This window comes from Pholis gunnellus (genome assembly GCF_910591455.1).
Source record: "Pholis gunnellus genome assembly, chromosome: 2".
In the NCBI taxonomy this organism is placed as follows: domain Eukaryota; kingdom Metazoa; phylum Chordata; class Actinopteri; order Perciformes; family Pholidae; genus Pholis; species Pholis gunnellus.
In genome coordinates, this window is record NC_136536.1 from 17,815,962 (window position 1) to 17,949,395 (window position 133,434).

The window sequence follows — 133,434 nt, forward strand, 5'->3', positions numbered from 1 at the left end:
GACCATCCGGTCAAAGTACCGTGGGGCCGTTAACACGGCAGAATGGTGACGCTGTGCTTCGAGCTCTGTGAGCGGTCGTGAAGGAACGAGGGGGTTTACTTCAGGTCCGTTTGACTGATCTTCGCTGCTTGTTGTTGAAGCGAAACCTGTTATGTTAAGACGTCACCGTTTCCCAAGCACTCCGTTTTACATATCCACACATGGTAGAAAGTAACCAGAGTAAAAACCTTCTCCTTAAAACTCGTTTTCAAAAGTCCGTTTCAAAGTTCTCAGTTTGCGTTTGGACGAGAGCCCAAAACATAAAATAAAATAAAAATATATAAAATAAAAATATATTAAATAATAAAATATCTGCATACGTCTGGACAGCGCCAAAATCAGGGCCTAAACATTTTTCTTTTGCTGTAGTACTGGACCGAAAGATGACAGTTGGTCAGTCAGAGACTGAACTGTCTCTCTTTTTGAACTTATTTCTGTTTTTCAGTCATTTGCTGTTCAGACATTTCAACCTGAATGTCTGCCTCTCACACAGCCTGTATCTGTCTGAGCCCCAGATGGCTGAGCTCAGTTTTTTTTCCTAAACTTCCTCAGGAAGTCAATGCCTGCTCATAAGCTTTACATAACCACATAACCACTTATCCTTTCCTGATTCTGCTTTAAAAGCAGAAATAAAGCTGGCACATATCATGTGTCTCTCAGACTGTTGCCTCTGTTTACTAACAATATCACAAATAACAAAAACAGAAAATAAAATCTGTTTTCATATGAACTAGTTTTTCCAAAGAAACCAATCCCTAAAACATTGTTGATAATGAGAAACCAGGACATTGTTTCTGTAAATATTGATTTAAAAACAAACTTATGCTGCTCAGCACAAACTATATTACATTTCCTTCTATTATAATGTGTTGAAGGCAGAAATATAAGAGCTGAGTATCTCCAAACCTGGTATAAAACTAAAACAACCTGCATGGTTCAATTCAACTGTTGGTGAATCAATTATTTTAGGTGAACTATCATAAATAACGGCACAAATGCATAAAATGCATGGACATAGAGGATGAGCCAGTTATAACAACCATGACATGCTGTACATTGGTTAATATGTGATTTATGAATGTAAAGATTCAGTTAGTGTGTTAGCTTGAGTTTTTGGTGTTTTTGTCACACTCTGCTGAGTTGAGTTCGTCCACCGGATGTTTCAGCATCCCATGAGTCTATCAGCAGGGAGCCACATTCATACACATGTGTGTGTTTTATGTTTCTTTGTGTTGCAGGCTTTGGCCCCCGACTGTGTCATTGACCAAATTTTACCTACAGGAAGGAGCGCTTGGCAAAAGAATAAAGAAAAAAAAAGCGGAGGGGCGAGGAGGAAGTCACAGAGATGGAAAAAGAATAAAGACAGACAGTGATGGTAAATACAAATTGAGACACAGCATGTACCTCTTCCTGCTGCTTGACCAGCAGGGCCATTTATCAGTAATGTTCTTTATTCTTGGTGTTTAGTTATAAGGCTCCACAGAAATGTTTGATACGTTTCTGAACTCAACATGGCGAAGGTCTATCGTCAGGTTTTTTTCTCTTGTAAATGCATAAAGAATGTGAACATATTTTGCATCTTGACTTCAGTAAGAGTTACAGTTTCCCAAATGTTGTGCAAACAAGCCATGCAGGATCACATCTGTAACCCTGCAATTCTGTTGGTCCTGAATGAGTCGACGAAAGTGGTGGTCAGAGTTCTGCTAGAAAACCTCTCATTTCCCGCAGTAGGGTCTGACACTCTGCTACGCTCAGTCCTAGTTCTAGTTCCCCCGTGCCTCTCTTTACTCCAGCGGGCCCAGCTATACGGACCGGGTCTCCAGCAGTGTGGTGTCAGGGTTGGCTCCCAGCGGGGGACCGGAGGAGGAGCAGCGAGGCAAAGCTCTGCTCCTGGCCAGAGGACTGCTGCTGGGCATGGAGCTATCCAACTCCTGCTAGAGCTTCTGAGGCAGCAGATCTGGGTCTGTCTGCGGCGGGCTTGGAGAGGGAAGTGCTTGTTACAAACTTGAGATGTGGAGTCTGTGTTCACCAGGCACGGGGGTGTCTTTTCAATAGAAACAAAATACGATGTGTGGGCTTTTTGGAGCTAGACACCATGGATGAGCAATCCAAGGTTACTCTGTTATGGGTGGTACAGGCAGAAGGTTGAGGATAGCTAGCAGATGTAAAGAGATGAGGAGAGAGAAGAGGGGGATAAAGGGTAATGAGGGTTCAATGAGCTGCATGGGTAATGAAAAGACATGGAGGGGAGCAGTGGACAGGTGCTGACCATGTGTACACAGTGTAAAGGCAGTGAAATCACAAACACACACTGGATCTCTGCCTCTCCCACACTCACGCTCTTGGACAAAAAGCAGCGCAGGTCTGCAGGGTCATGTGTATGTCTGTCATTTTGTATGTTTGCATTGTGTGTATGTGGACCTCACGAGTGGCGATGCGTGACTGAGTGAGATTGAAGAGGTTCTAAATTCCTGCATTTCTATGGGGAGTCTTCTCAATTATTTACCTTCCTTGCCTCATGCTTTTATTCTGAAACGCACACACACAGACTCTTAAAATGCCTGACACACACACAAAAGCACTCTTCAACTTCAGCTTTGGAAACATACATGTGTGTGTGTGTGTGTGTGTCTGCAAAGGATGGATCTTCATTTTACGGTCAGTGAGGATGAACCCCACCTTTAGAGGAGATGGGACACTAGGATTCATCACCAAGACCCTCAATGCAGTCACAGGCACGTGAGGACTCTTTTAGACAGCATTCCTTAGCCCATAACACACATTTTAACCACCACCACTGCACACCCAACACCAACCCGTAGCCTAATCTTGACCTAAATAAAATGTTTACCTAAAACCAAGACCAAGTCTTAACATCTCAAACAGCCTTTTGAAGAAGCAAAATCTGGACCAAAATCAACTAATTTCATTGGACACAGTGCACTGGGATCGCTTGTGGATCTACAGTAAATCATTGTATCTTATTTTGAAGAAAATGTTGGTCTTATTTGACACCTACATTTGCCCTGTTGACCAATTAAAACAAATCACACAACAACATGTTCCACCTACAGTTCAAAGTGCACATTTAATAACCTCAGTTTGGCAGGGCACACACATTTATGCTGTGCCTCAATTTGTTCTGTTGCTTCCATGTAGTACACTGTGCACACTATTTACTTGCATTGTGCATACACCGTTTTTTCAAACCATACATTGCAGACAGGAAGTGATGGTACAAATAGGTTTACTTTGTTGATTTACAGAGAATCACTAACTACTTTATGGTCTAACTATGCACTAGACACACACTCTTAAGTTTACAGTTAGGCAAAAAGCATTACTACTGCTTGGCTGAAACGTATTTAAACCTCTCCATTTTCTTCTTCTTTTGCACTTTTTTATGTGTTTGCATAAGTGCGTGGGACCCAGAGGCAGTTCAGGGCTGTCTTTGGATGCTGATAAGAAGAAACAGGCTTTCATCCCAAAATACGGTGTGTGTTTGTTGACAAGTGTGCATCCTTTTATGTGCAAATAAATGGTTTGTGTTGATGCGTCTGTGTATTTGTGGAGCCCATAAGCTATTACACTAACATTGGTCAGGTCATATTAGATTATCAATGCACAGTGTGAGTACTAGAGAGCTTTCACGGCCATTATGTCATGGTCAAAAATAAACTGCCCTGGTTCCAGGAGAACATTTGACTGTATCATAGTGCATGTTGACCCACTAAATTCACACGAACATATGAAGCTGGTCGAATAAACAAGCAGCTTTAAAAACACACAATTTGGTCTGAAAAGAAAAGTGCAGGAGGCACAGAGTGAAAAAGACTACGAGTGTGTGGACATGCAGCTCTGTAAAGGCTGGGCCTGCTAACTTGTCCACAATGACAAATCTAATATGCTTAATATTCCGATGGTGTAGATGTAGCCCGATGTTACTATCTATAATGAACTATATTAGTTTAGTGAATGAGTGCACTGAATATCACTAAACGGCAAAAGAGGGAATATCACAAGTACACATAAGTTAGACTTGATGATGTTGGAAAACACCAATTTCAAAGGATAGTTATCATAATCCATCCTGATGTGGCTCATAAATGTCTGTGCTGATTTGCATGTCAATTTATCCAATAGTTGTCCAGAAATGTCACTTAAAACCACAAATGTCTGAAGTGGTGGAACAACAGACTGCGTTGCTATTCCAACAGCCATACTGCTGGCTAAAAATAAGACAGGAGAGTCAAGGAGGTTTCAAAGTTACAAAGTGCCTCACATGGTTTAAATGAAGATAAGAATATGAGGAAATAGACAATAATGAATTAAACATGAGGCATATGCTGATTTACAGAACCCGTATTGCTCATCATAGGCATTTATGTCTTATTTCCTTGTTATAGCCATGTGGTTAGCTTGCTTCAGTGAGGAGGGGAAGTTCAGTTGCTGCTTTAAAATGAAAGTAAAAGTGTCAGTTCTGCCATGAGGGACGAAAGAACAGTCAATGGAGGTCTGCATTATAGACGGCTGAGTGAAAAACAAATGGCTGAAGGATTTTAACGTCACCTGAACGAGTACGATTTGATGCAGTATGTGTACTTAATCATGTAATGTGTGTCTATCATTTAGGAACTTGCTTTCATGTTGGCCTGCATGTTTCTTCAGATAGGACAAGCTGTGTGGCCTACATGGTCACATGCGTGCATACAAATTGCACATCTCTTTACATACTGGAACAAATTGCTGATGATCGCCTGATGACTTCTGAGAATGTGCTCACATTCCTTTGTGTTTACCTTTATGATGCTTATTTCCTGTGTACTTTATAATTTATAATCTACCATGTTCATCTGTAGGAAAGCTTAGTATTAAGGAAGGGCTAGAGCTTTTGCTATATAGGTACCACGTGCCTTGCTCACTATCTCTGTCAAGTTAAACTAGTTTAGTTTTATACAAGCCTTTCGGGGTAATGTTTGCCAGGCATTTCATTTTTAATCTTTATCACACCATATTTGATGAGTATCAAGCTACACATCAAGGTCAAGGTTTGCATATTATGTTATTCATTAACTGACTTTGCCCTCCCACAATAACGTTGGAGAAAGTCATGAGATGCTACTCTTTAGACTTTGATCAGGTTTTGATGATGTAAGTCAGCGTGACTGTAATAATTTCTCTATTTTTCAAGGGAATTCTGCTCCTGTTGGTGATTTGTTGACTGGATTCAAAGACGAGAGTCATTTTTGTCCAGTGTTGGTGGAACTGAATCTATTTGAGTGAAGGTCCAGTAATGAGTGGATCTGTGGACCGAGAGGACGTTGAGAGTGTGGAGAGAGACTGTGTGCTCTAGAGAAGGTGATGGACGGCCTTTTTGTTAATGTAGAGAACAATAATGGAATTCTGTAACAAAGGAACAAAATATAACTGCTGTATTTATTACAGAGCAGAAAACAGGTAAAACTGCCTGTGAAACCAACATGTCTCAGGAACAGGCCGAGGCCTCGTCAACTGACACGTAAGTAGCTTTTAAACTTTTAAAACTCAGGATGGGAAAGTGTAACGTATGTCAGCCTCTGCCTCTTCACTGACCGGCTGCTTTACCCGCGGTGTGTGAAGGAGTGATACTGCAGGTCCTTCCTTCCTGCCGCTGTCAGACTGCTCAACCAACACTGCTCACAGTAGACCGCACATACCAAAAACTGACAATTGTGTGCAATATATATCCAATGTATACACTGTGAAATATAATTAACCTGTTCAATCCACTGTGCAATACAAACAACCATTCAGTCCGAATATATCATATTTTAGTTTTTATAGATTCTTTAAAAGTTTTTTACATATTTATCATATATTATATTTACTGTGTGATTACGTATTTATTATACTTGTTTAGATCTTGTTTTTCTACTTATGCCTCTTGTTTTGCACTGTCCATTATGCTGCTGCAATCTTGCAAATGTCCCCGCTGTGGGACTAATAAAGGATTATCTTATCTTATTTTAAATATGTGGTGCATCCATCCACCTCTGTTGTTGAGAAAGTGACACAGTCAAAGTTAGGTCTTACATTTATTTAACCTCCCATGTAAAGACTGATATTAAACATATTACTCCTCATCTGTGTGCATAGATCCACTGATAGAAGCAATACTATTAAGAATTGCTCTGAAATGTTGCTGTTTAAAACGCTGGTGTGCCTGGGCGTTAAAATGATTTAATTGTAATCATAATCTGTGTTAACGATGGTTTGAGCCAGAAAGACCAGTCTCTCCTGCAATCACATGTTCATCACATTATGCTGTGATAATTAATCACTCCAAGGATGGTCCTCCCTGCTTTAGTAAAGAAGGACCAGGGTAAGATGTGCTAGTTATGTTGGATGTTTGATACAGAGAGAAATTACAATGAAGATAATGACACAAAAAGGGAAATGTTATGAACTCCACTTCAAGACTCAACAATGTTAAAGAAGTTAAAAGTGTAACAGCTAGGGTTGGTAAGCTTCTTCAAAAAATATGTTAATAGATATGCTGAAAATCTCTACAGTCTGACAGCAATGAATAAATCAAATGCTCTGCCAAAAAAACGGTTAAAATAATCTTATATCTGTGGCTGTCCCAGGACTGTAATAAGCTGTCCTGTCATTTAATTTGGTCCCAATAAAATATATAACTGGACGGGTTACCTGCCTGTCCACCTATCTAAAACTTCAAGACTCAACAATGTTAAAGATGTCATAGGTGCTGAAGTTTGTAATTATAATCTATGTTAAATAATGTCTTACTAGGAAAACAAAACATTTTATATTCTACTTAGAGGCTCAATGGTATTAAAGATGTTAAAAGTGTTAAAAGATGTAATTATAATCTGTGTTAAAGATGGGTTGAGCCACAAAGACCAGTCTCTCCAGCACCCAGCAATGTTTCCATGAAAAGTGACCGGTCCAAGGATGATCCTCCCAGCTTCAGTAAAGAAGAACCAGGGTAAGATGTGTTGGTTATGTTGGATAAATGATAGAGAGATAAATTAATTTGAAGAGAAGGACTGACACAAAGAGAAAAACTGTGAATTCTACTTCAAGACTCAACAATGTTAAAGAAGTTAAAAGTGTAACAGCTAGGGTTGGTAAGCTTCTTCAAAAAATATGTTAAGAGATATGCTGAAAATCTCTACATTCTGACAGCAATGAATAAATCAAATGCTCTGCCAAAAAAACGGTTAAAATAATCTTATATCTGTGGCTGTCCCAGGACTGTAATAAGCTGTCCTGTCATTTAATTTGGTCCCAATAAAATATATAACTGGACGGGTTACCTGCCTGTCCACCTATCTAAAACTTCAAGACTCAACAATGTTAAAGATGTCATAGGTGCTGAAGTTTGTAATTATAATCTATGTTAAATAATGTCTTACTAGGAAAACAAAACATTTTATATTCTACTTAGAGGCTCAATGGTATTAAAGATGTTAAAAGTGTTAAAAGATGTAATTATAATCTGTGTTAAAGATGGGTTGAGCCACAAAGACCAGTCTCTCCAGCACCCAGCAATGTTTCCATGAAAAGTGACCGGTCCAAGAATGGTCCTCCCAGCTTCAGTAAAGGAGAACCAGGGTAAGATGTGTTGGTTATGTTGGATGTTTGATACAGAGAGAAATTACAATGAAGATAATGAATGACACAGAAAGGGAAATGTTATAAACTCCACTTCAAGACTCAACAATGTTAAAGATGTTCGAAGTGTAACAGCTAGGGTTGGTAAGCTTCTTCAAAAACATTTGTTGAATTTCTGTTGAATTGCTCGTCTCCGGAGTCTTCCACAAGCTGCTACCTTGACAGCTTCATATTTGTAGTGTAATGTCCACCTGAGCAGATAATGAAGTCACTCTCCCTCTGATATTTTTGTTATGCTGGATGTTTAAGGTAAAGACAAATAAAAATGTAAGAGAATGTTTTAGTAGGAAAGCGATATATTGTAAATTCCACTTAGAGGCTCAACGGTATATTAAAGATGTTAAAGTGTTAAAATGTGTAATCATAATCTGTAAGGCTTGAGCCAGAAAGACCAGTCTCTCCTGCACCCAGCAATGTTTCCATGAAAAGTGACCGGTCCAAGGATGGTCCTCCCAGCTTCAGTAAAGAAGAACCAGGGTAAGATGTGTTGGTTATGTTGGATGTTTGATACAGAGAGAAATTACAATGAAGATAATGACACAAAAAGGGAAATGTTATGAACTCCACTTCAAGACTCAACAATGTTAAAGAAGTTAAAAGTGTAACAGCTAGGGTTGGTAAGCTTCTTCAAAAAATATGTTAATAGATATGCTGAAAATCTCTACATTCTGACAGCAATGAATAAATCAAATGCTCTGCCAAAAAAACGGTTAAAATAATCTTATATCTGTGGCTTTCCCAGGACTGTAATAAGCTGTCCTGTCATTTAATTTGGTGCCAATAAAATATATAACTGGACGGGTTACCTGCCTGTCCACCTATCTAAAACTTCAAGACTCAACAATGTTAAAGATGTCATAGGTGCTGAAGTTTGTAATTATAATCTATGTTAAATAATGTCTTACTAGGAAAACAAAACATTTTATATTCTACTTAGAGGCTCAATGGTATTAAAGATGTTAAAAGTGTTAAAAGATGTAATTATAATCTGTGTTAAAGATGGGTTGAGCCACAAAGACCAGTCTCTCCAGCACCCAGCAATGTTTCTGTGAAAAGTGACCGGTCCAAGGATGGTCCTCCCAGCTTCAGTAAAGGAGAACCAGGGTAAGATGTGTTGGTTATGTTGGATGTTTGATACAGAGAGAAATTACAATGAAGATAATGAATGACACAGAAAGGGAAATGTTATAAACTCCACTTCAAGACTCAACAATGTTAAAGATGTTCGAAGTGTAACAGCTAGGGTTGGTAAGCTTCTTCAAAAACATTTGTTGAATTTCTGTTGAATTGCTCGTCTCCGGAGTCTTCCACAAGCTGCTACCTTGACAGCTTCATATTTGTAGTGTAATGTCCACCTGAGCAGATAATGAAGTCACTCTCCCTCCGATATTTTTGTTATGCTGGATGTTTAAGGTAAAGACAAATAAAAATGTAAGAGAATGTTTTAGTAGGAAAGCGATATATTGTAAATTCCACTTAGAGGCTCAACGGTATATTAAAGATGTTAAAGTGTTAAAATGTGTAATCATAATCTGTAAGGCTTGAGCCAGAAAGACCAGTCTCTCCTGCACCCAGCAATGTTTCCATGAAAAGTGACCGCTCCAAGGATGGTCCTCCCAGCTTCAGTAAAGGAGAACCAGGGTAAGATGTGTTAGTTATGTTGGATAAATGATAGAGAGATAAATTAATTTGAAGAGAAGGACTGACACAAAGACAAAAAAACTGTGAATTCTACTTCAAGACTCAACAATGTTAAAGATGTTTTAAGTATTAACGTTTGTAATCATAATCTGTGTTAAAGATGGTTGGAGCCAGGTAGATCAGTCTCTCCTGCACCCAGTAATGTTTCCATGAAAAGTGACCGGTCCAAGGATGGTCCTCCCAGCTTCAGTAAAGAAGAACCAGGGTAAGATGTGTTGGTTATGTTGGATGTTTGATACAGAGAGAAATTACAATGAAGATAATGACACAAAAAGGGAAATGTTATGAACTCCACTTCAAGACTCAACAATGTTAAAGAAGTTAAAAGTGTAACAGCTAGGGTTGGTAAGCTTCTTCAAAAAATATGTTAATAGATATGCTGAAAATCTCTACATTCTGACAGCAATGAATAAATCAAATGCTCTGCCAAAAAAACGGTTAAAATAATCTTATATCTGTGGCTTTCCCAGGACTGTAATAAGCTGTCCTGTCATTTAATTTGGTGCCAATAAAATATATAACTGGACGGGTTACCTGCCTGTCCACCTATCTAAAACTTCAAGACTCAACAATGTTAAAGATGTCATAGGTGCTGAAGTTTGTAATTATAATCTATGTTAAATAATGTCTTACTAGGAAAACAAAACATTTTATATTCTACTTAGAGGCTCAATGGTATTAAAGATGTTAAAAGTGTTAAAAGATGTAATTATAATCTGTGTTAAAGATGGGTTGAGCCACAAAGACCAGTCTCTCCAGCACCCAGCAATGTTTCCATGAAAAGTGACCGGTCCAAGAATGGTCCTCCCAGCTTCAGTAAAGGAGAACCAGGGTAAGATGTGTTGGTTATGTTGGATGTTTGATACAGAGAGAAATTACAATGAAGATAATGAATGACACAGAAAGGGAAATGTTATAAACTCCACTTCAAGACTCAACAATGTTAAAGATGTTCGAAGTGTAACAGCTAGGGTTGGTAAGCTTCTTCAAAAACATTTGTTGAATTTCTGTTGAATTGCTCGTCTCCGGAGTCTTCCACAAGCTGCTACCTTGACAGCTTCATATTTGTAGTGTAATGTCCACCTGAGCAGATAATGAAGTCACTCTCCCTCTGATATTTTTTGTTATGCTGGATGTTTAATGTAAAGACAAATAAAAATGTAAGAGAATGTTTTAGTAGGAAAGCGATATATTGTAAATTCCACTTAGAGGCTCAACGGTATATTAAAGATGTTAAAGTGTTAAAATGTGTAATCATAATCTGTGTTAAAGAAGGCTTGAGCCAGAAAGACCAGTCTCTCCTGCACCCAGCAATGTTTCCATGAAAAGTGACCGGTCCAAGGATGGTCCTCCCAGCTTCAGTAAAGAAGAACCAGGGTAAGATGTGTTGGTTATGTTGGATGTTTGATACAGAGAGAAATTACAATGAAGAGAATGACTGACACAAAAAGGGAAATGTTATAAGTGTTATCAATTCCACTTGCTATTGCTATTGTGAAATACCTGTAATCAATCTGTGTTAAAGCCCGCTTGAGCACAAAAGACCTGTCTCCAATGCACCCGATAACATTCCGGCGGATCAACCTCCCACCTTCATGGATAATATCAGGTAGGAAAAAACATGCTCTGCATACGGTTAGTTAATAACAGAGAAAAAGACAAAGTAACGATATGAGGACAAATGTATCTTTCTGTATTGACACAAACATGTCTCGACTGTGCCCAGGAACACTTTCACTTTCACGAAAACTGACCAGGATGAGCAAGACATCACTAAAGGTATACAAACAAGGAGCAACACATCAATACAATTTTTCAAACAGATTCATCAAAGTTAAAGACAAAACATTTCAAATGAATATTTATATTTTCTTTATTGTCCTGCCATTTGCCTCTGGGCCTTAACTGCAGGTAGAACACAATACACCATGTTACACTGTATTTTATACCTCACTATATTGTGTTGGAGTGTAAAATGAAATGTAGTAATTGCACTCTGCTTTCTTTGACTTTATCATTTCTTGGGACAAAGTCGTGAAGAACAGAATCCTCAATCAGTATGAAGAGGAAATGGGAAGACATGTAACCGACACAGAACTCTACGAGATACAAGCTGGGGAAAACGCTCAAGCTAAAGCCCAAAAATGTAATGAATTATTTCATAATTCAAAGAAAGAGGAAGTGAGAACAGTGCTGATGAAGGGAGTGGCAGGTGTTGGTAAAACATTTAAAACAAAGTCGTTCATGGTAGATTGGGCAAAAGGAAACTCCAACAAAGAGATAGATCTGATAGTTTCATTTAATTTTGGTGAGCTGAATTCAAGAAAAGAAGTTCAAAGCCTGAAAGATCTGATCTGTGATTCCCTCGATGACGATAAACTCAAAGTTTACGACTATGACAAGCGTAAAGTAGCTTTTGTCCTTGATGGCTTGGAGGAATGTAAACTTCCTCTGGATTTTGCAAAGAACAAGGACCTGACTGATATCGAAGAGGAAGCCTCAATAGATGTGCTGCTAACAAACCTCATCAAGGGTCATTTGCTTCCCTCTGCTCTGCTCTGGATCATCTCTCAACCTTCAGGAGTTCACAAGATTCCTTCTGATTATATTAACAAAGTGACAGAATGTCGAGGTATGAAACTATGTCAGTAACTTAATTTCATATATATTTGTCGTCAACAACATTGTTTACTTTAAAATGTTGTTTTGGTATTGTACTATGAATAGTTTTAGCTGACTATGTTCAAAACAATCACTTTTATGATACTTAAAAATAACTGATTAATGCCGCTTGTGTCCTTCATCATTAATAACTTTGTTTTATTTATTCAGAGACCTTAAAGCGACGGCAGAAGCTGACCTCAGCCCTGCGAGACAGATTTCGTACAACCACTCAAAAAGAAGACATAAATCATCCTAACCAGAAAAACACAGAACACGTCATGAGAGAAGACCGAAGTGATGAGGTCAATGACGAAGAGAAACTTGGACATACTGAAGCGAAATCTGTGACACGGGTCAAAGCAGGATCTGACATCTTCAAAGATGCAAAAAGAAAAAAGATCAGAACTGTGTTGACCACCGGAGAAGCTGGAATTGGAAAATCCTTCCATGTGCAGAAATTCATAACAGAATGGGCTAAAAATGACAGGAAGTCACCTTTAAGGGATCACGTCATAATTCCACTTAACCTCTCTGAGCTGAATTTGATTAAAGAGGAAAAAGTCAGTTTGATGGGACATCTTAATCATTTATACAAGGAAACTAATACATTTGTGATCTCTAACTTTGAAGATTTCAAAGTTTTATTTGTCTTGGATGGTTTGGATGCTGATCAACATCCTCTTGACTTTGACAACAACAACACCTTGACTGATGTCAGAGAGCTAGCTTCAGTGGATGTGCTACTGACAAACCTCATCAGAGGAACACTGATTCCTTCTGCCCGAATCTGGATAACCTCCCGACGGAAGTTACCTGATGCACGCGTCGACAGGATGACAGAAATACGATGTAAGCTTATGGGTGCGGATTCATGCTGTCAAGGGAAGTGGTTTAAATAGTTGTGCAATCAAACACAAGCCTCAAACTGTTGCGTTTGAGGTAGCAAAAATGCTCAAATCTGCTATGACTCCTGAAATCGATGCAACCCGATATGTTAGAGAGAAGACAAGTCACTTGAAGACGATCTTTGACAAGTACAGACACTGGTTGGAAAGATAAATTTCCATATGTCTGTATCAGCACCAATTGGGACATGACGTTTGACGTTTTTTACATATTCATTCAGTTGCTGTAACTCAACTGCCAGATTGTACTTTAAGGAGGAAAGCAAATTTACCATTTGTCCAAAATAAACAACCGTGAAAACAGGATAAGGGGGAGAAATCAGGTTCACACTCAAACCAACAAAGCACCAAGTGTCATGATTAATGCTCATATTCACCCTCTTCTTAGGCTGATTCTTAAATGTTTTAAGCTCTGCTTCTTTTTTAGTTAGCCAGTGTGCACCTAAACAATTAAATATAAAAACGACAACTTACTTCTACATGCTATGGTTTAGAGTTGATAAACTGCACTATGTTTCCACGCATTTAATCACAACTATTGTTTAATTTTTATCCTTAATAACTTAAACAAATATTTTTCTACAGGCAAGCTGGACATTGCAAGTCAACAGAAGCTCAAATTTCAGCTGAAAGAGCAATTTTCCTATGTGCCTGAGGGGATCGATATGCAGAAAACCTCCACTCTTCTGAATGACATCTACACAGATCTCTACATTATAGAGGGAGAGAGGGGAGAGGTCAATGATCAGCATGAGATCCGACAAATTCAAGACACAAAGTTCAAACCAGTGGGACAAGAAACATTGATTAAATATCATGACATCTTTAAACCTGCATCTGGAGAAAATCTACCCATTAGAACTGTGCTGACGATGGGATTGGCAGGCATTGGAAAGACGTTTGCCACAAAGAAGTACATGCTGGACTGGGCTGAGGGTAAGGCCAACGGGGACATATTTTTTATGTTTCCACTTTCTTTTCGGGAACTAAATTTGAGAAAAGAGGGAGAACACAGCTTGGAGGAACTCATTCATCAGTTCTTTCCTGGTATGAAGACGTCAGAAATAACGGACTATGACCAGTACAGCACCCTGTTTGTCCTGGATGGTCTTGATGAATGTCGCCTCGATCTTGACTTAAATAAAAGTACACAGTGGACAGAAATCAGAAAGCCAACTTCAATCAATGTTCTGCTGACAAACCTTATCCAAGGAAATCTGCTTTCTAAAGCTCAAATCTGGATCACGTCCCGACCTGCAGCATCTAGCAATATCCCCGCTGATAAAGTTGACCGGGTTACAGAGGTGCGAGGATTTAATGATGAGCAGAAGGAGGAGTACTTCAGGAAGAGATTCAGTGATCAAGATTTGGCTGAGAAAATCTTGTCACATGTCAAAAAATGTAGGAGCCTTTTCATCATGTGTCACATCCCTGTCTTCTGTTGGATCACGTCAAAAGTCCTGGAGGACTTTGTTAACAGAAACGAAGAAGGGAGGATGCCCAAGACCATGACTGACATGTACATATACTTCCTTGTGTTACAGTGCAGACAGGCTACTGTGAAGTATGGTGAAGATGAGACAATTGAGAATTGTGAGACAGATTCCTGCTGGAACACAAGAAACAAGGAAACAATCATGTCTCTGGGAGAATTGGCTTTTGAGGGGCTACAGGAAGGAAACCTTCTATACACCGAAGAGCACTTGACAGAGTGCAGAGTTGACATCACAAGAACTGCAGTCTTCTCAGGATTATTCACTCAGATCACACGAGAAGTCTGTGGGGTGAACCAACAGAAATTGTTTTGCTTTGTCCATCTGAGCATTCAAGAGTTCCTGGCAGCTTTTTATGTCTTTCACACATTCTACAACACAGGTGAAAATCTGCTTGCCATGCCTGCTTCAACTGTTGCAAGCAACTTGCCTACAGACTTCTACAAGACAGCGGTGGACAAGGCTTTAGATAGCAAAAATGGAGAATGGGATCTGTTTCTCCGCTTCCTGTTAGGCCTGTCTCTGGAGACAAATCAGAATCTACTGCAAGAGCTGCTGAAGAAGACAGAAGACAACAAGGACACCACCAACAAGGAAACCATTGGGTACATCAAAGAAAAGATTAGGGAAGAGAATAGCGATGCTGATAAAAATTGCAATCTGTTCTACTGTCTGAATGAGCTGAATGACCACTCTCTTGTAGAAGAAGTGAAAATGTACCTGCAATCAGAAACACTCACATTCGAAACATTCTCCACTTCCCAGTGGTCAGCTCTGACTTTTGTGCTGCTGACATCAGATGAAAAGCTCGATGTGTTTGATCTGAAAAAGTACCTGAAATCAGAAAAAGTTCTTCTGGGAATGTTGCCGGTGGTTAAAGTCTCCAAAACGGCTTTGTAAGTACATTAAAATGTTCTTTCAAATATAATGTTGTTATATTGCTATGTATTACATACTAAGTCTATATATTTATTCAAAACTGAATCCTGTTTACCATTTCCTTGATGGTCCCAATTGTAAAAACATTATATTAGGATAGTATTTTTTACTTGAACAGCATTGATAGAGGTCTGGGCTCTCTGAATGCCCTTTATTTCTGTGCCAGTTGCTCAACGTGTTGTCTAAAAGATAAGATTGCTGTCTAGCCAAATTCCCAGGTTTTTATAAGACAATTCAATTTCAGTATCTTAAATCATATGAATGGCAGGGAGATTTTAACAGGAATTATAGGTTATTGAGAATAGAACAAATTTTGTCCAGTGGATATTCAGTACAAGTTTGAAATTGTGCAGAAATGTCTGAGGAACATTAAAGGCAGATTTTAATCTTGATGGAGTTTGAGTTGAAGAGGTGTGAAATGTATTCAAGGCTGTGTCATCTGCATAACAATACATATTATTAGGCTGTATTGGAGTGATAATATTGTTTATGTATGGTGTAAATAGTAATGGACCCAGCACAGATCCTTGTGGTACCCCTTACTTATCCCAAAGGAGGTTATTTTGAGACTGTTACTACAGATCTCCTGTATTCTGTCCTTAGAATAAATATATGAGTAATGTAAATGGTGATAAAAGAGCACTAACATTCAGGAGATGGCTCTGGGATGATATCAACATTCAACAAACAATCAAATTAGTGTCTAGCAGAGACAAAGTGATGATCTGAAGTTTGTTTGTTATCGGAACAGTTTTCATATCTTATCTGCAAATGCAGTGAAGTTGATTGATTTTTGTTAAGACTTTTTCCAGTTTTCAGAAGGAAGTTGCATTACCATGACTCATAGTACTGTGATTTAGCACATTTGAACAACATGGTCTGATGTCTAAACATTTTCCGATATAATCAAAGATTATTCCGTGGAACACGTCTTTACATGCCTACAAATATTTTCACAGGCTGAGCTGGTGTGAGCTCTCTGAGGAATCCTGCAGAGGTCTTGCATCCTCAGTTTTCTGCTCCCCATCCTGTAATCTGATAAATCTGGACCTGAGTCATAACGACGTGCTGGATTCAGGTGTGCAGATGCTTGCTGAAGGCCTGCAGAGTCTACACTGTAAGCTGGAGATTCTCAAGTAAGTGTCCAGTGCATTTCACTTTACATTTCAAAGTGAGCCGCAGAAAACCCCCATTATATTAAGTGCAAAAAAACTCCATTGAGCAGCACAGCAAAAGTTTTGGTGAAGTAAATTGGTGTCTTAAGGGAACAGAATACAGACTCCAAATAGGAAAACAGCTAATAGAAACTGTACATTTGTCAAAGAAGAGAGAGCCATTGGTTACAATGGCTCTCTCTTCTTATGTCTAATCTCAGCTGTCTGAAAACCTGTGCACAGTTCAGCTCTCTCTGTCTTGCTTTTACTGCAAACATCATGTCTGAACAGCCGGCAGCCCCTTACTCACTGTGGTCTCGCCGCCTCTGATGTGATGTTGCGATGTTCTGGTGATGTTCAACGTGTGACCTTAGGGATTGTGGGAAATGGTGTTTGTTGACGATAACAAAAAAGAAAATGGATGCAATAACAGAATTTCTAGAAACATTTTTCTCAAAATGTGAAGCCAAAAAAACAAACATGATAACTGGGAAGAGAAACTTCCACAATCATTTTGTGCAAGGGTTAGGTTTATGCTGGTACTTTTATTGTTATGGTCTCCAGGAAATTAATGTAATGTCCCAAAAAGTCATGTGTGTGTATGTGTGTTGTCTGCAGGCTGTCAGGTTGTCAGGTGACAGAGAAAGGCTGCTCCTTCCTGGCCTCTGCTCTAAAGTCCAAAACGGCCTCCTCCTTGAAACAGCTGGATCTGAGTTACAATCACCCAGGAGCCGATGGGGGGGCAATGCTTTCTGCTATAGCTGCAGATCCAAATAAGAGCCTGAAGATACTCTGGTACGTCAAGATGTGTGTTTATATGTTTAGATTTGTATCACTATAGCTGGTTCTCTGAGTTATAATAAGACTACATGTACACTGAGGCAAAATCTAAACTAATTATTTTATCTTATCAGATAGCAGGCTAGTTACCAAAACACTCAAGGATTACCTTGGTGTTAAGAGAAAATAACATTTATTAACCCCAGATATAAATGATAAAGGCCTGTGGATCAGATTCAGATCACATGTTAATACCAGGTGCAGCTCATGGGTCAAGCCTTTTTTTCTGCTGTATTTATTCTGTGCATATCAAATGCACTTTCCCAGTCCTTGTCTTTTGACATTGAATGAGTTATCCGCACGCACGCACGCACGCACGCACACACACACACACACACACACACACACACACACACACACACACACACACACACACACACACACACACACACAGACACACACACACACACACACACACACACACAAAGAAAAATCAAGTTTGGCCAAGGAGCAGTTATATTTATTTCATTATAGTTATATATATTTATTTCTTTATCATTGGAGCTTTAACACTTAAAAAGAGGCTTTTCAAAGCATTCTATTGAATTTGAAAATATCTGTTCTTGATAAGACTATTCTCATTTTGCACAGTTTGGACCACGGTGGAGCGCATCGGCTAAAGCCAGGGCTGAAGAAGTGTAAGTTTTTACTTTATTTTCGTATTTTATTTAATTGTTTGATATGTTATCACTTCAGTAGAGCCTTAGACAATAAGCTCATGCCTGATTAATTTGAAAAGAATGTCCAATAATATGCCTTCACCTTACCTACCTTGGCAGGTAGTATAGCTTCTGATAATGTATGCACATTTTACACTGTGAGTTGTTACATGCAACATGCTTAGATTTCATCTTGAATTCATTTTGTTTGGATTTCATCTTAACAACGTAAGATCAATGTTTTGCAGTCTTTAAACTACATAAAAAAACCTAAATGATGTGTTCTTTGTTTCTTTTTCAGATGGTGTTGATCTGAAGCTTGATGAAAACACTGCAAGCAAGAGGCTTGCTCTGTTTGATGAAAACAGGAAGACAAAAACTGTAGAAAAGCTAAAGGAGAAAGTGCAACGACCAGAAAACGACGACAGATTTAAGAGGACTCAGGTGTTTTGTGAGGAGGGCCTAAAAGGCTTCTGCTACTGGGAGGTGGAATGGGAAGGGATGGTCGGCATCGCAGTGGCATATAGAGCAGTTGGTAGAAGATGGGACGGAAGTGGTGGCTTAGGATGCAATGAAAAGTCCTGGAGTCTGCTCTGCTCAAGGACTGGATACACTCCCATACATGGGAAGACATTCAAAGATGTTAAGCTGAGGGACGGGACAACGTCCAAAGATGTTAAGCCCAAAGAAGAGAAGCCATTCAAAGATGTTAAACCCAACGACAGGAAGACGTCCAAAGATGTTAAGCCCAAAGAAGAGAAGCCATTCAAAGATGTTAAACCCAACGACAGGAAGACGTCCAAAGATGTTGAGCCCAACAACGGAAAGACGTTCAAAGATGTTGAGCCCAATGACGGAAAGACTTCCAAAGATGTTGAGCCCAATGATGGGAAGATGTCCAAAGATGTTAAGCCTAACGATGGAAAGACATCCAAAGAAGTTAAGCCCAACGACGGAAAGACGTCCAAAGATGTTGAGCCCAATGATGGGAAGATGTCCAAAGATGTTAAGCCTAACGACGGAAAGACGTCCAAAGATGTTGAGCCCAATGATGGGAAGATGTCCAAAGATGTTAAGCCTAACGATGGAAAGACGTCCAAAGATGTTGAGCCCAATGATGGGAAGATGTCCAAAGATGTTAAGCCTAACGACGGAAAGACGTCCAAAGATGTTGAGCCCAATGATGGGAAGATGTCCAAAGATGTTAAGCCTAACGACGGAAAGACATCCAAAGATGTTAAGCCTAACGACAGGAAGATGTCCAAAGATGTTAAGCCTAGCGACAAGAAGAAATCCAAAGATGTTAAACCCAACAACAGGAAGATGTCCAAAGATGTTAATCCTAATGACAAGAAGACGTCCAAAGATGTTAAGCCCTTCGGAGGGAAGCCATCAAAAGACGTTAAGTCCAAAGACAAAGTACCCCTTTGCAAAAAAATAGGAGTATTTCTGGATTGGGAAGCTGGTACTCTGACTTATTACAATGTCACACCTGGAAAGCAGTTTCTCATACACACCTTCCATGCCAAATTCACAAAACCTCTCTTCCCATGCTTCTGGTTTCAGAAGGGCTCTGTGACTTTGTGCAAGATGAACGTCTGTAGTGACGAACTCGATGCTCCACACTAAATTTCAATAGATTAGCAAAAGCTTACCTGCATCATTTCAATACCATGATGTGAAATACTGATAGGTTTAACAACTGGAGATTATTTCCTGCCCAATGTTAATACATTGACTTTTTAATATGTATTTTACTTGTTCTCATTTGTTGTCCGTTGTCTTTGCTTGCCATATATGTACATTTGTTTTTTCACAAATCTGTTAACTTGTATATTGTGTTCACAAAGCTATTGATACTGTAGATGACAACTATTCAAACACTTCTCTTTGGTCACTTCACTCTGTACTTTTTGTGAGCTGATCGAAGTTTTAAGTCAGAGCAGAAGGTACAAACATGCTTCAGACATATGAGCATATACAATATACAGACAGGAGGGAATGTACAGCATTTGGTCAGCTTTACTCCTGTCTGATGGATTATTTTTGCACCGATGAAATTAGCTGCTTTTACAATTCAATATGACTTAATTTTTGGATGATGTGCCTTTTTATACACATTTCGTTTTCATCAACTGGGCATTTTTTCATTGTGAAGGCAATTGTGAGACTTTTTTTCTCTAAGTAAATATGTCGGCTCAGCTGAAATCTGGGGTTTCAGTATCGCCACAACTTATTATGAAAATATGCTAACTGACGATATTCTGATGTAAAGACATGGAAGACAAAAAATAAATAATTACAACTTTTCTAAAACAATCTGACTTGTGTGTCTGTATATACCATGCATCCAAATCTCATTTAGTGCATTATTATATTTATTCTAGTTTCTTCATCATATGGCTACGAGAGGTGAACAGAGACATCATTATTTGTTCAACCAACACAATTATCTGTTGATGTATTTCAGATAGAAGAACGGATGTGGGTGTATTTATATCTCAAGTCTATAAATCAGCCAAATGTTTCATTTTTTTACCTAAAATTAATTCGTAATTTCATTTTGGTGCCCTGAAAGCATACAACTAATTTAATATTGGCATATAGCAGATTATGAAATGTACTTCCACATCCACTACTTTTGAAATGAAACCTATGGCTTTTTACACTTTATATACAAAATCTATGAGGGCACTCAAGAATCCTTTTTATGAATATGGTAATAACTGCTCACACTTTTGGACAGTCCCTCCTGGAAGAAGTGTTGCGCTTGTTTGCACCTGTGCACAGCGGGCCAATCGCAGTGTCTTCTTCTTTCTGCCTCTCTTCTCATGTCTGTCTTCCTCACTCTGTCAGTCCATTACTTGGTCAGGTCGTCTGTCTCTTCATCCATGTCTCTTTCTCCCCCTCCGTATTTCTCTTGTCTTTCTCAGAACAGTCTGTCAGACACTATTTATTGACCTTTCCCTCCACCTGAATCCAAATGACAAAGTGCCGTGCATTTTCTTGTACTGTGTTACGTAGAATCCTGGTCAATGGAGAGATTTAAATGGGTGAGTGAAAGCAACTGCAGTGTACATTCTCCAGATCCAGGATGCGAGGTGATGTTGAAACAGCACATTTATATTGAGAGATACAGCTGTAGGAATCATGATTGAGCCTGATGAGAGAAATTATTATCATTAATGTCCTTCACATTGTAGCGAAAAGAGGAACACTGGAAAAAGAGAAGACTGCCCCCTTCTGTATGCATTCATTATGTAGGTTAATTGCCATTTATCAGAATTATTTTAAGCTTTTCATTGTACAAATCGTCCTATATTTCATTTATCCTGTCCACTTTCATCTGCGGGACTGCCACGGTTTAACAACACAACCAACAATTTTGACACCGGTTTGCTTCGAATATTTTGGGAAACCAATTTGAGCCTTCCTACAGCTAACCGTTCAGTCTCGAAACCAAACATTGAGAAACGACATGTCAAATATCCTGAACACTATTTAAACATTTTAGCTCAATAACAAACTCTGGTTCTTGACATACAGGGTGGTGTGCTTCCAACACACATTTTGATATCATAGATTACAAAAGCAGTACAAACTTTTGATTCCTACAACTGTGTGTGTGTGTGTGTGCGTGTGCGTGCATCTCAATGCAAGCGGTAATGAATTACACCCATCAAGGACAAGCCTAAAAGCAAGCTGGAGTGCAGGAAGGGGATAACTGAGTTCTGAAAGGAAATGTCCTGGACAATATATCACCCAGCCCACTGAAGGCCTGTCTGTACACGCTGCCTCATTGTTTCTATAAAACTAACTCTTGACCAAATCTTTCAAGAAGTTGAAAAACTGAGTTAAACATTTAGTTCTGGGTCCACATCAGAGACCGCATAAAAACCACAGACCTGTTTGATTCATTCAGGATCTTTCCTGTTTCGGCGTCTTTCACTCCGTAACCATTGAGCTGCTGCTAATTGACAACACATTCAGAACGCCTCACGCTCTTTCTGTCTTGCTCTGCCTCTGTAGATTTGTTTTGATTAGAGAGCTGCCTGTGCAAGCCTCGAGTCGGATGAATGAGTGTTTGTGTGGGTTTGCTGAATGGGGTAGAGGCAGTGTGTGTGTGTGTGTGTGTGTGTGTGTGTGTGTGTGTGTGTGTGTGTGTGTGTGTGTGTGTGTGTGTGTGTGTGTTACTGCTTTAGAAGTGAAACACTTTTCCTCCTTTAGCAATGAAGAAATGTTTCAACACCCCATGCCCTTTTTTAAAAGCTTCTGCTGGTTTTTATTATCATTTTGTTTTGTCTATAACATAAACACAGATGTCGATGGTTTCTTACATTTTCTTAGAATAAGATTAGAGGTGGTCTGCGATTCTCACCTCAAAGTGCTAAATGGCTTTCTTACCCCAACGTACGAAGAAAAAAAAATCCAAGATGTGAAAGCGACGGCTAAACAGACCCAGAAAAGGGCATAAGCAGTCATTAGTTTGATCAGTAAAGGTACCACATCGCAGTGCAAACTCCACCAGGGTGAAGGCATTTTTAGCAGCTGGAATACAGTATCAGTGGGTGGACTTCAATGATGGCCAATAAAATGAGCTCCTTTCATCCGTTTGATAGCATCAGGCATTTCAATGAGCCAGAAGGACTGTCCTCTGAGAAGATCTATCTGATGTTCTTCTTTGTAACACACAACGTTGTAGGGCACAGATATACAGCACTCTAAATATGCCGATTTACAAAACCGAGCGAGCGACTGTGTAGAAGTCAGTGGGTTTTTGGTTAGATGCCTGAAATAAGGTCTAGTTAACAAACACTTTTTGTTCTACAAACCTAAAATACGTTGGATATCCCTCCAATGAATGTTGAAGCTTTAATGCAGTGGTCGCCAAACTACGGCCCGCGGGCCGGATGCGGCCCGCCTCCACATTTGGTCCGGCCCCCTGAACAATACCAGAGACGCATTATGATTTTTTTTCAGTCTGCACAATTAATCGAATTTTAATTGCGATCACGATTTTGGCTGCCACGATTAAATGAGCATGATCGTCTGCGATATTAACGTTTAAAATACGTGCTCTGCTACATATCAAATCAAACGCTTCCTGAATCAGCCGACCACCAGGGGGCGAACGAGATGAGAGCTGTCATGCGCGCACCCTGTAGAAGTAGAAGAGTAGAAGAAGTAGAAGAGCCGAGAGATGAGAGACGGGAGCTTGAAGGACGAGTACTTGTGCTTAATTTATTTACACGCCGGCATGTCATGCCTGTCACTACATGGTCGCGCGTTTTCAATTCCCCAGCTCCCTGTATCGCGCACGGCGGTGTTCCGCCCCGATCCGCGCGCATGATGCAACAGTCGCTAACCTGCGCGTAGCACCCCGTAGATTGTGACACACTACAAGAAGACAGATGCACACAGAATCCTCAAAGCTAACTTTATAGCTGTGATTTGCTCTCATTTACAGCTGCTTTGTCTTGTTTTACCTGTTTGGATCTAAACTAAATATTTAAATATTAAAGTCTCTCTGAATATTAACCTAAATACTCACTTAAAACAGTGCTTTGTGACTTAACTGTCTCTTTTTACCAGGCTATTTGGTTCCCCAACGTAAACCCCATTCACGGGCAGGGTCAACGTTGTGAGGTCCCCATGATTTACATCGTCAGGAACATCAGATCTGCTCCAACAGTTCAAAAAGAAGCTGTTATGGCGGTGTGATTTAGTAAAGCGAGTGCAACTCAAGTATTTAAAATATTTCAACTCTTGACATTGTGTGAATAAAGGAAAATAAGGGCTTTCAGCACCCTTCACTTCCACAACTTCATAGATCTGCCCTGCAGCCCGGACAGACAAAGTGAATTAGACTCTGATAGCTGCTGCTTTGCAGGTATCACTCGCTCGTGCAATAATGTGTGTGTGTGTGTGTAGCTCTAGGGTGTTATGTCGTTTAATACTTCGTCCAACAGAAGAAACACATTTTGTGTTGGCCTGCATGTGTGAGTTGAATCAGCACAGTTTGTAGAGTTGTGCTATAGTGTGTGTCTATACTAGCTGTCATTTAATCCATCCTCAGGTTGCTCCGCTCCCACCCTGTGCGTTCACTCTGCCTCTAGCAGACCAATCACATTCCACATTCCTCCACCTTCCCAGGATCCCGGGGACCCAGGGTGCACGGCTGCGGGGCGTTACCATGGCGTTGGGGTGATGAGGTCACCCCCCTTTGGTACTTCAGTAATTAGATGAGAGCTGATGCGGTAAGATAGGAAGGGATAAAGAGAGAGGGGGGGAGAGGAAGAGCAGTTAAATGTTTAATTGCACACACATACATGTTTATGTCTATTGTGAGAACCCTCATTGACATATTTCCTAATAAAATGCCTAACCCCAATCCTAAAAGCTGAATTTTTTTATTGTTTTACCTTTTTATTTAACCAGTTAAGTCAATTGACAACCAGTTCTCATTTACAATGACGTCCTGGCCAAAAAGGCAGCAGCAGGAGGCAAGTCAACACAAAACAAAATGGATACATCTCAAACAATCTCTGACACAGATTACATCAGAATATGTACAATATACAACACAACCGTGTTCCTGGAGAAGATTCTGAACCTACTTTTAAGCTTAACCCTAAAACCAAATCTTGACCCTCAAACAGTCTTTTCTGGAAGTGAGAGAGCTCCAAAAACTTCATCACCTACCAGGACACCTGCCTTCAATCAGCTCATCACCTCTCCTTGTTCCGCACAAACACACCTGCAAACAATCAGCTCATCAGCCCTCCAGTATACCAACCCTTTTCTTCTTAACTTCACCTGCCTCTTTTGGTGCATCCCAAGTCTCTTAATTGCGTCCACGTTTCCCTCGCTTGCTTCCAAGTCCCTCCCACCAGGGTTCTTTCTAACCTTTACCATATAAGTCTGTTGCCTTAACCCAAGAAGATTTCTGGCAGAAAGCCCTGAGAAGCCGACCATTATATTCACACACACACACAAAAGCTAGCTGTTTTCTTTGATAGTCCTCGTGGCTAACAACAGGCTGGGGCCCTTTTTGTGAGGATTTTGCCATCAAAGAAAACACGAGGCTGGTCACATGAGGTAATAGGCAAATGTATGTTTTACCCCACTTCAGTGAAACGGTTCTTTAAATGAGGAGCGAAACATAAAAAGTGTCTGCCACGTGAATGCTGGCACTTTTGTATCCAGTGTGTCGTAACCTGACATGTAATGAACAAACGCGTGTTTTCTAACTAAGGTCCGATAAATAACGGATCCTGTACAACACAAACGTTACGAGTTATGACATTAACGGGTTGTGGATACAATAAATGTAAACACATGCTGCATTAATGTCACATTATATATATATAAGGATAAAGCAACATCCAATAACGGGCACTTACACTTGTGCTGTTTCTCCGCCATGTAGTTCAAATGTATCAGCTGTAGATTGGCGGCGGAGTCGTCGGAGTACGTCGGCTCTTTATGCTGAATGACTCCTGCTCTCGAGTATCTTCGCACATGGCTCAGAGATACCGCCTTGCTTCTCGATCCTCGCGCCTCAAAGCAGAAATAAGAGCTTTAGGGAGCCAGAACAACTTTCAGTTCAAGGGAGGACAGAGGAGCGGGGAAATATCAAATAATAGACTTAGGATGTAACCTTTGCCTGTGTTCTGGGTCCACTTTCAAACTAACCTAATACCATGAGTGAGTGTCCAAATTGATCACCTATCAAGCGTCATGTAAACAAACCGTGATGATTAACATCAGCAGCCATCCATTCACAGCCAGTAAAGAGAAATGTGAGCATGTCAAAGGACAGACCCTTAAGATGGTCATGGTTTAGCTCATCGTTGTGTCTGGGGTGCAGCGCTGTGTTCTTTAAGACTCAATAAAGAAGAGCTATGTCACTGCCACCATGATTTACATTTCCTGTTGAGACTGTAATGGAACCGTTGACAGGGTAAAGGCTGCAAGATGTATTTAAGCCAATGGCTATTTCCCATATTTAGGGCTCAGTAACTACACAATTAAATGTACAAACTGAATAATGAGGGGAAATATTAGGCCACATTCTCCATCTTCCTTCAACCCCAACTTAACCAGGTAACAAACAGGGACATATCACTAAAACATACATACAAACACATGTGGGTATCTGGAGTGCATTGAACCCACAAGCTGTGAAATAAGAAAACCCAATCTGTTTCTTTGAGGGCTGCTTAGATAAAAAAAACACGTGATTCAACAAGCCATTCAGATTTGGCTGCCCTTCCTCCGTCACACAGGCTCATTAGAATATATTGGCTCCATCTGCGTATCTCCACCCACGGCTTTAGAACTGCATTTGCAAAGGTGCACCATATTTCTTTCACAAGCCAGTCAGAGCAGACGGATCTTGGGCTTAGAGGAACAAGGTCTGAAAAGGAACATTTCAGAGGGCGAGAGGGTGAAAACAGGTATAGACAGATAGAAGCATAATGTGTTTTTTTTAAATAGCATGTATACATGTTCTACTAGAAACCCCAAAATACAAGCATGCACCTGAGAATCAGCATGAAATGTCCCTTAACTGGTTCCTTTTTTAATGCAAAGGAGAAGCAGTTCTGCTCTGATCTCCCTCCTGATATCTGAGCTCCTCTCCCTGTCCTTGAACATTGCACCTAGTGAAGATTTACTTGAGTTTTAATAGACTCATCGCACATACTTTAATGTCTGGAAAGATCTATACTATTATTGACTCGTAATGAAAGGGCTGCATCTGCTTCTCATCTCATTCATCTTCTCTTTCCGATTTACTTTTAGTGTCCTGTTTTCTCTGTACATTTATGAGAGAGGTTATCACCGAGCCAACATGTGTTTCCATGTAGCGGCTCACCCTTTCATGTGAGGCACACGCAAAGAACATACAGCAGTGACCTTTTATTTATGATCCACCATCAGCCTGTTTTCTCTCTTTCCACATACGCACGCACACACACACACACACACACACACACACCTACACCCACACTTGTTGAGAGACTGAGTGCAGACAGTCAGGATGGAGAAGAGAGGCAACGAGTGTTGAAGGATATATGACCAATCCTGTCACAGAAAATCCACACATAACTTATCGTTATAAACAAACACGCACACTATTGCATGTATGGAAAATGTCATGGTGTGTGTGTGTGTGTGTGTATAAACGCCCCACACACCACAAATGTGTATTTTTATTTTATATCTTGTTTTGGATGTGAAAATATAAAATCTCACTTCATCTCAAATCTAAAACAAGATAATGTGGTTCATGAAAATAAGATATTTGGGGACATATTTAACATTTTGTAATATAATTCAACTGTACACGACTGTCACTGTTCATTCATAAGACACATATATCATGGTGAGATCTTCAATGTTTACAAAAGATTAAAAAAAAACAATGAAGACTCTTAGGGAGGTTTTATTTGAGGAGCAAGGATATTATGAAGCCTCAAATGTGCGCAGCAGTGTCATATTCACGCACATATTCTGTGCTGAGGTCGTCTGATTGTCTTTGTTGTGACTGGGCTCATTTCATCCAGAGATCTCTCACACGTGGCCAAGACCTATCAGTGACCCACACGAATGTCTCTGGGGGAGAGATGCAGCGTACCGTCTGGCCAAGGACAGGAAAGAGCTCACTTTAAAGTTATGTCTCTGTCACGGAGGAGAGACGTGGTGAAGAAAGATAAATGGTGCATGATATTCCAAAACAACACGAATGCACAGTGCACGCTTTAATCAGCTTTGGATCAGGTTTATCCCCAATGGGTCCATCAATGTTGTCTCTGTGTGTTCACTGGAGAGAATTGGCTTTTGATTAAATGTCATTTGATTGCAGCGCCAAAGGTTTACATTACACATACATTATATTTGACCCTATGACTAAAGAAGGGGTAGGTCACCAGCGTCTGCCAGGTGTCTTCTACCCAGACTTTTAGGCAACAAAACTACTTGGTTAGGTTTAAAAAAAATCATGGTTTGGGTTCAAATAAGTAGGGAAGTGGCATATACGTTATGTGACAAATAAGTCTTTGTTGACTTCTGGTTTCACACGGGACAAAAACAGCGTTCTTTTGGATGAAACTGGTGTTTTTAGACCCACCCGTCCACTTTGTTAATTTGTGTACTACTTCACCTGTCCTGGCTCATGGTTACGTGGATACGTAACACAACTTGATTAGGTGGGTTATACATAAATGATGGCGCATTACTTTTCGTAGATTTAGCTACCTTCTCTGCTGTGTGTGTGATCGTGAAATGCATTCACTCATTGTTGATTTCAAGATGAACCAATCTCTTTGTGCAGAGTCGGGTTCCAGCCAGGCCGAGTCAAAACAGAGTCAGGGCAAACTAAGTCATTGTCAACAGGAAAACCAAAATAGTTGGCAAATGGTTCAAAAGTGTGAAAAAACAGAACATGTTGTGATTCTGAGGCAATTCTTTGAGCTTATTTGTGTTAGCCTTTGGCCGAAATACGAGTCAAGAACACAGAAAATATCAGAGACCAGAAAAAAATACATTTGGTTGGAGACAAAGAACAATCCACCACATCTGTGCCGTCTGCTGTCAAGAGTCTCGTCGCGTGCGTTGAGTTTCAGTGATCTGTCTCATCTCCCCTGTGGTCGGACATGATATCAGCTTATTTACATAAGCTCAGCCTTGTTTCATGGAGTCATAGTGAAGACGTGTGTGTTTGTGATGTCAACACTTTCCACTTTCTGTATGTCTGTGTTTCCTGCAGATAGTTGACATCAGACTTAACAATTAGTGTCTTCCCATGGCCACTGCTTTGCGCGCACACACACACACACACACACACACACACACACACACACACACACAAACACGCACACACAGGGGTAGTGTCGATTACCCAGCATGTTAGTTGAGTGTCGCCTGCAGGTAAAGAGTAATCACTTCCAGATTTTGTGTAAGTGTGTTAATATCTGTGTCTGCTGGACAAAAGTGCAACAACACTTAATAAACACTTAACGGAGGCTGATGATGTAACAACAACTGTTAACGTTTTAAAAATGTTTTTCCTTCTTTCCTTTTTGTAATACTGCTACATTAATTACATATTTTTCTCTCTTTATCTTCCCCCTTTTTTACCCCTCTTCTCAATTTCAAGCTTTCTCCTCTCCGCATGCCGTCAGTCTAAAACTATTGTATCTATCTTGCCTGGTTTTGTTTGTGTATTTTGTGCAGTCTAGTCATCATTTGAGAAAATTACAATTTCTAATACATAAAAAAACAATTGTATCTATCTTCTTTATTCCAGCCTACTTTCCTCTACCTACATAAACTTAGTGGATGTCTGTATCCACATACTGCCATTCTGCTTATTTTAATAAATGTGACCCGTCACCTAACCTTAACTGGGTAACTATCATGCTACTCCTTCACCCATCGAGCTACACTGAACCATAAAGTGAAATTCCAAACCTGTCACTTCGGGAATCATATTTGACTCGACCCAGACTTTTAACTGACCTTCGTTCCTCCTGTTAAACTGTGACCTTGGGGCCTGTGGATACACACGTGTCAAAACAACATTTATCACCTCTGAAACGGCTGCTGTTCCCCCAGCGCGGTCCTCATTTCTTTTGCTCCATCCCTGTTGCCTTCATCTCTCCCCTTGTGCCCCTCCGCCCCCACTTTTTGTCAATTCTTTCTTATACTTACCTCCATTTTTGTCTTGCCCTCCTCTTATGTTCATCTCTGACCTGCTCCTCAAACCGCAACGAAAAATCTTGTGATTATTATGTCAAATGTATTGCACTTATTTATTAATATCACTTTCCTAACTTAATTAAGAGTCAACATTTTCCTATTCATAAAATCTCTTCTCTATACGAGCTCTGTACTCATTGTCACACCTGCCTGAGGGAATCTGTCCTGTTGCATTAAGCTGATGGTTGAGAGGAACTGTTGGACACAAACTCAAACTTCATCAACAGAAAATTCAGCCAAAAATCATCTCTCCACCTTCTGCTCAACAAACCGCTTCTTCTTTCAATTTCACCGTTTGTGTTTCCTTCTCTCTGCAATATATTCACCCTCCTCTTCTGATTTGTTTCACGGCCCCTCCCATCTTTCCCTGCTCTGCTGTGTAAAGATGGATGATGGGGCGATAAATCAGAAGAAGTGAAGCGGTGTAAAAGAACAGTGTTGAGGGTCAGCGCCTTGGGAACCCTCCTCTCCATTAGTCCCATTGGGACCCACTGATTCAATATACCATCAACAGTCCTCTGTCTCTGTCTCTTTTCTACTATCATCTGTTCTACTATGTATCCCCTTTTCTCTCCTCAGCTGATTTTATCAGTTGAAGACTGCTTTCTTGAAAATGGGTGGTTTGATTCAATACTAAAGATCTGCAGTAGGATACAGATTTTGTTCAGGCTCAGTTCATTCCAGCATGAAGCTCAAGAGAAGACAAAAACCAACACCAGCTCATGTCAAGCACAACATTTCAAGTGCAGAACATGAAGGCATTGTAAAAGTTCCCGTTAGCAGCTGGATGGATGAGTACAAACATCATCCCATCTTTTATTGTGTATTTTTTTTCACACATTTTCAAATGTGTAGCTAATTATCATTTTATTTTGTTATGTCTCAACTTTATTTAATCAATGTGGAAATAGTTTTGGGAAACCAAATATTTATCAGAAATTTATCAGAAACTTTGAACAGATTACGAAGAAGCAAAGACATAAAGGAAAGTAGCATTATAGCAGCAACATAGTATGTTTTTTTATCTCCAGATTTAAATTCTGTAAACAATACAACACTGCTTTCTAAATTGAAAGTAATGGGTTTTTTTTGTTATAGCTCACTGTGATAAAACAACTGAAATGTTGTAAATGACCTGTACAGTGAACAACCATGGTGAAGTCACTGACTGCCGGCAGAAGTATTTGACTTTAATGAAGGAGTGCTATGACTTTCACAGCCTGCACGTAACCTTGCCTCCTACATCCTTGGAAGAAAAAAAAGCATTTTTATTTGCAGTGTAGCATTATTTTTATAAAGTTTGCACAACCAGTTCTTTAAAATTCTGACGATAAATATCTTCCCCAGTGTAGCTTGATGATCATCAACTACAGTGAATAGAACAGGAACATGCACGTGATATAGTATTCAGATAAGAAAGTAACATCAATTAATTCTTGAATACCTCATGTCTTGAAGAAGAGTGACTCTGCTGGGAATCAACTAATCTCTATCATAAAAATGCCATGATTCATGTTTGAACATATTCAACACATAATTAATCCAATAGATTCTGGCCATAAAACCTTTATTACAGTACAAAATACAACGTGAACAGTTCACGAAAGACACAGAGATTTAAATCAGAGTTGACCGGCACAAAACACCTGGAAACAAAAGAAATATTGAGCAGCAGCAGGTCCATATGTCCAACACAAGTTCTCTGACTCTTGGGGCGTAAATCAGCTAAAACAATCACTGCTATGCAGGACTAAAATCCCACAAAACCTTTTCCAAACCTTTATTTTACAAATTGCCCTGCAGGACAGACCAACATGGAAGGATTATCGTGTTTCTGAAAGTGTGATTAATGTTCAAACATATACGCCGCAAATCACTCCCATTCCCTGCCCGACATACCTGCAGGCTTAATGCAGCAGTGGGTGCTGGAGATGGTTTGCTCATAACTGAGGCAGTGTGTGTCTGGAGTGCACAATACAGCGTATGTCTGCTAGGTATAGGTGCAGGAGCGAGACAGGTATTTTCATTTGTTTCTAAAGTGAGAGAAAACATACAGAGTCTGATTTTTCTGTGCTGGACACAGTGATGGAAAGATTACAGCGAATAGCTTTTCTGTTTTTGTGTGAAATCAGAAGCCTAATAGAATCTACCGGGCTTAGAAAGAGAGCTGTGAGACGATCCTGCTCCTCTGGTACACAAATAAACACTCGGGGCGGTTTTCTGCCCTTCTGCAATGCTGTGTGTATATAAATGCTGCAAGGGCTTAAAGGCAAATACCAGCTGAACTTAGAAAGGCAGATACCAGCTTTGAAATGTGTTATTCCTGTGTCTTTGGGACATACCGTTCAGCCTCTGTGAACATGAACAGCTCTCTTCCAAAGCCACAAGCCAGGGGAGGGGAGCGCAAAAAAATAGTAACATCACTAAGATGTATAACCTGCTGGAGCTGCTCTGCTGATGCTAAATGAGAGACTCTGTGGGAAATGCTTGTCTAAACTTTACATTCAGCGGGACGTCTGACCACAGCTGTACTTTCATTTTGGAGACCGATCCACAGAGAATCATCCTGTCATCTTTCAGAGTCGCGTTCTTCCTAATTAATGAGTTCAGTGGGTGAATTTAGGCATCTTACATAAACACTAGTGAGCTAGTGAACTATATGTTATTCTCTATGCAGCAGAACTTCAGAATCAGATGAAACATCATCTGGAATATCACAGATAAAGACAATCTCCTTATTCTTGCTTACACATTGGGAGATACTGCTACAAACTAAAATGAATACAAAATGATGATAATGATAAAAATAATAATTCACTCTTATGAGATTCAGAACTGCATGTGTGCTAATGTGCAAATAATTTCAGGCTACAGTCAAAAGAGATCACTGTAAAATGTATGATAGAAATTTCCCCCTGAGGATGAATAAAGTATCGGTCTGTCTGTCTCTCTCTGTCTATTTACCGTATTTTCGTTTCTTCAATGTAGATTGGATTTACCAAAGAAATCATTTATTTACATGATATTCCCCAAACATGACCGGTAGCTGTCAGGTTTTGGCATACATTGTATGTTCTAAGCGTTTTCCCTGTCAATGCAGGCAGTGTGTAATGCTCAGTGTTCGTGGATGCTATAGGATGTGAAAGTAGTCTTTTAGCTGGATTTTCCCTTTTAAAGTCCAGCCATGGGAAACCGTACTGTGACAACAGACTCCCCGCTGAGCAGACCAAATCAGAGAGCTCTGTTCCAACTATAGCATATATGTGTGTGTGTGTGTGTGTGTTCGCATGTGCAAGAGCATGTGTGTTTTGCTGTGTGTGTACCTCTCCCTGTTAGTGTGTGTGTGTGTGTGTACAATTAACTCATATAGACAGGGCTCTGGTCTGGATCATTTTTAACATGCATTCCTGCTGTGATCTGTGTATTGGCTGCAGGTTCGTACGGGAATTCGGGATGAGAATCAGTTTGGATCATCTGAGGCTACTGTGATATTCAATCTTCATAACACACAGTGGGCCTGTGTGTGTGTGCGCGCGTGTGTGTGTGTGTGTGTGTGTGTGAAGGGTTGATGGATTGCCTCTTTGGCAGAGAGATTTGTCACTCAGCAGGGGAGCGCATGGTTAAAACACAGACACACTGAACAGAGTTGGGTTCACTTCTGGAGGTGACGAAAGAAAGAGAGGGGAATGAAGAGTTCTGCTGCAGGTTATGATGGGACCCTCTCTCAGGATGTGTGCTTGTGTTTGTAACATGTCATGGAAGGTTGGGTCTCTGCGAATGTATTTACAAAAAAAGAGAGTGCTTGGTTTTGCCTATGAGAATACTGAACAAATGCTGCTCTATGTGTATGTGTGTGTGTGTGTGTGTGTGTGTGTGTGTGTGTGTGTGTGTGTGTGTGTGTGTGTGTGTGTGTGTGTGTGTGTGTGTGTGTAGCTTGTAATGTGTAGTGACAGCAGCACATGGTGGAGTGAAGGGGGTGTAATTCTTGCTGTCACACTACCAGACAAGTAAGGAATCCCCTTCATTGGCAAAGTTGACAATGGACACACAAACACGGATGCGCTAGACTCTCCTAGAGCCATATCAGGATTTGTTTCACATGACTGCAAAGGTGAATAACATGGAGACTTTTATTGTGAAGCAACTACAGGAAAGGACTTGTATTTAAAATGTCCCTACGTCACATGATCTATTTCCTCCATAAACATTGAAAACATGAGTTGATGGTCTCAATCGCTATAGTTTCAAGTCTTCTTCAGTACAGCATAATGTTCATTTAGTAAATCATGATACCATTTAGACTAAAGTTGACGATAAAGCAGATATGCTTGAAGTCGTGGCTACCTTGTGATTGACAGGTTGCTACCACGGCATTCTCTGGTCTGGGAGTTGTCCTTGTTTTTGTCTAACAGTGTGTTTTCAGTTAGTGAAGTTAATTGCAACGTTGCCTAAAAATATCTTATTTAGTGTTCGGTTGTACTTAGCTCCACCATCTCGTGTCACTTCTGGTTGCAAAAACACAAGATGGCGACTGGACTATGGTTCTGAAGCCTCATGTTCAGCATTTTGGCAAAGTCTCTCATACACAGTCTATGGCATCCCTGCTATTGTTCTTTATAACTCCTTGTAAAGAACATGCACTTTTTTCATTGTATCAGATTTAAATATGGAATAGAGTTATTGTACAAGGTGGTTATCTTATATTTGGACTTGAAAGGAGATCTTTGAAAAGATTGGTGACCATTGTCATAAAATAATAATAAACACTTTGAAGGACACTCTGGAAAAATCTTATATTCTTATACCCTCTTCTAGATGTTTATATATCTAACCCATAAAAGAGTGATACACATCTCCGAAGTTTGGATTTAACTTCATAAATGATGATCAATATCAAAATGGGTTAATGTGCTTCTGCATTGTAACTTACTGTACACTAGACTCAGTTTAGATAATTGTGTGATAAAGAGTGTAAATCATCCAAAAACATCAAAATAAAACAGTGGAAAATGAAGATGCTCTTCACCAAATGCTGCAGAAATCCTTTAACAATGTGAATTAGTGTGTGTTTGTGTGGGATTGCACTTGTAGTGTGTCTGATTATCTTGCTCTAAAGGTGGGGATTACACCCGCTGACCCCAAAGTGAAGACACATCCATTATGGACAACACACACACACACACACACACTCGTAGGTTTAGAAGGTTTATGGAGAGTCGACCTGTGGTTCGACTCTGAAGTCAATCCAATGGTATAAACACACTTAAATCATCACATGATCTCATCAGCACCCATGGAGGGAGAGGGAGAGGGAGGGAGAGAGCGTGCATGGTCTTATCATCACTTAGGCAGCCCACAGGAATTTTATAACGGAGGGATCTGGGAGAGAAGGAAGTGAGGGGGTCGAGGAGGTTTAGAAAAGAGGGGTCCAAGAAGAGCAGAGAGGGTTAAGGCAACATGTGTGTTGAGAGGAGAGAAGGAAATGAAGCTGGGGGGATAGTGGAGAGCGGGGGATTGGGACGTAGTTTGGTCTGTGATAAACATCCAAATTGAAGAGCAGGGACAAAGACCTAAACTCAGCTCCATCTATTTACCTTTGGGCGGATGTTCCCCTTCATGACCTGAATCCATACTCCGTCACAGTAACGTCATGTGAAAAGGGTGTACCAGTTACGAGTGTGAAGTCTACTGGGAAATGAGCGCACGAGACCCTTGTGAGAGCAAGCTTGTTATTTTCCTCCTCAAAACTTTTTCGCCCCCGGCAATGACAAAACTCCTGAGATTTCACAGCATACTTAGCAGCTGCTTTAAGCTTGTTGTTTTGTTATCTGAGCACAAAATCAAATCAAATGCTACACTTTACTGTTTTTACTTAGCTTGGTGGACCAAACCAGAGGTATAAAGCTACAAGAACAGTGGATATTGGACTTAAATACCATATAGGCCACAAAGTCCATAAGAATGCTCATAATTATTGTTGTGTTTTTGCTTGATGTTAAGCAGGTGGTTGTTTTGCTACCTGCTACCATGAGTTTGTTTTCTTCCTATCTCCTAGTGGTCAAAATAATTTAACGTTGCTTTGAATCAAATAGATTAATTCTCCTTAGTCGCTCTCTTTCCCAACTTCTTCTTCTTACTTTTCCTCTTTGTCTTCTTCTACTCCTGCCTCCTCCTCCTTATGGTGCGTTCCCTGATTTTGTTGGAGCTTCTTAGGGCCATAAAATCAGCAGAATTAAAAAATTCAGTATGGGTTGCAGTTGATGTTTAAACCACGATTAGCTGGAGGGAAATTCTGTGGTCTGTGGTCGCTGTTGGGGGTCCAGCTGTAAACTTTTAGCTGTGCTTGCAGCAGATAAGTAGATCAAGATCAGTAGGACGATTTTGCTGCGTAGACCTAATGAAAAATGAACAACATCACATATGGATCAAATAAAGGTTATAAATAAATAAAAATATAAAGGTCATACAGGGGGGAACACAGCATTTGCATTCCTCCAGAGAGGCACATATATCAGGAAAGCTAATTTGTGTCACAGATTAGCTTTCTATTCATGGCATTCCAGACAGATGAGATTCAAAAGGCAGACACATCAGTAACCACTGTTTAATCATTAATGACCGTCTCGGATCTGCACTGAGGATTTGAGAAAAAAAAGAAAGTATTTTCTCTTCTTATGCAAATCAAGCCGAGATTGATTCATACATGTGTGTGTCGCTGATGGAGAGAAAGGCAGGAAGGATTTGGGAATAGAAAAGAGAGTCAGCTAAGAGGGGCACGGATGAAAACAAGGGGGAGAGGAAGAGGAAGAGGAGGGGTGGAATGGGAGGAAAGTGGGACGCTCTCCTGGAGGCCCTGTGTCATGAGATTCTCATTATTTACCTCCATGGATACCAAGAGCCCTCCCACTGTCTTAATATTCCCCTCTCTCATCCTTTTCCCCCTCTATCATTACTCTACTTCCTTCACTTTTTTGCCTCCCCAGTCGGATCCTGAACCTTCCCTCTACACTCATTATTTTTTAAACTCTTCCTACTTTTTCTTCTTTGTTTTGAAACTTCTTTCTTGACCTCATTCTTGCCGTTTCTCCTCCTTTTTTCCTTGTCTCTCAATAAGCTACTAGCAATGAGGGTGGATTCCATCACGTTGATGCAGAATGGTAATCACGATGTTTTAACATGACCTGTCGAATGGTTTGTTATACAGAACCATCTGAGAAGCTGTCATTGGCCTCCGTGCCATTCTTTGCTCTTCTTTCAATGAAGAAACTCTCCAGTTCTGATATGAACTATGCTATGCTATTGTAGCATCAACGCTAAGCTCTTTAAGAGCAGCCATTGTTGTATAGAACGAATTGTCGCATCTCTCACACACCTAACTCAGATCTGGCTTACTGGACACAACGCATTGCCGGAAGCCTAGAAAGATGGATTTTGGTGTGATATGCAAATCTGTAATCCTCACCTGATCTCGTGCCAAGAGTTCATCAAATCAAAGTACATCATGATAAAAAATCAAGACAATAAAGTTCGCTCCTGATGAGCCATTTTAAGTCTTTGCAGGTTATTTTATGATTGCTGAAATGAAATTGTGACATTTTATGATTTTCCTGTTGTTAATGATCTCTTCTTCTGCTTAGATGACTTGTTGCAACGTTCTCATCCAGATCTAGATTCCAGCTTCCAGTTTCTGTCTGTGAATGAGATACACTGGCAGTGTGTGTTTGACTTGGGCCTTTGGTCACTTAAGGCAATCTGCTCGGCTAAAAATAGACCTTACCCAGTCTGTTTCAGGCCACATTTTGACCTTTGTCGTGGCTCAAATACTGACATCCACAGAAAAGTTTGGTCTCCTTTTTAACTGCAGATTAACAACATACCTGATATGTTATGGTCCACTGAAGTGAGGCACAATATGGGATGGATAAATCCCTGTTTCTGTATTATTCGCTACCATCTTGGTTGTATGGAGCTGTGCGGGACAAATGAGTTAGATTCAACTCTTCTTTGTTTAGTTGTAGCGAGGGACACAGACCTGGTGGAGATCTGCTTTGTACTGAGTGCACTTTACAAGTATTTATATATATTTTGCTCACACATAAAATATTTAATTTTCTGAGTGATTTGGAAGGTTCACGGAACAATTTATGTGGAGAGTGTGACTGTGTTGAGCTCAGGTTTTTATCACAGATCACCAACAGACCACCAAGGAGGTATAATGCAATGATAATCCTGAAGAAAAATGCGTTGATACTTGTTAGTAAACCCTAACCCACAGGGCAGATTTTTTTCTTCTTCTTCTTGGGCATTGTCCAGTTTTCAAGGCAAAAAGGTAATCCTTTAAAATTGGAAGGGTATCCCTTTCTTTCTTTAGGGGCTAAAACCACTAATCCTTTAAAAGTGGACCGGCTCTTGTTCTCTCACTCTTCATCTTCCCGTTTTAAGAAGGAAGTGTAATCTGCTTTTAGTTTGGTGCTGGATTTTCCCCCAATAGGCATCTAGGGATCTGAGAGCAGTTCTATATGATGGATTGGGTGCATAAGTGGACGAATTGAAAAGCCTATTGTAAAGGAAGGAGAGGGCAAGAAAGAAACAAACACAATGAGAGAGAGAGAGAGAGAGAGAGAGAGAGAGAGAGAGAGAGAGAGAGAGAGAGAGAGAGAGAGAGAGAGAGAGAGAGAGAGAGAGAGAGAGAGACAAAACACTAAGGATAGAGTCAAATAATGAGAGGGACTGAAAGAATGACAAAGTAAATAAAAAAAAGGTTTATGGATAAAAAGACAGAGAGGAAAAGAAGCAAACATCTCTGAACCAACATACCAAACCACACAGGATATTGAGTTGGTGGTCAGCGGGAGGAGAGTGATTGTTACGGTATGTTGAAGTGGCTAAACAAGGCACACACACACACACACATTAGGAAACTAAATCTCTGAGTAGGAGACAGTGTGGTTTTAACCTTTGACCCCGTGACCTAGTCTTAGTTACGGCGCAGTTGGCTTAGCCGCTGTGAAACCATCAGATGCGTGGTAAAGTTGTGGCCGGGGAGTGATTGCGTGTTGTTAAACCACCTACCTGAATGAAGTGCTGTTGAGTGCAGTTCATATTACACAGTGCATTGCATGTAGAAGTGTTTTCTTCTTCTTCTTCTTCTTCTTCTTCTGGAAACAATGTGAGTTCTGCAGGCTCTCTTTCAGTTTGTTGGTTGAAGCGTTTAAAACTTTATTGCATAATAAAAAATAAAAATCTTCTAATCCTCCATAGAAGGCAAACAGGCTTGATTTGTGTTGGCTGAGGAGAACAATACAGAAAAATCCGGCATGGACCAAGACATGTGACTTTGTTTAACATACCTGTGAACTGGGAGCCAACGTTGTGACTAACCCACCAGCATGTATACTACTCTGGCAACTTCAGACTGACAATCTTACAGTGGGCCAAATTTTCCCCGCCCATGCATTCCTGCAGAGCCTTGAGAGGTTATTAAAATATGGATCATTGATTCTGCTGATGCGTCAAAGCCTAACAAAACTCAGGAAGCATTTAAAGGTGTTCCTCTCTTCCCCGCATGGATTCCTTCAGATGGCAGAAGAAACGAAAAGGTTGAAGGTAGAGCACAGTGGTTTCAGTAAACCCTCTGGAGACAAACCCCCTCACCTCTCCCTCAGTTTCCATCCCTCATTTCTTCTGTGTGTGTGTGTGTGTGTGTGTGTGTGTGTGTGTGTGACCACTCTGAAGTAGATCCCCCTCGACTTTCAGTGGCCAGCGCAGGGCAGAGGCACTGTCTGAGGCTGTGTGTAGGTATGTGAGGGGATTAGTGGCTTTGGCCAAGGCTAATCTGCGAGTCCCCAGGGAGTCTGCAGAGCCCACCACTGGATTGGGTTTGCTCAATGAATTGAATGACTTATGTGTGTGCGTGCGTGCGTGTCAGACCTACTACTGTGCACACCGAGCTGCTCCTCGCACTCTTGACTGCTCCATTGAGTTGTGATGAAGACTTATCACATCAGGAAGTGGAATACCAACTCTGTTTGTGTGCATATAGTGTGTGATGTGTGTTGGTTTCTATTTCGGGGTCATCAGCATCTTTGCTTAGCAACAGACCGTATTTTGCTCTTTGATGTTTTGGGGCAGAATCAAATGCATTTGAATCTGTTTCATGAATGCTGGAATTTCTCTTCTTCTCTCACTGTTGAATGTGCAGAGTGGGCAACACTGAGGCGCTGCTCAACACTCTGCTGCTAGAAGCATTTAATTTCTGTGGAGACGGTGGCATAAGGTACAAATGGCGGGTTACTGTATCTGTATTTGGTAAATGCTTTTCTTTGGTGTATCTTTTGTTGCTCTGAACTACTCTGAACTGTTCATGATGTGATTTGATTCTTAGATCAGTCCTGGTGGCTATTGTTACTCACTTCATATATTTGTCTTAAAATGTAACATGTATTACCTCCTTCTCATTAGATGACCTGTCCAACTGAAAACCTAAAATACCACCAGCTCGCAGACCTTAAATTTGGCTTCCTCGTGCCACCAATACAAAGACTTGATGGCTCACATCGTCAACTGGTGTACAATGGCTGTTTGCATCGACACACTGGCTGCTTTGGCACTCTCAAGAGGAAGTTGCCCTGTGCAAGACCAAGCACAGACTGAGTGTGGTTTAAATCCAAACAAGAATAAGAGCCTGTATAGGTGATTGTGAGCTGCATAAGACATGTGTTTATAATTCATAATGGCTGAGATTTCTTATATTGAGTTGCACATGAAAATAAAGTAAATGCATATTTCCGTTTTGGTGCATGCCCGTCTTTATCCTTTTGAATCCACAGGTCATCTTTTGTGTCTCGCCCCAGCAACTGTAAAAGCTTCACACGCAGGCTAATGGTTGAATTACTGTTGTGTGAATTCAATCACTGCAATGTTTAAAAGATCATTTATGACTTTCTAAGCAAAGTCCTTCATGATATATACCTAAAATGACCTCATAACCCGAACACATCTGCATCTGTGAGGTCGAACAGGCCTTCAGGGCGTCCTCAGGGCTGCTGGTGGGAAGGCTGCAGTCTTCGTGTGTGTGTTTGTGTGTGCAAGAGTGTGTTTGTGTGTGTATGGTTTAGCTTGAGGAGCGATTTCAGCAGAGTCAAACCAAGGATTAGGACAAGGCGCCGCATGGAAATAGTAAATTAGCCTGAGGGCTAAAGAAGGGTTTGTGTGTGCGCATTCATGGAAATTGATGTGTGGGCTGAAACGTGTGTGTGTGTGTGTGTGTGTGTGTGTGAGTCTATGTGTGACTAGAAGCCAAAAATACAAACATTTTTTATCGACTACACTTGAAGATAGTGTATGTAAATAACCTTTCACAGGTTTTATTGAGGGTTTGCAGACCTCTGACACTGCTCAGGTCCGTTTAGTGTCCTGGGTTACTGTTTGTTCAGCATCAAAAACAGACCAGGAGCCAGTTTGACAGCTATTGAGTTCTGCATCTAATTTATCTTCAGTGACCACCAGCATGTTTTCAGCCAGCGTCATTGCCACTACTGTGTGGAGGTCCTACCCCACAGACATTATCTAATCATGCGACTAAAAGATGCAGAAAGATGCTGAGCTGTGGAGGCCCTGATAATGTAAATACAAGCAACCAAGAATGTTTAGACAAAACAAATGTCAACATGTTCCCTTCCCGTCATCTCTGACTTTTTACAAGATGAAACAAAGCATTTGGCTTAGTTTAAAGCAAAATCTGTGTTTTTTTACGATACCAGTGTATGAAATGACAATGTGAAATTGTATCTGGTATGAATCTACAAAGAATTATCACCCGAATCTGTGGCTCCTCTTAGCTTTACAGAGCTTTACAGTAAGTTTCTGCTTATTGTTTAGCTGTTCGGCGACAACTTAACTGTTTTGGTTGAGAGTCACCCCTCATGCAGCTGGCAGCTGCTTTCAGAGAAAAAAGCTCTAAAAACCAACTGTACACCAACGACTAAATCTAGAGCCAAACATTTCCCTCAGGAGTTGTTTGTGACCAAAAACTGAGCTAAAAGAGATTAAATATTGGAACTGCTCAACAAGTTCAATACAAAAGGTGATATTCTGTCAATGCTGTATTCATAAATCGCTTCCAATGCCATCAACTGGCAAAGAAATCCGTTAGTAACTTCACAGAATTACCTTTTCTGATTTGCAGTCCAACATAAAGTACACTGGAACAAAACAATTTTCATTCAACATTTCAGTCTGTAATTAAGGGGAATGAGAAATACTTTAAAGCATGCATTTGAAAATGTTGTGCAAAAGTGAAAATCATACTTTAAATTCTTAGGGATAAATCTTGCTAAACCACTGGAAGGTCCAGTAATTGCTTGTATTAAAGGCCACTCATACAGGCTCATCCACCACCTGTTCACTGCTCCATACATTCACTAATGCAGAATAGTTGCACATACGTTGTAGCAGGCAGCCTTGGCTGTGGGTGTTTTTGTTGCACATATGGAGAGTGGTATAGGGTCTTATGCCTGGATGTTTGATGTGGATGTTTGTGTGAGCGCTCCGCAACATTCGCTTCATCACGAGACCTTCTAACGGGGATTAAATAGGCCTCATTCATAGGAAGAACACTTTAAGCGCCCGGGCTGTGAGTTATGTTGGCTATTAAAGCCAGCCTTAAAGGTGAGGTGTTGGGGCTATGAGGGATTAAGGGGGCGGTCTGTGCTTCGTCAGGAGTGGCAGGATCAGAAGAAGTGTCAGAACCGCAGAAAAAACAAACACATATTTATATAGTTAAAACCTGCTGTTAAAAACACATTTATGTCTATGTGGGTAATGCTGCTCATTAGTTCCCACCCTCGTTTAATGATCGTGGTTTTACCCATCTCAACACAACAGTGATGCTCATTTTATTAAAAGCAGTCATCAAAACACATCTGTGTTTATGAGGGTTTAAAACCACCAAAGGATTAAACGCTGCTCACTATCAGAACCGCCATCAACTAGAAAACAGTTTTCTTTTAAGTCGAGTCTTTGTTCACATATGATAATAAGTTCCAGTCACAGTGTTCGATTTAAGAAAAGACTGGCATAACAGACTGCAGTATTGTTTTCTACATACAGTATACTTTCGAGCTATCTTTCGGAAATGACCTAATTGTATCATCAATCCCCCTAATCAGCAGGAGGAGCTGTGCAGTAAAGTTTCACCAGGTGCAGTATAGATCTTTGATTTCATTCTGGAAAAGAGGTGTACCAAATAGTTAAGAAAAGGTATACAGAGTGTCATTAAGGGCTAAATAATAATATACATTTTGAGATAATTATTTACCACTGTATTTCTTGTTTTGATCAAGAAACCCAGATATGTTTGTTTCCATCGTTTAAGAGAATGAACAAGAAGAATAACGATGGAATGAAATATTTGGTGTTATCTTTTACTTGATTTATGTCGCTATACATTTTCTTACTGTCAAACTTTGGCAGCTGGAACCTCAGGGAGACAGAAAGTCGAAAATGGAAACCTCTGGAGCAGCAGGAGAACGGTGTAGGTGGGGAAACGCTCTCAACAACCAACTTTTGCAGGACCCTTGAGCAAGACGCTTGATCCGTGAAATCTGAAACGTTGGAGTACTGGAAGTACGAAAGTTAAACGACGACTGATAATAAACCGATCAGGAAATGTTTACTGTTCATCTATTTGTGTTATCAGTTGTGCACGGGAACAGAAAATCACTTCATTTATTAAATCCCAGTTTTTACCTCCATACCCCATTTTACCTCCATTCATTTTTTATTTCTGTTCCTCTGCTCTGCCATTCCTCTCGCCGCCCTTCTTTACCTCAAGTTATAAACATTGTGACCTAGGTCTCTCAGGTGTAGTGAGAGGTGCAGTAAAGTTTGAGGAGTGTGGGTGTGTGTGTGTGTATGTGTGTGTGTGTGTGTGTGAAAGAGAGAGAGGGAAACAGAGTGAATTGAGGATATTGAAGAGTTAATTGAACTGGACACGTATTGTAAATCACTGCGGGTTTAAGTTCTCATAATGGCAGTTTATTTCTTTTTTACCATCTCACTTTCAGTGTGTGTGTGTGTGTGTGTGTGTGTGTGTGTGTGTTCACACACAGTGTAATGTATCAGGATGGTTAAATGGATTGACACCATGTGGAGCAAATTATGCAGGCGACAGAAGAGACTCAGAGAAAGATCAGAGATAAAGAAAAGAAAAACCAGACGTGACACACATGTCAACAGAAGCAGAGGATGTTTTAGATATACATAACAAAAACTGGAAACTTCAAATATATCAAGTAGTGTGTTTTTATGTTTTAACAAAGAAACAAAAAAAGCAAAGTAAGTATATATATATATATATATATATATATATATATATATATATATATATATATATATATATATATATATATCTCATGCTGGTGAAACAGAAAAACAATCAACAAATGAAGAATATAATGGATTCCTTTCAGTTATAAAAGCACTTTCTTTAATTAATTCCTGTGGTTGCCTTTCAAACATTGTTCATTCAGCTTTTTATAGACTCTATGAGGTGGAGTGCAAGTTAACGGTGCAAGTTAACGGCACGGTAGATGGATTTTATGTGTATGACGGCAGAAAGCAATTGACAGAAGTGCTCCCACAAACGTGTGTGTGTGTGTGTGTGTGTGTGTGTGTGTGTGTGTGTGTGTGTGTGTGTGTGTGTATCCAGACAGGGCAGACAGAGCTGGTGGATGTTAGCTGGGAGAAGAGGAAAACATTGAGACAGGCTAATAAGAACAGCAAAAAAAGGAAAGTGGGTAAAAGAACAAGGGGAGGACAAGGGGGAACAGACACACAGACAGAGGAAGGAAGGAAACACTGAAGACATCAGAGGGCTAGCTGGTGATGAAAGGAAAGAGGGAAGCAAGAGATGAATGGGGTCATAGAGAGGCTGGCAGTGACAGAGAAAGAAAGAGAGATTGCTTCAACAAAATTAAAAGGAGACAACAGGAGATACACTTGGCCCCAAAAGAACAAATTAGAGAAAGTCTGATATATAAGTGAGTGAGCCAGATGAGTGGAAGAGCTGTAAGTGCAACATGAAACATTTGTTAAAGCTAATTCACTTTAACCCAACATACAATGATACAATTTGTCACGTAACATCAGAGTTTCTCAAAATTATTGACCCATTTTCCTGAACCCTGTTTACATGGTGACATGTAACATGCATTGCTTTTTGAGGTGATTGTTCAGTTAATTAGTAATTGTTGTAAACGCACAAGGCCATGGAATTCATGGAAGTTGTATGCTATCATGCTAAAGTTAGCTCTCAGGCTCAAAGCATAGCTGAGCCGAAGTACACCTAGACTGATGAACGTGTAACTTAACTAAATAAACCACAGAATTGATTGCACATTGAATATATGTCTCGTATAATAATTATATTAATGTCCAATGGCTAAAGAGAGTCCTGCGACTTACTGTGCAGCTTTTATCAATATCAGCTTGACTTGACTTCTAACCCCACTACATTGTGTCTTGCCTCTTACATTGACGAATAATGTCAGTGTGATGGCAAAACACTAAACGCTGCAGCATCCAGCTCTGAGTGCGGCTCCAAGTCAGACGAGGAAAACGGCCAACTGTGGTGAGCTCACATACACAGCGCACAGAGTTATAATAAAACTAGTCAACTCTTTAAAAAAAAACAAAAGTAAATATGTTACCCTTTGGTGAACTCAGACTGTACTTTCTTTACTGTCAAATAAGTGCATGAACAGATATAGCATCAAAACAAACGGTGTGCTTCTTTCTTGCCAGCCTTGGGTAAGGCTCACACACAGTTTACTTCTCTGCCACAACTTTTCCCCTGAGATGCAGACAAATTTCTTAAGCAAAGTTGTCAGAGAAAGAGAAAACATGTCACATTGTGAGCAGTTACACATTATGAACATGAGCGGAGTTGACTGTTGGTTGCCTCTGTAATGTTGGCAACAAAGGAGCTGATTCAGCTGTCATTGTAAATCCGCATCGCGAAAAGTGCCAAAATGTTCAAAAAAGTGTGACGTCGATTTTGGCAGGAAAAGTAGAGGTGGCGACTCTGAGCTGAGCTTCAGAAACTGTTGTCATTCAAACTTTTCAGTGAAGCTGTGATCTGCCAGGCAGAACCCATTGGGGGCTGTAACCGGGCTCCGCTGGGCACGCTCTGTAGCATCCGCTGGCTCGCTCTGTCGACAGGGAAAGGGCGGTGCTGCCTTTTAAGAGGAGAGGAAAGACGGGGGCGCTCGACTGGGTGTCAGCGAAGCATGGAGACTTTTATTTAAGGATTTAGAACCGAGAAAAGAGGAGAGTCAGAGGAGGGTGGGAAAGTGAAACATGAAGACATGGAATTGTATTTCTTTATCAGATCACCATCAGTTACCGCTATCGTCCAGGAGTCTGAAAGACAAAGTGTCCAACCCACCTGAAGAGCATGTCTTTGGAATGTTAATGCAAACTCCACTCTGCCCTGTGTTCTATGCTGGGCCAACCACTGAACCTGCACGAGATGGAGAGATGAAAAGTAAAGAAGGAGATGATTCAGAGGAAGAATCACTGGTAAAATGTTATTTAAAGTCATGGTTTGATAAATTGCTCTGGAATAATAGATACATTTTTTAACCATTAACATGTGGGTGATAGTCTCACGCAAATGTGTCTTTGTTATGAATGTTTCCACTTTTTTGCATCTGCCTTTTTATCTGTTGTGCAGCATTGGTCCTGCAAGAACCGCCCGTCAGAAGAAATTCATTCTTAAGTGATTCATTCAAGCGATTTAAGAGAACTTGTGGCGTAGAATTTCCTCTTATGTACAAAATAATTTCCAAAACTGTTGTTTTTTAGAGATTGTCCCCTTGACCGCCTCACATATTTCATATTATCAGCATCTTCAAAGTAATGACTTGAGAATACATGCGTTATGTACATTTACTAAACATGCACACATGGATACATTACCTATCAACTGATGTCAATATGAGGGCATTTCTTTACATCCTGCAGTGTGTTGATATTGTTTTTGCATACACTCAAAGATTTGTATCATATAATTATAATATTTTCTATGTAAAATTTGTACTATTCTTTTCTGTTTCAGAAGGTAACATTTTTTTCTAATTCTACTGTGATCATTTTTAACATCCTGTATAGGTATTGATCTTTTTTATTCACATTAGTTGTTGATCTGAGATCAGTTCTGAAGCTCTCATGCTGCAGCTCAGTTTCCTTGTAGAACATATTAAAGATTACTCCTTTTATAGTCATAATGTTTAGGATAAAAATGCATTTAATTATGTGGAGGAGTTTAAGAATTAGCAATTTATAATCGTCACACATTACACAATATGCTATCCCCCCCCACACACACACATACACACACACACTCACACACACACACACACACACACACACACACACACACACAGTGAGATTACAGAGCTACTGAAGCCTGTGATGATGGAAATAGTTTGAGAACATTTCCACCTTTCTTTCTCCAGAGTGAAATACGTAGAGATGAGAGGCTGAAAGACGACCAACCCCCACACACAGAGAGAAAGCGTATAATTAATTCCTTACCAAACTGAAGGAAAGTTAGAGGGTGATACACACACACACACACACACACACACACACATACACACACACACACACACACACACACACACACACACACACACATGCACACACAAACGCACCTTGTTCTTGTACCTCAGCCGAAACACTATTTAAGTTGTTTTACAGGCTTGGTGATTATTTTGATAAGCTTTAATGATGATGGATTGACTGCAATTTAACGGAAATAAAATTTAATGTCTCATAAATTTTAAGGTGGCACCTTGTTTTTCCTTCTTTCCGAGGTTTTAAAACCATTACGCAGTGAGGGCTTTGGGACATTAAACAGCCCACCTTTAAAACTTGGTGCCTGACCGCAGCAGGAGCAGGGCTGGTGTTTATCGTCTCCAGGCCAAATAATATATCTTAAAAAGAAATGTTAGAAATTTGGCTCACAATTTTCATTTAATCGAAAGTGAAAAGTTTGTTCTAAATTGAATGTTTTCATTCGTCAATATGCTTGGCGACTTTGATTTAGTTGGCCCGTCAACCTCTGTCGGTGTGTTGCGTCTGGAGTGTGTGCTCACCGATGGAAAAATGTGCGGTGCAACCCAGAAAAATATTATTTCAGCCAATCCACTTAAGTTGTTAGTTTTGGATAGGTGACTTCCAGACAGCCGGAAATACAGCAATAAGTGACATCACTGCTCTTTAACAACAGAGCCAGTGTTGGTAGTAGACGGTCTAGACTCTAACATACAAAACAAAATTAGAGTAATTAAAAATAATAAATAAGTAAATAACAGGCATTAATCGTTTTGGTCGGGTATGCTTGTTAAAGGATAAATACCCCCCAAATGAACAGCTGTAGATGATGTACCTTAAATTATTTCTGTGCGAAGCAGAAATCTCTCATTGAAGAGGAAAAGGGAATGTCTCACTGTCAAAGTAATACTGTTGAAAGTAGTTATGGGAAATGTATGAAATCACTGATTGAAGTAGATAAGACGAATTGATGCAATATACTGTAGGTACACAAGAAACTTACATTTGAAAAGCAAAAAACAACATGTAGGTGCAACAACAGTCTTGAGAGCGACATTTGGTGCTGTTTTCTTTGTACCTGACATGAAGACATTCCATACGGTTTCTTTTGAATTCATTTGTTTTTCATTCATCTTTAGGGAGCGTGTGTGTTTAGTCTTCTGGAAGTGCTGAGACTGAACTGTGTATATTTGTGTGTGTGTGTGTGTTGTCTGCAGGGCAGTAGTGAAGGTGACAGTGCTAAATTATATTAAGACGTATGCGTAACCCATCTATGTACTTCTAGTCTTGATGACCTTCATTGACATATTGCATTCTCTAACCCTCCATCTCAGCATTACATCTACATGCCGAACCCCAACCAAACTTCCAATTAGTCAAGTCTAGGGGCACATGCACAATTTTATTAGAGCTTAATAATGACAACGCAGCATATCAATCAGCACCCATAATGCTACAGTCACACACACACACACACTCACACACTCCTCTTCCACTCTGACAGTGATGATGGATGGAGGGAATCAACAAATAAACATCTGGCACCGTGATGTATGGGTCAAGAGGTTATAGACTGTGGCCAATGTCTGTCTGTGTTAATGACACCATCATGCTGATCAACCACATTAAGGGATCCTAACCTCTGGTGCGGGGTCACGACCTCGGCGTGCTGTAGGAACCACACAACAGTCATCACTTTGTCCTCAGAGTGGACGCACACGCCCAGGCTGTTTGCTTTAATTTAATGGTTATTGTTTAAGTCTTTTTCTGTCTTAGTAGATGGTAAACAGTGATAAGTGACAGGACCGACTGGAACCACTGGGAGGATAGCGTGAAAGCAATTGTATAGAGGCAAAAAAGAAAGCAACATACTGTTTTTTCCCTAATAGAGGACTTTGTTATGAAATACTGTTATTACGCTAACTATTACCACGCAACATTTAATAAGGGACTACATTAATCACTGCTGCAGTAAGCACTCCTGCAACAGAGTTGTAAATGCTTTTGTGCTGAGGAATAAGTACAGGAACATTTCTCCCAACAAACCATAAAGACAATTTATGTTGGCACATCTGTTGATAAGGAAGTCACTGCTAGTTTCTCTCCTCACGGGCTGTTTTACACATTAGACTGGAAACAAGCAGCGCTCACTGCGGGGGGGGGGGGGGGGGGGGGGGGGGGGGGAAAGAGAGGGTAGATGATTCAGATGAGGGAGAGGAGGGTGAAGACAGGAGAGGTTGCTCAATTTGGGATTTGGGTTTGCCGTTGTAACAAGAAGCAACCTCACAGAGGAATTAAGACAGATATTTGGTTGGTTCTCACTTTAAGGAGCTATTTAGGTGGGACTGAAAATGAGGATTAGATGTTGTTTAGATTGTGTTAGGAACAGGACAGTCTTCCAACGTGTGTGTGTGTGTGTGTGTGTGTGTGTGTTTCTGTGTTTTTGTAAGCGTGTGTTTGGCAGCAGAATAGAGATGTTGGTCTTTCTTGACCTGCCTTAGTTCCTCCCACTACAGGACACAACCCAGTTGGTTTCTGGAGTGAGTTATAAATGAAATAGAGATAATCATCTCAGAGAACAAAGGAGAGAGGCATAACACTTAGAGAGAATGTCGTGAGACAGTAAAAAATCCAAAAAACATGCACACTTTAGAAATAATTATTAAGAATATTTCCAATGGTACAAGTAATTGAGCAATAAGCTAAGATATAACAAGCCACTTATATTAATTGAAACAACTTTTTTTTATAACAACAATTTTGCATGACATCTTATGTATTAGATTATCTTTGCACTTTCAAGTTATTGAAAATATTTCAATCACAGCTGCAGAGGATTTTTTAAACATTTAATCGTTGAGCAACAGCAGCAAACACACAATGCACGCAGTGAGGAACTTTTATGGTGGCGACATTTGTATGAAAATGACCACACCCACACCAAAAGAAATGACAGAGTGGAAAAAATGAAACTCAAGTGTTTCATATTTATTTAATGATTTGTATCTTATTGACTATTTAAAGAGCATAAACTCATTAAAAGAGTACAATAAAGATACACTCAATGCAGACGGTATATTTGAACAGTAATTCAAATGAAACAAGGAAAAAGGGTTCTGAAGATGAAACCACTGATGCAAGTAATTAATAACACATTTAATGTTATGTTTCGTAGGAGTATCAAATGTCAAAATGTCATTTTAGTAAGAAACTTTTGCACTGCAGTGAACAAAACAACGTTTAGTTTGAGCAGAACTGGGAGCTTTAAATGACTTCCTCATGCAGTTGCACGGATTCGTTTTTTTCTTTTTTCTACATAATGGGAAGTCCCCATGTGGTCTCTCTTGTACGTCAGCTGTGTTTTATCCTGGTCTGGGAGTGTTTAGTGTCCAGTGGTCAGTGGCAGGGTCACATCTTAATCAGGACAGGCAGGAGTCCTGTGTGTGAGAGTTCACTGCTAAGGTCAGGCTCTAATCAGTCTAAATTGTAACTTGGGGCACGTAAAGGTCCCAAAAGCGGTCTGTGTGTGTGTGTGTGTGTGTGTGTGTGTGTGTGTGTGTGTGTGTGTGTGTGTGTGTGTGTGTGTGTGTGTACTGGCACACAGGTCCCAAACCAAATTTAAATATCCCCCTTTACTGCACAGGCCACATGTGTTAAAGACCAAATGTCTGTGTGCAAGTGTGTGTGTGTGTGTGTGTGTGTGCCTCTTTTCTCTCCTCTTAACTTCTCATGTACTTCCACTTATCAGCTGTGTATATTCGGTTCATCGTATAAGGCGACTTAAGTTAAAGGTCTCTTTCCTTATTTTGGGTGAGCTGCATCTGAGTTTTGTTTTCAAATTATGGATTTGATCTGTTTCTGTGACCTAACTTTTTCTTTAGATATTGAAAAAATGCTCATTACTCATTACATCTTAGTTTTAATAACGTAGATACCAAATTCCTGCACCGATACGAAGAAAAAAAAGGAAAAGTGAAATGCTACAACAGCAGGAAAACACATTATTGCCTCAAAGTAAAAAAAAAAAGAATTAATAACACGATTATGAGTTAAAATATCAGTTTAGTGTGCTAATATGCTATCAATTACAGTAAACCGAAAGTACAGCTGGAGACGGGATGTCATTAGTCGATCAGGGGATTCATCCTCCGGGGACCATGCATGTCTGTACCAAATGTCATGGCAATCCATTCAATGTTTGATATCTCACTCTGGACCAACCGACTGACCAAATGACATTTCCAACCTAGAGCCCTGCTGCAATAGTGTGGCTAAACCACTGTGCACATTAAGGTGGTGGTAATATCTGCAGCACATGGAGCATTTAGACAGTTCTTCCCAGAGCAAAGTTATGACCTCTTGTTCGATTTCCTAAACTTGGATGATTACGGAGGACAGAATTATTCCAGCTGTGTTTGTTTTGGGGTTTCTTATATTTTATGACCCATCCCTGATAGCTAATAAAATTCTCCCAAAGCCTGAAAATCCATGGAGGAAAGAGATGGAGGTTGCTGATCCTTCTGGTGTGACCTTTCCTACACATATGTGCAGTGGTAACATTAAGTCCAGTCGAATATTTAAATATTGAATCACTGCTGGCTTGTTAGCCTCCATATTTCATCACATCCAATAGCTGTCCACTCAGCTGTTCCTAATCTTGTTCTCTGTATGCATTTGGTATTAGAGTGGAATACATATTAGTAACAAAAACCTCACTTAAAACAACTTACAAAATAACAAACAAACAAACAAAAAACATAAAAATAGCAACATGCAGTCTAAGACTGTCTCTAAGTATATGGCCAAACATTTATGGCTGTGTGGAAACTGGGGCAGTACACCCCCCTCACACACGCAGCAGCTGTTTCAAAAGTATTTTTCTCAAATGATGGAAAGTAATCAGTGTTTGAAAAAAAAAACAGCAACATTTGAATGGAACCTGAAGAAAAGGCCAAACAATGTGTGGCCTTGGTTTGGAATTAAACCATGTTATCACAATTTAAAGCAGAATTGAGTTTGTGACATATTAGCTACGCATTAGCTACTCTTCTGCTACATTTTAGCATTTGACAGAGACATATCAGTAAAACAACAAACACACTCACTGTACCCTGCTAGAAAAAACAGATTGATATTTCTTGTATTGGGTCCCATTGTACTCAGTTTTCAGTCAGCTCACCTGAAAAGGTTCTAATGGAACTTTTTTTGTTAGTGTGAATAAAATAAAAATGATGGCTGAATGGCCATTTACCTGATTCAGTTTCAGGATCCCGGTATTGTGCATATTGGATCACTGTCACACTGTCATGACTTCGAATAGAACAGAAGCATTGTTAATGTAACACCTGTGCTTTTCCTATAGTGAAAAGTCAAAATGTCTGCTGCAGCAACTAGCTCAAGAGAATCTTGGGAAACGAAGGGAAATTCAAAGTGACAGTGCTTAAAAGTTTTCCCAAGGATACTAATTTCCCTGAAAATAGAGGCATACGGAATCTAATTGTTCTCTGTTTGATGTAATGGAGTCACCTTCCAAAATGTTGAAAACATGAATGATTGTGTTCATTTTCTTTGAGCTTGACACACACCGGGTCCTCAGTGGCACAAGCTGGAAATAGTCACATCCTCCCAATCAGAGCGGACTACGGCTATTCTCGTTCAGTGCTGAGCACTCCAGGCTCTCTCTCCACTTGCTCTGACTTTCCTGAGTCACTTTGTCCTTGACTGTGTCTCCACTCATGTCAACTCCACTATCCGGGTTTCTCCTCTCATTGCCAAGAAAGATGAAAAATTGATGAACTCTGAGGCACACACACAAACGCACCAGCTGTCTGCTTCAGAGCTGTTCTCCACCTACCGCCCGCATTGTGAATTCATGAACCTCTGCCCTGCCATTCCCAATCACCACTCAAGGAGCACCCGTCTGATTTGTCAAAGTGACGCAATGTCAAGATGCTGGTAAGTGGTCTTACGTTTCATCTCCACTGACAGCTTGAAGAGCATAATTCAGGCCCGGGAGGATTTTGTGAGATGCAGAGAAGGTGCTTCGCTCAGACAGCACAATTCAATCAGACAATGGACCGCAATTCTTAAACCGAGGGAATTCTGAGAAGTATGGCTTTCCTTTCAGAGTGAATTACATTGTTCGAGAGTTTGGATAGCGATACCGAGACACAACAAGATCCTTCGCTGGATTTTTAAAAGCAAGCACCAAGTTTGAAACCTGTACGATTATGTTGAGTGGTAACGACAGTGAGGAATTTAAAGGGAGAGTTCGAGAAAGACAGAGTAACACACGGCCATGTAAATTCATTTTGTTTAATAATCAGCCCATGCTCCTCATGTTGCTCTTACAACGTTGCGGTTTGAGAGGCCTTCCTTCCTCTCAGGTCATTTCCAGTTAGCAGTACAATCCAGGGAACATTCATTCACAAGGATGGTGTTTTGACAAATTAATGAATTCAGCTCTTGAACACTCACTCTGCCTGTGGCCTCTTCTGCTGCTTTCCCACGTCTGTTTGTCCTTCAAAAAGAGTCTGCATGTGGACGAGTGCTGTCCAATCATGAGCCGAGAGGACTGAGAGCACTTCACTCCAACAAAAGCACCAATCAGAACAACTTCAATCACAGGTGGTCGCTAACTTGAGAAATTGTTTGTTTTGAATAAAATGCATTGTTATCGTAAAAAAAAAAACACGCATGTGCAAATCTTTTTGAATAATTCAAATGTTACTGTTGCTAAATACTTTAGATTAATGCTTTTTATAACGGAGAGCCAGCAAGTAGCCACATTTGGTTTTGTTTGCACTGCACTGTACCGTATAATCAACAGAATAAATGCAACACTGTTAAACTGCAGTAAGAAATCTGATTTTTGGCTTGAAATGAATAATCTTTATTTTTAAGCATTTTGATAATGATTAAAAGCAATCTGGATTCATAAACGTTCACATTTATTATCTCATATTTTCAAATTCTTAATAATTCAAGCAACATAATTGTCACAGAGTATTGTAAAAAAACATCACTCACAACATTTACCATCACGCACCGCTGTGGCTGAGTTTGTTAGAAATCTGCTGTATCGCTTTATGGCACAAACTAAGAGTCAACACAGATTTCTGGCAATGGCAAGTAATGAAACGAGAGAATGGCTGATGGAAAAATTATTTTGAACATGTTTGTCCTCTAAATTATACAAAAAACATGTGCCTGAAGACAAAGACAAGTAGCAACATCTTTACTTCATCAGTACGCATCAGTGTTTACTCAAAACATGATCTTAATTTAAAGAAGCACAAGACCACTGAGACGGAGGCTGCCCGCTATCAGCGCCATGGTTTCATTTGTCTGCAGTAATTATACAAAGGTAATTTGATCACTTTCTCAACAACAGTATTAATGTTAAAAATACTTCATATAGCATTTTGAAGGCACTCCTCGATCTCCCATAAAGTAAAACAATTTAAATTGACAAGAAACTTGGGTGCGACCACAGCACAAAAACATTTCAGACATAGTGATTAGATCTGTAAATCTCTGAAAATCTCCATTTGCAATCTGAGGTTTTGTTGTCATATGCCTTTACTGAAATATAGCCAAAGTACACACGTTTAGTATATATTCATAAGATATGTGATATGTTGTTGTTTGACAATTACAAAGTTGGGATTCTCCAAGATACTAAAACAAAACTACATAAGTTTTATCATAACCAAAGCCTATTACAAAACTTAAGAGGTGGAAATCAAATCAATGCTAATTGGCTCTTTAAGTCACTCCATTGATCTGCCTGGACATGACAAGTTTCTTGATGAAACCAGAACTTGAAGTGCACACGGAGCCCCTTCTCTGGCACAAACAAGCCCTCAACATGCCCAAGAGACACAGTGTCATCTCAAGCACCCAGCATCCACCCCTTCCCCCATTTTCTGCCTCTCAGGCTATATGAAACATGTATGGGAGCCTCTTTCTTGGTACAAACAAATGCTCTCCAAGGACTCTGGGTTTCAGAAACACTGACACCTTGAGTGGCTCTCACTCACCCTGCCCTGTGTTCACTTGTAGGCTTGCATGTGAATCGACGCGCACTGGGGGGGGGGTATATTTCCTACTACTTAATTAAAGTACTGAACACGTCCCGTTTGGCTCTGAAGGGGTTAAGGAAGTTCAAGCATGCACATGGCTGACAGTGGAGGGAAATGTGGAGATGGAGATGTTTTGTATTCGTTTATAGCCCATAAACCAGAGAGCTTCTTAATGTCTTCAATATGTTGAAAAAGTCTTCTTCAGTGCTGTCACAGGTCTACAAAGGGCCAGTTTACCCAAATTACCAAACAACATTTCATTTGTCTAACTTAGGTTTAGGTAGTATTTTTTGAGCAAGGATTTTTCTACAGTTTGATTTTTGTTTACCTTAAATATCTAATTCAACCTCAGAACACTGACGTGCTATCCTTTCGCTATCTGTTCAGAATATCTTGGGCTGAATTTCTTGTATTGGTAAAACTTTGATTTAACCCCCCTTCATTTAGCATCATTATAAATATATACAGTATATATATATATATATATATATATCTATATATCGTTCCCTCTTTGTGTATGTATTAACGCACACATTTAATAAATGGCTTACAACAAAACATAGTTTTGTTATTTATCGATGTAGTGGCCAACTACTTCATTTATACACTTCAAATGTCCTACTGTCCGCTTAATAATGTGTTACAAACTATTTGTTAAAGGTTTATATACTGTGATAAAGGGCCTCTATAAAAGTTTCTCAACGCTAAATGATGAATGCACTTTGCTAGATGTTGAAATGGGGCTATGAATCATCTGTAAGAACGTGCCTCCAAGTGCGCCTTTCCTGGGGAGTCTGATGTGCGTAAAAGAGGGGCAGGTCACTTGAAGCGCTACTGCTCTCTCTCTCTCTCGCTCTCTCTCTCTCTCTTCCTCTCTCTCTCTATTAAGGCGTGGTATCTCTCTCCCTCTCTCCCTGTCTCTCTGACTGAAACAGACTTCTGTTGGGCAGTGATCAGACAGAGTGTCAGCCTTTAGAGCGGAGTAAGTGAATCACCTCATCAGCCCGGGCAGAGCGGCAGTCACTCCGCGGAGAGGACGCAGCTGTTCGGTCAAACACCCGATTACGCACCGGGGGAATTCCACCTGAAACGCAAATGTTGGCACTGTGACTGAGAACAAGGATCCAACAACTGTCCCCCCCTTAAATTCTCTTGGAATATACTGCTTGATTGTAGGCATCCTATTTTATAGTCTAATTAGGATCAGTCAAAAGCCGGAGGTCATCTCCTCAGCAGAATGGAGGGATTTACACCTTTCTTCAACATGATTCTCGTCGCACTACTTGTCGCCACCGTCTCATCGACCAAGTTAAATGTACCGCGAATGAGACTATCATATAAAGGTAATTAAATAATCATCTATCTATCTATATCCATGTTTAAGCAGCTGTTATCGCTATCGCCTTTTTCTATGCGCCCGCGTGCCCTACAGGTGGCATTAATTGGTGATGTGTCCGTCTCGTGCTTAGTATTTTGGGTATTCCTTCTCTTTCATGCAAATATCTTTTTTTTTTCTGTGAATATTTAAAGTTAACACATTCGTGTTAGGGTTATTTTTACATGTGGAGCTATCTGAAACTAATTATTCTCTTCTCGGTGGTCCGAGCTGGGTCCGTTAAATCCGGGTCGATGTTTTGGCTACTGTTTTTGAGGGGGACTATGTGTTAAAGGATGCACGCACACGTTGGTTTGCTGGTTTCCAGTTTGAAACCGCTCTGCAGCGCAAGGCGGGGTGTCCCGCCAGAGGAGATTTTGGCTGAAGTTCATCGCTCTGCGGTGGGATACACCGGGGTGCGATTGTCTCAATAAAAAAGGTTTATCAGGAGCGGCCACCGCAACGGAAATACCGAGGAAGAATGTTAAATAATGATCGTTTATACTGCAGTGTATGGACATAGTGATTAGCATTATGTCACACAGGGCTTTGAAAATAACCTCTAATGCCATATAAGCCTATATGTACTTTATGTAACCTTATGATAATGACCTTTCACCTCTTTTAACACTCTGTATGGAAGTGTAATTACACTACTTTTGTAGGTTGTGGGCTTGATAACAGGCTTTCTACTGCCAAAACGTCTGAAATTCAAACATTGCCATATACAGTATCATTTTTGCCAGCTCCCATTCCTCTCTCCTCTCTCTAATCTGAACCCTGCTGTTGAACATGACTCACTCGGGTTTAATGAGAATAAGGCAGGGCAGGACATAATGTCTGTGTGTGTGTGTGTGTTAAGTGATGTTGACTGTGTTGTTGCCAAATCATCCTCATTGTTTCGTTTCACTCAGGCCGCAGCAGTTCTGCAATCATCATCAGCGATAGATATCACACAGGATTTCCTCCAGTTCAGCTCCATGTTTTCAGGAGAAAAGTCACCAGCTGAGTGTACTGGTCTTCCTGTTCGCTGCGCTGTAAATACTGCTCAGGAGAGAGAAATGAGAGCGGACAAAGGGACTGCATATGTACATTGCAATATATTTTTTTCACCAACTATAGGCCGCTTTATACTTTATTAATATTAGTTTTTAGCAACAGGGCTTAAGGATGAACATGTTAGCGGGTTAGTTAAGAAATGAATATTCATGTTCCTGCAGAGGAGGAAACCTAATGCTTTAGGTGACCCTTAACCTTTCCTCTAGTGACACCATCAGGCAACAATGTTCACTTGTGCACAAGAAATAACAAAATCTAATGGACTAATCACCATTACATTTTCATTCATGACGCTCCCCAGAGGATGAACTATTCCCTCTTTTAACAGTCAATGAGCTTTCCTCTCGCACTGCCCCTTTAGGCCAAAACATAAACTACCACTGCCATGGCAATGTACCATTTTGCTATCCAGGCCAGAAGAAGTGGGGCTTGAAATGTTACATTTGTTGTGTGAGTGGCGCAAGAGCAAGGCCATGGGGTTGATTCAATTTACAAGGTTGTGTGTTGTTTGTAACATTTACTGTAACACTTTTGTGTCTTGGGAGTTGGCTGTGAAGAAATGTGAAGACAATCATATTTTATCCTCTCTTCGACCAAATGCGATGTTCTAGTTTTATCACTGTATGATATCCTGGGAGTAAGTTTAGTGTGACGTGATGTCAGATGTAATAACCTTGCCATACAGAGTTTACTGAATAATGTTTTTTGTCATTATATTATTTTGACATTCTGGAAATCCTGCAACACAATTGAGGAGTAGATGAGTGGAGGGAGCCTCATTTATTGAACAAACAAAGTCGTGCCCTGGGCTAACACTAGAGGTGTAAAGAGCAGTACAACATTGTGAGTCACTGCACTTTAGTGACCGTTTTCAAGCATTACTTGATACATACCGTTTTCACTTTGGTCTAAACTACACCATATAAAACCAGTTTTCTTCATTACTTGCCATTAGAAAACGCTCTAATTTTGCAAGCATTATGAGGAGTGTGGGAAGAAACTCTGCTTATAAGATTCTCATTTGTGACCAACCAATTTCTCGCTTCCTTTCAGATGACCTCAGATTTGACCCCACAGTTTGCCTTGTTTCACATAATTTCCCCCTTGACTCAAGTCTTTCTCTTTCTCGTTTGACTTTTCAACGGTAAATAATTCCATATGCCTCCATGTGTCTCATCTTCTCACTCTTTAGTGTAATTCCTCATTCCTCTTGTCTCCCTTCAGTGTTTCTTTACCCTCTGTTTGTGTGTCTCTTCCTCGCTCCGTCTTTCATGACACACAAGAGAAGCCCAGAGGGCGCTTGTATTCCCAGGAGGATGTGGACGTAATTTAGCGACAGGAAAAGCTGTCATTATCTCATTTCAATCAATTAGTGGGTAGAAGTTCAAACAGGAAGGAGGCCATTTATACCTCCGAACTATTAAAGTACTCTCATCTGTTTATGTGAAGTTCTAGCTTCACAGTCAGTATTGATAGAGTCATTTGCAGGAAAAAAAATAGATCAAGGTAAAATTAGTTAAGGAGAGAATCTTTTTTTTAGACAGCTATTTAACATATACCAAGTTTTTCAACAACATTTAAATTGATTCATTTAAATGTGAAATGGATCCTTTACACATGTTGGAATGCATCATTTAAATGCAGAAATGTTTAAACAAACCTCGACGAAACATTTCCATCAAGTACATCCCAGTTTTAACTTGAACACCGAATGCTTTTGACCTTCAAAAAACTAAAGCTGTCCTTTCTGGGACTTTTTTTACTGTATTTAATAATTGAATCGTTCTTCCTTCCTAATTGTTTTCACCATTCATTCATTTGCTTCATCCAGATACTATTTATGTATTAACATGTTCGAATAAAATCCCAGTTTATTTAAATAATTTAAAATAAAAGAATTTGCAATTCAATCTCTTGACAACCAAAGTCAGTGTGTGTGATGTGTGTGTGTGTGTGTGTCACGGGGTGACATTGAGGCGTCGAGGTATGTGATGTGTGTGTGTGGTTGGCTGCACTCCCAGCCTTCTGCCAAGCATCTATACCAACCTCCCATCATGCACCTCTCTCTGCCTTTCTCCATCTGTCTCTGTATGTCTTTCATTTGTCTTCCTCTTTCTTCAATCTGCCTGCTTCTTTGCTCATTTGAATTCCCTAAGTCTGATGGTGTGCGCACTCTCGCACAAAAAACACCCACTGACTTTAGCCGCACACACTCCGTCTAATACAATATTCACTTTGTCTTGCCAAAGGCGGGGGGGGGGGGGGCACTTGAAAACACCAACGCACAGATCAGTGTCCCATTTTGATCAGATTGCATTAGTTCTCAGAGTGAAAGGTTCTGTTTGTTTTCGCTTACAGCCTGTGAATTAATGAGTTTGTTTTCTCAGTCGGCGTGGCCCAGATGCGTACGTATCGACGGGTGTTAGTTGTTCTTAGACGGAGCGGGGTAATCTGTCACCGGGAGTCTGTTGGGGACTCCAGAGCTGCTGAAATGTAGGGCGTCTCCCATCCTTTCATCTCTCAGCTCTTTTCCTTTCTTTCTCCATTCTTCTTTTTCATCCATCACTCTCCCTCCCTGCTCCGTGTATTAGCTCGTTTAATGCAAACTTCTCTCTCTCATGCTTTTCCTTGAGTTAAGTTTAAGTGCTCCCAGGCCTCTGGACCAATCTAAAACCCAGTAAAGGAAAGAAAAAGCGGAAACAAAAGGGAGAAACTTTAAGGTTTTAGTAGCCAAGCCAATTGGCTTTTCAGGCACATGTTTTTTTACTAGGATGTATATAAGCTTCAGCTCTAAAGAATATGAGAATGAAGAGAGGTTTTAGTGTTTTGGTAATGGTTGACATGTGTTTGAATTTCAAATGTTTGTGTAAGGTCTTTAGCCCGCAGGCTCTATAGCCAATATTTCAAGTTTACAGTACATGAACAATAGTCCGAACAGTTTAATAGTTTAATAAAAGGAAGTAAAAGGAATAATAAGAAACTAAAAATAAAGAAAGTTGTGATCCTTTATTGATTTTGGCTGTCCACGTTGTGATTAAGAGATGTATTTTTATGAAGTTGAAATAAAGTTTGATAAATTGTCTGGATGGTGTGTATTCTGTAAGGGATAATATGAACAAGTTGTACGTCCCATGATTGTGATGGATGAACGGCTACACTATTACTATCATTGACAATAAGAATTTGGAGGGAATTATCTCGCAAATATCATGGCCATTTGTCAACAAGAGGCCATATCTTATCAAATTAAAAATGCACATGTTACCAGTGATTTTCCAACAAAACACATATTGTCATATATATATATGTAGACATACTGTATATAGTGCTGCTTCGAATTTGTGCCTGACTGTAAAGTTTGTATTAAGATTGACAAAGATTAAATCTAACAAAATCTATATAGACAGATGATTGTAGAGCGTATAGCCACAAAAATTTAACAATATTTGGATTTTGATTGCTGTGGATTAGCCACGGTATAACCACTTTGGCATCTGCGGTTATTAGAAAAAACACACATTTCACAACCAGGTAATAACATTTAACTTTCACGAACAGAACATATTCACTGTGCTTGTTACTATACTTGTGGTTTAAATATGAAATCACAAACAAAACCATGCTTTTGTTTACTTAATTAAGTGATTGGAGTCCAGATCATTTCTTTCTTATGAATGGCGTTTTTATTTATTTATTTGATTCATCTACTGATGTGTTTTTGTGTTTAATGGCCGACATGCTTTAATGGCAGCAGCACAAAAGGGCTTTGTCCGGTCCATGAAAATCAGCCATATTTAGTTTGGAGGCTGCAAAGACACCGCCGAGAGGTTTTCTGGTATGTTGACCTGCTGACAGAGGAAACACACTACATGTTTCTGACACCGCGGGCATGATGAAGAACGAGTGTGTGTGTGTGTGAGAGAAAAGAGAGAGCCACAGTAGAGTATGTTGGAAACAGATAACTGTGCGTGCTGAGGCCTTAGTGTGGAGGCGTTTTTGATCTATAAATCATTTTTTTGTGAAACTATGTGTAGGCGTTCATACATACTATGAATGTATATAAAGTGCAAAAGGTGTCTGTGTGACAGAAAAAGAGACATATTGCTTCTGATGTAAAAATCTGTGTGCACTGACACTTTAGAGTGTGTGTTTGAATTTAACGGCGTTTGATTGTTTGTCTCTCAGCGAGAGAGGGAAATGGCATCCGATGTAGACTCAAGCTGTCACTTGTATGTCGTGTCAACAGCATCTCTCATGTGACCGATCACAGACCAGGCCAGATCACAGACAACACACAGATGGAGGAATGAGAGACAGGTGGAGAGAGAATTGAATGTCAACGTGTGGGAGGTGGGGAGCTGGAAAAGGGATTGAGATAAACACAAGGCCAGATCAGGGGAGCACAGATGGAGAGGAAGCTGGGCTGATAAAGAGAAAAAGGTGCCTATGATCTTTGAGACAAAAGAAAAAGGAAACAAAATAATGTTAAAAAGGAAGAGACACAAGAGAAATAATTTACAGTGAATGTAAACATCTGTCCTTGATTGTTTCTTTTTGCTGAACACAGTGGCATCATGCCGATAATGAATAATGCCGCTGCTGACTGTTCCTATTGTTTCTCCTACATACAAAAGGAAATTACATTATTGGTGAGGTTGAGGCTTATTTCTCGGCAGAGCAGATTTGAAATCAACCAGGAACATGTTGGTATTTCAACTGTATTTTTTTCACCATTAACATGAAGTACAAGCATGTAAATAAGACTGCGGACTGCCGACGCAGACAGAACTTGTTTCTCACTGACTGGCAGCGTTAGCATTAGTTCCAGTCTTCAGTTTACCCAACAATCTTCAGCAGTTGGGTAAGGTAACCATAGCAACAGTACTTCTGCTTTGTGCTACATTAACAATCAACTAACTGTCAGTGGTGAAAGTGATCTAAGATTACAAAAAAGTTGAATGATGATTTGATTACATTTTACTTTTGCCTCATGTATGGCCAGCGCTACAGTAGTCAGCACTAGTAGCAGCAGGAGATGACTCCTTGTATGTCTGAATGGTTGACAAAGTTATTTAACAAGTTGTAAAATATAAGCCTATAAGTCTATAAGCTAAGAGCCACAGTGAGGGGCTGTTTTTTTCCCCTTTGAACACCAGCATGTTTCTACAGTAGCCCAGAATGGACAAACTATTCAGGTTTTCATGTTTTGGCGTCACCCACTGTTATTCTCCTAAACACTTGGCACACAGAGAAGTCCAGTTGGTTGCAAACTCCCATCTAGATTCCTACACACTGCACCTTTAAGGAGACAACGATGGTAAATGGATGAGGCTGACAATATTCTATATTTCCCAACAAATGCCATAAAAAGAACAAACCCAACAATGAATTGATCCAACTAAATATTGTCTGTTTAGCCTAAGTCTGATATAGACTACCCCTTTATTCATAGACCTCCACGTGTTGTAGTTTATTGTTATTGTTATTAATGAATCCCCTACAAATGCACTATTTACTCCTGTTTGAGTAATCCTTGCTAAAAACTATGTTGCACTGCTGTTTAAGAAAATGAATAATCCGTTAAAAAAATTGGGCTGAGTTCTGCAGAAAAGGGTATAGGGGAGTCTGAAAGTACTAAGACATTGTGGGTTATGGTCTTGTCATAACATTTGTTGACAATAAGACAGATATAATAAGCCTAATCCTTTAGATGTTCAGTCATCACTAGATGGATGGGTGTCTCTGGAGGTAGTTTACATCCTAGAACATCTTAAAATATAGCTAAACTCTTAAAAAGTCCATTGTACAGAGAATAAATTGTAAAGCTGCACTTCATCTTGACACCTAGCTACCCCTGGGAGATAAATCTAACACCCACCACGCCCCTTAAAGTCAGAGGATAGACTGATAAACCCCTTCTGGACTCAAACAGCTTAACTCTGCTGCAAAACATGTCCAGATAAACACTGCATTGATACCCCTTAAAGGTCAGTGCACACGGGCCTCTACAAGGCTCAACTGGCTGAACCAGGACTGCACTGAGAATTAAAACATGTGCCCCTAATGCTGGCATGAATCAACGGACTGAAGGGTGAATGGGAGAGGGGAATGTCCATGAAAGAGAGGGAACATCAATGAATTTCAAAGAACAGAGATAGAAAAGGGAAATGGAGGGAAGTAATGAATGAAAGATCTGTGAATGTGGAGAGAAAACAAATGATGGATCCATGGCAGAGTGAATGAAGAGAGGAAAAAGGGAGCATTAGACAGAGATGAAAGTACAGATGAAAAGAGGTCATGGACCCGTGGTGGAGAGAGATAGATGGGTGTAAAAACAAAGACGGACAGGGGCTAAGAAAAGGAAAAGGAAAGAAAAGACAGGAGGGTAGAGTAGTGTGAACAGCGAAGGAGATGGAGGAATGACAGATAGATGGATAAAAGGAGGAGAGAGGCTAACCTGAAGGCTGAAAGACACTGGTCCCTTTGAGAAGCAAAGGTTGAGGGTTCAAGTCCCAACAATGTGGCTTTGACCATCTGTCATGTAGATTACTAAGTACCCCACTTACACACTGGAGTTATGGGAGATGTGTGCGTCTCTGTGTATGTATGTGTGTCTTGCGCACATTGTGGGAGTATCCTGTGTCTTCGTGCTTTGTGAAATCATTATCTCTATTCACTCTCGTGAGACCAGCATGAGCAAGTTGAAGAATAGATGTGCATGTGTGCGAAGAGGCCAGCCAAAAAAACAACTCCAGTATCCACGGCGAGGGCCGTCGTTTTAACACGAGTGTTGCAAAAATCACAGCAGTGGATGTTCACCAAGGGGGGTTCAAGTCCTGAAAAACAATTTCTCTAAACTTTCTACATCCTGGCACGCCCAACTGCTCTCCTCCGGATCAGACCTCCGGAGGTCTGACCCCTCCGCTCTTGTACCGATCCGATGCATTGTTATCTACCCGTTTCTGTTCTGGTCTGTTCTGGTCTGTTCTGGTCTGTTCTGGTCTTTGCTGTTCTGCTCCTGTTGTTTCCATACGATTTCAGCTCCAGATACCATTTAAAAGCTTCTCTGTGTAGGATTTCTATTTGACAACAGCGTCTTTGAAATGGCTCAGAAGGCATATTTTTGTTTTTGCTTTCCAACAATCATTGAAAACCAGTGCAAAGGTATAGTATTGAACTATAGTATATAACTTACATGACCATCTGCTCTTCATATCCACCCGAAGCTTTTAATACTTTCAACAAATCACAGTCTCACAATAACACCTTGTGAAAACTTTGTACTCAGTTGGACTAATGTTGAACTTGGCCTCCTCCTGTACGTCTGTGTCCGCAAAGTGCATGCTGGGTCGTGGTGCTGGGATGACGGATGCCTTGCCAGTGTTTTATAGCAAGTCATGCTGTTCCAACTTGAGGGAGAAGCATCCCTCCACCGCCCTCCATGAGATGGATAAACATCATCAGCTCTGCTTGTGTATTTTTTCACTGGAGACATTAAAGGATTACCAGGCATTACATACACAGTAGTACAGTTGGATCCTCCTGCAGAGAGCAGCAAGCATAGAGAGAAAGAAAAACAGAATAGAAAACCTACTACGATGATAACACACACACACACGTACACACACACACACACATACACAGTCGTGTTTTCATGACTTTTGGGGACATTGTCTTAAATTCATTTCCTGGAGACTTACCCTAACGATAACCACTAATAGCCTAATACTAACCCCTTACCCTAACCTTTACTTAAACCTAAACCCAATCTTAAACAAAGTACTCACCCTTTAATATGATGATTTACCGTAAGTCACGGGGACGTGCACTTTGTCCCCATATTGTCCCCAAAAAGAAGGCGAGTCTCCAAAAATGTGAATGTGTAATCAGATTTACGTTCCCACAAGATGGATTAAACATGCCCGCACACACACACACACACACATACAAACCCCAATTCAGTGTCTTACCATTTTGCACTTTGGCTCAGAACCAATGCAAAGTGATAGAGAAACAGGCCATGGGTGATGGGATCCCTCTCTAATGCAGGACATGTCACACACACTGAGGTGCTGCTCCTCCTTCCACAGAAACAAACTGAATCAATTAGTTCCACCCGAGCTGCTGACAAGAAGAGCTGAGTACTAGAGACTCTATGTGGACTGATGTATCTATTAGACGGCAGCTGACAAATGCAATCGCAAACAAACATCACCGTTAACTGATACCAGTGGAAAAGCTCTGTGCAGTGTGTGTGTGTGTGTGTGAATACTCTGGTGCTTCTGCCAATGTGTATTGAAACCAGTTGTCTTACTGGCCTCCCATGCATTCAGTGTATTTGCTGCCAATTAGGGCGTCAGCTGTATGTGCTTTCGTTTAGTCCATAATTGAATCTTGAAGTATCTATTTTCTTAAAGCAAGTACGAATAATCGTGTAGTAATTGCTGTTTTTGGTTTCGAAACACAAAACAAACAAATTAATAGTTTTGACTAATCTGAAAGAAGTAGAATTTAATAAAATGCGTGCCTGCACTTTGCTGCATTCAATTAACAGCGTGTGTGTTAGGCAACACAGCCAACAGGAGATTTTATAGAGCGCTGGAGGCCTCAGATGAGGTGTTTAGGGAGGAAGGGATGAGAGTAAAATAATAAAAGAGTTTAAGAAGAGACTGAGGGAATGAAACAGCATTGGACTTTCTTCAGACAGAAATATACTGTATCCGTAGGAATGATGAAGTGAAATAAAGTAAGGTTGAGAAGGGAGGATAACATGTTTCTGAGGTAAAGGAAGGAAGGGTGAGATTAGAAAGGAAAGAAGCAGGGATGAAGAATAGGAAGGAAGAAAGCTCGGGTTAAGAGGAGTGGGCATGTTGTGGATCATTTTGGTTGAGAGAGATAAAATGAGGGAAAGGTGTGTGTGGCACGGGTGAGTAATGACGTAAGAGTAGATTCAAAAAGGGAGAAAAAAAAGAGATGAAAGTGGACGGAAGAATGAGATGGATGGAGAGAAAGCAACTGTCCGTCAGGGAGAAAGGAAAATGTGGAGGGAGAGATGATGAGGGAGAAAAAAGAGACAGAGGGTGAGGGCTGATGAGGTAACACCATGTGCTGTGTTTTGATTGGCCCGGCAGAGAAGATCGGGTATCAGGAACTCTCATAGGCATCCTGAGACGACACAGAGAGAAGAAGTCTTGAATATATCAGTTTTTGTGTGTGAGAGAAAGATTAAGAAATAAAAAAGAGACCGTATCTGACCGTAAAGTCACTAGATTGTTGTGTGCGCTCTCTTTTTGGCGCTCATCTCTCTTCTCATGGTTTTAACACATGATCAAGTGTGTTAAGAATGCAAGTTGCGTGGGGGGAAATGACATCTCCAGTGAGGAGCAGAAACAGGTTGGCAGGAAATCCCAGGATTTACTCTGTCACGAGTTATCTGGTCTCTCTGCCAGGACACATCGCTGTGAATTCAAACACTGGAAACAGATATGTGGAGGTCTTATATCTGTGAATTAACACTTTCTATATAACATACTATTAAAACATATAGTATAAAAGTGAAATAGAATAGTGATCACCTAGAAGCCTTATGTGCAACTATATTGACATGCACACTATCTCTTTCAAAATCTTTTTGGAGAAAGAAACCTCAATACAGCGACATAAGTAAAACCACAACAGATGCACTTGCAACATGTTTGTAACACAACATCAGAAAGAAACACCGGTTTCCAGTGTAGAAAAGACAACTATAATCAATTCAAACTATTTGTGTGAGAGTCTGCTCTTTGCTCTTCAGTCAGCCAATACTCGGTGCTCTGAGAGGCTGCAGCTGTGCCTTCCTTCATCTGCCGCTGTTGCCTTTTACACAAAAGACAGAGCGCGAGAGGAACCAATACTCACCACTGTGACATATTTCACAATGGTCACTCAAAAAAAAAGAGAAACCCCTCTTGGAGTCGGATGCTGGGGATAACGAGCTTGTAAAACAGAATCGTCCCAGTTTATTTGGAGTCTTTGTTTACCACAGTTTCTGTATGTCTAAATCGTTTGTAGAAGAGTGAGAAGAGTTTACAATATGAGAGGTTGAATTCAATGCCAGTTAGACCGGACTTGATTTTAAAGACTGAGTTTAGAGAAACGAGCCAAAGCTGCAGCTCAATCCTAACATCAGCATGCTAACATGGTCACATTGATGATATCTAGATAGGAGTGATGTGGCCTAAATTCTACATAAAGAGAAATTGTCACATTTACCTTGAAACAAATAAATGCAACAGTACAGTAAAAATAACTGTTTGCATGATTTATTCATGGCATTTTCTTCTTCTGTACTACAGCAAATACAGTACGTATGAAAAGTTATAGGCCAGAAAGCCATCCATAATGAAGGCGATTTGTCCAGCCCTGATGCACATGTCACAACAAACCACGCAGGCAAACTGAGGAAGATGAGAGGGAATATGAGACCTGCGGGAGGAGGGTGAGGAGAAGGAGAAAGAGGAGGAGGAGGAGGAGTAGCAGATGACTTTTTGTGCATGCGGCAGATTCCAGAAATACTTGACACACTGCAACAATATACAGCTGAGTTCTAATGATACGCTAGGAAGCAGCGCTGTAATGAGTTTAATGGGTCTTTATGTGTGTGTGTGCGTGTGTGTGTGTGATGGTGTGTGTGTGTGTGTGTGTTTCACAGTATATGAAAACGAAATGTCAACAAAACAATATTTGGAGATAGCGGACTATCAGTGAGTTTTGTCAGCTGAGGTGGGTATAGGTGTGACTGAACCAGGGACTTTTTAATTCATGATAGTGTGTGTGTGTGTGTGTGTGTGTAAGTGTGTGTGTGTATGTGTGTATGTGCGTGTGTGTTTCTGGTATGCATTTTGTAGCACAGGAGGTCTAATAGGCTTCAGATGTGTCCCCCTCTCCCACTGAGCCAACAATAACACTGATTCTATTGCGTGTGCGTATGTGCCTAGTTACATGCACGTGTGTGTGCGCGCGCGTGTCTGCAGCTTAACACAGTTTACACTCTGCCTGTGCCCAATTTGTATATTAGAGATGTCAGCATGAGATTTGGAAGCGGACTATTTTCATTCTCTGCTCAGTTATATTTGTTTGTTTTCCAGACTTGTCAGAGCGAATGTCTACTTTGTAACATTTTCCCTTTTTTTTTTAACCAAATACATTTCTGCAGTAATCCTGCTCTCAGTTTCATCACACTAGATCTTTTTTTTAAAATCTTTTTTTAAGTTTATTTTTCATGTCATTGGGTGATGAAAGAACCACGTAAGCTCCCCGATCAAACACAAATATGCTAATAAGCTAAAAGTTTCGACAGCAGCAGTGAGTGATAATGCACATGTCTGAGTCGTCTGACTCTTTGACAGACACCGGGGAACGCCTCAGCCTGACTAAGCGGAACATTGACAATGTAAACACATCCCAGAATAAATTATTGCAAACGAATCTTTGAAGTGGCTGCGACTGCATGCTGCGATAGCTGAGGTTTGACACTTACAGTGAAACCAGATGCTGTTCCGCGTGTCGCTTCGGTTTGGCTGTTTGTCAATGCAGCGTCGGCTCACTGCCTTTAGGCACATTGGAGACAGATGTAGAAGTTTCCCTATATGGAGGCTGTGTACATCGTAGATTTATATAGGGTCCGAGGACACAAGATGGATGAAGAGAGAGACAAGAGAGAAATATCTAGCAGCAGAAGGAAGAGAGACAAGAAGACAGATGCACAGACATGAGAGGTGAAATTGAAGACCTGTTTAGAAGTTAACTTCAGGAAAGGAAAGAGAGGAAGTTAAAGATGGACAGAAGGAAGAGACGGAGCATGATGGAGAGTAGAGAGAGGTTAAACGGATAGACGGAGGAGATGTGAGGATAGATTGACAGCAGGAGAGAACGGTTAGTGAGAGGTGAGACAGTGGTGTGGTTTCCACAGTGAGGCGATGAGCTGCCGGAGTGATAACAAGCTGCAGATGGAAGCTGTTAGCTCACCTTTACCCTCTCTGTGTGTGTGTGTGTGTGTGTGGCTGTGGTGTTTATGCGTGAACATTTCTTTTGTTATTTGAGGAAGATTTGTGTATACTTCTGAGTGATTTACATGATACAATAGAAAGAAAGAAGAAAAACAGGATTCGAGACAGTTTGTCGGTCCACCACTTTGGTCCAGACTGATCTTTTGTCCAACAACCGTTCGATGGACTGCCATGATATTTTGGATGGATGAAGGATGCATCCTACAGACTTTGGTGATCATCTGACTTTTCATTTAGCACCACCATGAGGTTTACATTTGTGGTTTTGAGTGAAATGCCTCAACAGTTCTTGGATGCATCATCATGAAATTTGATCATGAAAGACATTTATGGCCAGAATTGAACGTGATACATGCATCTTAAACATTATACCACCAGACACTCCTTAAGTTGTGAAGGTTTTAAAGGACATGATCACTTCTTATGCTCACTTCCAACCCTAACCCTCTAAAACATTTGGCATTATCCATCTTCTGCAATCTTACCTGTCCAAACAAAGAGGTGTGGCGTGAACATTAGATCTAAAACCTACAGTATCTGTTGAAGGTCTCAGCACACACACAAAAAACACTCGTTCAACCCATCACACACACACTCATACACACACACACACACACACACACACACACACACACACACACACACACACACACACACACACACACACACAGTTTCGGCACTCGTCATTCTTCATCACTCACTCTCCCTGCCTGAGGTCATCTCAGGGCTCAGAGCTACGTGGAAAAAGTTGAACTTGTTGAGACAGAAAGTCATCAGCTGACGCTGTGTGGAGCTGCATGTTCTGCTGATAAAGTGTGTCATGAAAACACTTATTCCAGCGGTGACAGCCGGGCCTCTACATGTCTGCCTGTGTCAGTGTGTGTTAATGTTAATGTGTTAATGTTTCATTAGTGCTTGGTGGTTATGTAGTATTGTACATATATCAGCTTTCATTAAAAAACGCCAAATCATTTAACAAATTCTTCATCGTCAAATGTCACAATAATGAATGCATTCAAACTGCACTGAGAAAATAAAACATTTGGCATGAAAGTGCATATCATTCAATGGCACAGATCTCGAGCATCTAATGTAAAACAGATCTAAAGCTGATCTTGCTCTGCTTACCTCGTCGGTCTCAATAAATCCATCATACATCTCTACAATCTCTGTCTGCCTTGTGGCTTTCTCTGCCTGCCTATCTCTCTTCCTACTCATTATTTTCTGACTTTTACCAGCCGCTAAAAGCCACAACATTCCCCGTCCAACTTTATCTTCAATTCTCTAACTCCTTCTCTCCCTACAGAGCATCCCCAATGTCTTCCTGCCCGCGTGTCTGCTCATTATTCTCTTGCCAGCAGCTTTAAGTCTTTCTTATGAAACTATTCCCCTTATAAATGTCTACAGAGGATTTTGTGTAACAACATTTAAAAGGCTTTGATGTGGGTCGGCCTCGGTGGAGGACAGTGTTTCACCAGATGCTGGTTCAGGTTTTCATTTGGCTGCTGGTAATGAGTGTATTCACAGAGAAAACATGATAGATGTTAAACTGCTGAAAGTGTTCTCCACTTACTGTCAACGTTTCTTCTGCACTGGTAATGAGGGTGATCTTGGGTGAAGCTGTTCTGTCTATCTGTGTGTGTGTGTGTGTGTGTGTGTGTGTGTGTGTGTGTGTGTGTTATTGCACTCCTGTACTGTAGAGTATGCAGGTCTGTGTGTGTGGAAGCTTGTGAGTTTGAGAAACAGATTTCTAACAAAAACAGATCACATGTGTGTCTGCAAGGCCCCAGTGATGGACAAGGTGATGCTGGTACAGGAGGCCCCCTGTGCTTCACTCAGTCAATACCCTTACTGAGTGCTGAGTGACTGGGCCTACTTTCTCACAGTCTGTGTGTGTGTGTGTGTGTGTGTGTGTGTGTGTGTGGGTTAGTGTGTGTGTGTTGGAAAGAGTGAGAGAGGAATATTGAGCGCGACAGACGAGTGATGAGAGGTAGACGGAAAACCAATTCATCCAAAAGACACTGAGAGTCTGGCATACCGAAGACGTCTTCTCACACACACATTTCTCTCCTCATCTCGTTAGTGTGAGAGAGAGAGAGAGGGAGAGAGAGAGAGGGAGAGAGAGAGAGGGAGAGAGAGAAAGTGAGAGTGTGAAAGAGAGAGAGAGAGATATTGTGATGCAAAAGAAGAGTCGTGAAGGGAAGAGAGGCAGATATAACAGGTGTTTGTGTGAGAGAGTGGAAGATTTCCAAAGCTGTGGAAGTGTGAGTGTGTGAGTGTGTGTGTGTGTGTGTGTGTGTGTGTGTGTGTGTGTGTGCGTGTGCGTGTAAGACACCCCACGTCTATCTGAACTTGAATTCAACCCGGTCTCTACCACTCCTGCAGAGTCGTTGCATCAACCTTTTGACTTTAAAGCTGCTGCAAGATCAGAGAGGAGAGCCATGTGCAGGCTGGTGTGTGCAGACGGACACTGATACATGCTCACTTATGTGTGTGAATCGCGTGTGTGTGTTTGTTTGTGTGTGTGTGCTCTCATAAAGTTGTGCACTTCAGTAACTTAACAGTTGAGGTTTTCAGATTTTTTAGCATCACTGTATTTAAATACAATAGTTACTGTGAGGAGATCATTGCCTGTTTTCTTACATTCTATCACGCATTAATGTTTGATATTTCCTGTTCTGACTGGTTCTGTGGTCTTCTCTGGGAAGCATCCTTTAATGCACAGGAATGATGCGTTGACAGCAGCAACAGGAGCGGGTTTTTGGAGACAACTATGTTTAGCGGAACAAAAAGCGATGCTACATGTAGATTCCCACGAGAGAGAGAGATGATTTTTTTGTTGAAAAGAAAATGTACACATCACTTTCAATACAGTACAAGTCTGAACTCAGTTTCATCAGACTGTCAGATTAACTTTAAGGCCGCAGCACCATAAGGGCGACAATTTGAAGGTGTTGAGAGGATTAATCTCATATCAGATCAGTCAGTCTCCTTTTGTAATGCAATCGGGGGAAATAGTTTTACACAGCCCTCTTATGATAACAATATAACACAAAAGGCTTTACATCCAGCATTTGAGGGATTAAACAAGAGTTCGAACTCTCATTCAATGTTTGTTCACTGTCAGATATTGGAGAACAGGCAGGAGGAACTCGCTATCAAATAACATTAAACTGTTGGGAAAATGTATCTGTTTCACTGTTGGAAACGGAAACAAGCCTTACACACACACACACACACACACACACACACACACACACACACACACACACACACACACACACACACACACACACACACACACACACACACACACACACACACACACCAGGCTCCAACAGGCTTCAACATGAAAATAGGGGACATTTAAAAATACATGATGTTGAAAGAACAGAAGACAATCTTCTTCATCGCTGTCATAACTTCTTTTATTAACTCACCACTGGAATTTCTTTAAGTTGTGTATAAAATAAAATGGATGACTTTGCTCACCCATTTCTCTCTCTCTCTCTCTCTCTCTCTCTCTCTCTCTCTCTCTCTCTCTCTCTCTCTCTCTCTCTCTCTCTCTCTCTCTCTCTCTCTCTCTGCAGACCTGCTGTCCACCAACAGGTCGTCTATCTTCAGCGGCCACCATGGTCAGCTCTCTCTTACCGCCGTCTTCCTGGACGAGTACCGTGACCGCCTCTTCCTGGGGGGACAAGACATCCTCTACTCTCTCATGCTGGGACCTGTTAGCAGCGAGTCCAAAGAGGTGAGGCTTTTGGAGACAATAAATAGCATAAGTTGAAAGTTATTTACGTATTTGAATGGTATTCTGCTCCGGTGAGTGATGTTTTGTGAAAGGTTAGTCACTGTACGGTCTACATTCATTGCTTCATTTTGATTTATGCTGCAGTGGTTTCAATCTCTAGAAGATAATATATGACTTGAAGTGATAGGTGTAGAATTTTTGAGTTGTTTCCAGAATTCTCTCTTTGCAGAACATCTGTTAAAGCCTTCTTACACTCATAAATCAACTATTAGCGTGACGATTCAAACCTGAACAGACATTTTTATTCTATTTCACGGCTGTTGCATCATCACTGAAATTGGAACAGAAAACATTGCTGAAACTATTGAACAAAAGCTTAAAGAAAGCTTAGTTTTTTTGTAATAAATAGATGACACTTGGTTTTGTACTGATCAATTATACTATATACACACAATATAGATGCACATTTATTGATAAAATGCATTTATTGCAGTAAGATTTTTAGGGTTTGCACCTCTTGTTCTATAAAAAGGGTTTGTTCTCACCTAAACAAGCAAGTTTTACATCTTGCTTCCTTTGCCAAAACATTTCTACAATCTCCCACCTGTAAAAGTGCAGCTAGTTAATCGTTAATCAGATCTTGTTTTTAATTATATGCCACTTTTAATCGGTACGTTTAATTTATCACTCAGGCTTGTCAAACACAAGCGAACGTTACAGTTTATTTGGCTTCCAGAAAGACGTGAGAGATGAATTATGATCCAGAAGTCAGATCTGTTAACTGAGCTGCATATTTCCACTGTCATCAAACACTGAGAGTCAGAATAACAGAGAGAGAGAGAACTTCAGCATTTGGATCTTTCATTGTGAAACTCAACTGTTTGAATGAAATGTATTCATTTCAACAATCAGAGTGTATGTCACTGTGATGCAGTGCTGCAGCACGATAGACCAGATACAGTATGTTGACAATAGTGGAAGAACATGTTTCTCAGATTAGAGTGGAATTCAAATGTCATGTCATTTACCCAGTAGAACAAAAGACATAGATACGTTTAGCTGTGATTGGTGGAGTTAGTTTACCTTTGACTTATATCTCGTGATTTTTCAGAGAGGATTTATAGGAGGGCTTTGAACCGAGGGAAATAAACAGATTTAGATTAAAACATTTCATCTCCATATCTGTAGAAGAATAGTTCTGGGAAAATGTGCAGCAAACATTAATTCATATTTTACTTTCCAGCAGGGCGGTTATACTCGATGTACCATTAAACTTTAGTAAGCACAGAACAGAAATAACTCTTTAAAACAGAAAAAACCCTGAGTGCTTCTGCACTTTAGCTAAAATCATCAGTGTGTGTGTGTGTGTGTGTGTGTGTATGTGACAAAGTGCATGAGTGAAGAGGGAATTTATGTACAAAGAGAGCCAGATGTCGCCCACCTCATCCACCCTATTATTCCTGTCTCAGCCTTCTCTCACGGCTCTCTGTCTTGGCTGATGATCACATATGAAGCGTTGCTGATACTCTAGTTTGCTGCAAGCTGTTTGAGCCTTAATGCCCGGCCTTCTAACGGAGCCAGCTGATAGGAAATGTATCCGTGAAGCCAGTTCAGTGAAACAAAGGTTTAAGAGATGACACACATCTGTCAAATACTCCATAAACCAACGCTGAAAGAAGAAGAAAAGAAAAAGAACAGTATAAATACTGTGTGCACCTTCAGAAAAGAAATGATCACTCAGAGAACACATGTTTACATGACATCAATGTTCCTGTGACAACCAGCGTCAATGTCAAAAACTGGCTGCTGAATTAGAGCCAGTAGTCAATTAGCTTAGCTTAGCATAGCATAAGGACGGGAAGCAGCTAGCCTGTCTGCAAAGAACAAGGTGCAACATGTTATTTATGAGCTTTAAAATGTGCTGGTATGTGTGTCTTTGGACAGGGCTTGCAATTTCCCCTCCTTCCACTCTTTATGTTAAGAAGTACTAACCATGTCTCCGGACTAAACGCGCCATCTTTGGACAGAAAGTGAATATGTGTATGTCCTAAAATTGGTAACTATTCCTTTATTAAATCTATTTTGTTAAGATGTTTGTTGTTTGGGTTGAATGTCCGTGCCTTCCTTGTTTCTGCATCTGCTGCAGCTGCAGCAACACACACTAATACGTCTGATAATGTTATGTGACTGAAATGTTTCTACTCAGTTGTCCAGCTCAAACTCTGCCCACCAGAGTTTACAATATCTCTTTGGCACAAATACCTATTGTTTGCCACCCTTTCCACTAGTGTGTAGTACAAATGGAAATGGCAGCGAGGTGTAATTCTAAACACAAGGCTTTGGTTGAAAGCATTGGAACAATTGGCCCTAATGGTAATTACCCAGGAAAAACAACAGCAAATTTGATTTAGTTCATGTAAATGTTTTACATGATGAAGTAAATATTCAATTTTCTCCGTCCTTAAAACATAACCAGAAAGCTTTGATTATTATTTAAATAATGTTTGTTTCTTTTTACTTTTGGCACCTCAAATATGTTTCAGCTGGTTCAGACAGCGGGTTGATTTTGCTCCGTGTTTACTCGTGTGCATGCAGTGTGTGGTGTGTCGCTGTGCTTCCTTGGTGATTTCAGAGATGGCCTCTGGCCCTCACTTGTTTCCAGCTCTGGATAGATTCTTCTGCAGTTGAAATAAACACTGTTCTAAGTTCAAATATCAATCAATAATGTGAATTATGTCTGAGAGGGGGATTACAAAATAAAAGAGCAAAGAGTCACACTGACGGTGTGTCAAGAAATAGTTAAACAGAGGAAGGAACGTGGATGGCTGGTGGAGGTTGGCCGTATTTCCTAAAGCGTGCGGGGCGAGACTCTTGGACGATGGATTGAATATTGCAGTACACTGACTCAGATCATTGCCAGCCAGATCTGAGGCAGGGCCTGATTTCACAGTATATCAGTATCAGTCAGGCATGCTATCAGGCTGCCTTAGGTCAGTGTGTGAGCCAGGCCTTTTGACAGTTCATATCAGTCCAGCATCGTGCCAAAGAAACTGGTCCAGAGATTAGGACTATTTGATGCCAAGTTTTAGACCGGCTCGAATTTATTGACTCATTTCAGTCAGGCATGAAACAAATAGTTGTTTCTTATGGATTCCCACATTTACAAGTCGGCTTTTAGGCAACATGGGGTGGGTGTCAGACGGACCCTCCAATCAGATGATGAGTTTTCACTGAGAAAATACTTCGAGCTAGAACCGTGGTTGAATTCTTTGCCTCTTTGTACCTATAATCCTGCCTGAAGCAACAAAAGGCAATAAATACCTGTAGAATAAGTAAGTAAAAATGTACGCACGTGTACATACATTAGGCTTATAAGTCTATAGGCTAGAAATATTTGTACTTGTACCACTAGTTGATATGAAATACCTTTCTTTGAGCCAAAGGCCAGTTTGCATCACCATAAAGACTTCTTCAATGCACTCTGAATTTGATTCATATCCTATCTGATATTTCATTCATTTTTTACATTGAATGTTTATTAACAATTGTCATTTTCTATTGGGGTTAAAGTATTTCCAGGTCCTCCAATGTCACATCCTTCATCCGTACAGGACTTGTCAGAGAATTTAAATCTTTGTGAGCCAGGTTTCAGTCATCCTGATTTACAGAGAGTCCATTGTGTTGCCTGCGATGCGTTGGAATTATGACAAAAGTTGTCTCCGATTTTACTGCTGATATGAAATACAGGAAGGAGAAACATTCACTCGTCTTTTCAACTCTCTCTATTTTGGTTTCTATCATTTTAATAACTTCCCATTCTCAGAGAAAACACCATAGCTACCACGGTGGCCCCTCGACACACATGATCTCCATACGCACTGAACTTAATCACACATTGTAATGCAAGTCAGGAGCATTTGCTTTTTTCTCTGGTTTCTTTTCTCTCTGTTGGCCAAAACAAAGCCAGTTCCCAGACAAAGAGTTATTGTGTCGGAGAAATTCTCCGGTAGTCTGTGCGAAGCTACAGTATCACACACGTCATAGTCTCAGTCCTGAGACGGGCTTGGCCTTTTCCTCTTCAGTGGCAATTTGATTTCATTTTTCATTTTCTGAAAGCAGTGTGAAAACTAGTCCCATTGTTTCAGGTCCAAATAATATGTCATGCTTTTCTGAGATTCACCTCTTCTCCTTGTTTCACTGGCAGAATGAGAGGAAGACTTCGGGACTTTCCTAATCAGGAAATGTTAGATCTATACTGTGAGGATTTGAGTTGATTTATTAATACATTTATTTGCACTTTTTTGAAGCTCCCGATGGTCTTGTTAGGATACTCTGAAGGTTTGGCTGAGCTGCTTTCCTGCTTGGTTAAAGCCAAAGCTGTAATTTTATTTCAGGCACAAAACAGAAGATGAACAGTGACCTGTGCGTCAAACCTTTTGAAAAAGTTTTTCATAGCATCACAAAGATTCCCTTTTTTTCTGTTTTTTTTTATGTTGTTGGGTATGTATTGTCCATATAGACAAGTAGAGGGTTTTCCAAGCGGATAATTTAACCGAAAAAAATATTATAAGTGCAGGCAGAAATATCAGACAAATATTCTCCCAACCTGGACATATAAAACCATGGTTAGAGGTCTAGAGGTTTGTCAGACAATTTGTTAGGTTTTTATTTGGAAGAACCAACCCTTTTATATAACTGGAATGATAAATGTGTCTGTCATGTCTCAATCAAAGTTTCAGCCAAAAGTTAACTCCCAAAGTCCTCAGCTCTTCATTCCAAAGCCTTTGTTTCATCATATGTAGAGCATCTGCTCTGCTCAATTTGCCTCTAATTGCTGTTGAATTTGCAGGGAACATAATTCAAATTGAACCACACATGGGCTGATTCGTATCTGTTGATTGCATTAACATACGACCATAAAGACTGTCTGGGTTCAACAAACAAAGCAATTACATTTTTTCAATATGGCTGAATCAGGTGGTTGTTTGCATTTCTTCAAAGATATGAGGTCATTAATCATATGAGGTCATTAATCATCACCCGTTTTTCTATCTTTCTCTTCTTCTCTTCCCTTATAGATCTCCTGGCCTCCATTACCTGGCAACAGAGAGGACTGTATTCAGACGGGGAAGGACCCACAGGTAACTTTTGATTCTTGCTTGTTTTAACATATTTTCATTTAAATATGCAACGTATCCTCATTTACTGTTTTTTCTCATATATTTTGAGAACTTATTCTTCATTTTTGTTTCTTCTATGTCCAGCAAAATGTGTCTATAACAGTGTTTAAAAAATAAAATACTACTCCTGTCATCACTGGAAACAACTTGGTTAGGTTTAGGCAACAAAACTACTTGGTTAGTTTTATGAAAAGATTGCGGTTGGGGTTAAAATAACTACGGAAGTGAGGTCATTACACGGGACACAAACAGCAGCGACGGTTTTGGATTCACCCATCAAGCCCGACCTATGCTGCGATAGTCGCTCTCTATAGCCTAATGTATGTTGTATTTCCTGGTTCACGATTACATGGATTACATACAAATCAATTTTGTGTGATATATACAAACTATAGTGGATTACTTTTCGTAAGAACAGCCTAAATCATGAGTCTAAATACACCCGGAGACATTTTCTCTGTTCCCACTTCCAGAGTGTCTTTTCTGGAAATGTTCATACCCTGTCCTGCTTCACTGGCCTTCTCACCTGAGCCATACACCAGCCTACCAAGCTGCTAGTCATTGAAGAAGCCTTGGAGTAAACAGAATATATGTAGTATTTTTCCAAGATTGTCTATGTGGCTTTGCTGCTGTAGCCATCAAGACCAGTTTCCTGCCTGTACTTGATAACCAGCTCCGTTGCCAATGTCCTGTCTGTTTCCTGATTGTTGAATTTGTTTGCCTGGCCGCCTGCCTATTTTGGCAGCATTTTATTCGACCAGCTGAGCTTGGTGTCTCCACTTGGATTGTCATTACTGTATCCAGTAACTTGAACTCTGACAGACAATGTGATCCAAAATGAACCCAACAGACTCTGTTTTTTCCATTAATGAGGTGAGTGCGTTGATACACTGTTGAGCAGCTATTGACAAAACGCCTCCAGAGTAGAGAAACGTCTCTCCGCAGGTTACTTGTGTACTCCAAACTTTGGCCTGTCGAGTTGGTCTATGTGCTTTTAGAGATTCTGGCTGAAACATGTTTCCACATCGGTCTCTGCTCTGCTCTCAGTTGTTCGTGGCCCCTTTTTAACAACAGTCGTCAAATGGCACATGTGTGATGGAAAGTGCAGAATATGCCTCCAACAGTATAACAAACTAGTGTAGGCCTACAGTAAATAGCATACATAGATAGATAGATAGTTACTTTATTAATACTAGTCTATTACTTAGAGACAATTAAGTGCCATGTTGCTCCCACAATAAACTATAGACTATTAATGACTCTGAGGAAGTCTGAGTAAGGCCAAATAAAGACTTCCTGGTTCTGTGAAGGAGGAACGTTGAGGCAAGACTTCCTCTCTTAATGAGCCCTGGAAATACAGCGCGAGGAAGGAGGAGATGGAATTAAGGAAAATAAAAGGAGACGAGGAGGAAGGTGTAAAGTATTACAGGATGAGAGGGGAATGTGAGAGAAGAAAAACAAAGTTAGGAGAGTGTTCATGTAATTATGACCATGTTTACAATGAGAGAAAAGAGGAGAGGGGGATTCTGAATCCAATACCTCAACTAATGTAAAGAAACAAACCATTTTGGAGTACAATTTCAGCTTTTAAAAAAAATATAATGAATGGAACCAGTGTCCAGGAATGTGTCAGCACCTTGAGTCGTTTCACCTCCTCACAAGCTGACTCAGCTTTCTGTTTATTAGCCTGGATGAGGTGTGTTGTACTTCACAGCAGATGAGGAGGGGAAGAAAGCAGAAGATGAAGATAATCACGGTTATAGGAGCAGCATAAACATGAAAGAACGACCGGACATAGAGAGCAGGTAGTGCAACCGTCTGCAGCAATGAACCTTTAGTCATGCTAGTGGCGCAATGCCAGTCTGTAGGTTGATCCACCACTTAGGTCAAGTCATTTTGTACAGACATTCATGCTCCCCAGAGGATGAAACCTATTGACTTTAGTGATTCCTTGAAATCGATTCAGCGCTATAATAAGGGTTAACATTCGTGTTCTTGAGTAAAATGTCTCGTTAGGGTGAATTACTAACTTTTGTGATCCCTAAACTTTTCACCCATCATCACGTCAAAATGTAATTGGTCCCATACTTTGTTTGTAACTAATCAATCTCAGAATCCGTGGGCTTTCGGGGCAGGGGTCTTTATTTCTAGGGTTCCGGTGTAGCCAGCAGACATTCGGGCCAAGACTTTCTTTTCCGTGCGCTGCTCATTGTTTACAGTCCAATTAGCAACTTTAGATACAAGATTTTACGAGCTAATTTTAAAGCAATACAACTCTAAATCATGCCTTCCATCTCTTTTGCTCTCCACGCTGACTGTTAATCTGCATTCAACCAAAGCCTGCTTCAACAGGATTGGTCAATAGACCACAAACGAAAACCAGAACGCTTCAAATGTCAAAATCTTGTCCCCATGCCTACACATTCTTCAAGTGAATGCAGAATCTGTTTGAGATCAATAACTACGTGCAAATGTAATGGCTACACTAAAACCCGGACCACTGGGACCATTGTGTTTACGGTCATTCTCACAGATCTGCTGAAATGGCTGTGGACTCTTGTCAATATGACAACATAAACAAATAAAGCAAACCATGAAGAATGGACAGAAAATGGAAATTAAGAAAGAATCACAGAAAGAAAGGAAGAGATTTTGTTACGACGTCTCTGTTCTTTGATGTATTGAGACGTCGTTAAATTTGGTCCCAGTTGGAGGAAAAAGCTCTCTGTGGCTTCAGTGGCGCTCAGAATACATAAACTGGAACCAATTACTGGTTTACAAACATACATCACACACACGAGATGAAGACGCTGTTTTTCATAGTTTTAAAATGACTGTGACTTTTTCTGTCTTTTTGTGCTCAATGGCACAAGAAGTCTGACAGCCACCGCCATCTGGAGCTGGTAAGAAGGTGTTTGTGTGCGTCTAGGTAGGCTATATGTGCTCTGTGTTTGAAGTGGCAGGTGTGTCTTGGGTGTCTTGTATCCGTTTAATTAGGTGTTTCCTCTGCGCGGGGCTCACACAACGCTAGGTGTGTGTGCTCGTGAGCGCTACTGTACTGTCAATACAGTACAGTAGCGTGTAACTCTACCTTACTGGTGCCAAAGGAGTCACAAAGAGTGTGTGTTTGTGTGTGAAATTGTGTGAATAACAGATAGAGATGTTTGTCTGCTTTTGTTAAACTACACAGGCATCTTTCTGCATTCCTTCACGTCTCTGTTACAGAGGTTTTTTTGGTGTCAAACTAGATGGATTGCTGCTGTATCCACTGGCATCTACAAAGCAAAAGAGGCACACACGCACACACGCACACTTACTTACGTTCCATCTTCTTTGTTTGCTGTCTGTTAAACATAACTGAGTTTGACAAAATGTGGTAGAGGTTGAAAGGTGAAAGGTCTTCACATTGTTTTGTTTTTTACTTTTGTGTGCGCGTGTGTGTGCGTTTGGTGATAGAGAGAAAGACATACATATGAGACAGGGACAGAATGAAAACGAGAAAGTTCCGGTTCTCTACGGCAGCTGCGTGACCGTCCTCATACCCCGACACTAAAAGTGAGTGAAAATAAGTTAACCAGTCCCTTTTTTTTTATCTCTTTAATGAAAGCCTCTGTCTCCACAGCCTACTTACTGACAAGTGTCTACCACCTTAAACATGTTCTTACTGATAGCGTTTCTTCCCAGAGTCACAACCTCATAACCTTCACCGTCATTAATTACAGCTCAGACAAATAAATAACATGCCGAGGGGAGGCACTCAGTGACTTCAGCCAAGCATGCAGGGTCTTGCTCTGGCTGTTAACACATTTTTCTGCTGCATCTATCTGCTAACAACAGGACTGATTATCTAATCAGGAAGTTCTTTGCACAAACAACACCTTTTGAGCGCAGAGTAAGGGATCGCAGCAGAGCTAGCAAGTTCAGCATTTTGAGTGTGTGAACAATTCAGCTTTGAGAAAACGGGCGAGGAATTGCGTGTGCATGTCAGAGCTCCGTTCATTTCTTTGAGAGTTTGTTCGCTTTATTCTGTCGCGACAAGCTTGATGGTGCCAGTAATCTGGCTTCCCACACGGTTTGGCTTTATCAGCAGAGCTGTGGTCAGTTCGTTTGAATCTAGTGTTTTTGGTGTCTGAGTGCAGGAAAGTGAGAGGCTGTCCTGTCTAGACCTACCGACTGTAAATATTGGTTTTCGTTCAACGTTTCCTGAACATAGTATGTTTAGTTGCTAAAAGCTGTCCACAACTCGATTTTAAAGGGCCGAGTAGAAAACACTCTAATGAGTCAGGGTTGGAATGGGAATACTTTTTGGAATCACTTTATAATAAAGCAATGAAAAACTATCCGTTTTGTAATTTACAATTTTAGTAAATTTATGAAGGCGTAAAGTGACCATAGTCAACTACGCAGTAGCACTACAATTGAAACTTCCACTTTCTTCTTAAGAATGGCACCTAAATATAATTCCTTAAAGTATTGAGTCCTTAAGGGGACAGAAGCTGGGCCAGGATACTGTATGTAATCTCATTCTCATGCATTAGTAAATTGTTTGTTTCAAGCTAAAAAAAACTAACAAAAAAAACCCTTTTAAAACTGAAAGTATACATTATCGTTTACAGTGGTGCAATACAGGACTAAACATTAGTTGCGTTACAGCAACTCCCCTTTATATCAACGAGAAAAAGATGTTGCAGAGGACAGAGACACGGAGACCCTGTGTGGTCTGTCTCTTGCTCTTTTTGTTGCCAAAATGTTGGTAAATGTTGGTTGCAGCTCTTACGCCTGCCAGGAAGCTAAGTAAGTGACTGTGGCTTTTATTTTTTTTTACTCTAACATGAATATTTGATTGGTTACATGTTGGGAGGTGGCTGGTAGATGTTCGGAAAAATCCTCTCACACACTTCGGAGAGAGTTTCTTGCCATGACTGAATGTTTTGAGTGCTGTCTAGAAGTCATTGGAGAGTAGAAAACAGGTTTCTTTGTGGATCAAACAGCTGCTGAGACCAAAGACTTTGAAAGGCCAGCTGTCCGGCTTTGAACTGCTTTTACGATATTTGCGTGTGTCTGTGGTTGTGTTTGCGTACGGGTCCTGTCGACTGTAGTGTCGTACAATTGCACATCTGTGTGAGTGAATGTGTTGGTCCAATTTTCCTGTTAGTATTACAGAATACGAATTCTCTCCACTGAACATTGGCTGTTTCTACTGGAAACTGCTCTCCATGTCCAAACTTGCCTCTCCCTGCCCGGGTCACTCTTCATAGAACATGTTTGGCTTTGCTGTTAGCCACATGTTGGCTCTACCACTGTGCTCCACGGACATAATCGACTGGTGAAAAGCAAATCCTATCAATTAGAATTAACCAAGCAGGAGCTCTGTGGTGTCCAAACGTCCGCCTTTCCTCTTTGCTGTTTGAAACATGCTACGTTCTCCCAGAACAACACCAGATTACTGATGCAGCCGACTCTGGAGATGCACAGCAGTATTTGGTCAATCAGATGTAAAACAAAAATTGATTGGCATTTAGCAAAATGTAAGAGGTGCAGATAATACCTAGTTAGTTCAGTGTTTCTGACATCAATAATGCCATCTTTCCCTTTACGTACTTTTGGGTCACATAGCAATTAATCACTGCACTGTTTTGGCAAACCTCTTTAAATCCCTTAAAAAAAATTCCGCAACATGCATCTGGGTGCCAAAGAGGTTGAAAGTCCCGAATAATTGGCCTGCCCAGGACAAACATGGAGAAGGAAAAGTATGAGAAACATTTTCCTGGTCTTTGAGCAAATTTCTTGACTGCATTTAGACATAGCATATTTCAAAAATGAATGCGTCCACGCCAAATCGTGATGCTGTGTTATACTTACCGTAAACAAATCAGACCATGCATGATTAGAATGATTTGTAGCCTGTGGTACTGTCACTGCTCATATTTCTCAAAATAAAGTCCACATTTTGAAAAAAAAACAGTTTCTTTCTGTCATGAAGAAGACTTTTGTCTGCTCTCTGGAGTCACCCTCTCTGCTGCTTTTTATTTTTGCTGTTGTTGTTTCACACCTTCTTCTGCCATTGAACTTTGAAATCTTAAGCTTTCTTTGGAACCACAATGTCCTCCAAAATCTACATACCCCATGAGAAATCAGGCTGAGTGTTGCAAATTGTCAAGGCCAGGAGAGGCTGCCAGAGGTCTTGGCATCGTTCTTGTTTATTTATGTTAATGACACATATGTCTCAGAGCAAATGCAAATGCAAATTTGATGTTTCAATTTCTATACATACCCTTTTCCCTTTTTCAACCCCCAAGACACAAAGCTGTGGTTTCCGCGGTCAGTTTAAAAGTTTCAACAGCGTGAAGCAGCAGCGTGGTATTGCTGGGAAGCAGCATTTGTGGTCAGCTGACCTCCCCTTGATGACTAAAGGTTAATACATGGACATTGTGAGCTTTTGGGTCCACCAGTTAGCCTGACCCTTGCTGTATATGCAGTGAATAGATGCTGGCTGGATGTTAAGACTACTCCCTGAAATCTCCCAGTGAGAGAAAACCAGATTCAGTAATCAAACCACTTCATTTTCTGTTTAACACCACTCCCTTCATTGCCACTTAATCTCAGTAAGACCACACAGATGCTTAAAACCCCAGATCCCAGGGTGGGAGAGCAGAGACATATTTCCTATTTTCAACATTTCATTTCACCCTTTGCTCTCCTTGGCCACACAGATCTCTGAGATGACTCCCCGAGTACTAGAACGGAAACATTGGGAGAGACACATTTCTGTTCATTCTCAGTCGACTTGTTAAGCTCTCCTAGACCTCCAATATGTCTTCTGTAATGACATAAGAGACATAATGTAACGTCCAGCCCTTAACTTTTTCCCTCCAGGAGATGAAAGGGTAGGCCGGTTTGTCACGAGTTAAGCCATACAATTCTAATTCTGGATAAATACTTTGACAGAAACAACATGTCACATTTGCTTCATGATAGCCCCTCTTTCTCAACAGAAACATAAGGGCATTTGAGAAACCCAGCTGCTCCTTTTTCATAGATCAAATACTTAACTGCAAATTTAGATTTACTGAAAGCATTCTTAATACAAATGTGTTTCTGTTTAGTTTATTACTGGTCTGATCTTGTTTGGGGAGAGAAACGAGCCAGCAGGAAAGGGCAATATGGTGATGTAAACTATTTCTCGTATACTGCAGTGACATGGTTTACATCAGGTCTGCAGCGCCGCAACGCACTCGAGGAAATGTTTGAGTCTCTGACGGCGAGTGTGAGAGGGACGTGGGCCACACACAAAATGACGGATTTCCTCGACTCATTCACGCACAACACGTGGATTTGTAAAGGCACAAAGAGACTAGCGCACCAGCGTTTAAATCAGGAATTACCAAACAACTCAGAAATGCTCAAAAGGCAAAGAACCATGCACCAATGCGCTTGAATCTCATTTAATTCGACATCAACACACACCATGCATGCACACATTTTGAACAGAGACACACCAGACGCTCATCGTGCAGATATGAGTTTGACCTCGTCAGCTTGAGTGAATGACACCCGGCTGATCCCTTCCTTCGCCGCCGACACCCGTTTTGTCAGACAGGAAGTAGTCATGCCCTCTGCTTCCTCTGGGCCGCTGTGTAGTACAGAAATGTCTTGATACTTGTTTCCTCAGTCACCACTTCTTTTGTTCCAACTCTCATAGTGTTTGAGTGTCTGGCCTTTTGACGTTGTCCACTTGAATATCTTTGTTTCCATTTTTAGGCCTTCTGTCTCCAGTTTTAGCTCCACATACACTGTAGTTGAGTATGTTAGGGAGTTCACCGAAGTTATCAAAATTAAACTTAGTGTTATTGTTGGTGTCTTTGTATCTGTTATGACCCAAAACTCACATCAGGATTATCCCTTTTCTGATGCTTTACAAATCTTGACAATGTTCCTTTGACCCGAATGTGATGAAACTTGTTTTACAACATCAGCATGTCACGTTGGCTGAAATCCAAAAATCAGAGATACAAGTCCTATGCGGGACACTGAGGATATCACATTTCATCTAATAAAGCTCTGTTCTTGGCCCTCAGTACAAACATGTGGGCTCAATAAGCCCTGTTGAGAAATCATTTTGTTTCTCTTCAGTACCCTGAAAATTAACTTATCTGCATTTGGATGACAGGTAACTTTGTACTGTGAGATTTGATTTATTTAAGGCCCCTTCCCTGGTATGTGTGTGTGTGTGTGTGCCCTATAGTATGTGTGTAACATGCATGCAAGAGTGAATGCTTACATCCTGGCAGGGCTCAACAAAAAGGATTGCCCCTTTGCCCCAGGAAAGTAAAATGAAACATCGCGCTAATAAATCAAGTAGATCGTTGTTTTTTCCAGAGCTGATGGTGGAAGTAGCTAAGGAGTGAGTCACCTCTCCTCCTTCTCATCTCTGTTGAGAGTGGCACATGTGCAGTAGTAAAAGGGTGGTCGGTGAAAACAAAGTTTATGAGCTGAGGTGCAAACGAGTATTTCAATTATCCCAGAAACAGGAGTTTAATTGAGTGGTGATAGAGGATGTGGGCGAAACTCCAGATGCATTTACTTAAAGATCAAACATGACAATTAACTTTGAAAGTAAAGTTGATGACCGATCACATAAAACTATTTGTATATAACATTTTCACATATTTCTTTGTGATGCAAGTTTTTAATCCGTGTGTATGTACCTGTGTTTTGCAGACGGAGTGTGCCAACTTTGTTCGCCTCCTGCAGCCCTACAACCGCACCCACCTCCTGGCCTGTGGCACCGGTGCCTTCCAGCCCATGTGTGCCTTCATCTACGTGGGGCACAGAGGAGAGGTAAGCCGGGGTGAAGACAGGCAGTGTGTGTATAGTGTGTGTGTGTGTGTGTGTGTGAGGGGACAACTGCTGGGGGGAACTGAGGGGGCCCACAAAGTATCACGGGAGGGAGAAGGTCTCATCGGTACATCAGTCATGCACAAAAACACACAAACACATAAATACATCCACAGAAACTGTTTTCCAGTTGGTGTTTTTGAGGAAAACTATGTGATTTAGAACTGTAACAGTTGTTTAAGACATTTATTTTATTGTATGCATGCTGACGTACTGCTGCACTGTGACTCCATTTACTAAAGGAAATGTTTGGAAACTGTAAATTATATTCACGTTTCATGCACTGTGTAGCCGTTAGAGAGACTTTTCAATTTGGACTGTGCAGTTTACTTTGACATCAACTGACTGTAAGTTGAGTTCTACTGTCAATCCTTAGCAAGAGTTATTGCACTACATTGTTATCAGTCACAAACTGGTTTTTGGCAACTATGAATTTAATACTTAACTAACAGTGTGATAATGTGTCCATCCACCTGATGAAAGCAGGTTAAATATTCACTCTTATTTCAGCTCTGGTTTGGCCTCGACCAACTCCTGAGAAAACAGTATTTGGCTTTTTAACCGTGCTCACCAGCTAGTCACTAACTTTGTCTTTCAGGCTTTTGGTGTTGGGTCAGTAAAGTGCACAGAAACAGCTGCCTACATGGATTTATGGTTTATTGAGGATTGGTTTGAGCTGGAAAAATGGAGTACAAAGCAAATGTGCAGACCTGAAGGCCCAAACAGTGGGCTAAAAGAGTTAAAACTAAGTTTGATGATCATTTTCTGTGGATTCAGCATTACAAGAAATACACAAAGACATTTAGTCTTATGCAAAAAAGACAAGAGAAAGCATTGTGCATGGCATGTTCTTCAGGGTTGGAAAACCACCACAAACACTTCTGGTTAGGTTTTTATGATTACATTTAGTGTTATGTTTAAATCAAATACTTTGCTCAATGTTACAGTAACACCATGTTGGTAAAGTACATTAATGCTGACGAAAGTGAAAGTTTATTTTTGAAATTCCCAAGGAATGGCTTTCTAACTAGTTCACAGTATGAACAAGTCATGAAGAAATGTCTGCGTTATTATTGCAGCATAGAGACAGGATGCCACTGTATCATAATACACATGAAGTACTGTGCATATGATATGATAAGGGAATCAATGGGTGGCCTCTAAGCAATCCTGTGAAGGACACTGGGGTAATGGAAAAAATGTGGTTGGTTTCTAAACACAACTCAGAGACTGGCCCTGCATCCTCAGGGTTCAAGGTTAAGCCTCAGCAGGCAGCTCTGCTATGAGTCTTTCTGTAGGGCTACTCAGCCGCAGTGTTGGGTCCTCTATACGTCTTTTCAACCGCACAGGCTGGCTCTCTACACAGCCACTTAGCTCAGCGGGACCCTCTGCAGAGACTTGCTCTCGGAGCCATTTGAAAGACAAGAATCAATGAATGGAGCCATTAAGACGGACTCGTAGCTCGCTGTTTCACGGCGGTCCTCCAGATCGCAGCCCTGTGTGCCGCCCTGCCTGGCCCAGCAGGAGGGGGTCAAACTGACTGGGCATGAGGAGAGAGGAAAGCTGGATGTTGGCAAAGAGCTCAGGAAAGGGAAGTGAGACATTGGGGTGGGACACTGCCAACCTTTTTAGTGAGAAGAGTGTGTGTGTGTGTGCACATAAAGTCCAGAAGGTGCATTGCAGCAGATTAAGTTGCTCGTCACAGTGTGTGTGCTCACCTTGGTGTCATTTTCTGCCTCCCTCTCAATCTGTCATCCTCTGTGTGGTTTTTGGACCACAGGCTTTATTGCACATCATGAACAACAGCGCATGTCTTCCTCTGCTCATGCTGAATAACTTTATGCCCGGTTACAATACGCAGTGCAGCATGTCTGCATGGTTGTAATAAGGAAAACAAAAAAAAGAAACAGAAATTAGTCAGTGGGATCCTTGAAGGGTGTTGGGCCAAAGGACAGAACAGCTCGTCTGTTTGCCAGGATCACTGTTATTGACTAGTATAGTAATGCGGTTGATGGTGGTTAGGGTTTAGGCAACACAACTACTCAGGGTTTGAAATATGTACACTTGTAACATAACGTATAAGATACAGACGTACAGAAACGTCATGTGACTCATTGGCGCCGTGCTACGGAACATCATGTGACATAACGTCAGTAAAAGTCACGTTGGCCTCCTGAGTGAAAGACGTGTGTTTGTGAGACCCATGTACCCCATCCTCACTCCCGCCCTTGGAGGACTTCTCGCTCTTGATTCTACATCTGTTGCTCTGAGCGTCTCTGTCGCAGATGGCTTTACATTGGAGTTAGTTGAAAGCCCGGTGCATCTCATAAAGACTAACGGGTGCCTTGTGCGTTGGTATCAAGACGCAGAGGGCCACTGTCCAAGCGTTGGGAACACAAGAGTTAAACTAACCAGTTTGCTGGCAACCAATCAAACCCTGTATGTATTTGTGTTGTGTTGCAGTGATTCAGTTAAAAAGAAAAGCCCAAAACTCTACTAGACTAGACTAGAATGACAGTTTGAAGCAACCCATCATCTTTATGAATAAAGGAGTTTCAATCTGTTCACTAGTTTATGATGGGATGGTAGTGCAGCTTTCTTCCCAAACACTGCTGCATTTGTTTCAATTTCCCCAGTGTACGTGCTTATGATAGAGAGATAGCGTGTTTGTATCTGTGCGTGCCCGGGTATGCATGAAACGAGTCCCAGGTTGTGTCAGCTGTATGTGTGTTAAAACTCAGACCACCTCAGCTGATGTTAAGACACCAGTTGACGTCCTGCTTGTGTGTGTTTGAGTGTGTATTTGAGTGTGTGTGTGTGTCCCTCCATCACTCCGACCACAACTGCGACCTTTCAGCGAGTCGGAGTGTCTGTGTGAATGGATGACACCGCAGGGAGCCTGTCCATTTATTTAACCAATCGTTAACTGGTGGAGAACACACACCCGTCTGTTTGTCTGACCTCTCGAGGGAAGCGAGCCTGCGAGCCCTCGGACCAGACTCTGGGTGGGATGACCTTTGAACTTAGGTGTTACAACTCAGTTAGGGGCAGACAGACACGCACTCTTTCTCATGCCAGCTTTTCTCTGTTTCAGTCTTGCCGTTGGTCACACAAGTTTTATGGAAAACCTATGAATGTAGCAGGAAATACTATACGATATAATATAATTGAATATGTGAATTAGGCTCATTTTACATCGGCTATTTTGAAGTGAAAAAAATACGCTTCCCGACTGTCAAACAGTGTTATGAAAAATGTCTTAGTCTTGGAGTGGTTACTGTTCTCTAGTGTCTAATTATAATTTCATGCTTTCATCCAAAGATGAAAACAAAGAAATGCATTGAGCAAAATTCTAGTATTTCCAACTAATTGACATGCAGTCATGATGAAAAGGAGCGTCAGAAGTCTTCAAGAAGAACCTTTCAGAATCACCAAAATTATTTTCCGACAATTGTTCTTTGTTATGATTGAATTGCAGCGGGTTAATCCCAAAAAGCCTACAGCATGTCGTAGTTTATCAATCAAATGTGGAGGCAATTCTTTATTGTCTTTCTTTGAGTGTGAAAACAATGTTTAAATTCATTCTCACCACATGGTGTTCATATCACTTACATAGAAATATGAACTTTGGATCTGTCATGTGTTTCTTCATCACTCCTTCTTTGTCCCACACTCATACACACACACACACACACAAACTGGAGCGCCCTTGGTGAGTGACACAGCTGCCTGAGCAGTGTCCTAGATGTGAAAATAAACCACCATACATACAGAGGACTAGCCCCCACACGCACACACAAGCATGAATACACACACACACACACACATACACACCGTCAAACATAACACATGACACAAACTCGAACATATACATTTTTGAGATACAGACAGAAACACACACAAACATGATGACAGACGTGCACAGTCAGGCATAAACCTAAATATATAGAAGCAAATGTGTAGACAGACACACAGATTGACACACACACGGGGAAGCAGATTTATTTAACAACAGCTGACAGATTTGAAAAAAAAATTCAAAGCTGAACAAACAAATAGCAGACTGGCCCTCTCAACATTGTAGAGTAAAGCAGTTCAGATGCTCCATTTCTCAGTAAAAGCCCACGTTTACTTCACAATTCTGCTTTTTGGCACTCTGATTGTAACTTGCTGAGTAACTCACTTCCTCTCAGAGTTCCCTGGCGACCTTAGCGAGTGCTACACATCATGGGATACTTTTTAAGTCCTTTGGGAAAATAAGCTATTGTATTGAGGTGGATAAAAAAAGAGGACTAAAAAGATTTAAAGCATAATCAAAAATAAATTGCTTATAAATCATCCATTTATTTGTCCCATATATGTTGCCTTTGGATCCAAGCCCCACAAACTGGAGATAAATGAATGCTTATTTTACGGCTTCAGCCTTTTCTGTAATCTTTGCTCGGTTTACATAATCTTTTTATAATTGTTACAATAACTCTTAATCAGCTCTTGTCCTGTCTTACTCTGTCTTGTGTATTTTCAATGGAGAAGAATGAAGAACAGAGAAGATTTACAGAGAGAACAAGTGAACAGTGAGGAACAGGCCAAGTACAACAGCATTTCTAATGGGGTCTGCTGGTTGGCCAAGTTGATGCTTGAAGTGATTCCAAACCTGACTCGACGTTTTGACAGTAAACCTTTTTTAAACGTGTATCCAGTTTCAAACTGTGAATAATAAGCATGGCTAATTTAAAAAAACTGAGACCCTTGACGGATGTTTTAAATTATTCACTTTAAATGGGCAACCCTGGTTCAGGATTGCACAATCTCATGTAGCATCAACCTCTTCTTCATCAAAACATGAACAGTGAGGGAGGACAAGAGAGGAGAAGGGTGGAGAAGAAGATGAGAGGCTGGAAGGAGCTGGGAGACCAAAAGGTGGATGTCTCGACTCACTCAAGAGAAAATCCCACGTGACATGGTAACTGCATCTCTGTTGGGTGACTTGTAACAGAATAGAAGCATTGTACTCTGTTGTGTTAGAGTTTATTATATAGCAGGGTGGAAAACCGAGAATTTACATTTGTTGGCTGGAAGGTAAAGTCTTGGTTTCCCACCCTGCTATGACTTATGGTAGTTAAAAAAAATGCAAAGACACTTCTGGACAGGTTGTATGCAGTCAGTGGTTGGAAAATCTCAGTTATAAGAGCAAGTGAGTCAAGTCTTTTATGTATAAGCGCAACTTTGTCTTGTGGCTGCTTTGCATCTTGTCCATTGAGGCTACGATAAGTGGCATCTATGACTTTTCTACAGTGGATTTCCAACTGCATGACTTAATGTTGTTGCAAAAATGGTGGATCTGGAAATAATTCAGAAGAATCTCTTTGATTCTTTGGAACGGATACCAAAAAACATCCATTAGCAGTTGTTTTTATGTTTTAGGGCGGATTGCTCCATTTAAAAGGAGACCATGTAACTTTGCTGAGCAGGGACCACTGTGGCCCCAAATGACAATAACGTGGTAATGCTAAATGCTAAAACATGGTGTAACATTAGCACAAGTAGAGAGAAGTGGTAGCGTTAGAAACAATAAGCTAATGGTCATACCAGTCTTGCTAAGGCTGTAGCAGTAAAACCTCTGGGTGTATTAAATTGAGCAAGGGTGCATTTTATGGCTAGTAAATTCAAATGTTTCATTCGAAATAGGGGAAGTGTGTTATTTCAATATCACTTCAAGGCAGCTGATTTAGGGTGAAGATTGTAGCCAGCATTAGGTTTTGATTTTGAAAACTGGCAATCTTCGAACCCATCGGCTAATGGTCTGACAACAATAAGCCTCTGTGGATAAGGGACTATATCTCTGGGGGTTCCCATGTAGCCAATGGATATCTGGGCCAAGACTTTCCTTTCCGTCCACTGCTCATTGTTTACAGTTCGATTAACTTGAGATGCGAGAGTGGGGTTGGAACTGAGAGACTACATATACGGCCGGAATAGCCAGTTTACAAGCTTTAAGCCAATAAAAATCCAAATCACCGCCAGACGATAGCCAGTGGGTTCTGAGATCTCCACAAGGACTGTTTATCTGCATTCAACCAGTCCCTCTCGACGTGATTGGTCAATACTACTTGGACCACAAATCGAAACCAGAACGCTTCCATAACGATACCAAAATCGGTGTCCCGTTGCCTACAGATTCTGCATATGAATGCTGAATCTCTTTATATAGATTAGTAAATGGTAAGGTTGTATAGTGAATATATAATAAAGGGGTAGAAGCTAATGAATGAAAAAAAGTCAACGAAGTTCCTCACAAGTTAAAAATGATACCAATGTGCATGTGTGACACATGTGTGTGTCAGTAGTCACCTGTCTAAACGGTTTGGCAGCGGGGGTCCTGATGTATTTTGCTTGGCACAGCTGAGTACAAAGTGGCCTGGATGTCTTCTCTTTCTGTGTATCGCAGCACTTGTGTGTATTTATCTTGGCAGAGTTTGGCCAAAGTGACTCTGACAGTCTAATCAGCTGCACAGGCAGCCACACCATTCCTCCGGATCATAAGAAGATAACACACACACACACACACACACACACACAACCCCCAAACTGCACAGTCTCTTCAACGTATAAGATGCACAAGTGCGCAGTGGAAAATTGGGCACAGGAGTGCACAAGCACACACTCACATCACATGCACACACACTCTGATGAGGAACACAGCGATTCAGTGACGTTTAATTCAGTAACAAAAGAGCCAAGAGGTGCTGAAAGAACAAGGAAGACTAACGAGTAAACTGAAAGACCTCGACAGAGAATGACATGGAGAGCATTAAAACAGATGGAAATAAGAGCAGAAATTCAAGATGGAGAGAGAATGAAAGGGTTAAGATAGATGGAAGTAAGAAAGGAAACTGTTCAGTATAGGTATGATAAAAAAAGAATAATGGTATTTGCACAAAAGCCATCCTCTGCTGCTGGCATGCGATTTCTCAGTAAATAGCTCTTTACTTCTAAAGACATGTGGACCAACTTAAGAAATAAATGAATACACAGTCATACCGTGCATAGAGAAAAGTGAAAATGACAACAGAAATCCTCAAACATCACATTGTGTAAACATTTTTAAATAACCCTCATCATCTCAAATTCAATGAAGTGTGAGTGTGTGTATAAGTGTTGTGTGTGCTGGATAGGCTGTACGTGTGCACGTTTGACACCTGTAAAACTCATTCAAATCTCTTTACGAACATTGAAAAAGCCACATGTGGATCAAATAAGAAATGAACTGCCTCTCCTTATTTCCTGAGACCGTGTATGTATAATCTTATTTTCTGCGTCTGACAATGTGAATATGCCGTGTCCATGTTGCTCTCCACGTGTGAGTGTGTGTTGGTGCACGTACAGAACTTGATGTGCGCGGGTGTGCACATTGTCCACTGTGTTTCGTAACAGTATTTTTATCCTGCTAACTTCAATGTCATCATCTCCCCTGTGATGTCTGAGACTCACCCTCCCAATAACAATACTCCATTGTCCATAAGAGGAACAGAGTCACACACACGCAGTTCACTGTAAGGACACTTAAATCATTAACGTGGAATCAAACAGGACGTCTCACTGTAGGTCCTGTCGACTTACATTCCCTTTTAATTTTTGAAAGTCGACTACGTTTGGACTCACATTGATCAGAAGCAGCAGCCTGGTACACTGATGTCGTTGAAGTGGGAGTAGAAAGTCTCAGAACAAAATGTCTTTTGTCCACAGTGACCCCGTTTTGACCTGGCAAATCACACAATCCAAGGATGTGGCCAGTGTTTGTCAGGTGAACTTGACTAACTGGTGAATGATGAAGAAAGAACCACTCTATTATTTTAATTGCTTCCTCATGTCTTCACTGAAACAATCTGCAGTTTGATGTTAGATGCAGATCCATGAAGGTTTATCCATGAACTTCTCCTTTGGCACTTTTTAACTTCTATTTTCAGTTTTGATCAATCTGACAACTCCACTCTTGTATTCTTCCAAACAGTGTTGCTGCTGTTGAAAACATAAATCACATCACTTCCTGTCCAACAGGGACAAAAACGAAACATGGCGCTCAGCAAAACAAAAACATGAAAGCAAATGAAAATGGTTTCCTGAATATGATTTGGGTTCTGTCAAATTGGCATAAGAGTGGAAACGTTGTGGGTTTTCTTGGTCAGTTACTGTGTGTGTTGAGTGAGTTTTAGGACCCTAAGGTTCATGAAACCTGTCCTCATATGAACTGTCACATTTCTTTTTTTGTTGATAAAGTTTCAATATTAAGTGTAGTTTTTATTTGCTAACAGATCCGGTCCTTTGTTTTCCCTTGTTACCCTGTTGGCTCCGTAATACACAGTTCAGCTCTTTGGGCTGATCTGTACTCGGAACCATGTGGGAAACTTTTTCTGAACTCTGGCAACTGCACTGATCCTGCATTTCCTCGTCTCACAGACGGTCTTAGTCATCTTAGTTCTCAGACGGACGCGGAGTTCAATGGGAGGACAAATGAATCCGAAACATAAGCTAATACTGAAAACAGTTTTGATACATTTCATCTCACAGACCACATGCTGGAATGAATGATGTATAATCCTCCATGTCATTTTCTTCCTCAGCATGTGTTCACCATGGATCCTACAAATGTGGAGAATGGAAGAGGCAAAGTTCCACATGACCCCAGCCTCCCCTTCGCTAGCACCTTCAGTGGTACGTCCTATGTTGGTTTGTCTATATTTATAATTCTCGAACAATCCTCCGGTGGTTTATGGAGCTAATATGATTAGGGTTGAGGTCCAATTTCCAAAGGTAATTTGGCCGATATTTATACCATTTTATAAAGAAAAACTGTTGCATGTCATACCCCTCTCTCTTCTCTTGTTTCATGTCTTCCTATTCACTGTAGACTGTCAAAATAAAGCAGAAATACCCCAAAAAAGAGAGAGAAACTGAACACTGAGAATATAAGATCTAAAAGATGGGTGTTCTATCCCTTTCCCATTGCACAACGTCTTCAAAGCTACTTCGAGGAACTTTCATTTTGTGTTAATTTGGCCGGTTCCTGTGGTCTGCCCCGCTCAGTCCTGGTTCTGGTTCTCTTATGCCTCCCTAACCCTCCACTGAAGGCCCAGCAACACCACCTGGGCCTCCAGTCGTGTGGAGTCGATGTTGGCTCCCATCAGGGACCGGTGGAGCAGCAAGGCGAAGCTCTACTTGTGGCCGGAGGAGGAGCTGCTGCTCCCCACGCTCTCCTTCTCTGGCTGGAGCTTGACCTGCTGTGACATAGCTGTCATATTACCACTGGACTTGTTGTTGCTTGGTATTCTTTATCTTCCACAACTAACTATTTAAAATACCAAACACAGAAGGTCTGTATCTACACATTTCACCTCTCTGGGCGGATCTCTGCTTTGTTTTCAAATGATAATAACGTACAGAACACCTTCCATAACCTTCTTCCGCTCTTGACACTGCATGCACGCACTCTGGAGTTGTGCTGAATAGGTTAAACAGTTCTGGGTGTTTCTCTCTGAATGTCATTAGGTATTCGGTTTGCGAAATAATGTTGATTTATACCAGTGACAGACAATCCAGGGAACCGCTGAGGCAGGAGGTGTGTGTGTGTGTGTGTGTGTGTGTGTGTGTGTGTGTGTGTGTGTGTGTGTGTGTGTGTGGAGCACTCTATCCCTATCCCACCTTCCTCTATTTACAGCTGCTTTGGGTGTTTTGAGCATCAGAATTTATCCCACAAAGCATTGTATTTGGCTGGAAATCATTCAATTACCGCCAAGTATTGAATAGCTTGGACTTCAGCAGGAGCTTACATGGTCACGTAGACAAAAAACAATACACACAAAGCTATTGAGGAATGTCATTAGGCCTTAAAAAGTATATTCTAGAAAGACTGACTGATAAATAGACATTTTGAATGCTGGGAGAGAAGGGTTTGTTCGGCTGCACCAGTTTAAACGATACTTTCAACATATTAAAAGTGGAAAACGCTGACTCAGCAGATCTGTTGGCGTCCTCAAGGTCAGCAGGGTTGTGAAAGATGACCAGACGGCTAGTTTTAAGCTCCTGTTACAGGACTGAGTCTTCCATATTCAGGATGTCTATTTCTGTCTCTGACAGTAACCACTGACCTCTCTTTGGATTTCTCTCATCAGAGATCGATGGTGTGCAAAAAGCAAAAGGGTTCCTATTGGCCCATGCGACACTCCCATTTTCATTCGTCCTCTGATGTAAAGTACTTCAGCCTTGAAACTAATCCGTAAAATAAGAAATAAATAATGAGACAACGGATAAAATACACCTACATGCACGGACATAAATACGCACACGGGCATACAAATAGAGCTTGACCAACACATTACAGCGTGTGATGAAAAATAACAGCAGAGATGCCAAGAATGAAACAGTAAAAGTTGATGAAAGTCCTATTCCTCAGCTATCAACCCAATAAGGGTTTCCCTCTCCTCAATTTCAGGATCTTCTCCCAAAATACACAAAGCTCAACAGGCCCTGTCATCCCCAATTACTGTGTGTTTGCGTCTGTCAGTAAGGTATAGAAGGATGTGTGTGTTTTTAATACCATTATTGCAGCCAAATAAGATAAGAATAAATGCACCCCATGAGATCGCTCTCTGTCTGTAGTTTCCTTTTCTACAGTGGTCACTGTGCTGGGAAGAAAATAAAACAAATAGGCTTTTTCTCAAAGAAATTCCCTCATAATTCTTCATTGTCTGAGTTGGAGGGATTTCTGTCTCCACGCTAGCTGAGGTAGCTGTCTAGCTGATAGCCCTGGCTGCTAAAGGCTTTTCCAAGTGCCAGAGGAAAGATTTTGTGTCTCCAGGAAAATCTATATTTTGAGTTGCTGAAATTCAGACTGAGTCCGTGCTGGTCTCAGAGGAGGATGTAGTCCTGTAAGTGCGTTTGAGTTTTGGTTTCACATAACTCTCTCTATGTGTTCTGCAGCATATTGGACGTGTTGTATTTCCTCATTCCCTCCCTTCCTCATTTGCCTGAACCACAATTTTTTTTCTCCGTCACCCATGATTTCCAAATTGTTCTCCTGTGCCAACTTTTTTCTTTTTTTCTTATCCCTTTCCTTTCATTGCTGCTGTTTCTTCACATCTGCTGCTGTCTCTCTCCTTTTTATTCCCTTCCACCTTTTCCCTCTTTTTCCTGTTGTACTTATCCGTTCTTTTTCTCCGCTACCTCTCTCTTAAACCCTAAAACTTATTCTCCATCTCCCACCACCTCTGCCTTGCCTCTCTCTAGCTGGGGAGCTGTATACAGGACTGACTGCAGATTTCCTGGGGAGAGACTCTGTGATCTTCAGGAGTATGGGAGGTCGCTCCACCATGAGGACAGAGACTGACCAGAAACTTCTCCATGGTAACGTTTCACTGTTTTATCAACCTGTGAGACAATGTAAATTAAACTACACTATTTTCAATATCAGGACACCTTGGAGTGCATTATCTTTATCATATTATGCCTTTTTAAACTCATCATCCGGTCCATTTCACCAGTGAGGGTGACTTTGGTTACATGCTGTGTAATATACTTCGCTCAACATTTGTTTAAAACACACAAACTATCTTCTGCTGTGTTTCATTTGACTTGTCATGTTTTTGCAGGAAATCTTCTGGAATGAGACACAAAACAGACCTAAAATTCTTACAATGTCTTTGTTGAAAGGATTAAAGACAATGATGTCAATAACTACATGTTTGTCCTCATCAGTGCATATTATTCAGTGTCACGCAGGGACACAAGGGGGACCACGTTGGTTTAGTCTCAGAAAGATACGGGGTCGGTTGTCTATATTGCATATGTTAAATTTTAGCAGCAAGATGAGCTCTGCTGCTAGGACAAGAGTTTTTTTTATGGTATTTAGGTTTAAATTGATTACTCTCTCTTTTCATACTAACTCTCCATCCATCCACACGTCTTCCTCTGCAGACCCAAAGTTCATCGCTGCCCACCTCATCCCAGACAACGACGACAAAGACAACGATAAAGTGTATTTCTTCTTCACTGAGAAGGCCACGGAGCCGGGGGACAGGGAGGGGGCCATACACACACGTGTCGGACGAGTGTGTGCGGTAAGATACTTTATAAACTCTTTATGCAAACACATTGATTTTGTAGTACATGATGATGTTTCTATTGGAACAGGCAACTGCTATTGCAACACTTTTTCCTTGTAGAGGTTTAGAGTCGTGTGGCGTCACATGAAAAACTCAAGAGAAAGTTGCCTCTGCAGGGACACTGTCCCACATACTCTAGTATAGTCTAATCCAAAGACTCTAGTTAGATGTACACAGAAAGATTGAGAGACATATCCAGTCCCAGGAATGAGACATCTGCAGGCGTGTTTCACTTGAAGAAGAGGTTGTGATCTGGGAGAGTCTGGGAGTCCTGTGGGGCTTTCTTGTTCTCTGGAAGACACTTTAGGGATGATAAATGTTGAGTCTCCACCTGTTCCTTCAGTCCAAGGAATAGATTCACACTCCCACTGTGGAAGAGGGTTGTATGACAACATGGTCCCAAGGACCGGAGGTAAGTTTTATGGGTTTATTCTGCTCTTGTGACAGTTCCAAACCCTCTCGTAGAAAAAAACAAATGTCTTTTGGAGCAATATAATATTTATATTTCCTTAAAGCGCTGTGAAGGCATCGTGATATTCAGGATCATGTGAATTTGTTCTCCTTCCAAAACCCACACAGCTGTCGAATTGGCCAACTGTAATCCCCATCTGCTCTGAACACTCTGTCACATTCTTTCACGCATTGATTTGTCTTAGAAAACCATGTGTGCCGTGTGCACCATCCACAAATATAGGTATGCATAGAAGACTACACGCAAATACACACATATACACAGCTGTGCATTTCCTTAGAGACTGTTCGATTGCGCCAGAAAACCCTCAGACAAAATCCCACCTAAACCTTCAAATGATATCCTTCTTTGTCCTCCTCATCTCACCCTCTCTTACTCCTCTTTCTTCCCATCGGTCTCTCTTTCCCTCGCCTTCCTACACATATTGTTGTATGTCCTCCTCGACCCTGTTTTCCTAACCTGACACCCCAGAGGGTTTGTTATAAAGAACCATCTGAGAAGCCGTCACTGGAGACTATTAGAACAAGGGCATGGAATATAAAAAAAATACATGGCAGGTGATTGGATGAACCATCTGTCAATCACACTCTGACCAAAGCGAGTTGAGAGAAGAGCAAAAACATCTTTTCCATTGGAACCATCCTTCTCCGTGTCACATCATTGGGCTACAACACAGTGCGCTAGAGTGCATAGCCAGAACAATACAAATGTGTATTTGTAAATGAATATGCAGCTGTGTTTTATAGATTGTGTGTAATGTCATTTCTGCCAGAATGATGTTGGAGGCCAGAGAGCGCTGGTGAACAAGTGGAGTACCTTCATCAAAGCCCGACTGGTCTGCTCTGTTCCAGGACCTCACGGCATCGACACACACTTCAACCAACTGGGTGAGATACGCACAAAACCTTTTTTAACAAGGTTTTACTTCTGCATGCATTAGAGTACAAGCTCACACACTTTAATGTCAGCCTTCAGTATACACACATACTAAATGGCCTTTTGAAAAAAATACAAAACAGAGGATGTTTTCCTGCTGAGGACCAAGGACGAGAGAAACCCAGATGTCTATGCGATCTTCAGCACCATCAGGTGAATAACCATGAAGCTTCATATGTGTTTACAGGTTATCTACATTAAATATTCTGCTTTATTTTACCTTAATATTACCAACCTTGGAGGTCCTCCGAGAAAGTACAAAGCACTCAGTTGTGGTTTTCATACTGTGGGTTTTCTACCCCTGAAAGGTTGAAATGTGTGTCCTGGCTGATAGAGCTGCTGCAGACCAAGTAATTTAATATTTGCTATTTTGTAAGTTAGTAGTGTCCCGTGGTGGTTAAAAAACTCCACTATGACATATGAGAACAATATATCATCAGCTGTATTTCTGTACTCGAGGGTGTATCTGTACACAATGGCATCCCTGCTGAGTGATGCTGGATTATCAGCCTGGTTTGTTATCATTTGTTGTTTTTGCTGAACTTATTATTGTTATTGCGGCATACTACTTAATTTTTGCCTTTATTTTCAACCATTTCTTACAAGTTCATGTTTCTTGGAAATGTAACTCAATCTTCCGGCATTTGTTGTCAGATATATAATACGAATAAAAAAGATATTTGTGGAAATGTTCAACTGTACATCCCCCCTCTCTCCTCCACAGTAATGTGTTCCAGGGTTTTGCCGTGTGTGTTTACCGTATGGCTGACATCAGAGAAGCCTTCAATGGACCCTTCGCTCATAAAGAGGGCCCTGACTACCAGTGGGGGGCCTATGAAGGCAGGGTCCCTTATCCAAGACCAGGCGTGGTGAGTCTTCACCTCTAACCCAACATGTACTCCGATGTTATGATTGCCCAACCCTAACCCCTAAACATACTGTACTTACAATGACCACAATACTTCCCATATAACACACTTCTGCTTGGCAACATTATAAGGAAACATAAGCAGTACTACCTTAGTATGCTGATGACACACAGTTTTACATTTCAATAGTCTCTGCTGAACCATCTGGTAAACTACATCAACAATGTCTTGGATTCTTTTTTGTTTCTTTTTTTTGGTAATCAATTAAAGACAAGATCCAGATACTGATGTCATTGGTTTTTAAAAAACAGAGACAATTAAACACTCAAAAGTCCCTCTCTCTGAAATACGGAGTTGTTTTAAATGCTGACCTGACCATAATAAATCAATCAACTTTTTATATATTTTTTTCTTTCTTTGTTTATTTATCAGGGAAACAACACACATCAAGTAAAGCTGCCAGATTAGTCTGTACAAACTATTTCATCTCTACTTAAAAAACATCAAGTTAGAGGGTTTATATCTAAAACGGACACTGAGAAACTGATCAATGCATTCATTTCAAACACTGCAATGTTATTTTAGTTGGATTAACAATAAGAACATCAAAGCTTGTTTTAAAACACAGCAGCAGCACCACAAACTACAGCCTTAAAAAAATGTTCATTGAACACTTTCAACAAAACTTAAACCTTAGAACCTTCATTCAGGTATTTTTTTTTTTTTGCAGGAGATATTTTAGCTCAGTATACCTAATAGTTTAAACACTGTCATGCCTGTACCTAAATCACGTCTTATGTAGGCTAATGTAATACAGTTGTGTACAAATCTAATTCTTAGGAGAAGTGGTTGCTCAGGCCTACTGCGTGTGCTAAAACAGAAACGGCGATAAGACCATGAAAAATGAGGTGTAGGAAAGTTTCATATCAGTAAAATAAACTACTGTATGTGGTAGTGCAGCTGTGCTGACTGTACACAGCACAGAGCCTTCTCCTGGTTTACGTCCCGACTCTCAGCGGAGCTCTGTCACGTTCTCTCAACCACGCCACTGTAATTCAGCTCTGTTATACACACACACACACACACACACACACAGACAAGCATGCAGCGCGTGTAACTCGGCCTCATTACTAGAGTGCAGGAGGGCATATGGAGGCAGAAGGAATATGAATAATGTGAGAACAGAAAAGACACCTCTGTGGTTTCACTCTGCTGACTCTGCTGATTAACAAGAATGTCTTGGCCCAAAACTGAGAGAGTAAGAGAGAGAGGGAAGGAAATGGAGGAAGAGAGGAAACAGGGGAAAAAGGTGATCACTCGGGGTATAGGCGGATGAGGAGGCACAGATGGGAAGGAGAGACGAGTGAGAAGATAGACGGTTTCTTATTAATAACCTTTTAAACCCTAAGCCTATTTTGAGGCCTCTGATCGAAAATGTCATACCCACACTCAAAGGGGGTTTTCTCTCTAACTACAAGGTCTATTTGAATGATTTCAATGGCATTATAACACTAACACTTGTGAGATGTGTTCATATGTGTACCTATCAGTGTATATCTTACTGGTAAATGCTGGATGAATATAACACACAGCTCAAATTGAAAATGTTCAGGTTCGCCTGAAGAAAATGCACTTTTATTAATCTTCTCGATTTGAAATGATGCAGATACACCCAAACCCTCACAAGTCATAGTACAACAGGTTAGGGGTCTGTGAAAAAAAATTGGCTTGATAGAGTGAAATTTGCCTGATATACAAGGATTTTGTACAGGTCAGCCACGATACAATAGATATTTAATCATTTACTTAGTCTGGACATCCCAGTCTTCTCCAGGGTATTGTCTCACTTGCACCAGACAGAACATTGACTTTTTTTTTTAAATACTTTCCTGGACTTTTCATTACAACTTTATACTTTGTAATATCTATCATGTCTCCTTACTCACCTGTCAAAACTGACCCTGGAATGGAAAATACAAGTTCAGTTCATGTGAGAGAGGTTTAGCGGATTTATCCCTCCAAGATATTTATCTTGGATTGAAATATCACTGCACATGGTGTCAAAACTCATTCTGTAATAGAGGAAATTATGGGATACCCTAGACGGCAGATTTATCAAAGCTTTATTAGTAATCCTACCTGGACTGAACTTTGTCTGCCTGCCTCTTTCATCCACACAGACATCTATTTTCATCATGCTTTTAGGTTGTTACCATTATCCTTGATGATCCACACATCTTTCATTTATCTGGGTGTTTCTCTTGAGATTGATTTCTGACATGAAAATGACTAATACATTACTTTCGCAGCCTATATTTTTTTCTTTGACTTTTATCCTTTTACCCATTTCAGAATCTGTTTAAAGAACGTCAACTGACTTCTTTGGTTTGAGATAGGAAATTAAAGGATATAATCAATGTTCTTAATTCAAACAGAGGATTCTGCTCACTTCTTTATGTCTGTTTGACAACAAGGCAAAATCCCTTCCTCCCATTTTGAGTTGTTTTCTTCCACTGCACTGACATTTAAGTAGCAGTAGCAACCAGTGGGTGTTTTATTGGTCCCTGATTCATGCAACATAATTACATCGTAAATCACAATGGATTCTGTTGTGTTTGTGTTTAACGTAGAACTATTACAGCAGAGTATAAGCACAACTAGTGGTTCCTGTAAAAATGAGGAAATTCACTTTCCAGGATTTGAACCTCCGCCAATCGGGCTTTCCTCTGCTGGGTCCATTTGTTATAATGGAGTAATTTCATTTGAATGCAATACAAAAGGGCTCACACAATGCACACTGTGCGTCACACATTTACATGCACAGTTATAATGGGCATGAATAGATGTCAAACATGCTCACCTCCTCTTTCTCCGTCATTTATCCTCAGTTGGCTCTCAGATTGAAAGCAGTCGACTTGCAGCAGCAAAGTTTGAATGAGTTGACAGATTTTGGAGCTGCTCCATTTTAGGTTTTAAGTGCTGTGCAAACAGATGAGGAGTAGTTTAGTGAGCAATTTAAAACACTGACATATCAAGAATGTGCATTAGAAACTGCACAACTATGAGCGTTGAGGAGATCTTATAATACAGCTTGAAAAAGAATAGTCCCTTCAGTTCCTAACGGGAAGTACAAAAGATTGGGTTGTTTTTTTCAGTTGTGTTAAATTTGGCATACATCTCACTCACAGCTTAGGTCAACATCACAGTTTATGAAAGAAAAGTCTAACTGTAAATCTACATTTTAAGGAAGCATTTGAAGTCAGCGACTTGGATAATGAGCTTGGATTTCCTTACACATTCTACACCTTCTGCCATAAATTGTAATTGACGTCATTTAGTAAACCATACTCAGAGGAGTGTTCTATCATACGTCGATAGTTTGTGCAGATTTGAGTCTAACGTCTCTGCACAGTTCAGACCCCCCCCCTCTGAAATTGAAATTGAATCCAGACCAATAAAGAGCTATTGTGTGGATCAGTTTCTGTTGTGATAAGGAGGAGTAACAGTATTTCTACCATATGGAAGCACGGGCTGGAATAGCAATATTGACATTTATACAAATACCGAGAAATGACAAACTGCTCTCTCATGACTCTCGGCCTTAATTTATGATAATTGTCAGCTCATGACTTTGACATATGCTTTCATTTTAGGCAGTCACTGCTGCTGCTGTGTTACTTTTCTGTACTGAAAAGTACAGTAAAGTAGCACAGCACATCTCTCTGTCATCCAACTTCCCCCTTAATGAAACTGTTGTTAAGCCCCTCAGGTAATTTTTAAGAATTTCAAAGCTTTAGTGACATTATTAAACACCACAGAGCAGCTAGGGGCATCTCCTTGTGGGAGTGATTGCCTCACATGGAAATATATTTCCATGTGAGGCAATCAGTCCCAAAAGCAGCTTTTTTTTGGTCCTTTTTTTCTGGTCTCTGGCCAAACAAGACACGATTGGAGTCTTGCAAACCCAGACAGACGCTCTGTGAAGATTCAGTTTTCTAAAGAGGGTAAATCAACTTTCAATGGAGGAAGAGTGAAACAATCCATCGGTCTTAATGAGTCTATTACTTCTGAAGAGAACAGTCGACATTTTCTTACCCATAGTTTAATTAAGACCCAAAGGGTCATATGGTTCACATACATGCTTTTAGTTGGACAGTGTTAAACCCTCTTGATTATTTGATGATACAGGTGGTACAGTATCTCAGCCAAGTACCATCATATCTATGCTGTCATTACTACAGTAACACAAATGGGAGGATTTTTAACAACAAACTGTGCCTCCATAGAGGTGTTTCCAAACACGTAACTTTAACAACTGTGGTTTTGAACTTTCATCCAAAGTTTTCAGGCACCATAAAACAGCTAATGAGGGTTCTCTGAGTAGGCTCTAAGACCGTGATTAGGCCAAATTTCTATTGGGAGAAAACACAAGATGGTCATGTTGGGGATGGCCAGAATTGTGCTTCCTTCTTGCTTCTGTTCGTCTGTCTCTGACTCCATCCATTCTCTCTCTTCCGGTGTAGCATCGACATTTATCCAGCCAAGGATTTTACCATCATACTTTTACCAACATTATTTTTGAATAACCCTTCTCCCTTTTCCTTTGTTTCTCCACATCTTTCTCATCCCTCCCTCCGCCTCTGCAGTGCCCTAGTAAAATCACCAACCAGCCAGGCAGAGAGTTTGGCAGCACAAAGGACTTCCCTGATTCAGTGCTGCAGTTTGCCCGCAGCCACCCATTGATGTGGCGGCCGGTGTATCCCGCTCTGCGCCAGCCTGTGCTTGTAAAGGCAAACATTCCTTACAAGCTGAAACAAATCGTGGTGGACCGGGTCGAGGCAGAGGACGGGCAGTATGACGTCATGTTCATCGGCACAGGTAATATGAGCATGTAACTAAATTAGGCCTTGTGGGGATTATTGTGTCAGAGAATAATTTGCGATAACATGAAATGATACGTTCCTGTTGTGTAACCTTGTCACTTACGATACGTGTTTGTGTCTTTCAGATGTTGGCACGGTATTGAAAGTCATAGCCCTGCACAGTGGGAACAGCCTGGAGACAGAGGAGGTCACACTGGAGGAGCTACAAGTCTTCAAAGTAAGTTTTACCCCATCATGTGGCCCAGTAACAGTTTCTTTAGGCCATATTGAAGACGCAGCCATTCGTCCTGTTTCCTTCACTAAGTCTCTTAAACCCTCTTTGTAGTTAACAGATAAGTAACCACAGAGATGTCTTCTAAGAAAACCTTGTCGCATTATTTTCTCCTCATTCTTAAAGAATAATTTTGTTCTTAAATGAATTGCTTTTCTAATTGTAAGCCTGAATAATTTGGATTATTGCAGGTGCCAACTCCAATTACATCGATGGACATATCCGTGAAAAGGGTACGTTAATATGACTGCTATTAATAACTTTAATGCTCACATCTATTAATTTATTGTTACCAACATATTATCCTTTTTCTTCTACCGTCATCATTTCAAACAGCAAGCCTTGTTTGTAGGCTCTCCAGCCGGTGTGGCGCAGGTTAAGCTGCATCGCTGTGAGACTTATGGGAAAGCCTGCGCTGAGTGCTGCCTGGCCAGAGACCCTTACTGCGCCTGGGATGGATCACTGTGCGCACGGTACACGCCCAACAGCAAACGCCGCTACCGCAGACAGGACATCAGGCACGGAAACCCTGTGCTGCAGTGTGTTGATCAGAATCTGAGTGGTACGTGTGACCTATATACAGTCTTTGTTTATGCCTTCTATGTTGTTATGCAGGGCCATTTCTTGGCTCGGTCCAGTGACTTCCTGGAGTCTTGTTGCAACTGTGAGGTTCCCAGGCAACCAGCGTAGACGAGACTCCAGGAAGTCACAGCACCCGGCCAAATGATAGTCCCTTGTAGGCAATATTTTGTTTTTATACTTCGGTTTTTGGATGGATTCAACAAACAAGATATAACATATTAATTAATGAGCTTTGGAGATTCTAATAGTCAGACTTACTGTTACTGTTAGACAGAGCCAGGCTGGGTGTATTAGAAACATTCAGGTCAGGATGCGGCATCTGCTCCACCATTTAGAATTGGAGAGGAAAATTGAGACAGGAAATGGAAAGCTGAATTACGTCCATGGATAGGAGATTCAAGTAAACAAACTACACACATTTGACTAATTACTTCTAAATATCCTGCCAGCTGGCTAACTGACATCTTGTAAGTGAATGTCATGTTCTGAACATGTTAGCAAAGTTCTGTTAGTAACGTCTGTAAGGGTCAGTGTATTAGTGCCTCTCTCCCAGGATGAAATCCTGTATGTGAGAAGTCAGATTTGTATTGGCAGTTTATCCCAGCTGTGTGAAACAGATGTTGTGCAGGATATTAGACAGAAAATACACGTTAACTTCTCAACAATACATGGATATTTACATGATACACATTTAGTGCACTTAGAGGACAACATTGTACATATTTAACATAGATCTCCATATTTGTATCATCATCCAGAACGTTGGAAGATAGGAAGACAAAATGAAAGATGAGAGTGTGTGTGTGTGTGAGAGAGAGCTGAGAAATTGACAGATTAACTCAAACTGAGGTTATCTAAAGCCATCAGCAATCATGTTAAAAGTAAGAACAAACAAAAAAGTAGACAAATGAGCAGGAGAACATGTATAAATGAGATATTGGTAGAAAAAAGACAAAGAACAAAGCTGTGGAGACGGAGAAGAAAGGATGTGTGGATTTGTTGGATGTGTTTGCTTTGCGTGTAGGTACGGTGCTGAGGCGATGAAATATGCCTGCCTCAAGGCCTTTGGATGAACCCGGGTTTCATAAGGTGCATTTGTGCCGAGGTGTCAAGTTGTTGTAATAGTAAAAGTACCAGAGGTATGTGTTGTCTTTGCTAAGATTGAAACGTCATCCTAACTCTAGCCGTCCGCTATTTGTTTGAAGATTTACTCTAAATGTGGAAAAGATACTGCCTGGATTACTAACTGTGTCCAAACGACTTTCATATCCGACTGATATCATCTGTATTTTCTGAGGTTTGCAGTTCAAATTGCAGCTAGAGGTTTTGCGAAAGGCTTTTTCGCTGAGTTTGATTCTACTCTAATGTCTGCAGGCTAAATATCAAGGTAAAGCCAGCAGCCAATTAGCTTAGCCTACTAGAATGACTGCAAACAGTGGCACTATCTAACAGTAAAAATATCTTCCGAGGGTATCAGCGCCTTTAAAACTCGTTAATTAACATATTTCCTTTTGCTTGTTTTAAGTCGAGATGGAATGAAAAAGGCTTTTTTAGATCACATCCGCAGTCATGGTGTACATCTATTTAACAATTAATGCAAAAGAATTACAAATAATCTATTTCTTCAGAACCAATTCTCTTCTTTTAAACAAAATATGATTCAATGTCAGACATGAGAGACATCCATCCATTGATCAATCTGCAACTTTTAGCGACAAGGGAGGTATATGTGGAGCATCAGTCCTCTGTAGCTTCGTATCAAGCTACATTCTGAGAGCTCACTTTTTAGCGGCCCAATAAGTATCTGTTGATTCAAATATTCTGTTCCATTTACACGTTGAATGTGGGACTATTTCTTGGCTGCGAGCAGTGACTTCCTGGTAGGTGTATTTAGTTACCTTCGGACAGAGCCTGGCTTGCTGTTTCCACCTCTTTCCAGTCTTTATGCTAGGCTAAGCTAACTGGCTCCAGGTTCATATTGAACATGCACTGAACAGAGAGTGGTAACGAGCTTCCCATTAAACTCTGCAACAAAACAAATAGATGTATTTTCCAGATGTCAAACTATTTGTTTGAAATCTTTTGTCAGATATTTGTCTTGACTGGCTTTTATCTTTTATTTTGTTAACTTGCATGTCTTCACCACTTAATTCAGTTGGGGGTGTGTGAAACTGTCTCACATGCACATTGTTCGCTGTGGCGGTCTAGAGGACTTTAGGCTTACTCTGTGGATGCTTACATGTCAGACATACAGTAGGTGTCTGTGGAGACGATCTAACCCATAACAGGAGTTAAGTCCTTCACTTTTGGATTCCTTTATAGTTTTCATTTTCATACTTTCACATTCTTTCAAATAATCTCTCTATCCACCAGAGGACTTTGATGTGGCAGAAGACAGGGTGGTGTATGGGACGGAGAACAACAGCACCTTCCTGGAGTGTGTTCCTCGCTCCCCACAAGCTACTGTTACCTGGCTCGTCCAACGAGATGACCACAAGGAGGAGGTAAGATGATAAGGAAAGAGCCATCAGATCAATCAATCAGGATTGTGGTAATACAATACCACCTTATTGTCATATATATAAATGGGGGGGGGGGGGGGGGGGGGGCTAGGGGGGGGGGGCTTTGGGAGACAGAAGAGGGGAGGATCGGTCAACAATGGCCAGAGTAATTTCCTTTTGAAGTGAGATTTGCGTGTGGATTTGTCACGTGGTTGACACGTTCGACAGCCATTTGACATATGGTTGAAATTTTCCTTTGAAATTATATTTCAAAGGAAAATGCACAACCACTCTCTCTATTGGATAAACAGTGAATTGAAACTTTGACCGCATGCCACGGAAAGCTGATGTGTCACTCAACCTCTATCTGCCACTGTGTCTAAAACGGAGCGATGCAAAGTCCTTTTAATGCGCTGCTTAGAAAATGATGTTGCTCTGGGTGCCCACACCCACAGTAATCCTTCATTTGTTTTAGGGTATGTTTATCCAAGCTTAACCGAGTCCCTCGGTCAGCCATGCAAGTATAAAGGCATTACCACTCCTCTCCATTTCGTGCAAATAAACATTTGGCTGCCACTCCAGCTGACAAGGCTGCCATGTTTATGTTGGCACAGAGGGATAGTTCGACAAGCGGAGGAATGGAATCCGAAGAGGGGGGGAGGAAGGAGGTAAATACAGAAGAGAAAGGTTTAAATGAATAGATGAGACTTTGGGTGGGGTAAAGAACAGTGACTACATTTCATGGTACATTCTTGCTGTTGCTATTCAAGCTGAGAAAACAGCACAAAGACCTCAGTTTGCCCTTTTTCTTTTCTCATTCTATATGAAGTTGACTATATGCTCTTCTCCCAAATATTCCTGATAGAATGGGCTGACAGCAACAAGTTGAAAGTACAATTTTCACAAGAATTTATCCATGAACAAAGATGTCATCAGAATAAAGAAGATAAATACTGTGGCTTTAAAATCCCTTTTTTTGTGACTGGGTTCTTGTTCATCCACTTAAAATCTCTGCATTTATAGACAAAAGGAATTTTATATACACCACAAAGGCAAATTTCTTGTAAATGAAAATATTTGCAACATTTCGAAACTAACACACTTGGCTCACAACTTTGCAGACTTTTTGCTGCTTAAAAGGTGTAAAATATAATACATCCTAACTACTTATTTTTTACAGTATATTGTTCCATCGTGTATAAAAGCTAAAAAAAATAGACACTTATTTTCCCTCTGGCTCACTCAGGTAACGCTGGACGAACGTGTGATGTCTACGGAGCAAGGCCTCCTGTTTCGTCGTCTCTTCCGCCCGGATGAAGGCGTGTACATCTGCCGCTCTCGAGAGCATGGCTTCACACAGACCCTGACCCGCCTCACCCTCGAAGTTCTCCAGGGAGAGACTGTGGACGAGCTCATGGCCCGAGACACCGCTGGCCTCTCCGACTCGTTCAAAGACCGGTCCAGCTACAGGGCCTGGATGCCTTGTAGTGCCTACAGCAGGGGCGGCTCGTCTAGCCAAATTGGCCAATCGCGTACATGGTTCAAGGATATCATGCAGCTGATTGGGCCGTCGAACCTGCCGCACGTGGAGGAGTACTGCGAGAGGATGTGGTGCAACGACAAGCTGAGGAGGAAACACAAGAGCATGCTGGAGAAATACCGGCAAGCGCAGGAGAGCGCCAGGAAGGCACGTAGCAAGAGCTCCGGCGAACGCAACCGGATGCCGAGAGATCTCAGCGCATGGGAGGAGTAATGGACAGAAAGCGAGCGGGAGGGAAAAGAAGGAGAAAATAAAAGAAGAAGGGACAAAGATTACAGTACAGGAAAACAATTAATAGGGCAGCCAAAAGGGTCAAGAGCAGCTGACCGTTGAAACTTTGGCACTTGATTTTGAAAGAATGAGGTAGATCCCAACAGAGCATCTGCTTTGGCCATTAAACCTAACAGAATGGATTTTATGAGATCATTATGTGTAGACCAGGTGTTAGGGGTTGGCTCTGGATATGACCCAAAAACACAGAAGTCTTGTCTGTCTTGAAAGACGGCACAGAAAGAGACTGCTACTGAACTGAGCAGGTTGTTGCTATAAAGAGAGACAATCTTCCAAATACACTCTGAGGATGCTTTTTAAAAATCTTGATTACCAAGGACTCCTCCTTCTCTCACACACGTTTGCCCTTGTATACTTTTACAGATGAAAATGGCAGACACTGTTTTGATCACATCAAGTCATATAAAAGCTTCACAAATCTCAGATTTATAAAATGTTCACATTCCTATGGACTGACTCTTTGATGAACACGTTGTGTTGGCTCTTGGCTAATTGGGGCTTGAGAAAGAGAGCAACATCGCATTTTCTTACTTTGCATTGTTGGACTTGTGAGCGTATGTGGCCATGTGTGTCAGAGAAAGTGCAGCTCACATGAACACATACACTTAGTTTCCATTTGTTTTTGTCACATTTCAGACAACGCAATCACTGGATTCATCTCCTTCTCACTTAGTATTTAACGCTCCATTTTTTTCTTGCCGTGTTCTGCACTTGGCTTTTTTTAAATGACATATTCATGTGTGACTCTAGCTCAAGTCATAACTGAGTTTGCAGTGTATTTATAAGAGGCTTATGCAACTAATGCACCCAGGCTAAGACACTTATGGCGCATTTCCACTGGATGGTACGGCACGGCTTGGCTCAACTTGCTCGGAACCGTTCATTTGGGTTTTTTTACTTGCAAAAGTCGTGGATAGTACCTAGTGCTTTTTATGCTTCCGCACCCGTCACCAGAAGTGAGTAGAGCCGATTCGAGCCCAACCATGCGGTGGAAATCAGGCATTGCTGTATCTGATCTTGCCACTGTTGATGCACACACACACACACTCTACATAAACTGAAATCCCACTCACCCGTTACACTGAATGCATAAGCTCAAATAGCTCAAACTGGAAGCCAACATGAGACGACTGTTGATGGTTCAACAGATTAAAGGCACATTGCTTTATTGTTACTGCTGTGGGTTGAACTTTCCATTAATACCAGCTACAGATCAAGATTCCCCCTTCCCCGACCCGTAAAAGGGATATTTCACAGAGGCTTACTTTCATGCTTTTGGGCACATACCGTAACACCTCCTGGAATGTACCTAATGGCCCTGTTTAATCGCCGATATTTGCTTCCATTGGAATGCTTCTGTACCTCAACTCGGTTGTCTGTGAGACTTTAACACCTAGCAAGCCTAGCAAGTGGGCCTTCAAATATTCATTATTTTCAAATTGTTTGTTCATGCATTTGTATTACGTTTGGCTGTTTTCTCTACCAAAAAATACACAAAAATCATCCATTAAAGTAGAAATGACATAACCTGACCTCTCTGGGCTCACCTCACACGTCAATCATCCACGAAACTCATTTTCCCACAGTTCCTGTAGAAGGGTTTAGCTGAAAAGGCCAATTCCTCTTGTGCTTTCTGCTTTGTAAACACTGGTTTTATGACGGTCCATGGTTTGAACACATGGTAATCCACATTGTTATTGTCTTCACTTTTGTTAAAATATAACCTTCACGGCAACTGAATCCAAAAGAGGTTTCCCTTCTACAGGAAAAAAGTGGAGAAGAGAACGGAGGGTTGACTTTATCAATGAGACAGGATAAAGCAGATGAAGGGACAGGACAGACAAAGAAAAGACTGACCTTTGATAGGGTGAGATGTGAACATTGTAACATTGTAACTTAAATCTAGTCTGGCTTAAGATGTAAAAGGACAGAAAATGAGTTGGAGGTCAGGAAAGACAGGCGGAGCTTCAGTCAAAGTAGAGCGTGTGTGGATGGCAGTGAGATATTTTGTAGGTTCAGTTATATAATCTAACATTAAAAATAATAAATTGTGAATATTTTTTAAGACTAAAAAAAAGTTGTTTTAAGAGTTGATTTTAACCCCTTCTAACTAAATCCCACATGTAACTATTAGAAGACATTAAAGGAGGATCTGGAGTTGAATCACTCGTCTAGTTACCTCCGGCTTCTCTGGAGGTCAAGAGGAGAGCTGTGCAACTAAAAGATACGTCTATAATGTGTCCATAATTAAAAGTTGCCAGATTAATTACGTGATATTTATTTTATCTTGCACCTTTCATTTTTGTCCCTGCACAAGTCTGTGTACGTAAGAAATCCAAGCTGATATTATCTACATTTGTACTGTGAAAGATTAAATGTTGGTGGTTGTTGGTGAAACTATCAGTTACAGATTCATTTGGAGATACAAACAGTCAGAAACACAATCAGCTGTTCACAAATAGCCTGTTGCTACTGAGGACCTCCAATATGGCCGCCAGAGGGTGGAATGCATATGATATTTGTACATATGGAAGATGGTATAGATATTCTGGGAGCCCTCTCATTGTTTAAACGTAGCCAGGAAACAACATTAGCACCAGTGAACTTGTTGACCTTTTTGTAACCTTCATGGCGTGTGAATGTCTTCTTATAGGACAACAGAAAGAGAGGAGGAGTGAACATGTGGAGAAGAAAGGAGAGATTTAATAAAATAAGGTACTATAAGCATCTTGTGACGGCTGTATTTGCGACTTGTAAAAATTGTATTACATATTAAAACCCATTTTACTACAATTCATCAGTATGCAGAGAGTATTTCAAGGGGTGACATATTTTTACCCAGTAAGTACAGCCCACTTAAGGACGTATTTTAGTTTATTTTCTTAGTTTGAGGATTGTGAGACTGGTTATTAGACTCTACTAATGGTGTTTTCTTTACAAATATTGCTTCTGATTTGTATCTTAATGGAAAGAAAATGATCGAAGTGTGTATGTGTGACAGGAGGATAGTATGCATGAGACAAAGAGACCGTTGGCAGGAAAAAAAAAAGATTTATCTTTAAAATAACCCTCCTAAAAAGTCCCTTTTCTCCTAAAATTGTCACATAATTTTATATTTTAGTCTTGTAACGGAAAAAGCTACATGGTTACTTTGTTTGTTCTGCTCTATGAAGATGATATTTTGTGTGTGTTGATATTCTTCCTTTGTAACGTCACACCATGACCCTGTATTACTTTAATCAGAAAATGAAAAAAAAACCTGTGTTTAAGATATAAATACTTAACTATGATTGTAAACATGAAGTGTGTAAAATTGTCAAAGTCAAAATTGCTAGTTTCCATTTTACGGCAACTGTCATTATGGAACCGAATAATGGCTGGACAGTGTTTTGAGACTCAACAAAAACTCGTACTTCAGGAGGACATCAGTAATTTTTTGCATTTCTTTCATGTTCAAAGAACACATTTTAAAGCCTTGAAATGCAGTTTTTATACAGTTCTACAAAGTGTGTTGTGGATGTGCATCTCAATCTGTCCACTCTATAGCTAGTTCAGTGAAGTTTGTCAATACTTTTAAAATGTTATCTAAAATGTTGAATTTGCAGCACTGCCTTAATGTCCAAAGTTTTGCAGTGACAACACTTAATTGATTTATCCTTTGACAAAGACTTTAACACCAATGTGATCGATGTATCGTGATACTCACTACATTCAAACTACACCAGCTGATTTCACTGATTACTTGCTCCTCCTGATTGGAGGTCCACTAATTACTAAACGCCTGCACATGCTCTGCTCACCACAGCTACTCTACATCAAGCAGACCAATATGGTCCGTCAGCTTTTGACTGTGAAAGTAGACGCTGCAGGGAAAACATGTCATAAAATCTATTGTATCTATTCAGAACTATGGCAACCATGAACTTGGAAAGTCAGCAGTCCAACAAATCACACGAGCCATCATGAGCTGGAAAGGTTCAACAAGAATGGTTTCCACACAGAAAACACTTCTTACTGCACATGCAGGCAAAAACATGATCAATGTAGAATTTAGGCTAAAAGGTTTAAGGATCTTTTGATTTAGAAAAAATAGCATCAACTTGGAGACCTGTCCCTTTTATTGTACTGTATAGTTGTGCTGGTTGTGGGGTCTCTGACAGAACCTAATTTAAATGCATATTTATGTTTTTATTTAAGTGTCTTTCTACCATGCATGCTATGTACTTGTATGCAATTTAACAGAATTAAACCGTTTTTTTCTAACATAAAGGAGGTGATCCCTGACTGTTTTTTTAATCAATAATTTGACAAAGTTTCAGAGGGGTGGGGACGGAGTCTATTCATTTATTTTTTTGCAGACTAACTGCTCCAGTGACACAGCAACAGCAACAGCGGTGCCCTGAAATGAGCCGCTTCTTTAACCTATAGCTTTTACTGCACTGAAACCAAGACATGCTCCATTTAATACTGAATCAACAATATGCAGACTGCACACCTGCAACTAGGCTGTTTGGCGTTTCATGTCAGGGTTAAATAGATTAGCTTTATTCCCCATGTCTGCTTTCACTTATTATTTCTTTTTTTTTGTTTAGGTTTGTCCTTTTTATACATGCGAGGGCAAAAATGTTAGGTTTAGTGTAACCTACTGGAACCTTGGGGCTTCATGCAGGTGTGTCTCCAACGACCATATAATCTTTCCAAAAACTAAATAATATTCATGAGGCTGTTACACCGCGTAGCCGCAACTCTGGATGTTCCGTTAGCTGTTAGCGAACACAACAACAAATGTGTGTCAGTGCAAAAGTTCTGGTATTTCTCATTGCTCTGTGTGGGTGTGCACACCCACTAAAGTGTTCTAAGCAGAAGGAAATGTGAATGTGTGTGTGTGTGATTGCAGATTTATGGACCCAGTGTTGACCCATTACGTTACCCGGGTACTGGGTCTGGCCATGCATGTGATTGGAGGGTAATTGGGCACTAAACATCTGGGAAAATGTGCAGTAACAATGGCTGCCTGTCACTTCAGCAAACAGACCATCTCATAAAAACCAAACCTGCAACCGAACGACCCACTAAACGACTTCACACCTTGACAATTACAACAGCCACACAAATGCACACAAATGCAGTATGAATGTGCGCACATGCTTTGCACACAGATTCAAGGTTGTGTATGTATTAAGACCCAGAAACGCACACATGTTCATACACGCTGGCCTATAAAAACCCTCAGAATACCAATTCTGGAAAGGAATTAAAGTGGCCCCAGTGTTTATGTTGTCCACAGTATGGGCCAAACCTCAAAGTAATTAGCCATGAACATTAAGGGGGAAAACCATGGATAGCAACTGGATACAGCCTTCTAGGTGGGGCCCTGTTCATTACTATGAAAGTTGATCAGTGGTGCATGAAGTAAAAGCAAGTTTTACTTCCTTGGTATAAAATTACCCGGAACTTTCACATCCATGGGACCATAGATCAAGCACACTGGATTTTCCTTTAACCTCGCCGCTCGGTCGCAAGCTCATTCACATAAATGGAAGAAGGAGAATAACTCTGGATTTGGCTATTAGTCCCACAGTTTGGCCACGTTGTAAAATTTGCTTCAAAGCCTGGCGCTCTTCCGGGGGTCTTGGGGAAAAACACACACACACATTGAGTCATGGAAACAATTAATTTTAGCGTTAACGCTAAAATCAATTGTTTCCACGACTCAATTGTTTCCATGATTCTGCCTTATTTTAGCACACGTCATATTCTAAAATACGAATTTCGGGGTCAAAGTCTACTTCTCCCATTGCATTTTCACTGCATTTCAAACTGTTGAAACATGTCAAGTTAAATTGGAAGTGAGTTAAATTATCTCACACTGTGAAATAGTTATTTTTAAAGTGTTGATTTATTGAAGCTACTGATAAATTAACAAAAGCACAGGAACTAAATGAAATAAAACAAGAATGGAAGGTGATAAATCAGTTCTTCACGAGGTCCATTGCTGTGTTTTCTCTAATCGAAACACTCTGGACACATTTCATACAAACATGTACAATCAGGAGATGAGTTTTTGTGTTATTTATTTTTGTATTAGGAATGATTTAAAAGGTTGATATGTATCCTGGTTTGTACAGCCAGTGGAGACAGATGTTTGGGATTTGACTGATTGGACCGCTCACTCTGAGGCTGATTCTTTCTTCACATTCTCCTTTTTGTAGCTTATTGTTTCTCCCTTTTTAAATGAAGCATTGTGTATGTACATATATCAACATGTTCAACTACTGCTGCCACTTGTGTAAAAATCTGAGAGCAGCACATTATACTTTTTGGGCAGTTGTCTCAATAAGGTATCGCACATCATGTGTCCCTCACCCCATCAGACTATCTCCCACAGGTGTGTGTTGTTTCACTAGTGAGACTTCTCTTGCTCAAGCTGTTTGCTTGTGGGCCACGGTGGGATCAGTGGTTGGTGTTGTTGCCTCACTACAATGAGGGCCCTATTCTAATCCGCATTGTGGTCCACTCCTCTTTGCAGATCCTCTCCAAATCCTTAAGGTTTCGAGGCTGTCGCTTGGCAACTCGAAGCTTCAGCTCCCTCCACAGATTTCTTTTCTGGTATTAAGGTCCGGAAATTGTCCAGGCCACTCCATGACCTTAATGTGCTTCTTCTTCCACCACCGACGCACGACGCTGTACTTGTAATTAAGGATTTATAAAATTCACTCTGATTAACGGGGCGCAGCAGCCAGACGTTCCGTTCCAGCAGAAATATCTCTAAACGCATTATGGGGCACTATGTCTAACATCTTTATTTAAAATCGCCTTTATATCATTGAACATCCCTTCATTTGTCAAAAATCTGATCGCGGATCAGCTCAAGCCTAGATTGGGTCTTTAGGCATGTGGAGCAGGGTAAAACCTTGCTGTGTGATGATCAACCACTTTTATATTATATCTTGCTGCCTGAGTCTTGTTTTCCTAATGTACAGTAAACATTACTGCATGATGTTTCTCCAATGCATCATTTATCTCGGTATGTTCTTTGTTCTTTTGATCTTTCACTTGAGGTGAAGCACACACGAACATGGCGCCTGTATTATTCTCTCCATACAAACTGCAGCTGGTGGACTAAAAAGAAACATAGACTCGATGAGACATTCCATGCCCTATAAAGCGAATCTGGACTAAACAAAGTTTCTGCCTGCTTCAGCCATTTGCATCTGTTCATTTATCTCAGTGCACTGTGCTAATGCAGAACGACCTGTGGCTTTGATCGTAATAATTAGGGTGTGTGCGTGTTAGTCACACTTCATTAGGAGCCATAGGCCTGAGTTGAAACAGGTGTCTGGCAGCATGCTGCTCAAACTCACTTATGTTTTTAGAATATACAAAAAGCTTTTGGAAAAAAAATATTTTTCATAAAGATGTTGTTTGGAAGATTGGTCTGATAATTTGTCCAGCAAGGTTGAATCGGCGCAAAGATCCTATGTGTAGTGCCAACATTCATTTACAGAAGTATCATGCAGCTTGAATGCGGGACTTCTACATATAGATGAATGTCCCTTACATTCACGCCGATTGCCAAATGAGTTCCCACAATGCTGAATAAGCCTACAGTATCTCGACCAGGGTCGTGAAGGGGGGAGAACATATCGACGTAGCAGCAGCTATAGGAGCATGGCATAAGCTCGAAATCCTTCAACTTAAGAATTACCCAAGAAAAGTTACTTGAATGTATGCTCCAGATAGAAACAACGTTCAGAGGATGTATTAAAGTCAAAAAAAGAAAGCGATCAACGGTGAAATATCTCCTGGGGGCGGGGGAGATGCGGCGACCTCACCTGGAGCCATGCGTCTTAAAGTATGCATTTACAGTGTTTGTTAGAGTGTGTAATTACTCTCACTGCCACAGGGGGAAGAAAAAAGTTCTCCAGCTTTAAATGATGGTCTCCATTACACAGTATTCTCTCTATATCTATGGTCTCCACAGGATAAATCTTTGTATTTCTGTTGACCTCTTAAACTTTTAGCACCAAAAAGCACCTTTTTTTTTTCTAAAGGTATTTACCAATAAACTACAGAAAATATGTGCAGTTGAAACTTCAAAACTGAAATCTTTCCATCTTATAGTGTTTTTATTTGCCTTATCATTTTGTTACCATATCGCTAAACCTCATCAGAATTCTGGCCATACTGTGTTCATCAGTGCAGAAAAACACATTATATACATTAGTACCAACTGTATAGACACATGTCTTTGGTGTTTATGAGAAACTAAATACACTTAAACAACCACCGCTAACACAGCCTCCAGCTGGCAGGCACAGAGCTATCCCACCATCCTCAACTCTGTAAACTGTTTTATATACATACACAAACGCATGTGTACAACCACGGACACATAAAAAGTGCACACAATTACTTCTAACCAAGTTATAGACAAACACACCCTGCAGTTAAGTTGCTGGTTGCTTTTCCCTGTGCACTCAGTACAAACTTTACTTCTCACTAGCACAAGAACATAAGCCCAGGACCAAAGGGCAGCGCAGATGAAGTCAATAATAATGTACACCACCGTTTGATGGATTACATTGAAGCTGCTTCAGAGGCTGATTGGAGCCCAGTTTGGGTTAAGAGGGGGATTTCCTGTCCACAATCCTGAGGTTTTCTGTTGGGATATTTAAAATTCATCACCACTACAATTGTATGCGAAAGAAAACCACATTCTTTAAGGACTTTTTTAATGCTGGACTGTCATGTTTGAAATATGAGCATTTGACTTCACTTTGATATCTGCAAAAGCTCCTGACAATGTATCACTGCTGTGCTTATCAGACATTTGATAAAGTGTTGCTGGTGTAATATTAATATATATATGAAAAATGACTAAATGTACTTGGCAACACAACAACTCAACACACAGTAAGTTGATTACTCAGTGGCTATTCATAGCTATTTCAGTCTCACAGTATTCCTTGGCTTGTATCACAGCTGGACAGCCAACCCATTATTTCTACACATAAGAATGTAACATGATATGTAACGAAGCCACAACTTTGTTTTAGCTGTAAATATTCTGTAAGTGTTGGTTTGGGACTTGAAAGATTGTATCCTCTGCTTCTAAAAGATTGTGGTCTTCCACGTGATCTGTCATGACACAGTGATGTATGGATATGTTGAAGGCCAAATGACTTATTGCTGCACTTTACTGCTGTACTTCTTTTGGGATTTCATCTTGTGTGGAACGTTTAGTGTTCAGGAGGTTCAAGAAGTTCATGAAACTGCACTACAAGGAGCACCCTCACACTGGAATCACAGCTCCCTTCTGATTTTATTTGGCCCCGATCACACCGAGACGCGCTGTAGAAACGCGTCTCCTGCAAAACCATTGCTTTCCTCTGGTACAGCGTGCCTGGCATGCGCAACTCTTTTCTCCGTGTTCGATAAAAGTTTAAAAAGTTCTAAATTGTTCAGCGTCAGGTGTGGAATCTCAATGTTCGTCAATGTCACACCTACCCCAGGCAGCCAATCAAATCAAGCAAGAGGTGGGCTTCACTACTTTACCACTGACTTCTTGTTTTTGATGCCGGTAGATATGGAAAGGCTAAGCAGGCTTACTTACCCGTTGGGCTGTGAGATGGAAGGGGGAATTGTGCCCTCGGTTGTCTAAATGGAAATGGTTGCTACTCCAGTTGTCGTACAGGGGAAGAGTTCTGGTTGCCAATCATTTAGTTGAGTCAACTCTTCGGCACAAACTTATTGCTCTGACGCCACCGAGAGGCCTAATAGAGGACGTCCAGAGAGCCATCGTAGACTGGCACTGGGTCCGGGCAGCAGCTCTGTACCTGCCTGTTGATGAAGGAGGGCACGGACTGATTGACATCCAGTCCTACATTGCCTCCTTTAGACTCCGGACAGCTCAAAGACTGCTTCACTGCTTTGTGAACTTGCGCTCTTTGGCAGGGATGGAGTCGTCGAGGTGGACTGAGTTCTTTGGTCCAGATGTTTCCTCGTAAGGCAGCTGGCGGTCTCTGTACGAGCTGCCCGTTGAAAAGCGGACAGCAGACCTTCAGTGGAGGGTTGTACACGGGACAATAGCTACAAACAGATACAGCGCGCACCTTGATCCGGAGCTGGGGGAGGGGTGTTTATGTTGTTCTCAGAGGACCCTGAACAAACAGATGTACAAGATCTTCGCTCTGTCAGCACTTTTATAAAGGTGGTTTCAGGGTCTTGGGGGGGGGGGGTGTCTTGGTTTGTTCATCTTTTGGTCCGAAATACTCTGCCAAGAGGAAAACGGTACACACTTTGGTGAACTTTTTCTCATCTCCTCCTCTCCTCTCCACCTCCTCCCTATCTCCTCTCTTCTCTAAAAAAACAAATACAGACAACAGTAAGTAGAGTTAAAATCTTCACAGAATAAAGGTGAACATATAAATTATGCAGCTGTATAGAAAGAAATAAAAATGAATATTTACCTTTTAAATGAGAGGGTTTACACTCGCCCTCCACCTCCCCTCCTCTCTCTTCCTCTCCTCTCCTCTCCCTAAAAGAGAAATGGAACACAGGTTATAGAGTTATAGTTAAAAAATCAGATGAACAGATTATTTATATCACAACATCAATTTTGATGATAAGAAATAAAATGATACTCACCTCTTCCTTAGAAGGATTCACACTTGCCCTCCACCACCCCATCTCCTCCTCTCCACCTCCTCTCCTCTCTAAAAAAAACAAATACAGACAACAGTAAGTAGAGTTAAAATCTTCACAGAATAAAGGTGAACATATAAATTATGCAGCTGTATCAGAAAAAAATATAAATTAATATTTACCTTTTATTTGAGTGGGTTCATACTCACCTCCACCTCCTCTCCTTTCCTCCTCTCTCCTCTCCTCCTATCTTCCTCTCCTCTTCTCTCCTCTCCTGTCCTCTCGCCTCCCCTCTCCTCTCCTCTCCTCTCCTCGTCACTGAGGACTCTTGTCGGACTAAGGGTGGGCATCAACAGACATGTGAACCCCCTTGATATGCTGTGGACATCCTATTAATTCTCTGCACAGAGGAGCTTCCCTGGGGGGTCGAAACACGTTTGAGGTTCACGCTATCCCCCCCAGACCACTCTCTGTGTGCAGACACCCTGCCTGAGTCTCTGTGCAGTGACAAGGAGAACCTTCTCAACAGAGCATGCTCCTAAAATCTAATACAACTTAATACATATAATACAACTTAATACTTCTATCTAATACAACTTAATACTTATATACAACTTAATATTTACATATAATACAACTTAATACTTACATATAATACAACTTAATACTTATATCTAATACAAATTAAACAATTCAACACAATCATTTCAGTCTAAATAAGTCCTCTCAAAGTCAGCTAAATTCAGTTCAAATGAATAAAGGTGCTTACCAGGATTGCGGTGCTGAACATTACCTGGAGGTTCAGGGTCTCTGTTGCACCGCCAGCTGTCGAACTGGTCTCTCCTCTCCAGATAAAGACTCACCTTCCTCGCCCACTCCGGCCCAGGGTGGTCCCATAACGGGCGACGCTGACCGGGACTTACCTTTATAGGCTCACCGGGTCCCTGAGGGGGTTTAAGTGTACTTACCTTTACAGGCACAGCGGGTCCCTGAGGGAGTTTTGGTGGACTTACCTGAATAGATCCACCTTGTTCCTGGTGCTTCACAATGCCTGGAGGTCCAGGGGCCTTGTTGCACCACCAGCTATTAAACTGGTTCCTCCACTCCGGATTCAGCCTCCTGTTCTTTGGACTTACCTTTACAGGCTCACCGGGTCCCTCAGGGTACCTTCTTTTGCCTCGCCTTTGGGGTGAGCTTGGGGGGATGCTACGAAGGACCCCAGTAACCGTGCTGCCAGGGTCGTAGTCAGGTGGGGGTCCAGGTGAGGGTCCAGGTGAGGTGCCGATCTGGGAGGCGGGTCCTCTGATCCTGAGGATGGTCCGTGAGACTCCGGGCCGGTTAGGGTCCGGGATCTGGACGCTGCTGTACGCGATCCGTCGAGCCATCTGAGGGTAAAAACACACACAACCCTCAGACCACTGACGCACATCATGGTACTTTCTCACATCACATATCACATTAAAAGGATCAGTAGCACAAAGCAGTATGACTAGACCAAAAGTAGATGTCATACAATAAACTATATGCTATAACTATATGCAGAAAAAAACACGAGTATGTCGGAAACGTGTGAATTGTGAACATGTTGAAATAATACGGATTAAATATATTGTCATGCGTGCATCACTTATGATCCATATCCCCTAGAAGTTGTATAAATATATAGAAACAATATTTGTATTAGCATTTCTCAGTGTGTGCTAGCTTAATGCTATACGGTCGGGTCTAAACAGCTAACGTTAGCTAACAAAACAAAAGCGTTATTGGTTTAAATTAGACAAAAACGTGTTTAAACTTGGTCACAACAGTCAAAAGTCAATCCTAGTGGATGAATTTACACTGATAATTGAAAATGTTACCAATATTAGCATACATATTGGTGTATTTTGGGGATTCACAGTCTCAATGGTAAAATGCATTGAAGACCATAGCGGTTTAGAAAGTGTATAAATCTCACTTCTTTGCAGCAAATAGTTCTCACAACTTGACAGTAGGTCACAAGTAGAGCTCCTGATGCAATTAAAATCACAGTTTGAAGGTTTCTTTTGAGAGATAGATAGGTAGATATTTCTGCTTTTCTGACTGACTGAACTTTCGTTTCTTGACGGATTGAGTGAATTTTGAAAAGATGCGCATTTTGGTAGACATGGTAACGACAGAACGTTCAGGTCCCTGCTGACAACAGGTCTTACCTCAGAGTCTCCATCAGGTCCGGATCAACAGTCCTCCGCTGCACAAACAGACATTAAATACAAGCTCATGAGGAATATCCTTATGGACATAAGCTAAAATAATAAAGCTAGCTTTAGACTCACGGTCTCCTGTCACGTTTGGGAGTCACGCAGTGGTGTATAAAGCACCCAAAAGCCATACTTGAGTAAAAGTAAAGATACCTTACTGGAAAACGACTCCAGTAAAAGTGAAAGTCACCTATTAAAATACTACTTGAGTAAAAGTCTTAAAGTATCTGATATTTATTGTACTTAAGTATCAAAAGTAATTTTCTGATATTAAATGTACTTAAGTATTGAAAGTAAAAGTACAAGTAAATGCTGTTAATAAAAAAGCAAAGGGTCAGAATTTTGAGAATTATGAAGTGTATTCTTTTAAGTGCTGTGGCCACCATGACCAAGGACAAGGAGTTGTGTTGAAAATAATTGGGTTGGCTGTGATCCATCCAGCAGCAACAATGTTCAACATAATATATTGTACATAAGTATACTTTTGCATCTACTATGAACTTATCATCATAATTCTCTGAAAGGCAAATAAGTATGCTCATTCCGACTAGAGGATAACAACTTGATGCATCAGGTCAGTGTTTTGAGAAAGGACACCTGCCTTGTAAACTCCGATGGGCCTGATTTGAACACAATAGGCAAAGGTTTTGCTCAAGCTGAATCTGCAATTGGGCGAATAATCATGTTTGATTTCATTGGTGGTGCGCTGTCGAAACAGTCATTTCCTGCTTTGTGTTACCGTACTAGTGCTCATGCTTATCTTAAGTATTTACTGAAAGAACACGTGTTTATTATGTGATATTTCATTTACACATTGTGTAAAACAATTATATCAAATGATTAAGAAATCCACAAAACAATACTATGAGTCTTCTTACCACTGTGAAGAAGTTTCCCAGTCACAGTTTTCCACTTTAGTTACAGTTTATTTCTGTGTTATCTGAATATTACACAGAGAACTTTGTTGATGAGATACTTAAGCCTATCCCGAGTCAAGATTTCCAGTAAACCCAAACTGAGAGGAAATTACATCATTTAAATGTGTAACTTTGTGGTTTGCACGATAACACAACATCCTGCAAGACTTCCCCCAACAATATATTATTACAATTTTACAGAATATTCTCAGTAGCAAATATCAACAGAAACAGAACTTGGAGCCAACGTGACATAAAAATCGAACAGTTCCCGCTATTTGAAGCTGTGACTTCCCTCTCTAACTTTGCACCATACGGTTTTCTGGTGTTTCAACCTAACTGTTTATGGTACATCCTCTATAAAAGATAAGAACTCTATTTAACAGAATCCTCTTTGCATAACAGAACTAATGAATCTACATGCAACATAAACGCTGCCAGACTTGTTTACCAACAGACAAACAAGGCAGAGGACTGCTACCATCATAACTCGATCATCCACAAACTAAAGCAGCACCGAAAGTAACAACCCAGTCATTACTTGAAACTGAAAAATTGCCTGTTCATCTTCATATTCAGTCTCGCTCGTCTTGGGCTGAAGACTAGTCCTGCGATGCTAAATAGCCTTTCACAGGCTGCTGAGGCAGGTAGAGGTGTGTTCAGCTTCACAGACAGCTTGCGCACAGCTGGGAAGGATTTCAGCAAGTCCATGTGATCTGCTGAACAGGCCAAGTATCCATCCAGTTGTTTGGTGCTGTCTTGTGCTTGAGACGACTGCAGGGCAGAGAAGAAGTCATCTTCATCAGATGAACTGGACCTGGTGGCATCACCTAGCTGCAGTGAGGGTTCTGCCATGTGCTGCTTGATGTAGTCCATTCCTGAAATATAGTGAGGGTGAAAATATAAATGATAGGATTAATACAACTTTCTAACATGTCAAGACCCCAACCTAAGGTTTTGTACTAAATAGTTTGTTTAATTTGAGGTTTATACATTTAGTTTCATGCACTGTCCATGCATCCATAATTGATTTGTGGATTTGCCAATATTACAAAGAGTCAAAATGTACACCCATACACTTATTTTTCACTATCCCCATGTTGTCTTACCCATTCCGATTGTGGCATCATCCTTTGTCCAAGCTGTTCGGAATTTTGGAAGAAGAATCGCAGCTGCGATCAACTCGGGGTCTCCTGACATGTGGCCAAAACGATTCTTTATTCCCACCTGTAGAGCATCCACCAAAGGCTTGCAGTACTTCAATGGCAACTTGACTGTCAAGTTTGGCGGTCAGCAGGTTGATTGTTGGAAGTAGCCACCCCATATGGGCATTTGCCTCTGCTTGCAAGATGTTGGTTGCCTGGGCGACTGGGCTCATGACAGCGGCATACTCTGTGAGGAATGCGAGTTCAGCTGGATTGAACCTGTGATGAAAACAAAAACAACACTGTTTTATAACACTATATAACCATTTCATCAGATTCAACAAAAAATTGCTGGATGAGTAATTAACTAAAATGGATCAATGATAAGTGGAAGTTGGGATACAATGTGAAACAGTTATTAGTGCCCAAGAAAGGGTGGGGAAACACATCCACAGTTCTAGAGACATTCAAGACATTACGTTCAATTATGATGAAATAATAAAACATACATAATTCTTACTTACATCGGAACCTTTAGGTCTGTGCAGATGACTCTGATGGCCCCCTCTCCCTTGTCTTTGATTATCCTCAGCAGTCTTTCCACTGCCAGGAACAAGGAGTTCCACCTGGTAGCATTCGTGCGCAGCAGTTGGAGGGAGCAAGCATCTTCAACAGTTTCGGCTGCAAGTGTGGATCTTCCACATTTGTTCCAAAGTGCATTACACTTGCCAAATGTTGAACGGTACACTTTCTTGTATGCCTCATTGGATGTTGCTTCCTGGGCATCAACCGTAGCTATTAGGTTGAGTAGGTGACAAGCACAGTGCGAACCTCTTAGTTGTTTACAGGCTAGGGCTGCTGAGCATCTTTTGAGACTGTCAGGGTCAATCCAATGGGCAGTAACACCAATGAAGCTCCGCCTTCTGACAGACCAGCAGTCGGTGGTGGTGGCGATATGGTCAACTCCCCTCATGGCCTCAGTCACCGCCTTCTTCATTCCCTTGGAGTCATCAATCATGGAGCGTGTGTCAGCTGTGTCATAATTTTTGCATTAGGTTGCAATTCCTTCACAAAATCTCTAAATGGCTCTTGTTCAACAACACAGAATGGCTGGAGCCCTTGGACCACATACTTAACGACAGCTTTGTCAATGGACCTCTGAGACACAGTCAAGGTGTTCACTAATGTGGTCTGCTTGCTGGTGGAGGGAGTCTCAGGAGCCCGTTTTCTCTTTATTGAAGTCAGCTCTCCATATTTATTAAGGTGGTGTAGATGCTTTCTCTGAAACAGTGAGAGAAAGACATTGTGTAAGCATAACAACTTTAGCTAGCCCCACTTGCTACACACACTTGCATGCATCTCCAACTCCGACGTGGTTCAAATCGTAATGCTGCGCTCTCGCGGCTCCTGTCAATCCTATGGTGTGGTGGCTAGCTAACGTTAAGTTAGCTAACGTTAGCTAACTAGTGCTGCAATGATTATAGCTAAGATGACTCAAATCAACAACATCTCACAACTGTCAACACTTCCTCAGCTCACTAAATGAAGCTAGCGTAAGTTCATGCAGGACACGGAAGTTATACGCCCCCAGCTGTAACCAGCTGACAGCCAGCCGATTGAATCAAAGCTTCCAATCGGCCACGCACCAATCACAGCCCACTCTCACTTCACGGAGGTTTATTTAAATATGGCTTCCTCCTCACTGATTCATTCTACATCTACGCTGCTACAGACCACACGCTGGCGAAGCTTCGCCTCCTCCACCCCAGCCTCCACCTCTTTGTCAGTTCATCTTCTGGCAAATGTTTGAAATGTATTTTAAAAATGTACCTCTGTCCCGTAAACCCGGGGGGGGGGGGGGTTACTGCTCGGTGCTCCCAGTCTTAGCTCAGTAGCTGCTGGCTAATCCGGGGAGCATTCAAAGAGCGGAGCCATTATCGCCAAGTCTAACTGTATTCCATTTGTTGCAATAAATGGTTAAAATCTATAACGAGAGTGTTCCTGACTGAACTCGCTAGCGATCTGTCTACTACACTAATTGTCTCATTTGATTTACGATAGCTAGCGAACGTTAGCCTAACATACACCATGTATAGCTACATTAGATCAGACACCTGTCCCCCCCCCCCCCCCCCGCCAAAAGATATACTCCAATCCTGTGGGAAACACTGCTCGATATCTTAACAATAACAGGTTTATGATAATTATGATAACTAAACATTAACATTGCGGCTCATGGGATTCATCTTAATTTACCTCAATGTGTTTCCTGAGATTGGATGGGGAGTTCTTGAATGCCAATATTTCCGTAGCTTTTGGCAAGCATAAAAGGCACTTCATTCGATACGAATTATCCTTCACTCCAACATAAGTAAACATTCCTCGCAAATATGGCCAAGGGTGTTGGTCTTCGTTACCACCGTCATTTGTTGCGGGAGTAGCAGGTGCTTCTATTTTTGCTTCCATCGTGAAATGAGTGGAATTCTACTGATGTAGTTGCTCGCTAGCTAGCATCCTGGGCATCACTGGGAATCAAAAAACCGCGGCTTTGGGAGCACTTGTTTGAAATTGCGCATTAACGTGATTAACCAATGATTTAACTTGCAAGCTAGGACCACTGATTTGATTCGCCAAACCTGCTTGCTTGCAGTCTGCGTTCCACCACAGTCCCCGACGTTGGTCTGATGATTCATTTTTTTTCGAAAGATAGATTTTATTTTGTAGTGAGTAACGAAGGTTTCAGGGGAAATGTATCAGAGTAAAAGTATCAGTTTTCTTTACAAAATGTAGTGAAGTAAAAGTAAAAGTCAACAGAAATATAAATAGTAAAGTACAGATATCCAAAAAAACGATTTAAGTACAGTAACGAAGTATTTCTACTTCGTTACTATACACCACTGGAGTCACGTGACCTGCAACCATACTATAGTATGTCTTATAGCATGTAAAAAGATGCAATAAAGTATAGTATGTGGAAAAAAGTCATAAAACGGTAATAGTATAGCATGTCCAAAAAGTCATAGTATAGTATGACAAAAAAATGTATCAACAAGTCATAGTACAGTATGTCAGAAAAATCATAAAAAAGAAATAAACATTTGGAAAAAGTGATTGTATAGCATGTCGCAAAAAGTAAAAAAAAGTAATAGTATAGCACAGGGGTATTCAATTAAAATTCCGAAAGGTCCAGATTGAGAAAATCTCCTCATGCAAAGGTCCGGAACATTACAATAATATCTAACTTGCGCTATTTAGTGTCATATATATATATATATTCAAGAAGCCTAGTAGTAGTAACAAAGTATCTGTGTAGTCAACAACTGTCAAATCAAATAAAGTACACATCAATTACATTTTAAAATCTAATATATAATTACGTTTTCAAATTTAACTGGATGGATTATAAATAATACATAAATAAATGTTGTTCTCTCATTTCAAGTAAAATAAGGGATCCATCTAAAAATAAAATACACAAAAATGAATCTTTGAAAAGCTTGCATCAGAAATTGCTTGATTTTGGAAAAATGTATGAAAATGAAAAAAGGAAAGTGTGGCTGGAGTGAACTTTCTTCTCTTTTGTTAAATCCATTTCACAGTGAAGTGTCTCAGTGAACTTTATAATAAACAATCTCTACACATTTCAACATCTTGCCCTCAGTTCAGACTGGAGTGTTTGGTCTAAAGATGTGTGTTTGGTCTCGTAGTGGCGTTTCACATCGGCGCATTTAAAGGAAAGACCAAACTCTAATGGGGCTATACATCCAGGTCTTATTTAAAACCTTCGGAGGTAATGCACAGTCCTCTTGAGGCTGTTTAAACTATAAAAAAAACATGAGGAAACAAACTTGACCAGTTTAGTCACGTGTGAACTGCCAAAGAAATTAGAATACTGTATGTCTCATTTATAGTTTTAATGGTATTAAATGAGTCTGTTTAGATACATTAAATAGACATAATGGCCCAAACTGAATACTTAAATGACTTTAATGAATTTTGCCAAAAGAAACCGATAACAGAAAAGTGAAATTGGTTATAGACTACTACTTGACAGCAACAGTGGTTAAATATACACATAATAATGTTTAATATCAACTGAGAAGACTGCTGCGGAAAGCTGGATGTTCCCAGGATAATAAACCTGTTTTGAAAGTTGTAAAAGTGACAAAACATGCAATTCCAAATGTTGCATGTACATATTAACTCAGCAGTGGTTCACCCTTCTTTTCACCTCCGCTGCTCAGACCAGAAATATGTTGTGTTCCTGTCTCTGTGTGTGCTCCCAAGACGCAACAGTCCTGTATCCAAGTGTTAGTCTCAATGTATTCAAATACATTTTACATTCAACGTTGTGGGACAAAGTAGCTTTATAACCTCAGATTTAGGTTTATTGCAGAACCTCACAGCAGTGTTAATGCCTCAGAGGCAGTTTTCCCACTCAGCCTGTTGGCGTCTGTTGGTGTATTTTATTTCTGGTCGACTACAAACAAGTTCCCCCTTGTTCTGCTTCTTTTTTTCTTTTTTTTCTTGTTCTGGTTAGGATTGTACCCACTGGAGCGGTCTGTTGAACTCATTGATCCTGATTGGAGGCATGAGGTTTTCCTTTTATGTCTGTGTGCTGGAAAGAATCAGTCTCACACTGACTCACTGCAGACCTGCCTTGTCCTTTTATTGTTAGAATTTGGCTTTTTTTTTTCATTTGGACTCTTATTTTTGGAGCTCAATTTTGGCATGTGAGATGATAATTGTGTGTTTTGTTACCTATTAGTTTTGTCTCTAAAATCTGACGTAACACATCACATTATAAGTCAATTGTTGTTAAAAATCTGAGAAAATGTCTAATTGCACACAGGACTGAATTCAAAACTTCACTGGACGTTTTTTTTTTCTTGTTTGTATTGTTATTCGTGATGTTTTGACATTTCCATATTTAATGTTCTGCTGCTCTGAAAGCAGTGGTTGTAAGATAAGTGATTGAAGCAAATAAAAACATTTTGAATTGATCTAGTGGACCAGGGGGAAACTGTGGGAAGAATAGTTAGAGTTAAATTAAAAAGAGGTCTACAATGTTTCTACATTAAGTGTCTTTCACGTCAAACATTGATCTAATAACAATGTGTCTAAGAAGTCTAAAATCTAAAATTCTGACTTTACTCTGAATCATGTTGTAAAATGTTTGTTATTAAGGACACAGTTCCAATGCATCCATCAATGTGAAGTGATGTCTCAGAAGTATTTTCTTTTGCTCGGTGATCTTTAGTTGGAAGAATGTGACTGCTGAATTTATTTTTTCTTTCTTATAATGAAAAAGTGTTTTTCATCTTACAACTTGAAGCAAACTAGCCTTATCGTATACTTCATGTAGGAGAGGAGGAGAGTTTGGTCATTAATCTCTTATGTTTGGTCCCACTCATCCTCTGGGAGAACAAAATGAACAATTTCTTGGTGTGTCACAACCTGTTAAAGCGTGTATTGGAGTCTCACTAATTACAACTCATTAGATAGTGTCAATGGACCCACAGTCCGTACTCAAGCTCAAACAGTATATGACCCACTTTGAGCAGGACTGTGTATTATTCATCTTTCAGTTTTCAGAGCAGCATCATTTATAACTCGCTGACCCCAGGATGTCCCGCAACAGCCACAGAAACCTCGCTCTCCTTCATAGTGAAGGTCTGAATGTGCTTCGTCTCTTCAGGCTTCTTTCACAAAAACCACAGAACAATTCCTAGTGCAGCTTATTAAAATGAGGCTAAATTAAAATGGTGGAAATGTTTTTAAATCCACCATGATTTACCCAAATTTCTTTGTTTTTTCATACCCTTGAGAGAAAACAAGAGTCCCGTGAAAATAAACTATTTCAAGATTTCCTTGCAGTTCATAACAGCTAAATGATCTAGCTTTGTTCCAGGGTACTGTAGGAAAGAAACAAATCTACATATAAAGAACAAGATGGAAAGAAATACTTAGTTTCTGAGGAAAACACTTTTGAATGATTGTCTACTTTAGTCAAATTGCCAACTTAATTCAAAGTGACGCTAATGAAAAATAGGAAAACATACCCTAAATCTTGCCATGAAAAACCAATATATTGATATCCACTTCTCTCATCCAATACGATTAGTATTGGAT

The 133,434-nt window shown here is 40.7% G+C and overlaps 2 protein-coding genes and 1 long non-coding RNA gene across 3 annotated transcripts; all 3 read left to right on the forward strand.

Moving 5' to 3' along the window:
• The first annotated feature begins 4,530 nt into the window (after window positions 1-4,530).
• LOC306712817 lies at window positions 4,531-5,550 on the forward strand. Its single transcript, XR_013767566.1, has 3 exons — window positions 4,531-4,616; window positions 5,231-5,397; window positions 5,485-5,550. It is a non-coding gene; the product is annotated as an uncharacterized lncRNA (long non-coding RNA).
• Window positions 5,551-11,515: 5,965 nt separating this feature from the next.
• LOC306704161 (uncharacterized protein) lies at window positions 11,516-20,376 on the forward strand. The gene is made up of 7 exons (XM_079170391.1): window positions 11,516-12,049; window positions 12,250-12,930; window positions 13,572-15,375; window positions 16,378-16,554; window positions 17,191-17,367; window positions 18,004-18,050; window positions 18,373-20,376. Exons 1-7 carry the CDS (start codon window positions 11,614-11,616, stop codon window positions 19,698-19,700), a joined length of 4,650 nt encoding a protein of 1,549 aa, XP_079026517.1. The 5' UTR covers window positions 11,516-11,613; the 3' UTR covers window positions 19,701-20,376.
• A 36,373-nt stretch (window positions 20,377-56,749) lies between these two features.
• sema3bl (sema domain, immunoglobulin domain (Ig), short basic domain, secreted, (semaphorin) 3bl) lies at window positions 56,750-112,775 on the forward strand. The gene is made up of 16 exons (XM_079178307.1): window positions 56,750-56,880; window positions 73,612-73,772; window positions 78,851-78,913; window positions 87,674-87,793; window positions 96,472-96,562; window positions 99,134-99,250; window positions 99,821-99,963; window positions 101,253-101,367; window positions 101,500-101,569; window positions 102,141-102,285; window positions 106,932-107,163; window positions 107,294-107,385; window positions 107,631-107,672; window positions 107,776-108,001; window positions 110,395-110,525; window positions 111,769-112,775. Exons 1-16 carry the CDS (start codon window positions 56,775-56,777, stop codon window positions 112,273-112,275), a joined length of 2,361 nt encoding a protein of 786 aa, XP_079034433.1. The 5' UTR covers window positions 56,750-56,774; the 3' UTR covers window positions 112,276-112,775.
• Window positions 112,776-133,434: the final 20,659 nt, after the last annotated feature.

Coding starts and splice junctions, on each gene's coding strand:
- sema3bl (XM_079178307.1), top strand. CDS start 56,775: ATGGAGGGATTTACACCTTTCTTCAACATGATTCTCGTCGCACTACTT. Junction 107,386..107,630: donor AGGAGCTACAAGTCTTCAAA/GTAAGTTTTACC, acceptor GGATTATTGCAG/GTGCCAACTCCAATTACATC. Junction 108,002..110,394: donor TGTTGATCAGAATCTGAGTG/GTACGTGTGACC, acceptor TCTATCCACCAG/AGGACTTTGATGTGGCAGAA.
- LOC306704161 (XM_079170391.1), top strand. CDS start 11,614: ATGAAGGGAGTGGCAGGTGTTGGTAAAACATTTAAAACAAAGTCGTTC. Junction 12,050..12,249: donor CAAAGTGACAGAATGTCGAG/GTATGAAACTAT, acceptor TTATTTATTCAG/AGACCTTAAAGCGACGGCAG. Junction 18,051..18,372: donor AAAGCCAGGGCTGAAGAAGT/GTAAGTTTTTAC, acceptor TTTCTTTTTCAG/ATGGTGTTGATCTGAAGCTT.